General features: G+C 34.6%; 10 protein-coding genes across 11 annotated transcripts; 4 read left to right on the forward strand and 6 right to left on the reverse strand.

Annotated features, from left to right (window-relative positions):
• Window positions 1-3,585: 3,585 nt before the first annotated feature.
• LOC146750899 (uncharacterized) lies at window positions 3,586-9,171 on the reverse strand. The gene has a single exon (XM_085497969.1). The coding sequence runs from the start codon at window positions 9,169-9,171 to the stop codon at window positions 3,586-3,588; it is 5,586 nt and encodes a 1,861-aa protein (XP_085354095.1).
• A 1,532-nt stretch (window positions 9,172-10,703) lies between these two features.
• Window positions 10,704-13,073, forward strand: LOC146750900 (uncharacterized). Its single transcript, XM_085497975.1, has one exon. The coding sequence runs from the start codon at window positions 10,704-10,706 to the stop codon at window positions 13,071-13,073; it is 2,370 nt and encodes a 789-aa protein (XP_085354101.1).
• Window positions 13,074-14,248: 1,175 nt separating this feature from the next.
• Window positions 14,249-15,085, forward strand: LOC102805742 (uncharacterized). The gene has a single exon (XM_006822436.1). The coding sequence runs from the start codon at window positions 14,249-14,251 to the stop codon at window positions 15,083-15,085; it is 837 nt and encodes a 278-aa protein (XP_006822499.1).
• A 1,452-nt stretch (window positions 15,086-16,537) lies between these two features.
• On the forward strand, window positions 16,538-27,721 carry LOC102805864 (uncharacterized). 2 transcript variants are annotated; one of them, XM_078013289.2, is made up of 4 exons: window positions 16,538-16,752; window positions 24,572-24,716; window positions 26,889-27,067; window positions 27,286-27,721. In XM_078013289.2, exons 1-4 carry the CDS (start codon window positions 16,702-16,704, stop codon window positions 27,571-27,573), a joined length of 663 nt encoding a protein of 220 aa, XP_077869415.1. In that variant the 5' UTR covers window positions 16,538-16,701; the 3' UTR covers window positions 27,574-27,721. The 2 variants fall into 2 exon arrangements, with proteins under 2 accessions (XP_077869415.1, XP_085358349.1); XM_085502223.1 differs by lacking the exon at window positions 16,538-16,752 and adding an exon at window positions 21,579-21,644.
• A 7,569-nt stretch (window positions 27,722-35,290) lies between these two features.
• LOC146750901 (uncharacterized) lies at window positions 35,291-38,830 on the reverse strand. The gene is made up of 2 exons (XM_085496439.1): window positions 38,690-38,830; window positions 35,291-36,988 (listed from the first exon to the last, which is right to left on the reverse strand). The coding sequence occupies exons 1-2, from the start codon at window positions 38,691-38,693 to the stop codon at window positions 36,372-36,374; spliced, it is 621 nt and encodes a 206-aa protein (XP_085352565.1). The 5' UTR covers window positions 38,694-38,830; the 3' UTR covers window positions 35,291-36,371.
• Window positions 38,831-43,339: 4,509 nt separating this feature from the next.
• Window positions 43,340-75,937, forward strand: LOC102803099 (uncharacterized). The gene is made up of 6 exons (XM_085497983.1): window positions 43,340-43,460; window positions 65,672-65,739; window positions 66,608-66,896; window positions 67,112-67,692; window positions 69,189-69,401; window positions 73,870-75,937. Exons 2-6 carry the CDS (start codon window positions 65,682-65,684, stop codon window positions 74,889-74,891), a joined length of 2,163 nt encoding a protein of 720 aa, XP_085354109.1. The 5' UTR covers window positions 43,340-43,460; window positions 65,672-65,681; the 3' UTR covers window positions 74,892-75,937.
• A 637-nt stretch (window positions 75,938-76,574) lies between these two features.
• On the reverse strand, window positions 76,575-77,324 carry LOC146750902 (uncharacterized). Its single transcript, XM_085497992.1, has one exon. The coding sequence runs from the start codon at window positions 77,322-77,324 to the stop codon at window positions 76,575-76,577; it is 750 nt and encodes a 249-aa protein (XP_085354118.1).
• Window positions 77,325-79,044: 1,720 nt separating this feature from the next.
• On the reverse strand, window positions 79,045-81,336 carry LOC146750903 (uncharacterized). The gene has a single exon (XM_085498000.1). The coding sequence runs from the start codon at window positions 81,334-81,336 to the stop codon at window positions 79,045-79,047; it is 2,292 nt and encodes a 763-aa protein (XP_085354126.1).
• A 92-nt stretch (window positions 81,337-81,428) lies between these two features.
• Window positions 81,429-82,817, reverse strand: LOC146750904 (uncharacterized). The gene has a single exon (XM_085498008.1). The coding sequence runs from the start codon at window positions 82,815-82,817 to the stop codon at window positions 81,429-81,431; it is 1,389 nt and encodes a 462-aa protein (XP_085354134.1).
• A 5,096-nt stretch (window positions 82,818-87,913) lies between these two features.
• Window positions 87,914-91,114, reverse strand: LOC100370663 (uncharacterized). The gene is made up of 2 exons (XM_002736080.3): window positions 91,002-91,114; window positions 87,914-89,584 (listed from the first exon to the last, which is right to left on the reverse strand). Exon 2 carries the CDS (start codon window positions 89,571-89,573, stop codon window positions 87,948-87,950), a length of 1,626 nt encoding a protein of 541 aa, XP_002736126.3. The 5' UTR covers window positions 89,574-89,584; window positions 91,002-91,114; the 3' UTR covers window positions 87,914-87,947.
• Window positions 91,115-144,179: the final 53,065 nt, after the last annotated feature.

Raw genomic sequence — 144,179 nt, forward strand, 5'->3', positions numbered from 1 at the left:
GTACCGATTTTGTTTTCAGGGACGAATCAAAATAAACTGCAGTATATATGTAATAATGTGGAATACTTCCTTTCACTGTTAACATTTTTCCGCTAAAATAAATTCCAGTGAAAATGCCATTTCCCTCATACTCTATTGAGACTTGATACAGCACAGTGAAAATTTGATTCACACCGTATGCTTGAAAACTTTTCATCGAAAATAAATTAAGTGAAATTCTGTGTGATTTCATGAGAGTTGAAAATGAAAAAATTATATGACACCCAACCCTACCACTCCATACACAATGTAACCACACCTCAAAAACATCCTTTCACCAGTGTATTCTATTTGAATTCAGGAGAAATTTAAATAAACAAATTATATGACAACGAACTTAATTATAATTTCAACCTCTAGTTCAGCACTGATTAAATAAACTACCTCGTCTTTATGCCAACTTGAAGTTATTCAATGCCTACACCAGTGACTTCAAAATCTATGTTTCAATTCCAGGAATTTCACTTGCTATTAATTGTATGGGAGTGCCAGTCTTTTATTTTCTATTGTAATGTCAATTTCTTGTGATTACTCGGAAAATGGAGCTGTAACCACAGACCACGTGCACAGTGCTGCAACTAAATCCTGGTATAAGCACCGGTTAGGCAGTCTTGAACTATGCATGTGAAGCCAGCTGAGAGGTATATCCAATCCTATAGATTTCTCATTGTTTGGTAACTATTTGCTGCAAATGCAACAAAAATCAATATAAAAATATTACCCATACAGCATTCTACAGGTTACTTGTTTAGTTTATTGCTTACCGGGTTAAGCAGACAGTGACCCAGTAAGAAGCGGTCAATCTGCAAGATGACGTAGTTGTTGTGCCGGCGTACTGACACAGGAACCTATTATGAATGGCCTGCCAGAGATCTTTGGGGTAAAACACTGATAAACCTGTTTTTATTGGCGACATAATCTTGTATGCAGATAACCTTGTATTGTTGTCAGAATCTCAAGATGGGTTACAAAATTGTTTGAACAAACTTTCAAATTACTGTAACCAATGGGATCTTGTTGTAAACATAAACAAACCAAAAGTAATGGCTTTCAACACTGGTAACAGAAAGATAACAAATCTTACATTCACACTAGATGACAAAAACATAACAACAGTAACAGAATTTTGCTACTTTGGTATAATGATTACACCTAATGGGAAGTTTAAATTAGCACAATCAATGTTAAAGAATAAAGCAATGAAGGCGTTATTTAGTGTCCGATATTCAATACTGAATCATAATATGATATCAACTTCATCATTCTTGAAACTGTTTGACCAGTTAATAACACCAATCATAATGTATGGTGCTGAAATTTGGGCTGACGAGATTTCTAATGACAACAATATTTTAGAGCAAGTGGGTAGTCAGTTTTAGACGTGGTGTCAGTGAAGTGACACCAACTATTGGTGTAGGAGCAGAGTTAGGTAGACTTCCAATCAGAATAAAAATAACTATAGCAAAAATTAAATATTGGTATAGACTTTTTGCTGACAATAATATTTTAAAATGCGCTAAATGAAAACAAGGTAATTAAATCAAAGTGGATAAAACATATTGAAAATATTATTGGTCACGAGGAACTGCAGGAAGTAAAAGAACACACAATGTAGATAATATTAGCCAGTTATCAATGGGATCAAGGCGATATTGAAGATAAAATCATTTTCGTTTGAGCTGCTCGTATTTCAAAAATGAAAGAAAAATCTTACTTAACAACTGTGAAATCACCGCCATTGAAAAGAACGAAGACGTAATGTTCTTAAAAATTATGAAAAATAACATTGCTCTTTCACTATATCAATAGACTTTTTCGTAGAATTGTCTTTCTCTGAATCTCACTATAAATTCAGCGTACTGGTAATAATTGTCGACGAGGAGAGTAGCTTGGGACTGTATCCTGTCCGAGAGCAAGTTTATCCAGACTTACATCGAGTGAACATGGCCAGTATAGTGGACACACCTCAAGATGACATTGAACCGAAAATCTCGGTAAGACTTGTATGATTGCCACCAGTGGCGGATCCAGAGGGGGGCCCAACGCATGACGATTCATATCATCTGGATTACGCATAGCTTCTCTGCGATTTTCGCTCCGTAATGTTAAGCGAAGCTTGCCCCCCACCCAATACATTTTGCTGGATCCGCCACTGATTGCCACACCATGTATGTCACTATTATGTCCAAAGTAAAGTCTTCCTATTTAAAGGGAATGTTCAATGTACAACATGTTAGACATATGTCTACATTGGACTTTAATCGGATTGTAATGAACTGTAAATGTTGCGTTTTATCAAAGAATCTAGAAAATACAATCGCGGCAAAATGGTCGGATTGAAAAAAAAAATGTCATCTATCGAAATCTAGCTTAAAGGGTCAACTTGTGTGAATATATTAACGATAACAGCAAAATACGCGGTAGTAAATAAAGTGAAGTGACTTCGGAACTAAATACTCTTTGCGAACTTCGTACACTGGACCCGGTTTTAGTTATAAACCGATGTTAGCTTCACGTCCATGTCCTTCCATGGCAACACCCGAAATACGTTGTTTTTTAGTGGAGCGGATCGCTATTCAGCCTACCGGTTTGTCTGTTGGCTTGTCAGAAATTTTATAGCGAAATTCCGTGTGAAGTAAGAACTGATACGTTCATATGAACCAGATGCTAAATATCCGAGGACAGATGATGTCTGGTGACTTCTCCCTGTAACAGTAGAAAGTTCATAACCATTGTACGTTTATAAGGAATGTAACCGTTGTGTTTTTATTATACTCTGTGTAATACTTCTGTACGCTGATAATTCGTTTTTTGATTTGATATACAGAATTTATTTTCATAAAATATAGTTTAATTTTGATATGTTGTGATGAATAATTATTCATAGACAACGTCTATCATGCGGGATTGATAGCACCGTTTGTATTATAATAATGTATGATGATAATAATGTTGGGGAGTAAATGTAGTGTGTAGCAGTTAACTCCCCGGGGTAGGATTCGGGAAGACTATACCGGAACAGAACCAGACAGATCAGTTTTATACAAAAAACACAGTGGTGGTTTATTGCCAGATAGACTGATATAGTAAGTAGTAACAACAGATGAACACTGGTGAAATACACAAATTCTGAGTATATATACTCTCTGAACGAGCGTGTTAGAAAACACAACTCTATAAAGTAGTAATCGTAACGCAAATATAAATTGGCGGGAATGTGTACGATAGGTCAATAACATCTCGCCTGTGATAGGCTAAAATTAAAACAATCTGATTGGCTGAGAGATTTATCTCAGAATCCGAGACGTAACGTTACATGACTGCTTCTCTAAATTCTCCGCGCCTCAAAAATAAAAACATATGAAAATGTATGTCTACTACATTATCAATGAAATCATGTACCTCGAACAATAATAACGGTATTGGATAAAAGATTCAAGTAAATAAAGTGTCCACGGAAGGCATTTCAGCCGACTGTCCATATTTATTTGGTTGAATATTACGAATAAAAACATAATAATGAAAATGAAATTGAAATTTCGAAAGTCACATTAAATCAACAATTCTTATTCGGGCTGCCACGGCAGAATCCCTTGTTGGTCGCTTAGGAATAGTGTCACCAGTCATCTGGGTGGTGGTGACATCTTTGTCAGCGGTTAGTCCAATATTTTGTATTGTCTCTGCAGGTAATCTAACATCTGATTGATTATTACTTTCAGGCGACGTTAATTCCTTGGAAACAACTTCTAACGGATACAATTTATGTATCGGCCGATTGGTAGGTCCGTTAGCTGTATTTAACTCAGCGGATCTCACAAGTTGGTCGTTGCCGTAAACTAATTTAGTTACGGTGCCAAGATGCCATTTCTGGCGTTTATCCACATCACTGTGGATTATCACAACATCTCCAACTTTTATTGTATTCCCTTTACTTCCTGTAGTTGGGTGTCTCTCTCGAAGGGCAGTCAAATATTCGGTCGACCATCTTCGCCAAAATTGAGCATGTAATCTTGACAAGTGGACATAACGATTATTCATTTCACGGTGGTCTGAGAACTGATAAGTAGGATCGCGTATTTCGTCGTCAGTGACTTCGATATATGGCAATGAGGTCAATGTCCGCCCGTGAAGTAGGTGATTCGGAGTCAATGCTATGTTGTCATTAATACTTGATGACACGTACGTAAGGGGTCGATCATTGAGAACGGCTTCAATTTCTGTTACTAATGTTGAGAGTTCGTCGAATGTTATTAACGCTCGACCCAGTGTCTTCTTAATAGCATTTTTTGTTAGCCCAATTAATCTCTCCCAAAAACCTCCATACCACGGGGCACGTTTCGGTATAAAAGTCCATTGCACTCGGTGTGCAGCGAGAAAGTCTCGGACTTCCGGTGTATCAAATAGTGTGCGAATTTCATCAGCCGCGGAAATGTAGGTCGATGCATTATCAGACAACATGCGACTTGGAAGTGAACGTCTGGCAGCAAATCTTCTGAATGCGTGCATGAACGTTTTTGTTGACAAATCAGGCACAAGTTCGAGGTGAATCGCACGTGTCACCCCACAAGTAAATAAATAAACGTACGCTTTATTGCGTGTTCCATCAGCTGATTTCGTAAATAGATTTCCCGTGAAATCTACACCAGTTATAGTGAAAGCAGGGACAATGTTCACTCGGTAACTCGGCAACGGTGCCTGAACTGGGTTTGCGTACGGTTTCCCTGTAACTTTATTGCATTTCACACACTTGTGAATGACGTTACGCACAATAATCCGTATTTTAGGTATCCAATATTTCTGTCGTATATGCGTCACTGTAGATTGAACTCCTTCATGACACATCAGATTGTGTGCTTTCCGAATGATCAAGTCCGTTAGTTTGTGATGCGAGGGTATTAATGCTGGAAATTTCGTCACAAAATCTAATGCAGCATTATGGATTCTACTCCCACAGCGGAGTATATCATCTTCGTCCACGAACAAATTCAGTTGTTGAACGATGGGAGCACATCGAGTTAAATTAAATTTAACGGATTGGATTGTATCGCCGTAGTATTGACGTTGAATATGTTTGACCCACATATTTTCAGCGCGGTTCAGTTCATCAGCGGTTATCATTCCAGTGTTTATATCGTTAGACTTAATCCGGTTGATAAAACGTAGCACATAGCTGGTCACACGTAATAATTTGTCCAAATCGTTATATCTGGAAATATCCATAATACGATGAATTCCCCGATCAGTAGGATTAGTAACAGCACACGATTGATTATCAATAGTATTTTCCCGTGCTGGAGTAGTGAAAATTCCAACATTGTGGGCAGGTAGTTCATTGACCCCACTTCTCGTGCGTGGGTTAATTAGATCAGTTTCATTTGGCTCAATCGCAGAATGCAATACATTTGCATCAAAGGCAGGACAACTCGGCCAATCGCTTGTTGTTGGTAGCCATTTTGGGCCTTTCCACCACAAATCAGAATTTTCCAGGTTTTCGTAGGTAATCCCTCTGGTTAGTAAGTCAGCGGGATTTTCTTCGGTGGGACAATATTTCCTAGTAGACTGAAATTCACAAATTTCATCCACACGATTTTTCACGAAGATCGGCAGTTTCTTGTCACTATTTAACCAGTGAAGCGTGATTTGGCTGTCTGACCACAAATAGAAATTAGTAATGTTATACGTGTCAGATAGCGCATCTTTGACATATTTACTGAGACGTGTAGCAATTAATGTTGCCATAAGTTCCAATCTTGGTAGCGTAGTTTCGGTCATTGGCGCGATTCTGGTTTTCGCCATCACAAAGGAAGTTTGTTGTGCACATCTTAGGTAGATCACCGCACCATATGCTTTGGGACTGGCGTCGGCGAAAGCGTGTAAGTCGAACTCGGCATCAGGATTGACTTCAGGGAAATATTGACGTTTCACCTGAATATTTCTTGCATCGTTTAGATCCTCAGCAATATGCATCCACATCGAACATAGGTCCGAGTTAAGAGGTTCGTCCCAGCCTAGTTCGAGTTTCCATAACAACTGTATGAATAACCGGGCTTTAACGTGGACTGGAGTTAGGTAACCAATCGGGTCGTATAACGCGGAAGTGAAACTGACAACGTCGCGTTTCGTAATTAGATCAGTTAATAGCGGTACATTATTAACTTTGGGGTAGGTCAACTTATCCGATTTTGTCGACCATCGCATTCCCAAAACAGACACAGTTTCGGCGGGCTCATTGAGGTTGTCGCGTTTGGAAAGTTCGTTCAATTGTTCACAATTAGAAGACCACGCCCTGAGTTTAAATCCGCTCGTCGTCATTAGCTTGTTGGCTTCTTTATAGTATTTTATGGCATTTTCCGTAGTATCAACACCATCGATCACATTATCAACATAAATATTGTTCTTTAATGTTTTGGCTGTAGAAAGTGTGTTGTTGGCGTCTAAATGCGTTTTTATAACCGCATTTAAGATAAACGGCGAGCAAACAGCGCCAAACAATACTGTTTTAAATTGTAATGTTATGAATTTACCTTCTGGGTCAGACGCGTCTAACAGCCACAGAAATTTCGTGAATTTCCTCTCGTCTTCTTCCAATCTAACATTCAGAAAGGCCTTTTCAATGTCACTCGTTAATGCAATGTTATTTGAGCGAAATCGTAGTAGAATGGCTGGTAGGTCATTTATCAACGATGGGCCGGTTTGTAGACAGTCATTCAAGCTCGGAAAGCTAGCACCCTGACTACAACTGCAGTCATACACAATTCTAATGGGTGTAGTTGCCGAGTCCTTCTTTATCGCTCTATGCGGTAAATAGTGTCCGATTCTTGTATCGTCTTCGTTAACTTCTTCGATGAAATCACGACGTCGTTGTTCGGCGATGATGTCATCATACTTTTTGATTACATCGGGTGTTAGTCGGCGAATCATGTTACGTGTACGGTTCACAGTAACACTATAGTTCGTCGGCAGTGGTGGGTGATCCTCTTTCCATGGTAGTCGTGCGACGTATTTTCCTTGGTCGACCCTCAGATGCGTGTCTTTATACGATTCGTAGCTCATACGTTTGTCAGTTTCCGGACTTTCTTTAATTCCAATTAGTTCCAAGTCCCACACATTTTGGACTTTTGCGTCGTCGCCTCGGCGAGTATATTGAATATCCACGTTATCAACAATTTCGCGGCCATTTTCCGTTACAATAGTATTCTTGGTAACATAATTGTCCGGAGTAGAAATCACGTGAAGCATACGTACATTAGGATCCACTGTATTAGTAGTTCCAGAGGGCCCGGAGAGCAAATATCCAAATTTGGAGGATACGGCGGTTGGACCGACCATACCAGAAATTACTTGAGATCCAACGTAATTCCAATATTGATCAGCCCCTATTAATATATCAATAGGAAGTTTCTCATCATCAGAAACTGGATGAGCGAAATGTAATCCCTTCAAATGGCTCATGTTATGAATTTCCTGGGAAATGTGATTAGTCAAGTCCGAAGATATTTCAGGTATAATCATTGCGTCGATCGTCGAGGTATTTCCATTCAATTCATGTGCGGTTAACTCAGTGAATGCCATGGCGCGTACATTGGACGTTTTGTCGCCAAATGTTGATAGTTTGATGTGCTCGCGGCGTGTCGTTTTCGCGGACAACTCTCGGGCAAATTTCTCTGTTGTGAATGTCATATTTGCCCCTTCATCGAAAAGAACAACAGCGCGTATAGGATTTCCGTTCCCGGCTGATATCGGCACAAGCGCGGTTTTCAACAGCACGGGTCCGATGGCGGTTTTCTTATTTAGCAAAGGGTTAGCTTTGGTCAGGGTCACGGTGATTTCAGAAGTAGTAGTTGACGATGTAGATGACCGTTCAGGCTTGTTCGCGTCGTAGTGTAGAGCGGTATGATGGCGTTTCTTGCAGACGCGACACGAGTATTTCGATTTGCACTCAGAAACTCTGTGCTTACCGAAACAATTGAAGCAAAGTCGATCTTTCTTAACAATGTCCAGTCTCTTACGTGTATCAGTAATTATCGTACAGTTCGATGCGAAGTGCGTACCCTTGCAAAAGGGACAAGTTTGCGGTCTCTTTTTCGTTGACTGTGCTGTTGTGTGAAACGCAGCGGTTAATTCCGGCTGCAATGTATCATTCATGGTGAATAAACCGTCTATTGGCTTACCGGCTTGCAGTGTGTCTATTTCACGTAGAATTGCTTTGCGTAGGTCAGGTAAGGTCCAGGCTGAACTACCATGATCTCTGGCAATCTGTTTGCGTATGCTTGGAGGTAGTTTCTCTCTTATCATAGGAACTAAAAGTTCGCCATAGGTAAGCTCATCCTTCCCCAACGATTGTAGTCCTCGGACGTGACTCTCGAGTGAGTCATAGAAGTGTCTCAAACTGTTCGCGTCATCCACGGGTTTACTTAGATTCCATAACGCAGTCATATGGGCGTCAATAATTTGATGCTTTTGTCCGTATCTTTCCTCTAGTAGCTCGATTGCGTGTGAGTAGTTAGCATCCGTCAGCGTCAAACCGCCGACAGTTCTTGCAGCTTCATCTTTCAACATACTTCGTAAATAAACAAACTTTTGAATGTTATCTAAGGTAGTGTCAGAGTGAATGGATGACTTGAAGATATCAAAGAAACTTGCCCATTCTAAAACATTACCGGAAAAGGTTTGTAATTCGATCTTTGGTAGCGCGACTGTTTTCCGCGTTGGATGTGGTTGAGTGTTACTGCTGTTTGTTGTCTCAGGCGTCGTCTTCAGTCTGTTCTTTCTCACAAACATGGCGATATTGTGATTGCGTTCATATATATCAGCTTGATAGTCACCGGACGTTTCGTTTTCCGCATCAAAGTCTTCGTCTGAGGTGAGATCCAAAATGTTAACTTCTAGGTCGGCAAGTAGATGGAACTTACTTGTAAGTTGATCATTAAGCCCTTCCAGCGTGTCGAGCGTGGCCTGTTTATCGGTGCTGTCTTCTTCGTACTTGGCCGTGAGTGCATCGGCTTTGTTGAATAGTCTGGTCATCTGTGAGCGTTGACCTCGACGCGATCTTTTTAGTTTCTGTAACGCTGCAGCTTGTTGATCACCATTGGCGTTTTCTCCTTGCCCGGCGGGTTGTTCTGACTCCGGCATCTTGCTTGTAGATCCTGGTCTCGGCACCAAAATGTTGGGGAGTAAATGTAGTGTGTAGCAGTTAACTCCCCGGGGTAGGATTCGGGAAGACTATACCGGAACAGAACCAGACAGATCAGTTTTATACAAAAAACACAGTGGTGGTTTATTGCCAGATAGACTGATATAGTAAGTAGTAACAACAGATGAACACTGGTGAAATACACAAATTCTGAGTATATATACTCTCTGAACGAGCGTGTTAGAAAACACAACTCTATAAAGTAGTAATCGTAACGCAAATATAAATTGGCGGGAATGTGTACGATAGGTCAATAACATCTCGCCTGTGATAGGCTAAAACTAAAACAATCTGATTGGCTGAGAGATTTATCTCAGAATCCGAGACGTAACGTTACATGACTGCTTCTCTAAAAATAATAATAATAATAATAATAATAATAATAATAATAATAATAATAATAATAATAATAATAATAATAATAATAATAATAATAATGAATACTAAAGTAAAAGTTATCGGGAATCATTATAAGCACTCGAGCTTAATGCAACATTTGGATTCTGCATACAAAAGATTCAGCCTATCACAACGCATATAATTTAGCCAATCAGATTTCTTCTTTATTGACCTATTACAAACATGTAATATATCCTCTCCCCGCCTAAATTCAAGAATGCACCATTCCCCTATAAATAGAGAAGGTGTCCTTGTACTTGTCAGATGCTGTTTTATGTGAGTGTAATAAACCTCGTTACTTCCTCAAGCCACTGTTATCTCGCCTCCGTTATCTCTATCCACCCAAATCTCTTCTATGCAATTCTACACATTGTTTTGGTGCCGAGACCAGGATAGCAAGATGACGGACCCACAAGCATCTCAACCAACACTGGCAAAGTTAAAAGCTTCTCGAAGTGGACATCGTGGACAAATGACGAAATTATTCAATAGATCCGATGAAGTAATCGCTTCATTCCACCATGACCGTGATGACGACCTGCAATCACTCGTGTCCATCCGTGATTTAGTAGAAACCAAATACACAATTCTCGTCGATATCGACAAAGAAATTCAGGAAAGAACCCCAGACGACGAATTGGAAGCTGTTATCGTCGAGTCGGACGATCATCTCAACGAGATATATCTCAGGAAAAACAAGCTAAGTCGTTTTATACAATTATCTACACAGCCGCAACCCACGCAAACTACTCCAAGCCCGACTCCAAGTGCCAGTGCGGCACCTACTCCTACCGTGCATTCTACCAAGACAATCAGTTTGCCAAAATTTTCGTTACCCACTTTCAACGGTGATATTCTCAAATGGATGAGTTTCAAGGATGCATACTACTCGGCGGTACACGATAATACTAATCTGGATGACATTAAAAAATTCAACTACCTTTGATCGCAACTAACGGGTGAAGCCGCGCGAACAATCGACGGACTGACTCTTACAAGCGCTAACTATGAACACGCGATCGATCTACTGACTCAAAGATACGGACAATCACACAAAATCATAAGTGCCTACATGCGAGCACTGTGGGGTATTTCTAAACCAAATGGGGATGTTAACAGCCTCAGGAATTTTTATGACACGTTGGAAAGCTACGTTCGAGGTCTCAGATCGCTAGGAAAAGATGAAGATTCCTACGGCGGTTTATTGATACCCATAGTGAAGGACAAACTACCAAGTAACACGCGGAAACAAATTGCGCGGGACCATGGGGACAATGAATGGACTTTACCCGAACTACGTAAAGCCATTCGTCGTGAAATTGAAGCCATTCAGGCCGGTTTCTCCGTTGACTGCCATGACCGCGAAGAAGCCGAACCGGAACCTCTCGTCACTGCAGCGTTTTACGCGGGAAACGCAACGGCCGCACCGAGGAAACCATCTACGTGCACTTATTGTAAAGGTTCTCATCGCTCCAACGACTGCGTGGTTGTCACCTATGCTGACAAAAGACATCAAATTATCAAACGTGATAGATTGTGTTTCAATTGTTTCGGGAAACATAAGGTTAGTGACTGTAACTCTAAGTATAGCTGTCGTATTTGTAAAAGAAAACATCACACATCATTGTGCAAGGGAAACACTGGTTGCACTACAAACTCCAAATATACGACAACTCAGTCCAATGTCGCACAAAGTTCTACGCAAACTCATGTAAACTTTCTGAAAACGGCAGATACTCCGACACATAATGGACCAGTCTTACTGAAGACTGCTGTAACTCAAGTATCCGCCGGTCATCAAACCATCGATGCTACTATATTATTTGATGAGGGTGACACGCGCTCATTCATAACTATGGACCTCGCTAGCAAACTCGACATTACGCCTGTCAAATCGGAATTTATCAACTTGGCAACATTTGGGGATAAAGACACACGCGCCAGAAGATTTGACATTTCTACTGTCTCTTTGCATACTATAACGGGAGACAGATTAGACATTTCTTCACTCATTGTTCCTAAGATTTCTACTCCAACTAAGAATCTAATCACACCGTCAATCATGAAGTTACCTTATCTGCGTAATTTGAATCTGGCTCATCCCATTTCTGGAATTGTTTCGTTCGAAATTTCAATTCTCATTGGCGCTGACTATTACTGGGATTTCGTTGGTGACCACATTGTACGCGGACCTGGTCCAACCGCCGTTTCCTCTAAACTCGGGTATTTATTGTCAGGGCCTATGCAATCACATTCACGAGAAAGTGCCTTCACTGCGAACGCGACTATTCTACACATAGTTGCCAACCCACGTGATGATAACACTCAACTACAAAACTTCTGGGAACTCGAGACAATAGGTATAAAGGACACCACGAACGCCTCCGTAACTACGCAAAACGATTTTGAACACTATCGCGATAATTATCTGAGGAAAGAAATTAAACAATACACAGCAGCGTTACCATGGAAACCAGACCACCCTCCTCTACCCACTAACTTTCATATCACTGAGAAACGGACACGTTCCATGATCCGTAATCTACCTCGAGACTTACTACAAACATACGATGACATCATTAATGACCAAGAATCACGCGATTTTATTGAAGAGGTTGTTAACGACGACAACAAACGTGGACACTATTTACCTCACCGACCAGTAAAGAAAGACTCGCCTACAACCCCTATACGCGTTGTGTATGATTGCAGTTGTCGACAAACGGCCGAAACTCCAAGCTTAAATGACTGTCTACAAACTGGTCCCGCGCTATTGAATGATCTGCCTGCAATATTACTCAGATTTCGTCTCAATCGCGTCGGTTTAACGAGCGACATCGAAAAAGCGTTTCTCCACGTTCGACTTGAAGAAAAAGACCGCGAATACGCTAAATTTCTTTGGTTGTCGGACCCGTCCAACCCCGAGAGTAAGTTCAAAGTATACAAGTTCAAGGTTGTGCTCTTTGGTGCTGTATGTTCGCCATTTATTCTCAATGCTGTACTCAAATCGCATTTGGAGTCGAATTCATCTATTTCGACATCAACCGATCTGAAAGAAAACATTTACGTGGACAATGTCGTGAGCGGAGTCGATAATAGCACTGAAGCAGTTAATTACATTAACGAGTCCAATGAATTGATGAAGTCGAGTGGATTTCGTCTTCGTGCCTGGTCGTCAAATAATGCCGAAGTTCGCACCCTCGCTAAGAAAACGGACACTCAAAACCCAAATACAAACGTCAATGTATTGGGAATCCGTTGGCAAATTGATTCAGATGAATTAGCGTACACGAAGAAAATGGCTACCCGTCACCATGACAACCCAATAACAAAACGGGAAGTCGTGCAGGATACAGCTAGTCTATATGACCCCCTTGTTTTTTATCTCCAGTCCATATCAAGGCAAAGATATTCATACAACAATTGTGGAAAAGAAAGTTAGACTGGGATGACACTCTTAATGATGACATGACCAATCAATGGAACGATATCGCTAACGACTTGGATATTTGTTCGAACACCGTGTTTAAACATCGATACATAGACTCGGACACTAAAATTCAAAATTGTGAACTTCACGTCTTTGGAGATGCCAGTGACAAGGCATACGGATCAGCTGTTTATCTACGACACGAAAATAAATCAACGCTCGTCATAGCCAAAAGCAGAGTCGCGCCACTAAAACGCGATATAACCCTTCCCCGTTTGGAATTAATGGCTGCTTTGATCGCTATCCGACTAATGAAATACGTATTTGACGCGTTGAAAGACAAGATAAACATCACACGCTGTGTGCTCTGGTCTGATAGTCAAATTGTGATACATTGGATACAAAGTGATAAAAAACTTCCACTCTTCGTTGCCAACCGCGTCAAGGAAATTAATTCGTTTTCATGCTTAGTCAAGTATTGTCCAACTCGGGACAATCCTGCAGATTTGGTAACACGTGGAATCTCGGCTCGCAACTTCAGAAACTCCGACATTTGGTGGAATGGACCACCCTGGTTAAAGAACGGTGACTGGCCTGTCTGCGAATTGTTTGACAGTGCTATCAACCACGTGTCAGTCACGGAATGTGATCCTATCGTGTCGATTACGGACAATGAATCTACTAGTGACATTCCGAAACCCCGTGGATTTTATCAACCAGATGTTCCGATAGGAATTCAACACATCATAGATGCCGACAAATTCAGTTCCCTCCATAAATTACTTCGCGTATCCGCCCTTGTTCTCAGATTCATATCGTGTTTGAAACGCGCGAAAAAACGGAATTACGGTCTCCTCTCCGCAGATGAAATAAATGCAGCCGAATTGGTTTGGATTAAGGACATCCAACGCGATCGCTATTGTGATGATATACGTTCTGTACGGCATAGTAAGAAAACCGCGTTGGTGAAACAACTCAAACTATTTGTCGATGATAATGGATGATTTCTCTACGAAATTTCCTATACTACTGCCAGGTGAACATCGATTTACTCAACTCATGATCGTGAACTCTCATCTTAACCTGAAACATGCGGGACTACAAGCTACGATTACGCACATAAGACAACGGTTCTGGATTACCAAAATTCGACAAATCGCGCGCAAAATACTACGGAAATGCGTAATATGCCTGAAAGTGTGTGTGGACAACCATACCAATCACCGATTTCAGCGCCATTACAGTCTTTCAGAGTTAACGTCACCCCTCCCTTTGCGGTTACCGGAGTTGACTTTACTGGCGCACTTTACGTTAGAGAACCTCACGGCAGAGAAACAAAGGCATACGTATGTTTATTTACATGCGCTGTTACTCGTGCTGTCCACCTTGAACTCGTGCCGGACTTGTCCACAAAGTCATTTCTAGACGCATTTCGCAGATTCGCGGCACGAAGATCGCTCCCCAAGAAAATGATATCAGATAACGCGTCTACATATCTGTCTGCTGCTAATGAAATCAAACGATTATTGGATTCCCCTGAAATTCAAACCTATCTCACGAACAGACGCGTGCAATGGTCATTCATACCCAAACGAGCACCGTGGTTCGGGGGTTTTTGGGAGCGTTTGATTGGCCTCACCAAAACTGCTATAAAGAAAGTCTTGGGTCGTTCATTCGTAACATCCGACGAACTCAATACTATCATAACTGAAATCGAATCTACTCTAAACGACCGTCCCCTGACGTATGTGTCTACGGACATTGACGACGCAACCCCGCTCACTCCGTCACATTTATTAATTGGTCGCTTGGTTACGCCACTTCCGCATTTCGTCGTGGACGACGATGAATTATCTGACCCGACATTTGGAAATCGACTAGATCTCGAGAAACGCTACGCTCATATATGTAAATTACTAGAACAATTTTGGAAACGTTGGACTAGCGAATGTCTTTGCGAGAACGACACAACAATACGGTTGGTGCAACGGACAATACAATTAAGGTCGGTGATGTTGTGTTAATGCATAGTGATATCGCTCGTCGTGTAAATTGGCGTTTAGCCACCGTTCAGGGATTGAATGTCGGAAATGATGGACTTGTACGTTCTGCTGAACTCAAGACGACCAGTGGATTTACAAACAGACCGATTACGAAACTATATCCCTTAGAAGCATGTGAGAACAACGCGCCCATGCTATCTATCGAGAAATCTCCTGCTGTGAAGTCTGTTCTACCCGGAATTAATGAAACTGTTACTCGCCGTCCACCCAGAACAGCCGCGACTATAGCCCGATTACGCATTCAGGACATGAACGATATGTGAACTGTTATACTCGTTTCTTGAATCGAACTATTATATGACAATATGCCGAACTATTTAATGTGTGTTGATTTCATGCTCGTATTTAATGGTCTATATAACTCGTATACTACTGAACTTTGAAACTTTTTGAATTTAGTGATCTTTCTTTTTGTTTTATCGTATTTCGTATATTTTCGAATTTCTAATTATCGAATTATTGTCTTTTATATTCGTACACTCGTATTTTTAGCCTTTTATTGTTTCATCTCGCGGCCCGGAGCATATCGGGAATCATTATAAGCACTCGAGCTTAATGCAACTTTTGGATTCTGCATACAAAGGATTCGGCCTATCACAACGCATATAATTTAGCCAATCAGATTCCTTCCTTATTGACCTATTACAAACATGTAATATATCCTCTTCCCGCCTAAATTCAAGAATGCACCATTCCCCTATAAATAGAGAAGTAGTCCTTGTACTTGTCAGATGCTGTTTTATGTGAGTGTAATAAACCTCGTTACTTCCTCAAGCCACTGTTATCTCGCCTCCGTTATCTCTATCCACCCAAATCTCTTCTATACAATTCTACACAAAAGTAAAATGTCAGTTATTGTATTATGCTGTCGTCAGATTATATCTAAAAGACAGTTTAAGCAGGTAAATCAGTCCCATGCGAGCGCATTCTGGTATAACTATTTAGGCAATCCCCCCCCATTACGAATCTTGACATATTGAATTGGGAAAGAGACCCCCCCCCCCGAGGGGGTCGTTGATACAACAGAAACAGTGCACTCATTTATTGATTGAGTCTAACAAGTTTGACGATGACATCATAGGCAATTAATTATATCGACGAAAGTGCTGTGATTTCGCTAAATGTATGAGTCATCTACTATGTGATTGGCTGAGTAGAGGGTGGAAGCTTGTGTCAACAGTCCGTTGCCAATATGTTTTACCCAATAAGAGAGCGTCGTGACCCGTGTGCATAAAATCAATCGTTGTCCGGGATTTTATAACACGCCCACGAAGTATAATACAACTGTGTGACTTGCAATTGGCCCATTTCATATGATCATTTCGTTTATTCTTAATAAATTAAACAGTCAGTGACCCAGAGAAAAGCGGTCAAGATGACGTAGTTGTTGTGCCGGAAGTACCGACCCTGGAGCCTACTATAATATCAATAGGCATTTTCGTAGAATTGTCTTTTTCTGAATCTCGCTCTGAATTCGGCGTAATTATTGTCGTGCCCAATTACACACGAGGGGAGTATCTTAGAACTGTATCCAGTCAGTCCGTGAACAAGTTTACCCAGACTTACAACGAGTGAACATGGCCAATATAGTGAACTCACCTCAAGATGACATAGAACCGAAAATCTCGGTAAGACTTGTATGATTTCCACACCATTTATGTCACTATTATGTCCAAAGTTAAGTCTCCCTATTTAAATAGAATGTTAAATGTATAACAGTTCGTAGTCTAGTATTATTTGGACAGTCGTTTTCATGTTACATATAATATCTGGGGTCGTGGCAGTTGTATTTACCCCCAGGCTGTCAATTATATGAGGACATATCCAGGGGCGGGGCACTAGACCTAACACTGTGTAGAGGGGTGGCACTGAGCCTTGAACCACAGGGAGCCCAGGAACTATGAGCAACTGTACGCACTCCCTATGAGCGGGGGGGGGGGGGAGATATCAGCTGGTATCTTGTGTAAGAAATAGACAAGGGATGAAGGCTCTAGCCAGCTCACAGTTTTTAAACTCAAAAAAACAGACGAAAAGAATGCAAAATAAAATCTAAAAAAAATACCAGGTTGAAGAATATTAGTCGCTCCTTCAAATTTCGCCAAAGCTTTACCTACATTTTATCGATATCTGCAGAATAAATCAAGAAGACTACACAAATTGACTCCATTTAGGAATTCCTAACGGTTTGCCCGAACGCACGGCACAGTTGGGGGCGTGGCATGTTCAGCATTTTGTCAACAACCAATCACAAGACTGGTTACGAACCAGTTGCGCAAGGCTCACCGAGTTGTGACCTCGATGTCAGCACAGAGGGCGGTATATTTTCAGTAGGCAGAAATCAATTCAGGCTGTAAGGATAATAATAATAATAATAATAATAATTATTTATTGCATCTTTAGAAATACAGTATTTCCATCAGTACAGTAGCAATAAAAGTATAACAAGGTATAATAATAATGAAATAATAAAGAAAGGGAAAATATTATAATGTTAAGTATAAAAGTAAAATATAATGTGTTAATTTTTTTTTACTAATACTAATAAGTTTAATAATAATAAAACTAAGACTAATAATAATAATTTCAAAGCTATCAATTATCTATTCTTTCTTGAAAGGCTTTGTAAATAAACTGTGAAACCTTTTTTATAATTTCACAATCATCTGCACTGAGCAATCGAATGAAAGTATTGTGTGCATCATGTGATAGAAAAATAAATTCAGATATAAGTTGTTGGCGTAAGTTTCCATATTTTGGACAGATCATGAGAAAGTGAAATTCATCCTCAATCACATTCATGTTGCACTGTTTGCATTTTCTTTCATTTACTGGTGTTTTAGGGTGTGTGTACCTGCCCTTTTCAATTTCAAGTTTGTGTGTGCTTGTTCTCAATTTTAGTAATGCATTTCTATGGTTAATGTTTTGTAGTGTCAAATACAGCTCAAAAGAGTATTTAAATTTGATTTTTGCAAATGTTCTAAGTTTACTATTATCTTTTGAGATTTGTGACTTCCACTGGTTTACATATTTTTTTGCTTTATATTTGCTTCAATGTTATTTATAATCTTATGAATGTTTCTTTTTGGAATACCTGTTGTAAAATTTATTAATGATGTGTAATAATTATCTTTTAATATTTTATTTACTGATGATAACCATGTATGTTGCTGTGATTTTCGTTGTTCATAGTATGCTTGTTTTGTAAGGTTATTCTCTGGCATATCTTTTAGTCTTAACCAGTATTTTATTAGCATTTTTTTAATTTCTATTAATAGTGGTAGTTTGCATATTTCGCTCCTACATGCTGCGTTGCTTGTATATCTGTTTAAACAAAGTGTTCTCTTACAAAATTTTAGGTGCGTTTTTTTCAATTGGAAATTTCTCCCATTTTCCAAAATCCAAAATGTCTGATCCCCAGACATCTGCACCATAGAGTAAAATGGGTTTAATGTTTGAATGAAATAATTTCAGAAAGAGTTTGATGTCAGTGTTCCCTTCCAATGTTTTGTTCAGTATAAACATAGCTTTGCATGCTTTCTCTGCTAATGTTTTCTTCGCTTCTATAAAATTTCCAGATGATGAGATTATTATCCCAAGATAAGTATAACTTGTCACACAGCTAATAAACGTATTTTTGTAATAGAAGTATTCAGATGTTTTTAATGATTTATTAAGATTTTTGTTTTAGATACATTTATTTCTAGGTTCAATTCAGAACAATACGTCTCAAAATATTTATTAAATTTTGCAAACCGGGTGCTGTCTGAGACATAAGAACTAAATCATCTGCTTATAATAATGATGATACAGTTTTATCATTCAGTATGGCTGGATTGAAAAGCGTTGGACTCATAACACAGCCCTGTTTTACTCCTTTTTTAATTTCGAACATACGAGTGATTTTGTGCCCTGATTTTATGGTTGCGTATGTCTGGAGATACATGTTTTTTATAACTAAATATAGTTTATCATTAATACCAGCTTTTAAAAGTTTATAAAATAGCCTATTTCTCCATACATTATCAAAAGCTTTTTGAAAATCTACAAAGCAACAATAGAATTTTTTATTCTTTTTAAGATATTTTTCAATTATTGTTTTAAGTACAAATATTTGGTCTGTTGTGCGATGATTTTTTCTGAAACCTGTGTCATGAATTTGTTTTTGCGTATCTGTTGACCGACTTAATTACTATATTAGTTGATTATTAGCTGAATTGCTGTGTTATGTCTGTCATCGTTTAGGCCTATTTGAAGTTTTGGACGGAACTTGGCTCAGTGATTTGGAACTAATTACGAGATATCCGTCGCGATTCTGACAGTTGGTATCCATAGTTATTAATGTAGTGAACGATTAATCAAAAGATATGACGTATTCAGTACTTAGTATGATTGGCTTTATGATTGAAGATTACGCCCTAGAGTCTTTTTACTGCATTGTAATTGGTTAGAGTTGTGAAAATGAATAAAGAGAGTTTGAGTTGGTCTTGGGGAGCACAGCACGATAGACGCAATAGAGAGGCAGTCCTGGAGAGTCGAGAGAGTCCTGGAGAGCCTTGGGGCGAGCCTTGACGCAGTCTAAGAGAGTCTTGGGTCAGCCTTGCCAGAGTCTTGGGGATTTTTTTTTCCAGGGCGCCGTGTCTTATAGAGTGCTCGATTGACCGACTAAGACGAGAGCTGAAACGTATTTCGTTGTGTGTGTCTTACTTGACTGTAAAGTTAAAGTGACTTTCCCGATCCCGTACCTCAAGGGGACGAGATAGAGAGACGAGACGAGATTCCCCCTGACAAGTGTGGAGACCCCGAGAGTAAGAGAATTTACCCCTGATACCTGCTTGATTATTGTTGATAATTTTGTTGTCCTCTAAGTATTGTGTAAGTCTTCAGTTTATGATGGAGCAGAACGCTTTGCCGATACTGCTGGAGACAGAAATTCCCCTGTAATTATTCGGATCATGACTGTCACCTTTCTTATATAGGTGTGTTATGATGCTGGTATTCCACATGTCTGGAAATATACCTGCATTTAGTATTAAATTGAATAATTTTGTTAGTGACTTAGTTAAATAATTTGAGCCATGTTTCAATAATTCAGGACATATATCATCATAACCAGCAGATTTGTTAGATTTAAGACAGTTTATTGATAGTTTAGTTTCTTCTTCTGTTATGTTTTTATTTATATTAAGGTCATGTGAGATATTTTTTTTCTAGATTTGTTATTTTAGTATGTTTGTTGTTGTCACTATTCTGAGTGGTATTTTCATTTAAAATTTTGTAGTATTGTAACCATTTCTCAGGTGATATTGGGTTGCTGCTATCTTTCTTTGAATCTTTCATAAATTTTGTTCCTCTCTTTTTTTCTTTTTAATAAATCGTTTGAATTTTTTCTTTTTACTGTAATTTGTCTCACGAAGGTTGTTATCATATGGAAACTTGCTCAGCAACTTAGCTGTTTTTATGAGATCATTTTTTATTGTTTGACATTCTTTATCAAACCACTTTTTCTTTCTTTTCTTTGACTGTGGTTTACGTGTGTTTAATATTGGTGTTGGTGAAGTATCTATTATTGAGTTAAATGCTTTAACTGCTTCATTAACCCCATCATTATTTTTTTCATATTTTCTCTCTAGAAATAAATTATTTTTGTTGTTGTTGTACCATGTCTGAGGCTAATGTATCTTGATATGTGAAGGTGTACAATAGATTCCATTTCCATGTTTTGGGTAGACAGTATAATTGTTCGTTGTTTGTGTCATTTTCTAATATGATAAATGTTCTGGTAGTTTAAGAAGACAAGAAATTTGGCAATGGTCCGAATAAAAGGTAAAATCATGAACTCTGAAATATTCAAAATATTGTAATGATTATTACACTGGAAGGGATTGAGAATAAAAGTAATATTAATAAATAAAGCTACATAACAGCGATGAAGGTTTTCGAAACTATAAGCCTATTACGCAATTTGCACCGATGATGCAATGATTTTCAACTTTATCAAGAATGCTTTGGCGTATACGTTTTAAATAAGCTGTCATAGCCATACATTGAATGAATCATACCAAACTACTGCAAACAGTGCTTACAATATTCCATTTATGCACTTCTCTTGTGTCAAAACTTAAATATTGCATTAGATTAATGTACCAGCCTACAACTGTGTATGAGATATTATAGTTATGCTATAATGTATGATACAGTTTTTGTGATTTGGACCATTTCATATAATCATTTAATTTATTGTTACGGGTTAAACAGTCAGTGATCAAGTGGGGTGACGTAGTTGTTTTGCCGAAAGTATCGACACATAAACCTACTATAATAACAATAGACTTTTTCGTAGAATTGTCTTTCTCTGTATCTCGCTCTGAATTCGGCGTAATTATTGTCGCGTTCAATTACACACAAGGGGAGTAGCTTGGGACTGTATCCTGTCCGGAAACAGGTTTATCCAGACTTACATCATAAGGACATGGCCTGTATAGTGAACCCACCTCAAGATGACATAGAACCGAACATCTCCGTAAGACTTGTATGATTGTCACACCATTTATGTCACTATTATGTCCAAAGTAAAGTATCCCTATTTAAAAAGAATGTGCAATGTAAAACATGTTGGACAGCCAAATGTTCGGGTTAAGGACTGATAACAACGTTGTAAAATCTGAATTTTGACATTTAAGAATATTCAATCTATATTTATTTCATACAGAATCCACACCATTTCGGTTCGTACTAGTCTAGTATTATTTGGACAGTCGTGTTCATGTCACATCTAATATCCGGGGTCGTGTCACTTTTGATAGCCCTCAGGCTGTCAATTATATGAGGACATATCCAGGGGCGGGACACTAGACCTAATACTGTGTAGATGGGTGACATTGAGCCTTAAAAATGTGAGCATTTTTATAACTATGTATTCAAATATCACTAACCATATTTATATCGAAGTACAGTCTTTGAAACCATTTATACAAAATAAAAAACAGCACGTAGTCACTACATAGGGCGCAAACTGTTTACATACACCTAAATCAATTACATGCTGGTGAATCAATCGAATGAACTAACCCAAATACATGCTGGTGAATCAATCGAATGAACTAACCCAATTACATGCTGGTGAATCAATCAAATGAACTAACCCAATTACATGCTGGTGTATCAATCAAATGAACTAACCAACTTACATGCTGGTGAATCAATCAAATGAACTAACCCAATTACGTGCCGGTGAATGAATTAAATGAACTAACCCAATTACATGCTGATGAATCAATCAAATTAACGAACCCAATTACATGCTGATGAATCAATCAAATGAACTAACCCAATTACGTGCTGGTGAATCAATCAAATGAACTAAGTCAATTACATGCTGGTGAATCATTCAAAGGAACTAATCCATTACGTGCTGGTGAATCAATCAAAAGAACTAACCCAATTACATGCTGATGAATCAATCAAATGAACTAACCCAATTACGTGCTGGTGAATCAATCAAACGAACTAAGTCAATTACATGCTGGTGAATCAATCAAATGAACTAACCCAATTACATGCTGGTGAATCAATCAAATGAACTAACTCAATTACGTGCTGGTGAATCAATCAAATGAACTAATCCAATTACGTGCTGGTGAATCAATCAAATGAACTAATTACATGCTGGTGAAACAATCAAATGAACTAACGCAATTACATGCTGATGAATCAATCAATCAAATGAACTAACCCAATTACATGCTGATGAATCAATCAATCAAATGAACTAACTCAATTACATGCTGATGAATCAATCAAATGAACTAACCAAATTACATGCTGGTAAATAAATCAAATGAACTAACACAATTACATGCTGATGAATCAATCAATCAAATGAACTAACTCAATTACATGCTGATGAATCAATCAAATGAACTAACCAAATTACATGCTGGTAAATAAATCAAATGAACTAACACAATTACATGCTGGTAAATCAATCAAATGAACTAGCCCAATTACATGCTGGTGAATCAATCAAATGAACGAATCCAATTACATGCTGGTGAATCAATCAAATGAACTAACCCAATTACATGCTGGTGAATCAATCAAATGAACTAACCCGACTACATGCTGGTGAATCAATCAAATGAACTAACCCAATTACATGCTGGTGAATCAATCAAATGAACTAACCCAATTACATGCTGGTGAATCAATCAAATGAACTAACCCAATTACATGCTGGTGAATCAATCAAATGAACTAACCCAATTACATGCTGGTGTATCAATCAAATGAACCAATCCAATTACATGCTGATGAATCAATCAAATGAACTAACCCAATTACATGCTGGTGAATCAGTCAAATGAACTAACCAAATTACATGCTGGTGTATCAATTAAATGAACTAATCCAATTACATGCTGGTGAATCAATCAAATGAACTAATCCAATTACATGCTGGTGAATCAATCAAATGAACTAATCCAAATACATGCTGGTGAATCAATCAAATGAACTAACCCAATTACATGCTGGTGAATCAATCAAATGAACTAATCTAATTACATGCTGGTGAATCAATCAAGTGAACTAATCCAATTACATGCTGGTGAATCAATCAAATGAACTAATCCAATTACATGCTGGTGAATCAATCAAATGAACTAATCCAAATACATGCTGGTGAATCAATCAAGTGAACTAACCCAATTACATGCTGGTGAATCAATCAAATGAACTAATCTAATTACATGCTGGTGAATCAATCAAGTGAACTAATCCAATTACATGCTGGTGAATCAATCAAATGAACTAACCAAATTACATGCTCGTGTACCAATCAAATGAACTAATCCAATTAAATGCTGGTGAATCAATCGAATGAACTAACCCAATTACATGCTGGTGAATCAATCGAATGAACTAACCCAATTACATGCTGGTGAATCAATCAAATGAACTAACCCAATTACATGCTGGTGTATCAATCAAATGAACTAATCCAATTACATGCTGGTGAATCAATCAAATGAACTAACCAAATTACATGCTGGTGAATCAATCGAATGAACTAACCAAATTACATGCTGGTGAATCAATCAAATGAACTCATCCAATCACATGCTGGTGATTCAATCAAATGAACTAATCAAATTCAGTGCTGGTGAATCAATCAAATGAACTAACCCAATTACGTGCCGGTGAATCAATCAAATGAACTAACCCAATTACATGCTTATGAAGAAATGAAAAGACTTAAATCTATCACCAAATTGTAAAAAATGTAATTATTTTAATTAAATAACAACCTAATTGCCTGCTTGGCAAAGAATCAAATGACGCAATCCAGAATCTAGTATCATATTCATCTTACACGCAAATAGAAATTCATGATGTACATCATGCGATATATTAAATCAGTAATAATCAAAACAAATTCTATTTTAACAGAATTCTATTTTGTGGCCCCCACAAGGTGGACTCATTCGGATTTGGTCGATTATAAGTAGACAGAATGACGGATTCTGGCAAGTTAAGAAAAAGCAGTCCAATGGTAATTTTTTGCTCGATGGTAAAGGACGATACGATGATCGTTGTAAGTAATTCCCATTCGTATATTTGCGCTAGTCTTATAGCCACATAATCATCGCTAGTTATTTCATCTTTTTAGTGGCAGAAAAAAACACATTTAGCATACTACATCTGCTTTGCAGCAATGTCCTATATGTACAGAAAGCCATATCATGACACATTTGTTTTGCAGCGATGTTTCGTGTGACGGAAAGCCATATCATGATATTGTGATAGGTATTTTTGATGTTTCGAAACCTTTCACTTAGGTAACCGGGATTCGATTGTTCCCCACGTTGGACTCACAAAAACACACACACAAGCTCAATTCGTGTCGCATTCGATTCTCTCCTGCCTCGTGCTTTCTTCCCGAGACAGCTTCAAATCACTTTTATTACTTGTCAACCATTAGCCAATTACAATAGAGTATAAGAGACTTAGAGGCGTTGCCCCCAAACACACAGCCAATCACACGAAAGTTTTACACATCATAATACAATTGATTAATCGTCACTATATTAGGAAAACCACTATCGTATTGTCGACGTCAGTTTATATTTATGGGTACTAATGGTCTTGCAATAACATTCCACAGTTGACATCAATATACATCATTCGTTCTGGCACAGGGAGCCCAGGAACTATAACCAACTGTAATACGCAGTCTCTATGAGCGGGGGGGGGGGGTATCGGCTGGTATCTAGTGTAAGAAATAGACAAGGGATGAAGGCTCCAGCCAGCTCACATTTTTTAAACTCGAAAAAACAGACGAAAAGAATGAAAAATAAAATATAAAAAAAATACCAGGTTGAAGAATATTAGTTGCTTCTTCAAATTTCGCCAAAGCCCTTCCTACATTTTACCGATATCTGCAGAATAAATCAAGAAAACTACACAAATTTACTCCATTTAGGAATTCCTAACGGTTTGCCCGAACGCACGGCACAGTTGGAGGCGTGGCCTGTTCAGCATTTGTCAACAACCAATCACAAGACTGGTTACGAACCACATCGAGGTCACGACTCGGTTAGCCTTGTTCAACTGGTTCGTAACCAGTCTTGTGATTGGTTGTTGACAAATGCTGAACAGGTCACGCCTCCAACGGTGTCGTGCGTTCAGACTAACCGTTAGGAATTCCTAAATGGAGTCAATTTGTGTAGTTTTCTTGATTTATTCTGCAGATATCGGTAAAATGTAGGTAAGGCTTTGGCGAAATTCGAAGGAGCAACTAATATTCTTCAACCTGGTATTTTTTTTAGATTTTATTTTTTATTTGTTTCGTCTGTTTTTTCGAGTTTAAAAATGTGAGCTGGCTGGAGCCTTCATCCCTTGTCTATTTCTTACACTAGATACCAGCCGATACCCCCCCCCCCCCCGCTCATAGAGACTGCGTATTACAGTTGGTTATAGTTCCTGGGCTCCCTGTGGTTCTGGACTACGACCAAGACACCGCATAAGCTTGAAATCGCAAACTCATTAGAATGTGTCGACTGGTCTCGACCAGTTCCGTCATCTGGCCTCATCATTTAACCTTTATCAGTAGATGTCATGACAACCACTATTAAGCCTAAATCCTCATCATTTAACCTTTATCAGTATATGTCATGGCAACCACTATTAAGCCGAAAATTTAATATAAATCACGATAATACATTTGTATTGCAGCGATATCGCATGTAGACAGAAAGTCGTGCAGCGTAATGTGCAGCGATGTTTAATAGTACGGAAGATGATTGCCTGATCCTATATGGTGGAAGTGTGCCCAATTTGAATTTGACTGATTGCTCACTCAGATGTCACTCTCTATCAGCTACACATTTGTCTCGTTCAGTTATAATATAGTTTTCGTTGTTTAACAAAGCTGTTATGATGGCGACTCCACGTTCGCACATTCGGTTCACATGTCGTTAGACTATTGTTTAGAATCAACGACTTGCAAGTTTAGAGTGGAGATTATAAACGAAAGAACGGTGCAGCGAGGGGTTACATTTAACAAGGGGTTAATATAACAAAACGATCGCCCAAACGGCGTGTGGTCTCTAACATACAAAAACCCGAAACGTTTACAAATATTACAATAAATAAAATTGGAAACAACATAACTATATTTTTTTTGAATTTTAATACACGTTCCGGGCCACAGAACACTGCGATGTTCAGTTTGTACAGAAAGTCATCTTTTAATACATTTTTGCAGCATTGTTCCGCATGTACACAATTCGATCTCCTGAGGAAGAGTTTATACCTGGTGACGATGAGACGCCGTGTTGGATTGGTATTCCTGGCAACCACATTGGTGGTAAAGCTGACAAGAATTTGATATATATGCTTGAATGGACAGTTGATAATAAAGGCAACAAAATTGTTGTGGCAAAGGTAAGTGAATTAATAAATAAATGCTTAACATAACATATTGCACGTGCATATAATTATATTGTTTCATTTTGTACTGAAAAGCAATGCACAGGCTGATGTTTCTTTTCTGAAATAATTTTTTTATACAAAAAACTGAGGACTTTAGTTGTTTTATATTTGTGTTGTAATATATTGTTATAATATCATATATAACATATAATTATTTATGTAATTTTCAGGGGTATCCGTTACCATCCGAAATTTTCGAACCACCACAAGTCCCTGAAGATGAACGGATCAACTTGTCATTCCTTGTAAAATTTGATTATAACAAAGGTTGTTACATTATTCATGACTTTGATCAATGGATGAAAAGACCCGAAACGAAGTATTTCTATGTGAAAACCAACGGAAAAGGAATTACATCTAGAGAGAAGTTGGTGAGAGACGAAAATCTTACAGGATCCCAAAGTCGGTATTACAATGATCCAGGACTTATGTATTACATCAACAGTTACGGAATCTAAAACTGTCAAATAAACTATAATGTAATATCATTATCGTAATAATGTTTTAACCCCTAATGTAATAACAAGTCAACAGATACTGTAATAAAAAATTTCCAGTAATGTAATAAATGAGATAACCCAATATGGTAACAACTTTTACCAATAATGTGATAACGTGTCCAGGCACGCTACATAACTTACGCAATTCAGGGCTACTCTTTCCTGTTTACGTGTTGACTGTTGCATAACTGGGTTAATCCTTTCTATTCCTGGTAAAAAATAAATCTGACGAAACGTACTTTCACTCTCTTCTGTGGGCTATGGTTACCACATGATCAAACATCGGTTATGGTTACCACGTGATCAAAGATCGGTTATGGTTACCACGTGATCAAACATCGGTTATGGTTACCACATGATCAAACATCGGTTATGGTTACCACGTGATCAAGCATAATTTCAATACATTCAGGGGTGACTCATATTATACAAATGAATTACAAGAGATTATTATTACACAGATCTGTTCATATACAAATGGAGGATGTGTCCCAGATTCAAATACATTACATAATATCAAATTACTTTCAATGATTAACCGTTGTGATTCACGTAGGCATAGAATAGCGGCTAGTTAGCATGGTTGACTCCTGACGTAATCTTATACAAAATAATGACACTCACAAATGTGAACTGCGTGCAGCTGGGGGTGTGAGTAAATTGTGTGACCTAGCGTGTCAAACGCGGCTTATAAATCCAACATATTGCAAATTACATCTTTGTTATTGTTTAAAGCCAGCATAATGTCATTATGAACACGTAGAAGTGCAGTTTCAGTACTGTGATTTGCCCGATAGGCAGACTGGCATCTTGCAAAAAGTTTATTATGAGCAAGATATAATGTCAACAGCTCTGCTACAATGCGTTCCAATGACTTAGGGATTGGTCAGTTACTTCGGCCTAGGGGGGTCGGTGGATCAGTAGGGGGGTTTACCCTGTTTCTGATTGTGCGAATAGGGGGGGTCACCTTGTTTTTGATATCATGTTTTCCAGAATTCACACACGCGCTCATGCATATATTTTTTTTTAAATTTTATTTCAGAACAAATGATAAAAAAGTTAATCGTGCAAATGTGTTCTTAATAATAACTATTACCTATAAATTTGTTGATGCAAAAAATGTTATAGGCTAAATATTTTGAGGTTAAAGTTGCCAAATAACTAACAGATTATGCAATGCGGCTAGAACTCCAATTATACAGTTAAGTTTTAAACACATCCCAAGTCCATGTGCTGCTGATATCAGATTATTTTATTTAAAGTCTTAAGTCACCATTGTATAAGATATTTACTGGATTTATCCAATTATAACAGGAGACGGAAAGACAACACAGTAATTAGTACAAAGAGCAGTGACAGTTTTTGTTCAGCAAATCAAAAAAGTTAAATTTGTGAAAATGCTGATATATAAAAAAATTAAAATGAATGATGAAAAATAAATAAATAAATAGTTTTTTTTGTTTTTTTAACTTTTAAATATGCATATTTTGCTCTGTAAAATACCAAAATCCAACACAAATTTAGGCAAAATAAAAGTTTCCTTTGTTTTCATAAGCACATAATAATATAATGTTGGGGGGGTCACCCACTTTTTTTTATTTGATAGGGGGTGGGTCGACTGAGATTTAGAGCTGGCAAAATGGAATCTGCCGACCCCCCCCCCCCCTAGGCCGAAGTAACTGACCAATCCCTTAGATAAAAAAAACGATAAATTTGATATTGATCGATAGCTGCTAGAAAGATTCTGGTTGAGATTTTGCTTCTTAATAAGAGGTTTGACAATGGCGAGTTTAAAAAATTTAGGAACGACTCCTGAAATGAGTTAATAATTAAAAAGTCGCTTAATAAATGGCGAAAGCCGAATAATACATTTTGAATGAGTCTGGTTGGTAACGTATCCATGGTACATGATTTGCATGGTAGTCGTCTGATTAATTTTACAATATTGTCCTCAGTTACAGGTGCGAATCCTGATAGTGTATTACAGTAGGTTTCAACTGTAGTGTCGCTGTCCCTGTCCGAGATGGTATTGTTAAATGCCATTGAAATAATTGATAAACCTATCAGGTAGCTCACCCGTCGGTATTGTACTAGGTTTTATATCCCTGCGGGTTTTCTTTGAGCCAATCAATTCATCGATAATACTAAAAAGATAATTTACGTTTGCCTTATCAATTCGGCAACGATGATAGTCCGCTTTTACAGAATCCGACCGACGACAATACTCCGACCGGCTAGCAATAAATATTTCACGGTCAATAACTAATTTAGTCGATTTCCGCTCAAGCTTTTTTTACATTCCGTCGCATAATGAGTAGTTCGTCAATAAACCATGGCACCCGAGGTTTGTCTTAGGATACTTTCTCACGTTTAGGGGCAAGATTATTTAAGATGTTAATCACAGTTTGAGTGTAATATTCACATAATGTATCAACACGGGTGTGTAATAATATCTTATTCCTCGATTTGCGAGTGAAGAATTTCAATATCAATTTCTTTCAAATTACGATATGATTTGGTAATTGTCTTCGTTTGTGGGCGAGGAATGTTGACACCAAAATGTATAAGTCTGTGGTCTGATTCCATGATATTGGACACACGTATATTGTTTATTATAAAGTCGGAAGAACGTGTTATTAGTATATCAAGGTTGTGGCCCCTACTGTGAGTCGAGACATTTACATGTTGAGAAAGGTTCATATATTCCAGAAGATCCTTGAATTTATTAGCGCCGCGAGAGTCCCGAGTCATCCATATGAAAATTAAAATCACCCCAAGTATTAACTTTCCGGTTCCAGGAATAGCTGCCTGAGAAGAGACGAGAAATCAAATTCTGCATGATAGATTTATTCTTTGATGAGATTGGTGGCCTGTGTATAACAGTGACATGAAGCAGTTGACTACAGGATTTGAAAGCGACGTCGACACTCGAACAAGTTGAAGTGATGCGTTTGTTTACTCAGACTGGTGACAAGAAGATTAGATCGCGCAATAATTGCCACACCACCCCCTTTCCGCTTTGAACGCAGTTGTTGGTGAATGCAGTATCCACTAATACTGGAGAAAAATTCAGAAATCACTGGGTCATCTGTTGATTTTAGCCAAGTTTCGGTGATCAGTAGGATATCCAGATTTGTTTCAATTAAAGTAGTTGATATATCCGTTATTTTACCGGTCAGCGATCTCGCATTCCACAGACATCATTCAAATGCAGCTTGTTCACACATAATTGGCGATTAACTTTAATTTTAATTAAAACAGAACTCCTCTCTGCAGCTGTGGAAAACCGGAACGCTGTCCTCGAATAAGAGCCGTTATTGAGTTTGGTGGTTGACATTTGCTACGTTCACACGACAGCATTTTATCGGAGCCCTACGGCTCGAGCCGCCTCGAGCCAGCAAAAATATCCGTGAGAACGCGTTCTGCTCGAGCCGGCTCAAGCCAAGTTCGGCTCCACTAAACTCTCGGGGTTGAACTCCGATAGGATTGAGTCCCGACATGGCTCCGATGGTGTAAACGCACCAGGGCCCAACTATCGGAGCCGAAATCACGCCCTCGATCGTCTTCTTCAAGTAACCTATCATTTCAATTATGGCGGAGACAACATATTTCGTAATTTCACGCAATATCCGGCTTGAAGAAGATGTACGCGCCCTAATATACACTTGGCATAGCAAAGAATTACTGCCGCTGCGATAGATTGATAGCTCAACGAGAAACGGGAAAAATGGCGTACGACATTATGCAACAAAAACTTGAAAGAACGACTGAACGGAAACTTTTTAAAGACACCAAAGAAAAAAATCGTAGAAGCGATCTAGTAGGTTTAGATTCTTCCGCAGTCCCTCTATGATATACTGTAAAATGACTAATTTTCATTTGGTTTAATTTTCACTGATTTACCATTTCAGGCATATTCAGTGGGTTTTAAATTCACGGTTTCGTCATTTAGATAATGTGTTCTATGCTAAATTTAACATATTCACTGGGTTTTAATTTAGCGCATTTTCCAGTCAGCGAAATAAGCTAAATTAAAACCCAGTGAATAATTACCCTCTTTACAGTATAGAGAGGATAGAGACCCTGTGATTCTTCATAGTACTAGTAGTTTAGATATCACTAACAGTTGAATACTAGTAATTACAAAATGGTAATTTTGCATGACAATAAATAATAGGTTGTAACACATTTTAGCTGCCGTGTTTCCTGTTTATTCGAGGTACTAGTACATGTACCTAAATAATAACACTAGTGCATTGTCTTTTCTACCTCCATGCTCAGACTCGCGATTTTTTTTTCTCCCAGCCCATCAGCATCGTGCCATGTAACGAAACAACACAAACACGACACCAAAATCGATTTCAGTACAGTTTTTTCATACTCATTATTCGAGGGCACTGTTTGGCTCTGATCGAACTCTGACAGAATGTACGTTAATACAATCAAATTCCCATTCCTTTTGAGCTTAGTCCGGCTCTTATTCGAGGCACAGTCACTCTACTAGGAGAGTAGTAGAGTGACTGTGTTCACAGTCAGCTGGCGCACACGTGATAATAAAATAAATACGATATTTACGATATGGGGGCCGCCATCTTGAATGACACATAAAACTAAATGGCGGCCCCCATATAGTAAATATCGTATTTATTTTATTATCATGTGTGCGCCAGCTGACTGTGCTGTGTTCGAGGACAACGTCCCGGCATGTCCACAGATGCAGAGAGGAGTTCTGTTTTAATTAAAATTAAACGAAACGAAACGAAACCCTAACCTTAAATTTTGAACTACTTCAAACATTGCCACGTCACATAAATTTGTCGAGAATATTTAGTTTCTACCTATTTTCCGCCTACTTTTTGCAGCTCGATTCATTTGTGCTGACATGACATGACACCCATTTTGGAATTATTGAACACTGATGGCGCTATTCATTTCGTGTTTCACAGTGTGAAATTTTCTCAGATATTATCAGGCCAATGAAAACAAATGCGAGTTAGGGTTAAGGTTTGGGTTAGAATTAGGGTTTCGTTTCGTTTCTTTTCGTGGAAAAGACTAAGCCTTTTGATTGCTGATCGTGATACGATTTTCACTAATCACATTTGATATCGGATAGATTCTTCGATGTTTTGTTCCACCTTTGCTGTCGCGCGGTCGAATATGCCAAGTGTGCATGTGTTAAGTTATTACGTAATATAAAGCAGGTGAAACGGTGAAGACATGGCGACAGAAAAAGTTCAATAAAAACTTTGTACGAATAGACGGATCAAAGAAACGTAATGCAGTCTTAGCACAGGGAGCCCAGGAACTATAATCAACTGTACGCAGTTCCTATGTAAGACATACCCAAGAGATGAAGGCTGGTTACGAACCACACCGAGTTTACGACTCGGTTAGCCTCGCTCAACTGGTTCGTAACCAGGCTCGGGATTGGTTGTTGACAAATTCCGAACAGGCCACGCCTCCAACTGTGCCATGCGTTCGGGCCAACCGTTAATTATTCGTAAATGGGGTCAATTTGTGTAGTTTTCTTGATTTATTCTGCATTGGCGAAATTTGAAAGGGCAACTAATATTCTTCAACCTGGTATTTTTTATAGATTTTAATTTTCATTCATTGTGGAGATTTGAATGATTGGATCACTAATAATGAAATTATCAAAATAGTGAAATCACTGAAAAATGGGAAAGCTACTGGTCCAGACGGAATCCCTGCCGATTTTTTTTAAATGTTCTGTAAATCATTTATTACCACTCATGAATGAATTATTTAACAGTGTTTTTGAAACGGGGAAATTTCCTGAATGGGTGGTCACGTGGGGTAATTATTCCACTTTTGAAAAAAGGTTCAAAATCTGATCCCAATAACTGCAGGGGAATCACATTATTGGATGTCTTCGGGAAAATATTCTGTTGCATACTAAAGAACAGACTTTATGAATGGGCAGAGGATACTGGGACCATCTCTGGAATGCAGGCAGGATTTCGTAAAGGTTTTTGTACTGTTGACAACATATTGGTCTTGTATGCAATTGTTCAAAATTATCTTTTAAAAAAAAAAGAGGAAAATTTTACTGTATATTTGTTGATTTTGCCAGAGCTTTTGACTCCGTTGACCATAGCCGACTTTTTATCAAATTACATAATATTGGTATATCAGGTAAAATGTTAGCCATTGTCAAGTCAATGTACAGTGATGTCAAATCGTGAATCAGACTTGATGGTGGGATTTCTGATTACTTTCCTTGTACTATTGGTGTTAGACAGGGCAGTGTATTGAGTCCTGTTCTTTTTTCTTTGTTTATAGATGAATTATATAATATGATTGGGAATGTGGGATACAGGGGGTTCAGCAAACGCAAGAAATGTTTGATTTATTTGCTTTATTGTATGCCGATGATGTAGTCATATTTGCTGATTCAATTGTGGGATTGCAGCGGCTGATTAATATTTTAGAACGCTTTTGTATTAAATGGAAAATAACTGTAAATAAAAAGAAAACTAAAATTGTAGTGTTTCGGAAAGGTGGCCATAACTCAACTAAAAAAAAGATGGTTCATGAATGATGAACCAATTGAAACTGTAAATTCCTACAAATATCTTGGGTTATTGCTGTCATGTAGAAACAGCTGGTCTAAAGCTGTTGCAAATTTGGCCGCACAAGCACGTAAAATAATGTTTTCTTTATTTATTTTTGAGTATAAAGTTGGTATACTTAATTATGATGTTTATTTCAGACTATTCGATGCTTTAATTTTACCAATTCTTTTGTACGGGGCAGAAATTTGGGGGTTTAAGCAATATATTCAGGCTGAAAGAGTGCAGTTGAAATTTTGTAAACATTTTCTTGGGGTTGGTGATAAAACATGTACTGAAGCCGTACTTGGGGAATGTGGGCGGTTACCCATTTTTGTAAACTCCTTGTTAAAATGTATAAAATACTGGTTACGAGTCACAGAACTTCCTGAAGGAAGGGTTGTAAAGCATGCTTACAGACTAATGTATAAAATAGATGAAAATGGAAGGACATCATGGGCCACTGAAATTAAAAATATACTTCATATGTACGGCTTTGGTATAGTTTGGATATCCCAGAGCGTGGGGGATGTAAACCTGTTTTTGGTACAGTTCAAGCAGCGGGTAATTGATATTCATAGGCAGGATTGGTACTATGAAATATGTTGCACTGCCAAACTAAGGTCATATTGTAGTTTTAAAACCATGCTTGAACCAAAAAGATATCTTTTTGTAGTCACAGAGGCTAAACACAGACATGCTCTAGCACGTATTCGCTGTTCTAGTCATAGATTGCGCATTGAAGAAGTGCGCTATACAGGGTTGGAAATTGATGAAAGAATATGCGAGTTTTGTTTGTCTAATGTAGAGGACGAGTACCATTTTGTTCTTATTTGCCCATTATTTCACTCTATGCGAAAACAGCTAATTCCTGAGTATTTTTGGCATCTTCCCAATTCAGAAAAATATTACAGTCTAATGCGCCCAAAATCAGCAAAGGTACTACGTAATCTTGGTAAATTTCTACATAAAGCATTCAACCTTAGAAGGGAGTTTTCGTTACTATCGGTATAAGAATTTTGTTATATATATATATATATATATGTATTTTACAATTTCTGTACATTCTCCAGTGGCCTGTGGCCTAAAAGACAATAAACACATTATACATTATACATAATTTTTCATTCTGTTCGTCTGTTTTTCCCAGTTTGAAAAAAATTTAGCTCGCTGGAGCCTTCATCCCTTGTATATTTCTTACACAAGATACCAGATGATACACCCCCCCCCCCGCTCATAGGGACTGCGTACAGTTGATTATACTTCCTTGGCTCCCTGTGGTCTGAGTTTTGGTTGCTAGCGTGAGAGAATACTACTAATAATTACTGTGATAAAATACCTGGTTGGTTGACAACAAAAATAAAAACTAGCTGGAGCGACGTGTTAGTGTTGGCAGCCGATCAACAGCGTCATCAACAATAGTCTTGATCATATCATAGAATGTCTGTGGCATTATCCTTTGCTGCCAGAGTTTGTTGGTTGCCCCGACTATGAACAACTACCACCTCGAGCATGGCATGCACAAACTTTGATACACCTACATCCATCGTTTACATCTTTACTATAAAAACCCTGTGACAGCACAGCAAGACCTTGAATTTTCAACAATGGAATACATTGCAAATAAATAGTTGACTACAGAGAAGCAAACTAAGAGTTATCGATAAAATAACAATTATGAGTAGGTTAGTAAGTTCCTATCAAGGAATGTTATGTTCAATTTTATGTTAGATAGAGTTTACTGCCAAATTTGTGCTGTACACTATTTATGACTACCAATAATCGAGTTCATGATTAAATACCTCATCACACGTGACTAGATCTCAGATACTGGGGATTTGGGGGTAGTTGTATTGCTTTTTGAATGTGTATAAAGTGGCAGTATCTGGTACATATCTTTCACCTACTGCTTATTATCACTGAGCTAGTTTCAAAATTGATTTAGCTATCTGTATTATTATGATCAATATGAAGGTGTTCACATCGTCATTGTTGATGGTACTACAGCTGTGAACTACCTTCTCTTGATTGGTCTTTCAACTTTTGGATAGTCGAATTCATATCATACATACTGAATGTTCTATTCTGTTACGAAGTGTATAGTCGAATTCATATCATACATACTGAATGTTCTATTCTGTTACGAAGTGTATAGTAGAATTCATATCATACATACTGAATGTTCTATTCTGTTACGAAGTGTATAGTAGAATTCATCTTCAATAACGTCAAGTTACCAAGCTCACACTGACAACCAGTATTATTCTGACCGGGTGCAACGCCAAGTGAGTTATTGGGTGAATCGCCCTCTAATTTCCGTCGTATGGCAAGTTTACCGTGTTTATATTTTAAACATACAATATAAACAAAGACGACGTTAGCCAGAAAAAGAACACTTGCGACAACGAACGTAGCGATCATGATAGTTTTCTGGTCATCAACTACTGCACTAACCGGTTCCTCGGTTGGCAAGTGGTGCCCGTCACCCATGTCTATACTGCTAGTACTATGTACGATTCCCTTGTGACGCCCGCCAGTACCCATATCCATGCCGTTACTACTAGGGTTATCTCCCACGTGATTCCTTCCAGTGTGCATCATCATACTGCTACCTATATCGTCAACGTCAATGGTGTTTCCAGCGTGGCCGGGTATCATATTCGTTATTTCTGTATTAAAATTTACGGATGCATCTGTCTTGCTTGGCAGACTCGTTTGACTTGCAACATCTTGGACTGTGACTAGCAGAAATAGACCTATCATTTGTATACGCATCGGTAACGGCAAGTAGATATCATATCCTACAAACAAAGAATGGCATGAAAAATAGTCAATTTACAGTTTTTTATATCACTTTTCATTCTCTAGATATTCAACTTTTCATACTTTTCATATGTATTCCACCATCTTGGTTTTCTAGCAAAAGGATTGTGGGTAAAGTATGAAGTGTAAATAAAAATGTTGCAAGTACAAATAAGATATTGTCAAAAACGTAATAGAATTTGGTCGTTGAAAATAAAACAAAACTTTTTTGTCCCCTTTTGGGGTCAATAGGTTGTATTTGTAAGTTCTTTCGGTGGATAATTTCTGGTCAGTGGCCACTGAGAATCAGAAGTCACTCGAATTGGCTGCTTGAGTTCCCGGGTGCATTATTATTATTACATCTATAACGGTCATTGGAGTGTCTAGGAAAGTGTCTGGAGATGTTTTAAAGTCCCGCGACAATTGTCTACTGGGTGTATATAAAAATCTTGCGCCCGCGGTAAAGGGAATCGCTACGTTAATTTAGCATGGCGTGTCACTTGCTTTTTCTTTTGTTTTTAGAACGTGCATTGTCTGTAACCAGTACACCCGGAGATAAATTCGCAATGAGGTATTATGTCATGAGGTTTGGTATGTTTTGTTATTAATTAATTAATGTGTTGTTTTTTTGAGTCATGGGAAACTCACGACGACCAAAATGACACCCAGTAACACTGTTTTGTGGCAAGACACGATCAGATAAAAGCAAGGACTGTGGTTGGTTTTAGCTCAGACTAGTAATACTAGTATTTTACTAGTCTGAGGTTTTAGCAATCATGCTGTAGTACTTTATTTACTAGAAAATGTCTGACATCAGAGTAAAGTGTGGAACATCTCGGGAACACCTATTACAGATCAGTTTTAATCACGTGTTGCTTATTTATAATATGAACATCAGGAACGTAAAAAAACAATTATATATTCACATGATTTTGAATTCTGGATAACCCAATGTATGAAATATGTACATGCATTGCCATAGCCAGGACTGTGACATTATGTCTTTGTCCTACACTCTAGTTTTTGTAGCCTAGATATAGTTTTTTGAAATAGTATAACAAAAGTACTCCATGCAGTGTTTTCTGCTAAATAATGTACTGCACATTGACAGATAGAAAGTAACACAGTCATTGTTTGTATTTTTTGGGACATGTCTCGCTACAAGACACTGCAATTATTGCTGCCGGGGGGTCATTTCCAGTGCAATTTTTACCTGGGCCATTATTGCCTAAATTCTCGCATACTAATGTTTGTTACTGGGGCTATTCAGACAATAACCCGCCCATATCCTGGGTCACATGCAGGGCTATAGTTGGTGTGGATCGCCTGTAGGTATGACACATGTACCTATAGAACGTGCTAGGTCAGTTGAGTTTAAACAGTCACTAAGGGACTGTGGTTTAAATCATTGGAGCTAACTCCATGTTTAAATGAACAACAGATCATGAAACAGACACCATCTGCGTTGGAATGTCAACGAATATGAGTGACATTCGATGACCGGACACCTATACTGTAAAAAGCTAGTGTACGAAGAGAGACAGTGTCCCATGGTCGGCGTTACGGGGGAGGTAGAAACCGATGTTTACCTTCATTGCTAGACTAATATCACGGTTACATGAAGTATTGTATGTATTCGGTATTACGTATTCCTGCTTCACGGGAAAATTACGAACGTGCTAACATACTAAGATACATACCCATCACGGCTGTTTTGTCCTTAGTGGAATTGCATTCGTCGACATAGGCCCAGTATTTATAACTTTCAGTGGTGAATACTTCAATGGAACCGCAAACAATAACCACTAAGGTTGTTCTAAAAGACGGAGCCTCGTCATGATCCCCCAAATGTTGCCAGGACCAATCACAAACAAGAATAGACAATTAGCCGTATGCCGCTCACTACGAGATCTCGCGTGACTAAGCTTTACGTCCGGATTAACACCCCTGTTTCCTACATGCTAACCGACTTTCTCCCACGCTAACGAAAAAATCCAAAGAAGGAAGTTAATCAAATCATAAGATAAAATAGATTGTTACCCCAATAATCAAACATAGAGTTTGTTACGTGAATTATAATCAACAGCGGCAACCGGTCATGCATTATACTAGTACATATTTGTTGCTGTTATAGTTGTATAAAGTTAAAATATTATAGATAGAGTATAGTTTTACAACTAGTTGAAGGGAGACTACCGCATTCATAAAGAACATCCCCGACTTTAAATATTTTAAACATGTGAAAATTTTCAATGTGGAAATATCTGACTCCGTCTCGACTGTGCACTCATAGTCGTAGACAAAAACATTGCTACTACTCGTCAGAATTGGACGAGTTTCCCGGGCACCGAGTTACTTATAAGACATATTTTGTTAGCTCCACTGGTAGGACTGTTTTAACCATACTTCCAAATTCATACCTCGTCATAGTCCATTTGAAGGTGAAATATATATCGCATTTTAAATCAAATTATGATTGAGTGTACATACCGCATAATATAGACCACGATATTTGCAGGAACTTTATGGGAAAGATATATCTTGGGGTTTATCGCTTTCATTTATATTCTACAAATTATGTATCTGTGTGTATTCATCCCATGATAGACCGAATTGTTAAAAAAAAGAACTGCAGCGAGTCTCCATAACGTTATTTGTAGAAACGTTATTTGTACAGTGACAATCATCACATCAACCCGTAGTTGCGAATCATGCGGCGAGTGAACAACATGAATACGCTCCTTTTACATGTGAAAAGTAAATTGTTTAATGCTTGCTTAAAGATCGGATGCCATAAAACTTATTTTTAATAATGCAACCGCGATACACGCTACAGTACGGCAACCGAGGTGGCTCACAACATGGCATTTTATAAAACCATTTTTACAACTTGAATTCATTTACATTTTGAAAACTCATTTTTATTTAATAATCCTTTTTTAAAAACCATTTTCGGTTCTGGAATCGATTTTTAAAACCCATTTTCGTTTCTAGGTTCTGTTTTTATTTTAAAACCCAATTGTTTAAATCCGTTTTCATTTTTAAAATCTATTTTCGTTTTTGAACCACCTCGGTTATCGTACTACAATGAACTTTGTTAACGAGTCGCACTGTTTAGCAATTTTCGAGTAGCCGCGCGATTTTCAGTAAAAATTACAATTAGCAACTATAATTTGGAAATAGTAAAAGGACAAAAATTCATACGGTGTACAGGAAAACCAAAATTGGTTGAGTACACGCAGTTGACCAATCGTGGCCATCCCATATGGATCGCGAATAATTAAGATCAAATATCGCAAAACCCACCCTTTACCTGTTTGTGAGTTTTAAACATCAGTAAAACAAATGTTAACACTCGTTCAATTACTTTTTCTGCAAATGTCTCTTCTAATTAGGATATTGCAGACTATCAGCTTTTATCTCTCATGACACAGTCCCTCTGTGGTTAAGAGCACGACGTTCACCGTCTATAAAATATATGCACCAAGATGGGCCTCATACGGATGTTCCATCATAGCCATGTTTTTGTCGATATCATTACATATATCACATCACGTCACCCGTTTGAGTCTTTGATCCTTTCCAGTCTTTCCTTTCCAAAATAATTATGCATACATGCATGTTTTGGACACACCGTTCGGGCTTTTGAATGTGCGAGTCATTGTGAATAAAGCTAGAAGAAAATATCGGTTTGACCAATAAAAAGGTAGGAGGGCAACAAAATTGCAACTTATTTTGTTCTTCAGTTTTGAGCTGGATTTTTGTTAGGATGATAGTTGTAATGTTTTCATTCCGTCTATAAAAAGGGTTATTTTTTCAAAATATTTGTTTTATTAAATGTTCTCTGTCAAAAAAAAAAATTCCTACCTAGTTTGTAATCCAGATCGTGGTTCATATCTGGAGGGCTATATTCGTCATGCCACTACTGGTTGGCTAAATGTATCCATTCAACAAAATGTCTTTAACACAATTTATTTATGTAAAACTAGACAAGTAGAGCGTACTCGCGTTTACATTGATACAACCCAGAACACTAAAAAAAGGTGTTACGTAATGTCGATTACTTTTGATCATTACGCGATGGCCGCGATTGCTCTCGGATAAATATTGCCAAACATGGGAAAGACAGGCAGAAGAAGAAAACAAAGAAAAGTTTGACAGTTTGGTAGGTAGCTTGGATTCAGGCAAACATAACTTGTTTGCGCAGAGAAAGATCAGAGGCTGTAGATAGTACTAAGCAGACGTAATATTATAGCTATCCGTGATTTAGATGAATGAACATCGACACAGACATTGAGTTTGAAGGGCGCACGTGGTGAAAGGCGATTCTATAGAAAAGGTTGTACGGCTCGACTATTTTCGTGAACAAGGACTTCTCGAAGGAAAAATGACCGTGAGAAGAAAAATCATTTAAGAAAAGAAAAGAACTTCACAGAATAATATAAAAGCGTTTGTTAATTACAAGACTAACTTTCTAGTTATGAGAATAGACAAAAGTGTATATATATAATATATATACTGTATATATATATATACGACAATGTAGTTTTGTTAAATAGGTTAATAAATAGGGCCAGACCAGGGTAAAATAAATTCATACAAAGTTGTAAATATGGAAATTAGTATAATGTCATGGACTATTATGGGATAGAATGTCATCTTTAGATTGTAGTTTCATTCAATATTGCAAGCCTTTTCATAAAGTTTGTTTGCTTGAGACTTCGCGCACGGTAAAGTTATTTGTCAAACTCAGGCTATCGCTAGCTGGTATGTGGGTGTGGTAAAATTACTTATGAAAAATGTTAAATGCATTGACAATTTAATAATGACATTATGATTGGGCAGTGATCTGAGATAATATCAGGTCATAAATTTTAAAATATTGCACAGATTCAAAAATGTTTGAGGTGATAGGTTAAATCAATAACACTACAAGCGTTTGGAGTGTAGCACATGTACTAATGTTTCCCATGGAGTCACGTGCACCCATCATTTCAATTATGAATTCTTGACAAATATGTTTGCACACAGTCCATCTATATACTATAGAGGGACTGTGGTTTGCACTAGATTTAGAAGCTACATCATATTTTTTCTGGTTATTATGGAAATTATCATTGTTACAGATAGCTGGAATGTAATGATTATTGTTGCCATCATCTATGCCATCCTTTAGTGTTTAAATAGAATAGATCATTCATATCTTTGGATAATTTCTTGTCTACTTTACACTAAATCATATCATTAGTTTTACAGATAGTTAAAGAACGGTTACGGTAACGCTAACGGTAATGAACAGTTTGCTTGTTGTTGAGGGAGGCATACAGGGTGGAAGATGTTTACTTGAGCTGTTAACTACCGTAAGCCTCCGAGTTGCAGTATTTTAACGAAGTGATACTGCGAATTTAGCAAGTTGTCTCTAGTCCCAGATTTGTTGATTGAAAATGTAGCATTTTAGTGAGGGATGGGAACGTTGTGCTCTTCACTTTTAAGTAAAGTGAGACCAACCTAGTTCTGAAAAACAGTTCTCTCCTTGTAAATAGGTATTGTTTAGAGCAAAAGAAACTAGTAAACTTTTTGGAACTAAGAAAGATTATTTTCCTGGGAAGCGCTGAACAAAAAACCGCCGCTATCGAGGGTTAGAGGGTGGTTAGAATAATAAAAACAGACCAAAATGTAGTATCTGAATTACTTATGTACTCTTAAACATGACAACAATGCAACCTCTCTGTCCCTTGTTCTCTGGGTCTAGCACCACTAACAACTCGGTCGTCGAGAATTGATTCAAAATCATAGTACATGTATACTACTGACAAAGCTAAAATCTGAAACAATACTGTTTAACCAGGTCTCTTGTAGACAAATAAAAACACGGGATGATATGACGTCGCTAAACTCATCATTACTGCGTTTGTTGTGTAAACCATTTATGTTACGGCGACATAGTTTAGGTGATGGTTCTACCGCTGGTGAAATAAGTTGTCTCATGCCTTGAATCAAAAATAAAATAAAATAAAATAAAATAAAATAAAATAAAATAAAATAAAATAAAATAAAATAAAATAAAATAAAATAAAATAAAATAAAATAAAATAAAATAAAATAAAATAAAATAAAATAAAAAGAAACTGCAATAAACAGAAACAATAATTCTTACTTTGGTAACTATGAACATTATGTAAAACTATTTACAAACATACTTTATTATAACAAATATGAAACACAAACAGTACAATATTATCCGAATACTGAAAATGTTACGGGTGATTGACATTCCTGTACATGCAGCAGGGGATTCTGGGACGAAGTAAATGTAGAATCGTACCTTGTCCCACGAGCCTTGGACGACGTGTACGCAAAGCCTCATGGGACAAGGCACGAATCTAAAAAGTAAATGCTGCCCCCGCCATCTTGTTTTTATAGTGCAGTTGCTCATGTGATAAGTAATCAACTCGATTAGAAATATCGAAGGTAAGAATGCCAATTCTCAAGTTATTTTAGTTGAAATGTAATTTACATGTACATTTCAGTAATTGGAATGTACCAGCATCAATGTAAAAGTACAAAAATCCAAATGTACGATGGTAAATTTAACCGCGCCCATCGAGTCATGTATGATCGCTGAACCTCGATGTGCTGAACAAAAAAAAAGTATGGTGCACGAAACGTGGTGTAAACTATCACTCCATTTGTCATTCTTCAGGAAAAAATGAGCAATTGTGTGAAACACAACTTTAAATGCTTCAATTTGTAGTCGAGGACGTATTTAATCATTTTGGTAAATTGCGCCACCACAGTCTACATAACATACATATTCATAATGTGAATAAAGTTTGAAGTTATATATATTTATTATAGAGCACAGGTAAAAACAGTATGTAATTTATTTTATACTTCTGTAGAATTCAATATTTATCATACAACACTGTAAACACTGTAACCTATTTGTCAGTTCTACACATACACGTAGAATTCAATATTTATCATAGAACACAGATGAAAACACTGTGTAACCTATTTGTCAGTTCTACACATACACGTAGAATTCAATATTTATCATAGAACACAGATGAAAACACTGTGTAACCTATTTGTCAGTTCTACACATACATGTAGAATTCAATATTTATCATAGAACACAGATGAAAACACTGTGTAACCTATTTGTCAGTTCTACACATACACGTAGAATTCAATATTTATCATAGAACACAGATGAAAACACTGTGTAACCTATTTGTCAGTTCTACACATACACGTAGAATTCAATATTTATCATAGAACACAGATGAAAACACTGTGTAACCTATTTGTCAGTTCTACACATACATGTAGAATTCAATATTTATCATAGAACACAGATGATAACACTGTGTAACCTATTTGTCAGTTCTACACATACACGTAGAATTCAATATTTATCATAGAACACAGATGAAAACACTGTGTAACCTATTTGTCAGTTCTACACATACATGTAGAATTCAATATTTATCATAGAACACAGATGAAAACACTGTGTAACCTATTTGTCAGTTCTACACATACACGTAGAATTCAATATTTATCATAGAACACAGATGAAAACACTGTGTAACCTATTTGTCAGTTCTACACATACACGTAGAATTCAATATTTATCATAGAACACAGATGAAAACACTGTAACCTATTTGTCAGTTCTACACATGCATGTAGAATTCAATATTTATCATAGAACACAGATGAAAACACTGTAATCTATTTGTCAGTTCTACACAAACATGTAGAATTCAATATTTATCATAGAACACAGATGAAAACACTGTGTAACCTATTTGTCAGTTCTACGCATACATGTAGAATTCAATATTTATCATAGAACACAGATGAAAACACTGTAACCTATTTGTCAGTTCTACACATGCATGTAGAATTCAATATTTATCATAGAACACAGATGATAACACTGTAACCTATTTGTCAGTTCTACACATACATGTAGAATTCAATATTTATCTTAGAACACAGATGAAAACACTGTGTAACCTATTTGTCAGTTCTACGCATACATGTAGAATTCAATATTTATCATAGAACACAGATGATAACACTGTGTAACCTATTTGTCAGTTCTACACATACATGTAGAATTCAATATTTATCTTAGAACACAGATGAAAACACTGTGTAACCTATTTGTCAGTTCTACGCATACATGTAGAATTCAATATTTATCATAGAACACAGATGAAAACACTGTAACCTATTTGTCAGTTCTACACATGCATGTAGAATTCAATATTTATCATAGAACACAGATGAAAACACTGTAATCTATTTGTCAGTTCTACACAAACATGTAGAATTCAATATTTATCATAGAACACAGATGAAAACACTGTGTAACCTATTTGTCAGTTCTACACATACATGTAGAATTCAATATTTATCATAGAACACAGATGAAAACACTGTGTAACCTATTTGTCAGTTCTACACATACACGTAGAATTCAATATTTATCATAGAACACAGATGAAAACACTGTGTAACCTATTTGTCAGTTCTACACATACATGTAGAATTCAATATTTATCATAGAACACAGATGATAACACTGTGTAACCTATTTGTCAGTTCTACACATGCATGTAGAATTCAATATTTATCATAGAACACAGATGAAAACACTGTGTAACCTATTTGTCAGTTCTACACATACATGTAGAATTCAATATTTATCTTAGAACACAGATGAAAACACTGTGTAACCTATTTGTCAGTTCTACGCATACATGTAGAATTCAATATTTATCATAGAACACAGATGAAAACACTGTAACCTATTTGTCAGTTCTACACATGCATGTAGAATTCAATATTTATCATAGAACACAGATGAAAACACTGTAATCTATTTGTCAGTTCTACACAAACATGTAGAATTCAATATTTATCATAGAACACAGATGATAACACTGTGTAACCTATTTGTCAGTTCTACACATACACGTAGAATTCAATATTTATCATAGAACACAGATGAAGACACTGTAACCTATTTGTCAGTTCTACACATACATGTAGAATTCAATATTTATCATAGAACACAGATGAAAACACTGTGTAACCTATTTGTCAGTTCTACACATACACGTAGAATTCAATATTTATCATAGAACACAGATGAAAACACTGTGTAACCTATTTGTCAGTTCTACACATACATGTAGAATTCAATATTTATCATAGAACACAGATGAAGACACTGTAACCTATTTGTCAGTTCTACACATACATGTAGAATTCAATGTTTATCATAGAACACAGATGAAAACACTGTGTAACCTATTTGTCAGTTCTACACATACACGTAGAATTCAATATTTATCATAGAACACAGATGAAAACACTGTGTAACCTATTTGTCAGTTCTACACATACATGTAGAATTCAATATTTATCATAGAATACAGATGAAAACACTGTGTAACCTATTTGTCAGTTCTACACATATATGTAGAATTCAATATTTATCATAGAACACAGATGAAAACACTGTAACCTATTTGTCAGTTCTACACATACACATGTACATGTAGAATTCAATATTTATCATAGAACACAGATGAAAACACTGTGTAACCTATTTGTCAGTTCTACACATACACGTAGAATTCAATATTTATCATAGAACACAGATGAAAACACTGTGTAACCTATTTGTCAGTTCTACACATACATGTAGAATTCAATATTTATCATAGAATACAGATGAAAACACTGTGTAACCTATTTGTCAGTTCTACACATATATGTAGAATTCAATATTTATCATAGAACACAGATGAAAACACTGTAACCTATTTGTCAGTTCTACACATACATGTAGAATTCAATATTTATCATAAAACACAGATGAAAACACTGTAACCTATTTGTCAGTTCTACACAAACATGTAGAATTCAATATTTATCATAGAACACAAATGAAAACACTGTGTAACCTATTTGTCAGTTCTACACTCACATGTAGAATTCAATATTTATCATAGAACACAGATGAAAACACTAACCTATTTATCAGTTCTACACATACATGTAGAATTCAATATTTATCATAGAACACAGATGAAAACACTGTGTAACCTATTTGTCAGTTCTACACTCACATGTAGAATTCAATATTTATCATAGAACACAGATGAAAACACTGTGTAACCTATTTGTCAGTTCTACACGAACATGTAGAATTCAATATTTATCATAGAACACAGATGAAAACACTGTAACCTATTTGTCAGTTCTACACATACATGTAGAATTCAATATTTATCATAGAACACAGATGAAAACACTGTGTAACCTATTTGTCAGTTCTACACATACATGTAGAATTCAATATTTATCATAGAACACAGATGAAAACACTGTGTAACCTATTTGTCAGTTCTACACAAACATGTAGAATTCAATATTTATCATAGAACACAGATGAAAACACTGTAACCTATTTGTCAGTTCTACACATACATGTAGAATTCAATATTTATCATAGAACACAGATGAAAACACTGTGTAACCTATTTGTCAGTTCTACACAAACATGTAGAATTCAATATTTATCATAGAACACAGATGAAAACACTGTAACCTATTTGTCAGTTCTACACAAACATGTAGAATTCAATATTTATCATAGAACACAGATGAAAACACTGTAACCTATTTGTCAGTTCTACACAAACATGTAGAATTCAATATTTATCATAGAACACAGATGAAAACACTGTGTAACCTATTTGTCAGTTCTACACAAACATGTAGAATTCAATATTTATCATAGAACACAGATGAAAACACTGTAACCTATTTGTCAGTTCTACACAAACATGTAGAATTCAATATTTATCATAGAACACAGATGAAAACACTGTAACCTATTTGTCAGTTCTACACAAACATGTAGAATTCAATATTTATCATAGAACACAGATGATAACACTGTGTAACCTATTTGTCAGTTCTACACATACATGTAGAATTCAATATTTATCATGGAACACAGATGAAAACACTGTGTAACCTATTTGTCAGTTCTACACATACATGTAGAATTCAATATTTATCATAGAACACAGATGAAAACACTGTAACCTATTTGTCAGTTCTACACATACATGTAGAATTCAATATTTATCATAGAACACAGATGATAACACTGTGTAACCTATTTGTCAGTTCTACACAAACATGTAGAATTCAATATTTATCATAGAACACAGATGAAAACACTGTAACCTATTTGTCAGTTCTACACATACATGTAGAATTCAATATTTATCATAGAACACAGATGAAAACACTGTGTAACCTATTTGTCAGTTCTACACATACATGTAGAATTCAATATTTATCATAGAACACAGATGAAGACACTGTAACCAATTTGTCAGTTCTACACTCACATGTAGAATTCAATATTTATCATAGAACACAGATGAAAACACTGTAACCTATTTGTCAGTTCTACACATACATGTAGAATTCAATATTTATCATAGAACACAGATGAAAACACTGTGTAACCTATTTGTCAGTTCTACACATACATGTAGAATTCAATATTTATCATAGAACACAGATGAAAACACTGTGTAACCTATTTGTCAGTTCTACACATACATGTAGAATTCAATATTTATCATATAACACAGATGAAAACACTGTAACCAATTTGTCAGTTCTACACATACATGTAGAATTCAATATTTATCATAGAACAACACAGATGAAAACACTGTGTAACCTATTTGTCAGTTCTACACATACATGTAGAATTCACTATTTATCATGGAACACAGATGAAAACACTGTGTAACCTATTTGTCAGTTCTACACAAACATGTAGAATTCAATATTTATCATAGAACACAGATGATAACACTGTGTAACCTATTTGTCAGTTCTACACATACATGTAGAATTCAATATTTATCATAGAACACAGATGAAGACATTGTGTAACCTATTTGTCAGTTCTACACAAACATGTAGAATTCAATATTTATCATAGAACACAGATGAAAACACTGTGTAACCTATTTGTCAGTTCTACACTCACATGTAGAATTCAATATTTATCATAGAACACAGATGAAAATACTGTAACCTATTTGTCAGTTCTACACAAACATGTAGAATTCAATATTTATCATAGAACACAGATGAAAACACTGTGTAACCTATTTGTCAGTTCTACACTCACATGTAGAATTCAATATTTATCATAGAACACAGATGAAAACACTGCAACCTATTTATCAGTTCTACACATACATGTAGAATTCAATATTTATCATAGAACACAGATGAAAACACTGTGTAACCTATTTGTCAATATTTATCATAGAACACAGATGAAAACACTGTAACCTATTTGTCAGTTCTACACATACATGTAGAATTCAATATTTATCATAGAACACAGATGATAACACTGTTGGCGATCCGCTCCGCTAGGATTGCCCTTATAATCACTTTTGTCGTTTTGTGTGTGTGTGTGTCTGTGTGTGTACATTTCCAGTGTTCACGTATTATTTCTTCTGTGATTTTTTTGGCTTGGCCGATTTCGTTCAAACTTGGCAGGTAGGTCACACCTTAACCCTAGTTATAAGGAAAAATCTGGAAAAATTTTTTGGCCCACTGTTGCCATAGCAACAGCCAAAAAACTGATTTTTGGATAGCTTCGCGCCAAATGTATCTCCTCCTACAAATTTGGGATAAAATACTTCAAACATAGCTCATTCTACTCAGCTTGAGTGTGGGCACAAAGTTACCATTTGAATTTTTGATATCTGCTTTCATTACCGAGAAATTTGACCCCAAAGTTGGGGTAACTTTTCACCAGCAACGGCTCGGCTGGTTTTGTTCATACTTCACAGGTAGGTCGTGCCGTCACTAATTGGAAAAAAATCCTGGCCCACCACTGCCATTGCAACATCCAAAAACTGATTTTTGAATACTTTCGCCCCAAATGTATTACCTCCTACCAGTTTTGTACACAGTCAGCTGGCATCGGTGTTGCTGGGTGTATATGATAAAGGGAAGTTGTGCAACCAAATTTGCCGAGTTCGCAGTTTTTCGCCAATAAAAAAATAACTAAGGCAACAACTCATGGTTTTTCAGCATTTTTGTAATAAAGACATTATTCTCTATCAATAATCCGCCCAAAACAGGAACATTTCTACTAATTCTTGTGTTTTTTAGACGTTTTTCGAAAAACCTGCTATTAGGCTGCAAAAGTAGAACATTCCGGAGGGGGCGAAAGGGAAGAGCCAAATTTAACGCGTAAAAATAGAACGCGTATTTTGACCTCTATGCGGTCGTTGCCAAAGAGCCCTGCGTCCATCGCCTGGCGATGCTCTTCTGTTTCACCAGTTGCGTTTTTTGACTAAAATTTGGGCAGTACTGTCAGTCACGAAAATGGATGAATAAATTAATACACATAAAATATGAATCACGGGCTAATTCAATGGTCACCGAACACTCCACTACTAAACAATCTGTGGCAAGATAGTAGCGTACTGTATATCTGACCCAGATTTGACAAGCGTGGTACAGTTTTTTTGCGCGTGTCCGTAATAACGCGCACAAAGGATTGTGGGACAGAGTCCTTTATTTGCTGGCATTCTTGACTTTTGACTGCAGTTCTTTTTTTATATTTTAGAGTAAATGCTTCTCATATGCTCTTAGGTTGCTTAATATCCGTCTGACATTCTGGACTGTGGTCATATTTTTCGATTAGGAGTCGTATATTTAAATTACTCACTGTGACTAGTGTTTTGCATTATGAAGTATATTGTTATGAAGGTCAACACACTGCAATTTAGGTAAATATTTACCATTTCGTTATTTCATTATTTCGCTTTCCAGCATTTCCGGGAAACGTTTCATTCTAAAAAATGCTATCGCAAAACGGTTGGAAATAATAAATGTAACAGCAGAATACGTCCTAGCACAGTCACTCTACTAGGAGAGAGTAACTGTGGTCCTAGTACTAAACTAAGTGACTTCTAAAGACTGAATGGTGTTTGCGAACTTCGTATTAGTTATAAACCGACGTCAGCTTCACGTTTATGTCACCATGGAAACAGCCAAAAGACATGTTGCTTGTTTTTGAGCGGAGCGGATCGCAAACCAGCCTACCGGCTTGTGTAACCTATTTGTCAGTTCTACACATACATGTAGAATTCAATATTTATCATAGAACACAGATGAAAACACTGTGTAACCTATTTGTCAGTTCTACACAAACATGTAGAATTCAATATTTATCATAGAACACAGATGAAAACACTGTGTAACCTATTTGTCAGTTCTACACATACATGTAGAATTCAATATTTATCATAGAACACAGATGAAAACACTGTGTAACCTATTTGTCAGTTCTACACATACACGTAGAATTCAATATTTATCATAGAACACAGATGAAGACACTGTAACCTATTTGTCAGTTCTACACATACATGTAGAATTCAATATTTATCATAGAACACAGATGAAAACACTGTGTAACCTATTCGTCAGTTCTACACATACATGTAGAATTCAATATTTATTATGGAACACAGATGATAACACTGTGTAACCTATTTGTCAGTTCTACACATACATGTAGAATTCAATATTTATCATAGAACACAGATGAAGACACTGTGTAACCTATTTGTCAGTTCTACACATACATGTAGAATTCAATATTTATCATAGAACACAGATGAAGACACTGTGTAACCTATTTGTCAGTTCTACACATACATGTAGAATTCAATATTTATCATAGAACACAGATGAAAACACTGTGTAACCTATTTGTCAGTTCTACACATACATGTAGAATTCAATATTTATTATGGAACACAGATGATAACACTGTGTAACCTATTTGTCAGTTCTACACTCACATGTAGAATTCAATATTTATCATAGAACACAGATGAAGACACTGTGTAACCTATTTGTCAGTTCTACACATACATGTAGAATTCAATATTTATCATAGAACACAGATGAAAACACTGTGTAACCTATTTGTCAGTTCTACACATACATGTAGAATTCAATATTTATCATAGAACACAGATGAAAACACTGTAACCTATTTGTCAGTTCTACACATACATGTAGAATTCAATATTTATCATAGAACACAGATGAAGACACTGTAACCTATTTGTCAGTTCTACACATACATGTAGAATTCAATATTTATCATAGAACACAGATGAAGACACTGTAAACTATTTGTCAGTTCTACACATACATGTAGAATTCAATATTTATCATAGAACACAGATGAAAACACTGTAACCTATTTGTCAGTTCTACACATACATGTAGAATTCAATATTTATCATAGAACACAGATGATAACACTGTTAGCTATTTGTCAGTTCTACACATACATGTAGAATTCAATATTTATCATAGAACACAGATGAAAACACTGTGTAACCTATTCGTCAGTTCTACACATACATGTAGAATTCAATATTTATCATAGAACACAGATGATAACACTGTGTAACCTATTTGTCAGTTCTACACATGCATGTAGAATTCAATATTTATCATAGAACACAGATGAAAACACTGTGTAACCTATTCGTCAGTTCTACACATACATGTAGAATTCAATATTTATCATAGAACACAGATGAAAACACTGTGTAACCTATTTGTCAGTTCTACACATACATGTAGAATTCAATATTTATTATGGAACACAGATGATAACACTGTGTAACCTATTTGTCAGTTCTACACTCACATGTAGAATTCAATATTTATCATAGAACACAGATGAAGACACTGTGTAACCTATTTGTCAGTTCTACACATACATGTAGAATTCAATATTTATTATGGAACACAGATGATAACACTGTGTAACCTATTTGTCAGTTCTACACATACATGTAGAATTCAATATTTATCATAGAACACAGATGAAGACACTGTGTAACCTATTTGTCAGTTCTACACATACATGTAGAATTCAATATTTATTATGGAACACAGATGATAACACTGTAACCTATTTGTCAGTTCTACACATACATGTAGAATTCAATATTTATCATAGAACACAGATGAAAACACTGTTACCTATTTGTCAGTTCTACACATACATGTAGAATTCAATATTTATCATAGAACACAGATGAAAACACTGTAACCTATTTGTCAGTTCTACACATACATGTAGAATTCAATATTTATCATAGAACACAGATGAAAACACTGTAACCTATTTGTCAGTTCTACACATACATGTAGAATTCAATATTTATCATAGAACACAGATGAAAACACTGTAACCTATTTGTCAGTTCTACACATACCTGTAGAATTCAATATTTATTATGGAACACAGATGATAACACTGTAACCTATTTGTCAGTTCTACACATACATGTAGAATTCAATATTTATCATAGAACACAGATGAAAACACTGTAACCTATTTGTCAGTTCTACACATACATGTAGAATTCAATATTTATCATAGAACACAGATGAAAACACTGTAACCTATTTGTCAGTTCTACACATACATGTAGAATTGAATATTTATCATAGAACACAGATGAAAACACTGTAACCTATTTGTCAGTTCTACACATACATGTAGAATTCAATATTTATCATAGAACACAGATGAAAACACTGTAACCTATTTGTCAGTTCTACACTCACATGTAGAATTCAATATTTATCATAGAACACAGATGATAACACTGTGTAACCTATTTGTCAGTTCTACACATACATGTAGAATTCAATATTTATCATGGAACACAGATGAAAACACTGTAACCTATTTGTCAGTTCTACACATACATGTAGAATTCAATATTTATCATAGAACACAGATGAAAACACTGTAACCTATTTGTCAGTTCTACACATACATGTAGAATTCAATATTTATCATAGAACACAGATGATAACACTGTGTAACCTATTTGTCAGTTCTACACATACATGTAGAATTCAATATTTATCATGGAACACAGATGAAAACACTGTAACCTATTTGTCAGTTCTACACATACATGTAGAATTCAATATTTATCATAGAACACAGATGATAACACTGTGTAACCTATTTGTCAGTTCTACGCATACATGTAGAATTCAATATTTATCATAGAACACAGATGAAAACACTGTAACCTATTTGTCAGTTCTACACATACATGTAGAATTCAATATTTATCATAGAACACAGATGATAACACTGTGTAACCTATTTGTCAGTTCTACACATACATGTAGAATTCAATATTTATCATAGAACACAGATGAAAACACTGTAACCTATTTGTCAGTTCTACACATACATGTAGAATTCAATATTTATCATATAACACAGATGAAAACACTGTAACCAATTTGTCAGTTCTACACATACATGTAGAATTCAATATTTATCATAGAACACAGATGAAGACACTGTAACCTATTTGTCAGTTCTACACATACATGTAGAATTTAATATTTATCATAGAACACAGATGAAAACACTGTAACCTATTTGTCAGTTCTACACATACATGTAGAATTCAATATTTATCATAGAACACAGATGAAAACACTGTAACCTATTTGTCAGTTCTACACTCACATGTAGAATTCAATATTTATCATAGAACACAGATGATAACACTGTGTAACCTATTTGTCAGTTCTACACATACATGTAGAATTCAATATTTATCATGGAACACAGATGAAAACACTGTAACCTATTTGTCAGTTCTACACTCACATGTAGAATTCAATATTTATCATAGAACACAGATGATAACACTGTGTAACCTATTTGTCAGTTCTACACATACATGTAGAATTCAATATTTATCATGGAACACAGATGAAAACACTGTAACCTATTTGTCAGTTCTACACATACATGTAGAATTCAATATTTATCATAGAACACAGATGAAAACACTGTAACCTATTTGTCAGTTCTACACATACATGTAGAATTCAATATTTATCATAGAACACAGATGATAACACTGTGTAACCTATTTGTCAGTTCTACACATACATGTAGAATTCAATATTTATCATGGAACACAGATGAAAACACTGTAACCTATTTGTCAGTTCTACACATACATGTAGAATTCAATATTTATCATAGAACACAGATGATAACACTGTGTAACCTATTTGTCAGTTCTACGCATACATGTAGAATTCAATATTTATCATAGAACACAGATGAAAACACTGTAACCTATTTGTCAGTTCTACACATACATGTAGAATTCAATATTTATCATAGAACACAGATGATAACACTGTGTAACCTATTTGTCAGTTCTACACATACATGTAGAATTCAATATTTATCATAGAACACAGATGAAAACACTGTAACCTATTTGTCAGTTCTACACATACATGTAGAATTCAATATTTATCATATAACACAGATGAAAACACTGTAACCAATTTGTCAGTTCTACACATACATGTAGAATTCAATATTTATCATAGAACACAGATGAAGACACTGTAACCTATTTGTCAGTTCTACACATACATGTAGAATTGAATATTTATCATAGAACACAGATGAAAACACTGTAACCTATTTGTCAGTTCTACACATACATGTAGAATTCAATATTTATCATAGAACACAGATGAAAACACTGTAACCTATTTGTCAGTTCTACACTCACATGTAGAATTCAATATTTATCATAGAACACAGATGATAACACTGTGTAACCTATTTGTCAGTTCTACACATACATGTAGAATTCAATATTTATCATGGAACACAGATGAAAACACTGTAACCTATTTGTCAGTTCTACACATACATGTAGAATTCAATATTTATCATAGAACACAGATGAAAACACTGTAACCTATTTGTCAGTTCTACACATACATGTAGAATTCAATATTTATCATAGAACACAGATGATAACACTGTGTAACCTATTTGTCAGTTCTACACATACATGTAGAATTCAATATTTATCATGGAACACAGATGAAAACACTGTAACCTATTTGTCAGTTCTACACATACATGTAGAATTCAATATTTATCATAGAACACAGATGATAACACTGTGTAACCTATTTGTCAGTTCTACGCATACATGTAGAATTCAATATTTATCATAGAACACAGATGAAAACACTGTAACCTATTTGTCAGTTCTACACATACATGTAGAATTCAATATTTATCATAGAACACAGATGATAACACTGTGTAACCTATTTGTCAGTTCTACACATACATGTAGAATTCAATATTTATCATAGAACACAGATGAAAACACTGTAACCTATTTGTCAGTTCTACACATACATGTAGAATTCAATATTTATCATATAACACAGATGAAAACACTGTAACCAATTTGTCAGTTCTACACATACATGTAGAATTCAATATTTATCATAGAACACAGATGAAGACACTGTAACCTATTTGTCAGTTCTACACAAACATGTAGAATTCAATATTTATCATAGAACACAGATGAAAACACTGTGTAACCTATTTGTCAGTTCTACACATACACGTAGAATTCAATATTTATCATAGAACACAGATGAAGACACTGTAACCTATTTGTCAGTTCTACACATACATGTAGAATTCAATATTTATCATGGAACACAGATGAAAACACTAACCTATTTGTCAGTTCTACACATACATGTAGAATTCAATATTTATTATGGAACACAGATGATAACACTGTGTAACCTATTTGTCAGTTCTACACATACATGTAGAATTCAATATTTATCTTAGAACACAGATGAAAACACTGTAACCTATTTGTCAGTTCTACACATACATGTAGAATTCAATGTTTATCATAGAACACAGATGAAAACACTGTGTAACCTATTTGTCAGTTTTACACATACATGCAGAATTCAATATTTATTATGGAACACAGATGATAACACTGTAACCTATTTGTCAGTTCTACACATACATGTAGAATTCAATATTTATCATAGAACACAGATGAAAATACTGTAACCTATTTGTCAGTTCTACACATACATGTAGAATTCAATATTTATCATAGAACACAGATGAAAACACTGTAACCTATTTGTCAGTTCTACACATACATGTAGAATTGAATATTTATCATAGAACACAGATGAAAACACTGTAACCTATTTGTCAGTTCTACACATACATGTAGAATTCAATATTTATCATAGAACACAGATGAAAACACTGTGTAACCTATTCGTCAGTTCTACACATACATGTAGAATTCAATATTTATTATGGAACACAGATGATAACACTGTGTAACCTATTTGTCAGTTCTACACATACATGTAGAATTCAATATTTATCATAGAACACAGATGAAGACACTGTGTAACCTATTTGTCAGTTCTACACATACATGTAGAATTCAATATTTATCATAGAACACAGATGAAGACACTGTGTAACCTATTTGTCAGTTCTACACATACATGTAGAATTCAATATTTATCATAGAACACAGATGAAAACACTGTGTAACCTATTTGTCAGTTCTACACATACATGTAGAATTCAATATTTATTATGGAACACAGATGATAACACTGTGTAACCTATTTGTCAGTTCTACACTCACATGTAGAATTCAATATTTATCATAGAACACAGATGAAGACACTGTGTAACCTATTTGTCAGTTCTACACATACATGTAGAATTCAATATTTATCATAGAACACAGATGAAAACACTGTGTAACCTATTTGTCAGTTCTACACATACATGTAGAATTCAATATTTATCATAGAACACAGATGAAAACACTGTAACCTATTTGTCAGTTCTACACATACATGTAGAATTCAATATTTATCATAGAACACAGATGAAGACACTGTAACCTATTTGTCAGTTCTACACATACATGTAGAATTCAATATTTATCATAGAACACAGATGAAGACACTGTAAACTATTTGTCAGTTCTACACATACATGTAGAATTCAATATTTATCATAGAACACAGATGAAAACACTGTAACCTATTTGTCAGTTCTACACATACATGTAGAATTCAATATTTATCATAGAACACAGATGATAACACTGTTAGCTATTTGTCAGTTCTACACATACATGTAGAATTCAATATTTATCATAGAACACAGATGAAAACACTGTGTAACCTATTCGTCAGTTCTACACATACATGTAGAATTCAATATTTATCATAGAACACAGATGATAACACTGTGTAACCTATTTGTCAGTTCTACACATGCATGTAGAATTCAATATTTATCATAGAACACAGATGAAAACACTGTGTAACCTATTCGTCAGTTCTACACATACATGTAGAATTCAATATTTATCATAGAACACAGATGAAAACACTGTGTAACCTATTTGTCAGTTCTACACATACATGTAGAATTCAATATTTATTATGGAACACAGATGATAACACTGTGTAACCTATTTGTCAGTTCTACACTCACATGTAGAATTCAATATTTATCATAGAACACAGATGAAGACACTGTGTAACCTATTTGTCAGTTCTACACATACATGTAGAATTCAATATTTATTATGGAACACAGATGATAACACTGTGTAACCTATTTGTCAGTTCTACACATACATGTAGAATTCAATATTTATCATAGAACACAGATGAAGACACTGTGTAACCTATTTGTCAGTTCTACACATACATGTAGAATTCAATATTTATTATGGAACACAGATGATAACACTGTAACCTATTTGTCAGTTCTACACATACATGTAGAATTCAATATTTATCATAGAACACAGATGAAAACACTGTTACCTATTTGTCAGTTCTACACATACATGTAGAATTCAATATTTATCATAGAACACAGATGAAAACACTGTAACCTATTTGTCAGTTCTACACATACATGTAGAATTCAATATTTATCATAGAACACAGATGAAAACACTGTAACCTATTTGTCAGTTCTACACATACATGTAGAATTCAATATTTATCATAGAACACAGATGAAAACACTGTAACCTATTTGTCAGTTCTACACATACCTGTAGAATTCAATATTTATTATGGAACACAGATGATAACACTGTAACCTATTTGTCAGTTCTACACATACATGTAGAATTCAATATTTATCATAGAACACAGATGAAAACACTGTAACCTATTTGTCAGTTCTACACATACATGTAGAATTCAATATTTATCATAGAACACAGATGAAAACACTGTAACCTATTTGTCAGTTCTACACATACATGTAGAATTGAATATTTATCATAGAACACAGATGAAAACACTGTAACCTATTTGTCAGTTCTACACATACATGTAGAATTCAATATTTATCATAGAACACAGATGAAAACACTGTAACCTATTTGTCAGTTCTACACTCACATGTAGAATTCAATATTTATCATAGAACACAGATGATAACACTGTGTAACCTATTTGTCAGTTCTACACATACATGTAGAATTCAATATTTATCATGGAACACAGATGAAAACACTGTAACCTATTTGTCAGTTCTACACTCACATGTAGAATTCAATATTTATCATAGAACACAGATGAAAACACTGTAACCTATTTGTCAGTTCTACACATACATGTAGAATTCAATATTTATCATATAACACAGATGAAAACACTGTGTAACCAATTTGTCAGTTCTACACATACATGTAGAATTCAATATTTATCATAGAACACAGATGAAGACACTGTAACCTATTTGTCAGTTCTACACATACATGTAGAATTGAATATTTATCATAGAACACAGATGAAAACACTGTAACCTATTTGTCAGTTCTACACATACATGTAGAATTCAATATTTATCATAGAACACAGATGAAAACACTGTAACCTATTTGTCAGTTCTACACTCACATGTAGAATTCAATATTTATCATAGAACACAGATGATAACACTGTGTAACCTATTTGTCAGTTCTACACATGCATGTAGAATTCAATATTTATCATAGAACACAGATGAAAACACTGTGTAACCTATTCGTCAGTTCTACACATACATGTAGAATTCAATATTTATCATAGAACACAGATGAAAACACTGTGTAACCTATTTGTCAGTTCTACACATACATGTAGAATTCAATATTTATTATGGAACACAGATGATAACACTGTGTAACCTATTTGTCAGTTCTACACTCACATGTAGAATTCAATATTTATCATAGAACACAGATGAAGACACTGTAACCTATTTGTCAGTTCTACACATACATGTAGAATTCAATATTTATCATAGAACACAGATGAAGACACTGTAAACTATTTGTCAGTTCTACACATACATGTAGAATTCAATATTTATCATAGAACACAGATGAAAACACTGTAACCTATTTGTCAGTTCTACACATACATGTAGAATTCAATATTTATCATAGAACACAGATGATAACACTGTTAGCTATTTGTCAGTTCTACACATACATGTAGAATTCAATATTTATCATAGAACACAGATGAAAACACTGTGTAACCTATTCGTCAGTTCTACACATACATGTAGAATTCAATATTTATCATAGAACACAGATGATAACACTGTGTAACCTATTTGTCAGTTCTACACATGCATGTAGAATTCAATATTTATCATAGAACACAGATGAAAACACTGTGTAACCTATTCGTCAGTTCTACACATACATGTAGAATTCAATATTTATCATAGAACACAGATGAAAACACTGTGTAACCTATTTGTCAGTTCTACACATACATGTAGAATTCAATATTTATTATGGAACACAGATGATAACACTGTGTAACCTATTTGTCAGTTCTACACTCACATGTAGAATTCAATATTTATCATAGAACACAGATGAAGACACTGTGTAACCTATTTGTCAGTTCTACACATACATGTAGAATTCAATATTTATTATGGAACACAGATGATAACACTGTGTAACCTATTTGTCAGTTCTACACATACATGTAGAATTCAATATTTATCATAGAACACAGATGAAGACACTGTGTAACCTATTTGTCAGTTCTACACATACATGTAGAATTCAATATTTATTATGGAACACAGATGATAACACTGTAACCTATTTGTCAGTTCTACACATACATGTAGAATTCAATATTTATCATAGAACACAGATGAAAACACTGTTACCTATTTGTCAGTTCTACACATACATGTAGAATTCAATATTTATCATAGAACACAGATGAAAACACTGTAACCTATTTGTCAGTTCTACACATACATGTAGAATTCAATATTTATCATAGAACACAGATGAAAACACTGTAACCTATTTGTCAGTTCTACACATACATGTAGAATTCAATATTTATCATAGAACACAGATGAAAACACTGTAACCTATTTGTCAGTTCTACACATACCTGTAGAATTCAATATTTATTATGGAACACAGATGATAACACTGTAACCTATTTGTCAGTTCTACACATACATGTAGAATTCAATATTTATCATAGAACACAGATGAAAACACTGTAACCTATTTGTCAGTTCTACACATACATGTAGAATTCAATATTTATCATAGAACACAGATGAAAACACTGTAACCTATTTGTCAGTTCTACACATACATGTAGAATTGAATATTTATCATAGAACACAGATGAAAACACTGTAACCTATTTGTCAGTTCTACACATACATGTAGAATTCAATATTTATCATAGAACACAGATGAAAACACTGTAACCTATTTGTCAGTTCTACACTCACATGTAGAATTCAATATTTATCATAGAACACAGATGATAACACTGTGTAACCTATTTGTCAGTTCTACACATACATGTAGAATTCAATATTTATCATGGAACACAGATGAAAACACTGTAACCTATTTGTCAGTTCTACACATACATGTAGAATTCAATATTTATCATAGAACACAGATGAAAACACTGTAACCTATTTGTCAGTTCTACACATACATGTAGAATTCAATATTTATCATAGAACACAGATGATAACACTGTGTAACCTATTTGTCAGTTCTACACATACATGTAGAATTCAATATTTATCATGGAACACAGATGAAAACACTGTAACCTATTTGTCAGTTCTACACATACATGTAGAATTCAATATTTATCATAGAACACAGATGATAACACTGTGTAACCTATTTGTCAGTTCTACGCATACATGTAGAATTCAATATTTATCATAGAACACAGATGAAAACACTGTAACCTATTTGTCAGTTCTACACATACATGTAGAATTCAATATTTATCATAGAACACAGATGATAACACTGTGTAACCTATTTGTCAGTTCTACACATACATGTAGAATTCAATATTTATCATAGAACACAGATGAAAACACTGTAACCTATTTGTCAGTTCTACACATACATGTAGAATTCAATATTTATCATATAACACAGATGAAAACACTGTAACCAATTTGTCAGTTCTACACATACATGTAGAATTCAATATTTATCATAGAACACAGATGAAGACACTGTAACCTATTTGTCAGTTCTACACATACATGTAGAATTTAATATTTATCATAGAACACAGATGAAAACACTGTAACCTATTTGTCAGTTCTACACATACATGTAGAATTCAATATTTATCATAGAACACAGATGAAAACACTGTAACCTATTTGTCAGTTCTACACTCACATGTAGAATTCAATATTTATCATAGAACACAGATGATAACACTGTGTAACCTATTTGTCAGTTCTACACATACATGTAGAATTCAATATTTATCATGGAACACAGATGAAAACACTGTAACCTATTTGTCAGTTCTACACTCACATGTAGAATTCAATATTTATCATAGAACACAGATGATAACACTGTGTAACCTATTTGTCAGTTCTACACATACATGTAGAATTCAATATTTATCATGGAACACAGATGAAAACACTGTAACCTATTTGTCAGTTCTACACATACATGTAGAATTCAATATTTATCATAGAACACAGATGAAAACACTGTAACCTATTTGTCAGTTCTACACAAACATGTAGAATTCAATATTTATCATAGAACACAGATGATAACACTGTGTAACCTATTTGTCAGTTCTACACATACATGTAGAATTCAATATTTATCATGGAACACAGATGAAAACACTGTAACCTATTTGTCAGTTCTACACATACATGTAGAATTCAATATTTATCATAGAACACAGATGATAACACTGTGTAACCTATTTGTCAGTTCTACGCATACATGTAGAATTCAATATTTATCATAGAACACAGATGAAAACACTGTAACCTATTTGTCAGTTCTACACATACATGTAGAATTCAATATTTATCATAGAACACAGATGATAACACTGTGTAACCTATTTGTCAGTTCTACACATACATGTAGAATTCAATATTTATCATAGAACACAGATGAAAACACTGTAACCTATTTGTCAGTTCTACACATACATGTAGAATTCAATATTTATCATATAACACAGATGAAAACACTGTAACCAATTTGTCAGTTCTACACATACATGTAGAATTCAATATTTATCATAGAACACAGATGAAGACACTGTAACCTATTTGTCAGTTCTACACATACATGTAGAATTGAATATTTATCATAGAACACAGATGAAAACACTGTAACCTATTTGTCAGTTCTACACATACATGTAGAATTCAATATTTATCATAGAACACAGATGAAAACACTGTAACCTATTTGTCAGTTCTACACTCACATGTAGAATTCAATATTTATCATAGAACACAGATGATAACACTGTGTAACCTATTTGTCAGTTCTACACATACATGTAGAATTCAATATTTATCATGGAACACAGATGAAAACACTGTAACCTATTTGTCAGTTCTACACATACATGTAGAATTCAATATTTATCATAGAACACAGATGAAAACACTGTAACCTATTTGTCAGTTCTACACATACATGTAGAATTCAATATTTATCATAGAACACAGATGATAACACTGTGTAACCTATTTGTCAGTTCTACACATACATGTAGAATTCAATATTTATCATGGAACACAGATGAAAACACTGTAACCTATTTGTCAGTTCTACACATACATGTAGAATTCAATATTTATCATAGAACACAGATGATAACACTGTGTAACCTATTTGTCAGTTCTACGCATACATGTAGAATTCAATATTTATCATAGAACACAGATGAAAACACTGTAACCTATTTGTCAGTTCTACACATACATGTAGAATTCAATATTTATCATAGAACACAGATGATAACACTGTGTAACCTATTTGTCAGTTCTACACATACATGTAGAATTCAATATTTATCATAGAACACAGATGAAAACACTGTAACCTATTTGTCAGTTCTACACATACATGTAGAATTCAATATTTATCATATAACACAGATGAAAACACTGTAACCAATTTGTCAGTTCTACACATACATGTAGAATTCAATATTTATCATAGAACACAGATGAAGACACTGTAACCTATTTGTCAGTTCTACACAAACATGTAGAATTCAATATTTATCATAGAACACAGATGAAAACACTGTGTAACCTATTTGTCAGTTCTACACATACACGTAGAATTCAATATTTATCATAGAACACAGATGAAGACACTGTAACCTATTTGTCAGTTCTACACATACATGTAGAATTCAATATTTATCATGGAACACAGATGAAAACACTAACCTATTTGTCAGTTCTACACATACATGTAGAATTCAATATTTATTATGGAACACAGATGATAACACTGTGTAACCTATTTGTCAGTTCTACACATACATGTAGAATTCAATATTTATCTTAGAACACAGATGAAAACACTGTAACCTATTTGTCAGTTCTACACATACATGTAGAATTCAATGTTTATCATAGAACACAGATGAAAACACTGTGTAACCTATTTGTCAGTTTTACACATACATGCAGAATTCAATATTTATCATAGAACACAGATGAAAACACTGTGTAATCTATTTGTCAGTTCTAAATTTGTTGAATTTGTGTGGAGTCCGGTCAAACTCTTGTGGCAGCCATGTTTGTTTTGGCTTAGTCTTTTTCCACGAAATGAAACGTGAAAAAAAAATGAAATTAAACCACAATTTTGAACGACTTCAAACATCGCCACATCACAGAAATAAATTTGTCAAGAATATTTAGTTTACACCTCTTTTCCACCTACTTTGCAGCTAGATTCATTGGTGCTGACATGACAGCCATTTTGGAATTATTGAACACTGATGACGCTATTCATTTCGTGTTTCACAGTGTGAAATTTTCTCAGATATTATTAGGCCAGTGAAAAAAAGTGTGATTTAGGGTTAGGGTTAAAGTTTCGTTTTGTTTTGTGGAAAAGAGTAAGCCGTTTGTTTTTATTATTATTATTATATTTGGAATTCACATTTCCTTATATGGTAGGATGGAAATACCCTGCAAAATACCGCAAAATTACGGCACGCTGTAACATATGGCGTTCTGGTGACAGATGTATAATAATTACAATTATATTAATTCCTAGGTGAGTGAGCATGGAGCCAAAGGAGAAGATTGAACATGAAGAAAATAAATTACACATATTAACAAGAAGTGAGTATCAAAGTTCACAATAGAATTATTTATAATTAATTAATTAATTAATTAATTAATTAATTAAAGCCTTAAAATTAGTGTCAAACCATCAATTAAAAAAAGCAAATCCGTAACACATGACATTTTGGAGCACAACAAAGAACACAATTTTGTGGATGGTCAACAAATATAAAAATCTGTTAGTAAGTTAAATTTTATGGTGGGAAGTAACCAAATCTGTATGTTTACAGATAATTAATGTGAGCAGAATTTTCACTTTTGACAACTACTCAACTCAACAAGTAAATGTATTGGCACTCTGATTATGCGTATACAAATCCTTAATGATAGGAATTATTATAACACATGACATTTTTTCTATATAATGTATGTTTTTTAAGATTTTCAAAAAAGTTTAAAAAAAAAATTTTGTGATAACTTTAGAGTTGTAACTGGTTTAGGAAAATTGTCTTACTGAATCATATACATGTAATAGAAGGATATGTAATTTATTCTCCTAAAGTTGTAAACATTCAACCAATTCTTCAAAATGCTTACTGCATCCTTAAAGCTGGTTCACAGTCTGATTAATCTTATAAAACATTGTCAGAAAAAAAAAAATCTGACCATGTGAACAGGAGAATCTGATCACATGACAGGTTTTTAAATCTGTTTAATGATGATGTTTTTTATTTCATTAATTTGATAGTACACAATATACATTCTGAATTTGCTATGTGAACCCACTTTAATTTGTTGATTGATTGTATTTAACATTGTATTTAACATTGTATTTGACATTGTATTTGACATGGATGGTATTATCATGATAGCTAGGCTGAATTGTCTTTTAAAATATGACAGAATGTCACATTTGTGTGCACAGGATCCCATAGAATAAAATCAAGGCAGTTGAGGAAGATTCAGAATCACATAGATAACAGAGATGAATACAGGGGAATTGAAGAGGACATTCCAAACAAAAAGAAGAAAATAAGAAAGGAGAGAGTTCTCATACAGGGATCACCGGAACTTAAAGAAATGTGGATCAGTGTAAAAAATACATCAGGATTTAATTCAGATAAAGATTTTTTGTTATATTTACTCAGTAAAGAGAAACAATACAGAATGTACAATGAAGCAATAGGAACACCATGCAATATGAGTACTATTAGGTAAGCAATCACATATCACTTCTGAATTAACAATGTTCAGGTTTGTAGTATCTGTACTCACTAATATTATAGGATGTACAAACAGAGTTAAATCTAGTCAGCCATCCAGTCAGCCCATTAAGACATGAAGTCATAAACCTTAATGATGCTAGTACACTACAAGTTTGTACACTACAAATTTTTAACAAGTATAATTATTGGTATTATTTTTTCAGTGGAGCCAACCCTTTAAAAGATTCTCTTTTAAATAGATCTAAAACAAGTGATATTATGTCTGATGACAAAGATGCAAAACAGACTAATGATGTTTTAGTGAGAAACCTGAGTGAGAAGACTTGTGTTGATGTATCATTTGAAAGTGGCCTCATCCTTGGTAATGATAATGCTAATGATATCTCGGGAGATGGAAGTGAGAATGGCCTCAACTGTGGTGGTAGTACTGGTAATGATGTCATGGGAGATGGAAGTGAGAATGACCTCAACCATGGTGGTAGTACTGGTAATGATGTCATGGGAGATGGAAGTGAGAATGGCCTCAACCATGGTGATAGTACTGGTAATGATGTCATGGGAGATGGAAGTGAGAATGGCCTCAACCATGGTGATAGTACTGGTAATGATGTCATGGGAGATGGAAGTGAGAATGGCCTCAACCATGGTGATAGTACTGGTAATGATGTCATGGGAGATGGAAGTGAGGAGATTTTAGGCCAAGTTGAAAGTCAGATGAAGTGTAGAGATAAGAAGAAAATCCTAAAATGTAAAAAATGTAGTAGGGAATATCTTTCACCAGCTGGTAAGTACAATTAGATAATTTTACATATATACTATACATAAACAATAATGAACGACCCGCCAACCCATAATAGGTGAAAGCTCACTTTGTGCGACATATACTGTATGTGCAAGGCGTAAGCCGGGCACAATGGAGCGCAAAGTGTGCTTGAGTCCATACTAGGTCGGCAGGGAGTTCATTATTGCTATTATTTTGTTGTCAAAATAATTATTGCGTTGTCAATACCAGTGAATTTTCTGGCTCTAAAATGCAGAAAATTTGGAGAAAAATTCACAGTGAACGAAACAGTTCCACAGTCACTGTTTTCACAATCTCATATGGCAAAGTAAGAAAGAAACTATTTTTAATCCATCAAATATTATTATAATTTTTTTTTTTTTCACATTGCGAGTGGATGAGTGACTGATGTGTGGTGTGGAGTAGCATTGTAGTGATCTCCCAAGCGAATGGCACGATGTGACAGTTATGCTGTCTCGTTGTCCATCAAGGCCTTCAGCGTGATTCAGGGTACAGAGCAGACAACGATTCCCTCACAAAATTGAAATCCACTTATTATTGGCAAAGGATCATTTTATGATGCAGATTTTAGTATTAAATAATTAATAATTTCTCTTCTTAAATAGTTTCTCCTTTAGGGACGACTTCAAAAGATCGATGTCGGATAAAAAACTTATTTCCTTTAGTTTGGGGGTGGGGGGTTTTGACCTCAAAAAGTTTCCATCCTACAAAAACGATTTTATTTTTTAATGAAGTCAAAACAATCTTGGAGTATTTGTAGTTCGTTTTTTTTCTATCCAATCATGGACAGAAATAACAGAAAAAGGAAAAAAAACAGAAAAAATAGTTTGGTTCGAGTGTAAATCTGTGCGTCAAATGAGGTGCATTTGTAAAATCTTTTTACACCCACCCGACAACCAACTGCTATGCAATACTACTGTCCGATTATCAATTTGTATTTAATGGTGTATGTAGTCTGACGCCATGACCAATATTTATCAATTAAGTTTCAGTGGGGGGTAGGGGGGGTTTGGAAAAAAACTAAAAAGGAATTAAGTTTTTTATCCGACATTGACCTTTTGACGTCGTCCCTTATTCGTTTTCAAAAACAAAATTGTATTCATATCCATGGCACAGGGCCTGGATGGTCAATAATATGATACATTATCGCAAATAATCTGCTGCAATGACGTCATAAAATCCACTGGTATTGATAATACTATTAATAATATAATAGTTTTTATACATTATACATGTTTTATACATATATATATTTTTACATATATCAACAAATTTAGTGTTTTTTTTTTAATATTTCTGTTTGTCGGAATATATTCTGGTTTCTTAGTCATCAACATTACCTTTAAGTCTTTTTCATTGTCAATATTTATAATTTTGTTTTTATGGAATTACTTGCCAAGAGACTACATTTAAAATTGTGTTGCTGATTATTTACTTCCATGATGTCTATTTACTTCACTTTTGTTCCTTTTCCATAGGATTATTTCTTCACATGAAAGTTCACATGGAGAAGAAGTTTATGTGCAATTATGACTCATGCAACTATGGGTCATACTACAAAGGGAATTTAGAAAAACATATAGCTACAGTTCATGAAAAGAAACCTCCAAATATCAAGAAAGTTTCATGTAAAGTGTGTTATAAAATGTATACACCCTGCAGAATGAAAGTACACATAAGGATGCATACCAGTAAGTATTGTTACTTGATTGCATAACACAAAGTTTCAGTGTTATATTATTGTGATTATCTTAAAGCCAAAAAGAATAGTAGCTGTGCAAATTTTGTGTCTAGCATACAATAGAGATGTAAGATGACTACAAAGGATGTGATTAACATACATTATTATGCAAATTAGCTAGTACTATTTTTCTGGGGACAACACTGGCATGATTTGACATGCAACAATGTTCTTTGATCTGATATGTCAAGTCTGTTAATCAATTAGAATGCTGTGTTGTACCAACACAATTTTCTGGGAATTCCCAAAAGCATTCTGTATCGCTATGTCAAATTAAATTATTGATGTTGCAATACAATCTGTTAGGAATGATTTTGGCTTGATTTTTTTTAATAACTGATTACTGAATACTGAATATGGAATGAAGTAATTGCCAACTTATTAACAGGTCAATTTGTTAACAGGTCATTGTAAAATGGTAGTTTACATGGTCTACATATTCACATCAATCACTATCCACATGGTATTATATAAATTTGATTTACAATATTTGAAAAAAAGTTAAATAATGATCGAATACCAGGTTTTATGACAAAAAAGTCAAATTATGACAGGGACTGGTGCTTAGCCAATTGTGACAACGCAAATAGAAATGTCTCAAAATGTGGAGGCAGGGTGATTAGTTGATAGAAAAGTCTCAAAATGTGGGGGGTGGGTGATTAGTCAATAGAAATGTCTCAAAATGTGGGGGGTGATTAGTCGATAGAAACGTCTCAAAATGTGGGGAGTGGGTGATTAGTCAATAGAAATGTCTCAAAATGTGGGGGTGGGTGATTAGTCGATAGAAATGTCTCAAAATGTGGGGGTGGGTGATTAGTCGATAGAAATGTCTCAAAATGTGGGAGGGTGGGTGATTAGTCGATAGAAATGTCTCAAAATGTGGGGAGTGGGTGATTAGTCGATAGAAATGTCTCAAAATGTGGGGGTGGGTGATTAGTCAATAGAAATGTCTCAAAATGTGGGGGGTGGGTGATTAGTCAATAGAAATGTCTCAAAATGTGGGGGGTGGGTGATTAGTCAATAGAAATGTCTCAAAATGTGGGGGGTGATTAGTCGATAGAAACGTCTCAAAATGTGGGGAGTGGGTGATTAGTCAATAGAAATGTCTCAAAATGTGGGGGTGGGTGATTAGTTGATAGAAATGTCTCAAAATGTGGGGGTGGGTGATTAGTCGATAGAAATGTCTCAAAATGTGGGAGGGTGGGTGATTAGTCGATAGAAATGTCTCAAAATGTGGGGAGTGGGTGATTAGTCGATAGAAATGTCTCAAAATGTGGGGGTGGGTGATTAGTCAATAGAAATGTCTCAAAATGTGGGGGGTGGGTGATTAGTCAATAGAAATGTCTCAAAATGTGGGGGGTGGGTGATTAGTCGATAGAAATGTCTCAAAATGTGGGGATGGGTGATTAGTCAATAGAAATGTCTCAAAATGTGGGGAGTGGCTGATTAGTCGATAGAAATGTCTCAAAATGTGGGGGTGGGTGATTAGTCAATAGAAATGTCTCAAAATGTGGGGGTGGGTGATTAGTCGATAGAAATATCTCAAAATGTGGGGATGGGTGATTAGTCAATAGAAATGTCTCAAAATGTGGGGAGTGGGTGATTAGTCCATAGAAATGTCTCAAAATGTGGGGAGTGGGTGATTAGTCAATAGAAATGTCTCAAAATGTGGGGGGTGGGTGATTAGTCGATAGAAATGTCTCAAAATGTGGGGAGTGGGTGATTAGTCGATAGAAATGTCTCAAAATGTGGGGGGGTGATTAGTCGATAGAAAAGTCTCAAAATGTGGGGAGTGGGTGATTAGTCAATAGAAATGTCTCAAAATGTGGGGGGTGGGTGATTAGTCAATAGAAATGTCTCAAAATGTGGGGAGTGGGTGATTAGTCGATAGAAATGTCTCAAAATGTGGGGAGTGGGTGATTAGTCAATAGAAATGTCTCAAAATGTGGGGGGTGATTAGTCGATAGAAATGTCTCAAAATGTGGGGAGTGGGTGATTAGTCGATAGAAATGTCTCAAAATGTGGGGGGTGGGTGATTAGTCAATATAAATGTCTCAAAATGTGGGAGTGGGTGATTAGTCGATAGAAATGTCTGAAAATGTGGGGGGTGAGTGATTAGTCGATAGAAATGTCTCAAAATGTGGGGAGTGGGTGATTAGTCGATAGAAATGTCTCAAAATGTGGGGAGTGGGTGATTAGTCAATAGAAATGTCTCAAAATGTGGGGGGTGGGTGATTAGTCGATAGAAATGTCTCAAAATGTGGGGGGGTGATTAGTTGATAGAGATGTCTCAAAATGTGGGGGGTGGGTGATTAGTCAGTAGAAATGTCTCAAAATGTGGGGAGTGGGTGATTAGTCAATAGAAATGTGTCAAATTGTGGGGAGTGGGTGATTTGTCAATAGAAATGTCTCAAAATGTGGGGGGTGATTAGTCGATAGAAATGTCTCAAAATGTGGGGGTGGGTGATTAGTCGATAGAAAAGTCTCAAAATGTGGGGAGTGGGTGATTAGTCAATAGAAATGTCTCAAAATGTGGGGGGTGATTAGTCGATAGAAATGTCTCAAAATGTGGGGGGTGATTAGTCGATAGAAATGTCTCAAAATGTGGGGAGTGGGTGATTAGTCGATAGAAATGTCTCAAAATGTGGGGGGTGGGTGATTAGTCAATAGAAATGTCTCAAAATGTGGGAGTGGGTGATTAGTCGATAGAAATGTCTGAAAATGTGGGGGGTGAGTGATTAGTCGATAGAAATGTCTCAAAATGTGGGGAGTGGGTGATTAGTCGATAGAAATGTCTCAAAATGTGGGGAGTGGGTGATTAGTCAATAGAAATGTCTCAAAATGTGGGGGGTGGGTGATTAGTCGATAGAAATGTCTCAAAATGTGGGGGGGTGATTAGTTGATAGAGATGTCTCAAAATGTGGGGGGTGGGTGATTAGTCAGTAGAAATGTCTCAAAATGTGGGGAGTGGGTGATTAGTCAATAGAAATGTGTCAAATTGTGGGGAGTGGGTGATTTGTCAATAGAAATGTCTCAAAATGTGGGGGGTGATTAGTCGATAGAAATGTCTCAAAATGTGGGGGTGGGTGATTAGTCGATAGAAAAGTCTCAAAATGTGGGGAGTGGGTGATTAGTCAATAGAAATGTCTCAAAATGTGGGGGGTGATTAGTCGATAGAAATGTCTCAAAATGTGGGGTGGGTGGGTGATTAGTTGATAGAAATGTCTCAAAATGTGGGGGGGTGGGTGATTAGTTGATAGAAATGTCTCAAAATGTGGGGGTGGGTGATTAGTCGATAGAAATGTCTGAAAATGTGGGGGGTGAGTGATTAGTCGATAGAAATGTCTCAAAATGTGGGGAGTGGGTGATTAGTCAATAGAAATGTCTCAAAATGTGGGGGGTGGGTGATTAGTCGATAGAAATGTCTCAAAATGTGGGGGGGGGTGATTAGTTGATAGAGATGTCTCAAAATGTGGGGGGTGGGTGATTAGTCAGTAGAAATGTCTCAAAATGTGGGGAGTGGGTGATTAGTCAATAGAAATGTGTCAAATTGTGGGGAGTGGGTGATTTGTCAATAGAAATGTCTCAAAATGTGGGGGGTGATTAGTCGATAGAAATGTCTCAAAATGTGGGGGTGGGTGATTAGTCGATAGAAAAGTCTCAAAATGTGGGGAGTGGGTGATTAGTCAATAGAAATGTCTCAAAATGTGGGGGGGGGTGATTAGTCGATAGAAATGTCTCAAAATGTGGGGGGGTGGGTGATTAGTTGATAGAAATGTCTCAAAATGTGAGGGTGGGTGATTAGTCGATAGAAATGTCTCAAAATGTGGGGGGTGGGTGATTAGTTGATAGAAATGTCTCAAAATGTGGGGGTGGGTGATTAGTCGATAGAAATGTCTCAAAATGTGGGGGGGTGATTAGTCAATAGAAATGTCTCAAAATGTGGGGAGTGGGTGATTAGTCGATAGAAATGTCTCAAAATGTGGGGAGTGGGTGATTAGTCGATAGAAATGTCTCATAATGTCGGGGTGGGTGATTAGTCAATAGAAATGTCTCAAAATGTGAGGGTGGGTGATTAGTCAATAGAAATGTCTCAAAATGTGGGGAGTGGGTGATTAGTCAATAGAAATGTCTCAAAATGTGGGGAGTGGGTGATTAGTCAATAGAAATGTCTCAACTTGTGGGGAGTGGGTGATTTGTCAATAGAAATGTCTCAAAATGTGGGGGGGTGATTAGTCGATAGGAATGTCTCAAAATGTGGGGGTGATTAGTCGAGCAGGGGCGCTAAATAGGACAAGTACATGTACATGGTACATTTGTTAAAGCAAATCTTTTTAGGTTGGTTGGTTGTCAATATATTTATGTATCCTGACTGCAGACTCAACAAATACTAAAAACCATTGTTTTATCTTTTCTAGATGAACGCCCATTTTGCTGCGAGATGTGTGGTAAAACTTTCAAGAGTCCCAGTGACCTATCACACCATCAACTTCTACTCCATTCATCGGTTTCACCCCATACATGTAGCTATGACAATTGTGATCTAGCTTTCAAATCACGCACACAGTTGAAAGAACATGAAATGAAAGTTCACATTGGTACTAAGTTCCCTTGCACATATAAAGACTGCAACAAAGTGTTTGAGTTAGAGAGGTACATGAAGAAGCACTTACATACGCACTCAGATGTAAAGGTCTATGCGTGTAGTTGGCCTGGCTGTGGCAAACGCTTTCGTGATAGTAAAAATAGAAGAGTTCATTATTACATTCATACTGATGAGAAACCATTGAAGTGTGCACTCTGTGATTTTAGGTGTAGACAACAAGCTTCTTTAAATTGGCATGTGTCAAACAAACATAAAAAAGGAACAAAATCAACCAAAGATTCCTTACAACAGGAAGAAACAAATAGTAATCAGTCTGTAACTTTGGTGCACAATGTTGGTATTATGAAAGAGGGTGATTTCTTGTCACCAGTATCAGAGAACTGTTCCATTCCCGTATTGACAACAAACAATGATGTGGTAAAGATCATGAGAAATACCACTGGGCATCTGGAAAGTCAGCAAACTGATTCTACTGAACATGAATTGAACATGAATGTAGTTCATGTACTCATGAATATGGATACCAATAATCAACAATTACACTTGTCATCTAGACTTGCCATGGATGAGACATCGATGAACACATCAGATGAAGTTGCTAATGCTAATAGTGTGAACACATCAGATGAGGTTGCTGATGCAGCTGCTACATTACAATCTATAGCTATACCACAAGCATCACAAACTGTGGCACAACATAATCAAGTGCAAACAAATTTGAAAAATAGTGATGATATAATTCAAATCACATTGCCAACACCAGTGGGAGAAGAGTACACATATACATATAATCATACTCATACAGCTAGTAGTACAGATACATTCACTCACTAATGTTAATCTAGTACAGCCAGCTCACTCACTGTGGTAAATCTAGTACAGCTATTAAAACAGAATCTTTCACTCACTAACTGAACTAAATCTTGTACAGCTGATGATACAGAACGTTTCACTCACTAACTCACTCACTAAGGTAAATCTAGTACATCTCATAATACAGAATCCTTCACTTACTGATGACACACAACCTTTCAGTCACTCACTCATTGAAATAAATCTGGTACATCACATAATACAGAATCCTTCTCTCACTAACTGAACTAAATCTGATAGTACAAAACCTTTCACTCACTCACCAATGTAAATCTAATACAGCTGATGATACAAAACCTTTCACTCACTCACCGAGGTAAATCTGGTACAGCTGATGATACAGAACCTTTCACTCACTCACTCACTCACTCACCGAAGTAAATCTGGTACATCTCTTAATACAGAATCCTTCACTCACTGAGGTAAATTCAGTACAGCTGGTAATGCAGAAGCGTTCTCTCACTGACTGACTGACTGACTGAAGTAAATTTGGTACAGCTGGTATTACACAATCCTGCACTCAGATTAAATTTAAAATTCCAATTTTAGACAGGAGATCAATTTCTCGTTTATATTTGCATTGAAACTATCCCAATCTGTCTGATCAATAACTATTACAGTGCTGTATATGTAACTGCTCATTGAGTACACGAGGAAATTTTTCAAGCTCGTAACAATCCTAAAGTCATGTTTTATTAGACTCGACTTTAGCATTACTGTTACCGACGCGCTCGCGAGACTGCGTGGTTGAACAAGGTGATGGATCCCTACGGGTCTCTGCGTTCACGTGGCTAAGTTTCTAATAATACCACAAGCTCCGGTTTATGGCCTTTACTACCAGTGCATTCTAATCGTGAAGCAGTTGTCGTTATCGCTGTTATGCTTGATAAAATATCTGAAGACAGTTCATCAATTTCTGTAACTTTATTGTCTCCTTTACCAAAACATGAGAATAACTGAATAACATGTAACTCAACTTCACTAGATAAAATCACTACTTAGCTGCATTGTCCTGGTTCACATTCAAACGGGTTGTCAATCTGTTGTCATGAGTAGCACTGGCGTATTCGTAAAAAACCTATATCCCTTTGCTTTGCTGTCCATCCAAAATACATGTGTTTTCTGGTTGCCTGCTTGTGTTCAACTAAACTCACTAACCTGACCTAATTATATTACAACTTAGTTGCTAAGCAACAGTGACTGTTGCTGGGCAGACATTCTATTTTGTCCTATATGTAAATTAGTTGGATTTCGTGGTCAGTGACCTAATTGGTATACTAAACTTTCACAACAGTTCACAATATTTTAGTCCATGTCGATCTTTAGACGGCAACAACACCAGCCCTCAAATTGTCTTTATAAAAACTTAAATTACGAACTATAAACTTGAATGAATGAAAGTACAGTACAAAAAATCATGTAATTCGAAAGTCAAAAAACTATACTGCAAATGTCTTCGAGTCTTTGTCTTGAGTATAATATATGATCTACTGGTCTTCTGCCAAATATGACCATCTGATATGTTGATCTTCATTCACTGCCAAAGCTGAACATAGTGGGTTTGACTGTCCACTACTTGAGAACGCTGTTCACTGCCAACGCTGAACATAGTGGGTTTGACTGTCCACTACTTGAGAACGTTGTTCACTGCCTACGCTGAACGTAGTGGGTTTTACTATCCACGACTTGAGTGCGTTGTTCTTCAGCTTCCAGTAATGTGCATATTTTGTCATATGGTCTTGATACGATTTTGCTTCGAGTTTTCACTAACACCTTTCTTACCAATCCTCTGGCGTCAGGTATTACTTGTACAACCTTTCCAAGTGGCCACAAATTGCGTGGCGTATTTTCATCTTTAACCAACACAATGTCGTTGATTTTCAAGTTTGGTTTCACATTAAGCCACTTTTGTCGCAGTTGAAGCGATGGTAGATATTCTTTGATCCACCTTCTCCAGAAAATGTCAGACATGTACTGCACCTGTTTCCATCGGCGTTTAGGGTGTGTGTCATTCTTGTCTATCACACAAGCTGGTAGCTCCGTACTTGCCATGTTCAGCATCATGTTTGGTGTCAATGCTTTGAAATCTCTCACGTCGCCTGAAGTTGTAGTTATGGGTCGACTGTTAACTGTCATCTCCACCTCACACATGAAGGTTCTCAAGCTTTCATCAGTCAGTATTTGTTGACCAACTAATACGCTCAGAAGCTGCTTGATAGTGCGTATCTGTCTTTCCCAGACTTCTCCGAAGTGTGAACCATAAGGTGGGTTAAACTTCCAGTTGATGCCCTTACGTAGTAGCCCCTCGCTTATCTGTGCATGGTTCCACTTGCTAATTTCTTCTTGTAGCTCTTTGTTAGCTCGAACAAAGTTGCTGCCATTGTCCGATCTCATCTCTTTAACTTATCCATGTCTTGCTGCAAATCGTCGCAGTGCATTTATGAATGAGTCCGTGTCCATTGAGTCTGCAATTTCTATGTGAACTGCTCTTATTGTTAAACATGTAAAAATCACACCATAGCGTTTGATTTGACTCCTCTTTAATTTCACCTCTATTGGGCCGAAACAATCTACCCCCACTCGTGTGAATGGTGGTTCACCAATAGCCAGTCTGTCCATCGGTAGATCTGCCATCATTTGTTCTTGTGGCTGTCCACGTTGCCGCTTGCACACAATACATTTCGATATTAATTTTCTTGCTGCCGAGTTGGCATTAACTATCCAGTACTTTTCTCATAGCTGAGACAGTATGTACGAATGGCCAAAGTGTTGCCCTTGTTCGTGTATTTGTCGTAGTATTAACTCTGATATTATTGAGTCCTTCGGAAGTAGTACCGTTAAAGTCCTATTATAAACCGCGGTTTATATTACAATGTATCAATTTAAAAATTGGGATCAAAAGCTCAAGTTCGGGGTGCGGTTTCTATTACGTACATATTGCAATCACTAAATGGGCGTGGTCATTTTTTGTCCACAACACATGCACAAAACAAACAATACACCGTACAATCTCTTGAATAGGCGTCGGGGAAGAGTGAAAGGCCTTATTTTGGTTCTAAAATAGGTGTTACGAAATGTTGAAAAATTAAAATTACAGTCAATCAAAAAAAAAATCCACATGATACAAAAAATACTCAGTATTTTTAATGTAATATGCATTTATTTTTTTTAATTTTCTTGGTAACGAAAAGTATATTCTAAAAGAAGTTTCAAATAAAAACACGAATGCACTGCTTAGTAGCAAATGATCACATAACGGTAGCTCGATCCGTCCATGCTGCGGGTCACAAGTGAATAACTTACTTGTTTTCGAAGTGTTGATATTGGTGAATATTATCTAGTAGTGATTACAATAACGCACGAAAAATAAATTCGTTGAATTGTTATAAAATGCAAGTAAAATTCAACTTAGTTTCCCCGTAAGTGAATGATTTCAGTCACATGTAAACAGCCGATACGATATCTGCCATGTTTTTGAATGCTCACGTGACGTATCATTGACCGGATAGGTCAAGTCGCTAATTAACCAATCAAAATGCTGGGTGGTGCCCACGTGTCTAAATTACATAGCTCATTTAAATATGTTAATGACAGTTCAGCGACCTCATGGTGAACGCAACACGGAAGAGATTTACCGATAATGTAGTGCAATCTTTTGCCTTTGATTTCCATGGGAAAACGGCATGATTTTTTTTTTAAATCAAGAAATTATTTGTTTTCGAAAGATAAATTATTCTTCAATGCTCAGTTTAATACTTTTACGGTGATAAAAGCTCATTGTCTAAAACTTACGAAACACAGACGTATTCAAAAAGAGTATTGACAGAGGTCGCCGCCAGAACAAAAGCAGTTTCATTGCCTGTCTGACATCTTATCACTGCTGAACAATAAATAGGTGTGAATATTTTTAGGCATGTTGTCGAAACAAATGAATAGGATTAGGAACAATGCCGTTTTGGAACAGCTGGTTGAAACAATGAAGTCAGTCACGGTCTTGTTGAATTGGGGGTGCGGTTAGTAATAGGTACTTTTCAAGTTTTCAATTTTTGTTAAGAACTCTTTAACCCCGAAGCCGGAATTGGGGGTGCGGTTACTATTACGTATGCGGTTTATATTAGGACTTTAACGGTATAGGATGTTTTGATTCATCAGGTATTTCCGCAAATCGCAATCTCCCTCCTACTCGCAACAATCCGTCAGTTCCAATAAAAGGATCCAATTTTCTAATGTTGCTTTTCTTTCTGAAGCTGTGATCTGAGTTGATGTGCGTTAGATCATTGATTTCTTCTGAGAATGCTTGGTGTTGCACCTTCTGTATAATCATGCTCTCTGCAGACTGTAGGTCTTCTACTGTCATCGATTTGATGGTATATTTATCACCTTGCGATTGTTGTAGTAGTGCATTCCTGATTTTCTGTATCCATGCCACAGCTTTCTTTAGCCGATGCCAACTTGAGTAGTGCGTTATTAACCTGTCAATGGGCTCTCTGAAGTCTCTTGTGTGAATGGTGGTGTGCACCTCAATGTTTTGCTTAATCTCTAAGTCGTTGTCATGTATTTCACAGTCTGATTTGTTGACTGGCCATTTGTCTTGCGTTTCCCACAAAAAAGGTGGTCCTCTCGTCCAGCGCTCATTCTCTAGGAATTTCTGTATAGATTGCCCACGTGAGCATTCATCTGCAGGATTCTCAGCAGTGTTCACATATCTCCACTGGTCTTCAGTTGATCCTCCATGAATCACTGCCAATCTGTTAGCTACAAAGGTGTGAAATCTCGTAGCTTTATTCATGATGTACCTAAGAACAGTTTTACTGTCTGTCCAGAAGTATGAGTTATCTACAACGTCTAATTCTCTTCTTAACATTTTGTCCAATCGTATAGCTACTGTAGCCGCAGTTAATTCCATGCGCGGTATTGTTATTTGCTTGAGCGGTGCAACCCTAGCCTTTGACATAAGTAAGGCACAGTTGATCTCATTGCTGTGATTGATTATTCTAATGTAAGAGACAGCTCCGTAACCACTCTCGCTTGCGTCTGAAAAATGGTGCAACTCAGCATGTTGTGCTCTGCCAAAGTCTAATGGTTTCATGCACCTGTTGATTCTGAATTCTGATTCTAGTTGTGGTAGGCTTTCTAACCACTTCTTCCATTGTTTATGCTGTTTTGGTGGTATGTCATCATCCCACCCTATCTTGGCCTTGCATAATTCTTGAAAGGTTCTTCGCACTGGTAGTATAGCAGGTGCTGCTAGCCCTAGTGGATCATAGATGGTGCTGATAGTGCTCAGCATCCCACGTTTTGTCGCTGATTTCAGTTTGATTCTAGTGCGAAATCCCAATTCGTCCGATTCTATGTCCCACTGCATGCCCAACGCATGTTCTGTTTGCAAGTCATCAGGGTTAAAATTCAAGTTTTTGAATGCTTGTGTTCTATCTTCTTCGGGAATAGCTTCTAATGTTGAACGATGACTACTTGCCCACTTTGTCAGCTTGAAACCTCCAGTCTTGCAGGTTTGGATCAGGTTGCCTGCGAGTTGTCGCCCTTCATCTATGGTCGCCACTGATTTTAACATGTCATCGACGTAGAAGTTTCTTTTGATGGTACTCTCTATTGCCTTCTCATTGCTCTGTTCTGCTGTCATCTTTAATGCATAGTTTGCACAAGATGGTGAAGACGTTGCTCCGAATATGTGCACTTTCATGCGATATTCCCTCGGTGGATTGTTAGTTTCACCATTGGGCCACCACAAAAACCTCTGGTAGTCCATGTCATTCACTGGTATTCTTACTTGTGAGAACATGGCTTCAATGTCTGACATCACTGCAACTTTCTCTTCTCGGAACCGCACAAGTACCCCGACTAGCGTATTCGTCAGATCTGGTCCTTGTATCAATTGGCGGTTCAATGAAGTCCCTCCATACTCAGCAGCAAAGTCAAAGACTACTCGTAGTTTTTTCTTTTGTGGGTGATAAACTCCATGGTGTGGTAAATACCACTTCTTTCCCTGGTGACCCTTGACAGCTGAGACTGGTATCATTTCTGCGTAGCCCTTAATGATGGTACTTTCCATAAAACGTGTGTATTCTTCACGGTATGGTGTATTCTTGTCAAACTTGCGTTTTAGTTGCTTAAGTCTCATTTCTATATTGGCTCTGTTGTCCGGAAAATTTACATTCTCATTTCTGAATGGCAATGGAACATTGTAGTGCCCATCAACATATGTGGTTTTTGTCTTCACTATGCTCAGGAAGCGTTTGTCCTCAACCGAATATTCTGGTTTGTCATCAACTGTATGTTCACTGAATTCACGATTATACATGTCTGCTATCATCTTTTCCACAGTCAGTTCTACCCGAATATTGTGGAATGCTGCTGCACTGTGATTGTCACCAGCCCTCATAGACATTCCCTTTACAGCCACCAAACTTAGTTTCTAGTGGTTTGAAGGCTGTGCTTACATTGCTGCCTATTAGCAGTCCTATTTCATCTGTCTCTATCCTAGGTATGGGTACTTGTTGTAGGTGTGGCCATTTTTTTTAGATCCTTCTCTTGTACAGCGTGTGTTGCCGATACTGGTAGTTCATTTCGGGTATAAACCCCTGGTAGGCTTATAACATTCTCGTCATTCATGTCCGACACTTCTAGGCCCTTGATACGTTGGGTATCAGTGACTTTGCTTCTGCTTACCGTGTGTATAGTTAGTTTCATTTTTTCTCCACGAACGTTCAATGCTTTCCTAACACGTTCTGTGCATATCACAGAGTCACTTCCCTCATCCAGGAACGCATATGTGACTATGTGACCACCTGTAGCTTTACATCTTATTTGAACTGGTATCAATATTGGTCTGCCTTGCAGGTCATCATTGATTGATTCGTTTGCATTATAACCCACGGTCGTTGACGCGATGGGTGTGTTATTGGTCTTAGCAGGTTTATTACGTTTTTCGAAGTGTAATGCAGTTGGGTGTTTTTCTCCACACTTTTCACACACAAGTCTCCTATTGCAGTCTTTAACCAGGTGTTCTGCTTTGGTAAGACATCCAAAGCATAAGCCTTTCTTCAGTATCAGTTCTTTCTGTTCCTTGTAGCGTTTTTTGGCAAACGTTCGGCATTCAGCTAATTGATGTGAAGTGCCTGAGCAGCATAGGCACCCACTTGTACCTTCTTCTGTTGCAACGGCGTATGATGCAGATTTCCTTCTGCGTTGTCCTGTTTCATTAGCTGTTTTCACGGCTGAAGATTTTGTATTCAGCTCCAGACAGTTAAATGTTTCTTGACACACTTCTGATGCTTCTTCATTCACAAATTCAACAAAGTTGGTGAATTCCACATCTATGTTATTTCGCTCCATTCGGTTAGAAATCTTTCGCCACTGTGCCCTCTGTTTATAGGGCAACTTCTTTAGTAATGTTTCTATAGTTACCGGGTGCATCATGATTTTCCTAACATGTTTATCACCTTCCATTGCGTCTTCACATGCTGTTAAGAATAATGCCAAGTCATCAAACGCTTCTTTATCTTCTGCTTTGATCATTGGCCATTCTTCTGCTTTCTTCCAGTAAGCACTTGCTACTGCCCGCGGCTTTCCATATTTATCTTCCAGTCGTTTTCTAGCGGCTATATACCCCATTTCTAAGGGCATGGAGAAACATCCCTGGATTAGCTGTCGCGGCTTTCCTCTGGTGTACCGCTTTAAAAGGTGTAGTCGGTCCTTTGGGTTATGCGTATGCGTTTCTATTACATATTCAAACTCTGCGACAAAGTCTCGATATTCGACTGGGTTGCCATCAAATATTTCTATTTTCACCCCTGATAGTGCTGCGCAGTTGCTGTGTTCAATCAATAGTCTTTCAGTGCATGTTAGCGTGTCGGGTTCAGGTTGCATGGCCTGAGATTTGATATTGTCACAGGGTTTAGAGATTTGAAATTGTAGTGGTGCTTTTTGCTGTCACAATGTGTTCATCCGTGTGTATTGATGTTACATTGGCCTCTTTTGTGACCGCCTTTGCAGATGTCACAATATCCTTTTGTGCGTTTACTGTTTCATTGACCAATACAGGCTCTTTGAACAAGTTTGAGATGCCAGACATTCCGCTTGCGCTTTCAAAACTTTTACCTAAGTATGCTTGCTCCTTGGCAGTTTCTTCTGCAATGCTTGTCTCGAGTTGAAGCTCTTCTCTGCATCGTCAGGCCTTCGTTATCTCTCGCTCGTATGCTAATTTCCTTTGGCGAGCTTCTCGTTCCTGCTTAATTTGTTCATCTTCATGTCTCATGATGATTTTAGCTTCCTCATCGTCAAGGACACATTCAAGTTGTAGGCCCTTCAGACGTGCCAACATGGCTCCTTTACGTGCTAATGCACTACGCGCTGAAGCGTCACTTCTTAGACTCGAAGTACAGGACATGACACTGCTGTGGCTTCTCGATGTCCGCTTTCCTACATTGGAAGCGCTGTCTGTCGGGTCAATGCATGGTTCATCATTGTTTAGTAAATATATGCGTACTCTCTCACCCAGTTCTTGCATGCTCTTATGTTTAAGTTGCGACCATGTTTCATATTCATGCGTGGCTTCTTCTTTGGACAGTACGTCACGGTATTTTTTATCGGCACGCTCCAAATTCTCTTTTGCTCTTTCATATTTTTCCATTTCATTTTTTACCTCTAGTACTTTCGTTGGGTCACATAGTAGCGGTTCGATTCGGTTTGTGATACGAGTTATTACTCCGCTTTCGGCTTTGCGTGATAATTTCAACCCACGAACACGTTTGTCTTCACGTGACTCATGTAGAAAGTCCCTCACGCTAGATGTGGATGGTTCGTCTGTCGTCTGTTCACCTACATTATTTTTGTCAGCCATTTTCTTTCGACAGGGGAATTCTGGTTGTTGAGTAGTCAATGATAACTGTTGTTACTGAATATTATTAACTTTTTGGAGATCAATGTTGTCAACAGTCTTTTGTCACAGATTTAATGATAATAATCCTGAAACAGACAAGGTTTCTACAAGTCGTTATTTATGGAACGTTTTTTACTGTTACCGACGCGCTCGCGAGACTGCGTGGTTGAACAAGGTGATGGATCCCTACGGGTCTCTGCGTTCACGTGGCTAAGTTTCTAATAATACCACAAGCTCCGGTTTATGGCCTTTACTACCAGTGCATTCTAATCGTGAAGCAGTTGTCGTTATCGCTGTTATGCTTGATAAAATATCTGAAGACAGTTCATCAATTTCTGTAACTTTATTGTCTCCTTTACCAATCAATGAGAATAAATGAATAACATGTAACTCAACTTCACTAGATAAAATCACTACTTAGCTGCATTGTCCTGGTTCACATTCAAACGGGTTGTCAATCTGTTGTCATGAGTAGCACTGGCGTATTCGTAAAAAACGTATATCCCTTTGCTTGGTGTCCATCCAAAATACATGTGTTTTCTGGTTGCCTGCTTGTGTTCAACTAAACTCACTAACCTGACCTAATTATATTACAACTTAGTTGCTAAGCAACAGTGACTGTTGCTGGGCAGACATTCTATTTTGTCCTATATGTAAATTAGTTGGATTTCGTGGTCAGTGACCTAATTGGTATACTGAATTTTATCAGTTTACAATATTTTAGTCCATGTCGGTCTTTAGACGGCAACAACAATTAGACACAGTAGATCATACAATATTCTTATATTCCCTGGCAAACTGTATTGGAATATCAGGGGCTGCTATTGCATGGTTAAAACCAAGTCTCTGTGATTGACAGTTGTACAGTCAATGGCATCCCATCAAACTTCGACAATCTAGAATCTGGATTCTATCCACAGAGTATACATCACTAGGTGTAACAACAGAGTATCTATGTATGCTGATGATGCACACATGTATTTGACCTTCAAGACTAAAGGCATAAGTAATACAATTTCACGTATGGAAAGCTGTATGTGTAGCCCTCATTTGCAAAGGGATGACACACAATTTATTAAAATTAAACCCAGATAAAACAGCTGTTATTCTAAGAATCATAACATATCTTAGACAAAATAAACCTACCACAAATGAAAATTGGCGACACTGACAGCCTACCAACAGTAACAGCTAGAAATCTTGGCACAATGTTCAAAAGTCGTATTAAAAACATCTACTACCATTGTTTCAAATTATAATATTGACTCGTTTCAAGTCTGCAAACTGTTGGTAGTGGTGTTATAATGAAAGTTCATTACAATACCAAATAAAATGTGTTTGTTATATTCTACATTCTGTGCATATTATTGGGTTTTCAGAGACCATGAAATAATCCATTAGAATTGTGAGATTCCAAAAGTGTGTAACAGGCATGTATGCGTTATATTAAAAGTGTGTACAATTCATATATGCTTGATGTTATCCACAACCCCTTTAACATTTTTAAAGCAATGTATGATGCCATATAAACAGGATCTATAGGAATGTAGAATCAGTATGTTTCAATCAGAAAAATCACTGACACCCAACTGTATAGAATAATGGGTAATGTAGAATCAGTATGTCCTAATCTGGAGATTTGCTGTCACCCAGCTATATTTGAATAAAGGGTAATGCCGAAATAGTATATCCCAATCTGGAGAATTGATGTTACCCATCTATATTTGAATAAAGGGTAATGCCGAAATAGTATATCCCAATCTGGAGAATTGATGTTACCCATCTATATTTGAATAAAGGGTAATGCCGAAATAGTATATCCCAATCTGGAGAATCACCGTTACCCAGCTATATTTGAATAAAGGGTAATGCCGAAATAGTATATTCCAATCTGGAGAATTGATGTTACCCAGCTATATTTGAATAAAGGGTAATGCCGAAATAGTATATCCCAATCTGGAGAATTGATGTTACCCAGCTATATATGAATAAAGAGTGATACCGAAATAGTATATCCCAATCTGGAAAATTGATGTTATCCAGCTATATTTGAATAAAGGGTAATGCCGAAATAGTATATCCCAATCTGGAGAATTGCTGTTACCCAGCTATATATGAATAAAGGGTAATGCAGAAATAGTATATCCCAATCTGGAGAATCACCGTTACCCAGCTATATTTGAATAAAGGGTAATGCCGAAATAGTATATCCCAATCTGGAGAATCACCGTTACCCAGCTATATTTGAATAAAGGGTAATGCCGAAATAGTATATCCCAATCTGGAGAATCACCGTTACCCAGCTATATTTGAATAAAGGTTAATGCCGAAATAGTATATCCCAATCTGGAGAATTGCTGTTACCCAGCTATATATGAATAAAGGGTAATGCCGAAATAGTATATCCCAATCTGGAGAATCACCGTTACCCAGCTATATTTGAATAAAGGTTAATGCCGAAATAGTATATCCCAATCTGGAGAATCGCCGTTACCCAGCTATATTTGAATAAAGAGTGATACCGAAATAGTATATCCCAATCTGGAGAATTGATGTTACCCAACTATATTTGAATAAAGGGTAATGCCGAAATAGTATATCCCAATCTGGAGAATTGATGTTACCCAGCTATATTTGAATAAAGGGTAATGCCGAAATAGTATATCCCAATCTGGAGAATTGATGTTACCCATCTATATTTGAATAAAGGGTAATGCCGAAATAGTATATCCCAATCCGGAGAATTGATGTTACCCATCTATATTTGAATAAAGGGTAATGCCGAAATAGTATATCCCAATCTGGAGAATTGATGTTACCCAGCTATATTTGAATAAAGGGTAATGCCGAAATAGTATATCCCAATCTGGAAAATTGATGTTATCCAGCTATATTTGAATAAAGGGTAATGCCGAAATAGTATATCCCAATCTGGAGAATTGCTGTTACCCAGCTATATATGAATAAAGGGTAATGCAGAAATAGTATATCCCAATCTGGAGAATCACCGTTACCCAGCTATATTTGAATAAAGGGTAATGCCGAAATAGTATATCCTAATCTGGAGAATCACCGTTACCCAGCTATATTTGAATAAAGGGTAATGCCGAAATAGTATATCCCAATCTGGAGAATCACCGTTACCCAGCTATATTTGAATAAAGGGTAATGCCGAAATAGTATATCCCAATCTGGAGAATTGCTGTTACCCAGCTATATATGAATAAAGGGTAATGCAGAAATAGTATATCCCAATCTGGAGAATTGATGTTACCCAGCTATATTTGAATAAAGGGTAATGCCGAAATAGTATATCCCAATCTGGAGAATTGATGTTACCCAGCTATATATGAATAAAGGGTAATGCAGAAATAGTATATCCCAATCTGGAGAATTGATGTTACCCAGCTATATTTGAATAAAGGGTAATGCCGAAATAGTATATCCCAATCTGGAGAATTGATGTTACCCAGCTATATATGAATAAAGAGTGATACCGAAATAGTATATCCCAATCTGGAGAATTGATGTTACCCAACTATAGTTGAATAAAGAGTAATGCCGAAATAGTATATCCCAATCTGGAGAATCGCCGTTACCCAACTATATTTGAATAAAGGGTAATGCCGAAATAGTATATCCCAATCTGGAGAATCACCGTTACCCAGCTATATTTGAATAAAGGGTAATGCCGAAATAGTATATCCCAATCTGGAGAATCACCGTTACCCAGCTATATTTGAATAAAGGGTAATGCCGAAATAGTATATCCCAATCTGGAGAATTGATGTCACCCAGTCATATATTGTTTAATTATTATGTTATGTTTTTGAATGACTAACAATTTTGAAAAAAAAAATCATTTCAAGATGATCACTGCACCTGATCTAGGGCTACCGGTAAGTATGTTAGCCTTAAGTTTGATATCATATCGTTTGCAAACAGCAGCGTTGTTTTGTTCTTAGTGCGCTATTACGCATGGAATTTTCATTTTTTGATGTTGTCACACGTTCAGTGTATTCTGGGCCGAACTTGTTATTCGGTAGTCACTGTTTCTCGTATTGAATTGAATATTCAATTAGTCTAACTGATATAATCATATATTGTCTTTATTACTATTATTGGATTCGACAGTTATGTTTATCTCCACCTTTTTGTTGTAAATATTGAACCACTTCTTCGTGTCCGTTCTCTAACGCTATACCTGTAGGAGAGTATTCAGTCCAAGAACTAGCACCATTAACGTTTGCGCCTTTCTCCACCAATAGTCGGACCACTGCTAGATGGCCACTATAAGCAGCGTAGTACAATGGCGTGTGTTTCTCACCGTCAACTGAATCGACTTTGGCGCCATGTTCAATCAGCTTGAGTACACATTCTTCGTGTCCATACAAAGCAGCACAGCTCAGTGGGGTTGATTTAGCCAAGTTTTTGACATCCACTTGTGCACCATGACGAATCAAAAGATCTATTACCTTACTGTGTCCTGCCCATGCAGCGAAATGAATTGGTCTGCACCACAAATGGCACACTGGGTTCACGTCACCACCTTCTGAAATTAATCGTTCCACAACTGAAAGATGACCATTTTCAGAGGCGCGTGAAAGTGGTGTCATGTCATTCTCGTCTTTGATATTAACGCATGCTTTATGTTCAAGTAGAATGTCAACTACGTCTGCATGTCCTTTGGTGGCAGCTAAATCCAAAGAAGTTCGACCTCGTTGGTCGGCTCCATTCACTTCAGCCCCATTTTCCAGTAACAATTTCACCAAATCGAAAAATCCTTTCTCGGATGCCAAATGAAGCGCAGACCTTTCGTTTTCATTGACGGCTCTTACATATGCTCCAAATTCAATGATTTTCCGTGCGGTTTCCAGATGCCCGTACCCTACTGCATAGTGCAACGCCTTTGAAAGTTGTCTGTTACCAACATTTGCATCGCCTCCGTGTTTTAAAAGCACTTCGACTACGTCCGAATGTCCGTTCCCAGCAGCATAATGCAGAGCAGTACATTGACTTTTACTTTTAGAAGCAGCATCTATATTGGCACCGTTTTTAATAAGTATTTCGGCAATCTCAGCGTTGCCGTAGTCTGCCGCCGGATGAAGTGGGGTGAAGTTACATTCTTCAGATTCGCCGAGAAAAGCATTTTTTTCTATCAAATACTCCACTACACTAATATGTCCCATCATGGACGCAACGTGGATTGGACTGAAACCTTTCAAATTGCTCTTATTTATATCTGCACCATTACTAACTAGCAATTCAACCAAATCCAAGTAACCAGCGGCACAAGCCATATATAACGGAGTGTTACCATAGTTACAAGTAACATTCACATCGAAGTCATTTTCACTAGAGAGCATTTCTGTCACAGACTCTATATCAGCTATCCTAACTTTCCGATGCAATTCACTCAAGCTTCTGTCGCTATCGGAAAAATCACAAATGCGTTTGACAGTCTTCGGATTACCTCTCTTGTTGGCGATGTCCAGTGCTGTACACTTGTTGTACTCATCCTCTTCGTTGTCAACGACAGCTCCTAACAAATTAGTAAAGTCTGAATAAAAGTAGATTGCAGTAATGAAATCTGAAAATCCATGAAGGGCAGCATAATGTAACAAGTTGTAGCCGTCTTTGATGCAGGAGAAATTTCTTTGTGTGCGTACAAGTTTGAACGCCTCGCACTTATTCGAGTCTTTAATGACCTGGAATAAGTTATCTTCCACGTTTTGTTCCGCCATCTGTGTGATGCCTGCAACAACGTGATAAAAACAGTTATTATAATATTCGCAACTAAGAGGTCAACCATTTGGAATCAATGAACTCAGGCTCGTCATATAAAGTGGCCGATCATTGTATTATTACGTAGTCCAGAAATTCCACACACACCACAGGGATCCCAGGAACTGTACGCGAAGCCTGTATTGCACAGGTACAGGTTTGGCGCACAGTATATGATAGTTCCTGGGTTCTCTATACACATGCAAATTATCTTTCACAAACATGGTGGATTATTTTGTGTTTCGACAGCGTGTTGCATGCGTCGACACCTGGTGTCCCGTAATCTACAGAGCGTTCACATCGAACTTTGAACCTGCTAAGTGGAAAATAATATATGTACTATATTGCATACGTAATTACGGCAAGTCATGACTGAGTCTGAAATTTCATAATGCAATAACGTTACTGACAAGGAATAGAAATTATTGTTTTGTTCAGTTTAAGGAGTTTAGGGCATGGTCTACTCATAATGTTTATATTTTGCAATACATTGTATTCACGATCGATATAAAAATAAAAACACTGGATTCGACCAGTACATTTTTGAGAAATTGATGGTAATATTTCAGTGAATATCGGCAATTTTGTATTAAAAAGATTGTAGCTTTTAGTTTCTATGATGGGAAATAACATCATATTGAGTGTTTTTATATTTGTCTTTCCAAATTACATTATTTCCAATTTTTGGATTTCATTCCTATTTACTACATTGTTAAAGTCATGCCATGAATTATTTTCGAAATTATGAGCTTTTACCTGTATGAGAACTTTCTGCTGTTAAACAGAATATAACTAACGTGTTCGTTCCCGATGAGCATTGAAATAGCTCTTCATCAAATGTCATATTGACTATTCAAACACGCCATAATGCTACGATGAACATTCAAACAGCCCGTCTATTTAATGCTACGATGACCATTCAAATAACACGTCCATTTTAAGCCACGATTACCTTCTTGGTCTAATCATGACCATCGTTCTAATACACTAATTCATAATTAGAATTATATCCAACATAATACGATTATCACGTTAGATTGTCAGTAATACTATTTTTTATATACTCTCTATATTATATGTATACCAGTTTTCACCATTATATGACTTTGTGAACTTTCTAATATTAAGTTCAATTCTATTCATCTCGCGACAAAACCAACACAATTCATTCACATTAATCACTGATCAATAAAATATATAACCAGGTGACACCGTGGTTAAACTACACGTAGTATATTTCGCAGGGAAGTAACATATGGTCGTAATTTGTAACGGTGTGGTGCCAACACATCATCATCTCGCAATGCTGCAGCACGGCTATGAGAATACTCTTTTTATTTTCTTCATTGAATGAACTTGAAATTAAAGACAAGTCGTAGATATATTACCTCATAGAAAATCCTTCCTTTACATGAGATTCGTCACTCGTCGATGCGTCCAGCGATCGCACACAGATAATTACTCTTACTCAAAGTGTTAACGTGTCGGCGCTTTGACCTCTGACGCCAGTCAGCTGACTTGGATGGCTGACGATACCATTGCTGCTCATTCAAGATGAAACAATGATACTGTTCATATCACCGGCGCTGGGTATTTTATTAGAAACAACACTATACTTATTGAAATAATTAACTTCCGGCATTTAAATTACATTAATATTGTGTGTGAAATTTGAGCTTAAACTGGTAATATGTATCGAGATGATATGCTGGTAGGTGAGTGAAGTTGTTGAATTATACTTGTAATGCTCATGTAAGGTATGTGTCGAATATATTTATTATGTTACGTGATTCATCTGCGGCATTTACGATAAAAAACAGCATAAAGTACTGTAAATATGATAACAAACAGAGCCGTATAAAATTCACAAAGTCTAAAACTATAATATATTCGATGAGTAAATAAATGCCGCCAAGTGTCACTAACAATCACTGGGCTATAAATTGGAATGAATGAATACACAAGATGCACAGAAAAACAACTAACGTTCTGCTACTCTGAACTGCAATACGTAGCAAGAGTAAACCGCCCCCTACCAGCACTTGTACAGAAAAGCGCCCTCTATTAACGTCAAATATTTGTCTCCGCCTATACTACATAACTTTTATAATGAATGTGCGAGTGCATGCCATGCTTGTCCCAAGTTATATGAACATATTTGTGTTTCTTACTAGACCCGGGGTATATGATATGTAAGTCATGTTCTGGGAGCTATTGCAAAGCTGTCAGACTGTTTGCAAACCAGATTATTCGGCTCAAAAAGTTTCTAATCTTCTGTTTTTATGACAACTTTGAAATTAGTATAGGGATACACAAATAACTATCCTATTCATACCAAATTAGATTACACGCGACCCAGTCAAGTCAAGCATTTGGTATGAATCTGTGTTGAAAATTATACTTTACAAATACTTAAAGGACACATTAATTATATCGTGTCTTTGTGCCATGTTTAAATCAAATTGACGAAGGCATGCCGTAGATATGTCTGAGCATATACAAAAAAAAAACACGGTTACTGTAGTGGTTTTTTTCAGTTTTGAAGGGATGAAAATGTTCATTCGTTCAAAAAACATTCGTTCAAAGTTCGATGTAACAAAAAATAAATGATGTACATATGGATAGTGTTATGTCTGGTCCTTGTACTAACTTTCAACAAAACATCGGTGATTAGAAATTGTTTCCAAAATTTGTTAGAAACAGAATAATCACCAACCCGGCGTGAGTGATGTCAATACATAGCTGAATGAAACGAAAAATGACCTTAAAGATACATTGTAATGTATTTTCGTATGTATTGTCGGTGAAAGACAGCAGCACTCCATAGTAGAAGTATAATTATAGACACATTGTAATGTATTTTCGTATGTATTGTCAGTGAAAGACATCAACACTCCATAGTAGAAGTATAATTACAGATACATTGTAATGTATTTTTGTATGTATTGTCAGTGAAAGACAGCAACACTCCATAGTAGAAGTATAATTACAGATACATTGTAATGTATTTTCGTATGTATTGTCAGTGAAAGACAGCAACACTCCATAGTAGAAGCATAATTATAGACACATTGTAATGTATTTTCGTATGTATTGTCAGTGAAAGACATCAACACTCCATAGTAGAAGTATAATTACAGATACATTGTAATGTATTTTCGTATGTATTGTCAGTGAAAGACAGCAACACTCCATAGTAGAAGCATAATTATAGACACATTGTAATGTATTTTCGTATGTATTGTCAGTGAAAGACATCAACACTCCATAGTAGAAGTATAATTATAGATACATTGTAATGTATTTTCGTATGTATTGTCAGTGAAAGACAGCAACACTCCATAGTAGAAGCATAATTATAGACACATTGTAATGTATTTTCGTATGTATTGTCAGTGAAAGACAGCAACACTCCATAGTAGAAGCATAATTATAGACACATTGTAATGTATTTTCGTATGTATTGTCAGTGAAAGACAGCAACACTCCATAGTAGAAGTATAATTATAGACACATTGTGATGTATTTTTGTATGTATTGTCAGTGAAAGACATCAACACTCCATAGTAGAAGTATAATTACAGATACATTGTAATGTATTTTCGTATGTATTGTCAGTGAGACAGCAACACTCCATAGTAGAAGCATAATTATAGAAACATTGTAATATATTTTCGTATGTATTGTCAGTGAATCACAGCAACACTCCATAGACGTATAATTATATATACATTGTAATGTATTTTCGTGTGTATTGTTAGTGAAAGACAGCAACACTCCATAGTAGAAGTATAATTATAGACACATTGTAATGTATTTTCGTATGTATTGTTAGTGAAAGGCAGCAACACTCCATAGTAGAAGTATAATTACAGATACATTGTAATGTATTTTCGTATGTATTGTCAGTGAAAGACAGCAACACTCCATAGTAGAAGTATAATTATAGATACATTGTAATGTATTTTCGTATGTATTGCCAGTGAAAGACAGCAACACTCCATAGTAGAAGTATAATTATAGATACATTGTAATGTATTTTCGTATGTATTGTCAGTGAAAGACAGCAACCCTCCATGGTAGAAGTATACTTATAGACACATTGTGATGTATTTTCGTATGCATTGCCAGTGAAAGACGGCAACACTCCATAGTAGAAGCATAATTATAGAAACATTGTAATGTATTTTTGTATGTATTGTCAGTGAAAGACATCAACACTCCATAGTAGAAGTATAATTACAGATACATTGTAATGTATTTTCGTATGTATTGTCAGTGAAAGACAGCAGCACTCCATAGTAGAAGCATAATTATAGAAACATTGTAATGTATTTTCGTATGTATTGTCAGTGAAAGACAGCAACACTCCATAGTAGAAGTATAATTATAGACACATTGTGATGTATTTTTGTATGTATTGTCAGTGAAAGACATCAACACTCCATAGTAGAAGTATAATTACAGATACATTGTAATGTATTTTCGTATGTATTGTCAGTGAGACAGCAACACTCCATAGTAGAAGTATAATTACAGATACATTGTAATGTATTTTCGTATGTATTGTCAGTGAAAGACAGCAACACTCCATAGTAGAAGTATAATTATAGACACATTGTGATGTATTTTTGTATGTATTGTCAGTGAAAGACATCAACACTCCATAGTAGAAGTATAATTACAGATACATTGTAATGTATTTTCGTATGTATTGTCAGTGAGACAGCAACACTCCATAGTAGAAGCATAATTATAGAAACATTGTAATATATTTTCGTATGTATTGTCAGTGAATCACAGCAACACTCCATAGAAGTATAATTATATATACATTGTAATGTATTTTCGTGTGTATTGTTAGTGAAAGACAGCAACACTCCATAGTAGAAGTATAATTATAGACACATTGTAATGTATTTTCGTATGTATTGTTAGTGAAAAGCAGCAACACTCCATAGTAGAAGTATAATTACAGATACATTGTAATGTATTTTCGTATGTATTGTCAGTGAAAGACAGCAGCACTCCATAGTAGAAGTATAATTATAGATACATTGTAATGTATTTTCGTATGTATTGTTAGTGAAAAGCAGCAACACTCCATAGTAGAAGTATAATTACAGATACATTGTAATGTATTTTCGTATGTATTGTCAGTGAAAGACAGCAGCACTCCATAGTAGAAGTATAATTATAGATACATTGTGATGTATTTTTGTATGTATTGTCAGTGAAAGACATCAACACTCCATAGTAGAAGTATAATTATAGACACATTGTGATGTATTTTTGTATGTATTGTCAGTGAAAGACATCAACACTCCATAGTAGAAGTATAATTACAGATACATTTTAATGTATTTTCGTATGTATTGTCAGTGAAAGACAGCAACACTCCATAGTAGAAGTATAATTCTAGATACATTGTAATGTATTTTCGTATGTATTGTCAGTGAAAGACAGCAGCACTCCATAGTAGAAATATAATTATAGACACATTGTGATGTATTTTTGTATGTATTGTCAGTGAAAGACATCAACACTCCATAGTAGAAGTATAATTATAGACACATTGTGATGTATTTTTGTATGTATTGTCAGTGAAAGACATCAACACTCCATAGTAGAAGTATAATTACAGACACATTGTAATGTATTTTCGTATGTATTGTTAGTGCAAGGCAGCAACACTCCATAGTATAAGTATAATTACAGATACATTGTAATGTATTTTCGTATGTATTGTCAGTGAAAGACAGCAACACTCCATAGTAGAAGTATAATTATAGATACATTGTAATGTATTTTCGTATGTATTGTCAGTGAATCACAGCAACACTCCATAGAAGTATAATTATATATACATTGTAATGTATTTTCGTGTGTATTGTCAGTGAAAGACGGCAACACTCCATAGTAGAAGCATAATTATAGAAACATGGTAATGTATTTTCGTATGTATTGTCAGTGAATAACAGCAACACTCCATAGAAGTATAATTATATATACATTGTAATGTATTTTCGTGTGTATTGTCAGTGAAAGACAGCAACACTCCATAGTAGAAGTATAATTATAGACACATTGTAATGTATTTTCGTATGTATTGTTAGTGAAAGGCAGCAACACTCCATAGTAGAAGTATAATTACAGATACATTGTAATGTATTTTCGTATGTATTGTCAGTGAAAGACAGCAACACTCCATAGCAGAAGTATAATTATAGATACATTGTAATGTATTTTCGTATGTATTGTCAGTGAAAGACAGCAACACTCCATAGTAGAAGTATAATTATAGATACATTGTAATGTATTTTCGTGTGTATTGTCAGTGAAAGACAGCAACACTCCATAGTAGAAGTATAATTACAGATACATTGTAGTGTATTTTCGTATGTATTGTCAGTGAAAGACAGCAACACTCCATAGCAGAAGTATAATTATAGATACATTGTAATGTATTTTCGTATGTATTGTCAGTGAAAGACAGCAACACTCCATAGTAGAAGTATAATTATAGATACATTGTAATGTATTTTCGTGTGTATTGTCAGTGAAAGACAGCAACACTCCATAGTAGAAGCATAATTATTGAAACATTGTAGTGTATTTTCGTATGCATTGTCAGTGAAAGACAGCAGCACTCCATAGTAGAAGTATAATTATAGACACATTGTGATGTATTTTTGTATGTATTGTCAGTGAAAGACATCAACACTCCATAGTAGAAGTATAATTACAGATACATTTTAATGTATTTTCGTATGTATTGTCAGTGAAAGACAGCAACACTCCATAGTAGAAGTATAATTATAGACACATTGTAATGTATTTTCGTATGTATTGTTAGTGAAAGGCAGCAACACTCCATAGTAGAAGTATAATTACAGATACATTGTAATGTATTTTCGTATGTATTGTCAGTGAAAGACGGCAACACTCCATAGTAGAAGTATAATTATAGATACATTGTAATGTATTTTCGTATGTATTGTCAGTGAAAGACAGCAACACTCCATAGTAGAAGTATAATTATAGATACATTGTAGTGTATTTTCGTATGTATTGTCAGTGAAAGACATCAACACTCCATAGTAGAAGTATAATTACAGATACATTGTCATGTATTTTCGTATGTATTGTCAGTGAAAGACGGCAACACTCCATAGTAGAAGCATAATTATAGAAACATTGTAGTGTATTTTCGTATGTATTGTCAGTGAAGGACAGCAACACTCCATAGTAGAAGTACTGATACATTGTATTTTCGTATGTATTGTCAGTGAAGGACAGCAACACTCCATAGTAGAAGTACAGATACATTGTATTTTCGTATGTATTGTCAGTGAAAGACAGCAACACTCCATAGTAGAAGTATAATTATAGACACATTGTAATGTATTTTCGTATGTATTGTTAGTGAAAGGCAGCAACACTCCATAGTAGAAGTATAATTACAGATACATTGTAATGTATTTTCGTATGTATTGTCAGTGAAAGACAGCAACACTCCATAGTAGAAGTATAATTATAGATACATTGTAATGTATTTTCGTATGTATCGTTAATGAAAGGCAGCAACACTTCATAGTAGAAGCATAATTATAGAAACATTGTAGTGTATTTTCGTATGTATTGTCAGTGAAAGACAGCAACACTCCATAGTAGAAGTATAATTATAGATACATTGTAATGTATTTTCGTATGTATTGTCAGTGAAAGACGGCAACACTCCATAGTAGAAGCATAATTATAGATACATTGTAATGTATTTTCGTATGTATTGTCAGTGAAAGACGGCAACACTCCATAGTAGAAGTATAATTATAGATACATTGTAATGTATTTTCGTATGTATCGTTAATGAAAGGCAGCAACACTTCATAGTAGAAGCATAATTATAGAAACATTGTAGTGTATTTTCGTATGTATTGTCAGTGAAAGACAGCAACACTCCATAGTAGAAGTATAATTATAGATACATTGTAATGTATTTTCGTATGTATTGTCAGTGAAAGACAGCAACCCTCCATGGTAGAAGTATACTTATAGACACATTGTGATGTATTTTTGTATGTATTGTCAGTGAAAGACATCAACACTCCATAGTAGAAGTATAATTACAGATACATTGTAATGTATTTTCGTATGTATTGTCAGTGAAAGACGGCAACACTCCATAGTAGAAGCATAATTATAGAAACATTGTAGTGTATTTTCGTATGTATTGTCAGTGAAGGACAGCAACACTCCATAGTAGAAGTACAGATACATTGTATTTTCGTATGTATTGTCAGTGAAAGACAGCAACACTCCATAGTAGAAGTATAATTATAGACACATTGTAATGTATTTTCGTATGTATTGTAAGTGAAAGGCAGCAACACTCCATAGTAGAAGTATAATTACAGATACATTGTAATGTATTTTCGTATGTTTTGTCAGTGAAAGACAGCAACACTCCATAGTAGAAGTATAATTATAGATACATTGTAATGTATTTTCGTATGTATCGTTAATGAAAGGCAGCAACACTTCATAGTAGAAGCATAATTATAGAAACATTGTAGTGTATTTTCGTATGTATTGTCAGTGAAAGACAGCAACACTCCATAGTAGAAGTATAATTATAGATACATTGTAATGTATTTTCGTATGTATTGTTAGTGAAAGACAGCAACCCTCCATGGTAGAAGCATAATTACAGATGCATTGTAATGTATTTTCGTATGTATTGTCAGTGAAAGACGGCAACACTCCATAGTAGAAGTATAATTATAGATACATTGTAATGTATTTTCGTATGTATTGTCAGTGAAAGACAGCAACCCTCCATGGTAGAAGTATACTTATAGACACATTGTGATGTATTTTCGTATGTATTGTCAGTGAAAGACAGCAACACTCCATAGTAGAAGTATAATTATAGATACATTGTAGTGTATTTTCGTATGTATTGTCAGTGAAGGACAGCAACACTCCATAGTAGAAGTACAGATACATTGTATTTTCGTATGTATTGTCAGTGAAAGACAGCAACACTCCATAGTAGAAGTACAGATACATTGTATTTTCGTATGTATTGTCAGTGAAAGACAGCAACACTCTATAGTAGAAGTATAATTATAGATACATTGTAACGTATTTTCGTATGTATTGTCAGTGAAAGACAGCAACACTCCATAGTAGAAGTATAATTACAGATACATTGTAATGTATTTTCGTATGTATTGTCAGTGAAAGACAGCAACACTCCATAGTAGAAGTATAATTATAGATACATTGTAATGTATTTTCGTATGTATTGTCAGTGAAAGACGGCAACACTCCATAGTAGAAGTACAGATACATTGTATTTTCGTATGTATTGTCAGTGAAAGACAGCAACACTCCATGGTAGAAGTATACTTATAGATACATTGTAATGTATTTTCGTATGTATTGTCAGTGAAAGACAGCAGCACTCCATAGTAGAAGTACAGATACATTGTATTTTCGTATGTATTGTCAGTGAAAGACAGCAACACTCCATAGTAGAAGTACAGATACATTGTATTTTCGTATGTATTGTCAGTGAAAGACAGCAACACTCCATGGTAGAAGTATACTTATAGATACATTGTAATGTATTTTCGTATGTATTGTCAGTGAAAGACAGCAGCACTCCATAGTAGAAGTATAATTATAGACACATTGTGATGTATTTTTGTATGTATTGTCAGTGAAAGACATCGACATTCCATAGTAGAAGTATAATTACAGATACATTGTAATGTATTTTCGTATGTATTGTCAGTGAATCACAGCAACACTCCATAGAATTATAATTATAGATACATTGTAATGTATTTTCGTATGTATTGTTCAGTGAAAGACGGCAACACTCCATAGTAGAAGTATAATTACAGATACATTGTAATGTATTTTCGTATGTATCGTTAGTGAAAGGCAGCAACACTACATAGTAGAAGTATAATTATAGATACATTGTAATGTATTTTCGTAAGTATTGTCAGTGAAAGACAGCAACTCCATAGTAGAAGTATAATTATAGATACATTGTATTGTCGTATGTATTGTCAGTGAAAGACGGCAACACTCCATAGTAGAAGCATAATTATATAAACATTGTAGTGTATTTTCGTATGTATTGTCAGTGAAAGACAGCAACACTCCATAGTAGAAGTATAGATACATTGTATTTTAGTATGTATTGTCAGTGAAAGACAGCAACACTCCATAGTAGAAGTATAATTATAGATACATTGTGATGTATTTTCGTATGTATTGTCAGTGAAAGACGGCAACACTCCATAGTAGAAGTATAATTATAGATACATTGTCATGTATTTGCGTATGTATTGTCAGGGAAAGACAGCAACACTCCATAGTAGAAGTATAATTATAGATACATTGTAATGTATTTTCGTATGTATTGTCAGGGAAAGACAGCAACACTCCATAGTAGAAGTATAATTATAGATACATTGTCATGTATTTGCGTATGTATTGTCAGCGAAAGACGGCAGCACTCCATAGAAGTATAATTATAGATACATTGTAATGTATTTTCGTATGTATTGTCAGTGAAAGACCGCAACACTCCATAGTAGAAGTATAATTATAGATACATTGTAATATATTTTCGTATGTATTGTCAGTGAAAGACAGCAACACTCCATAGTAGAAGTATAATTATAGATACATTGTAATATATTTTTGTATGTATTGTCAGTGAAAGACAGCAACACTCCATAGTAGAAGTATAATTACAGATACATTGTAATGTATTTTCGTATGTATTGTCAGTGAAAGACAGCAACACTCCATAGTAGAAGTATAATTATAGATACATTGTAATATATTTTCGTATGTATCGTTAGTGAAAGGCAGCAACACTCCATAGTAGAAGCATAATTATAGAAACATTGTAGTGTATTTTCGTATGTATTGTCAGTGAAAGACAGCAACACTCCATAGTAGAAGTATAATTATAGATACATTGTGATGTATTTTTGTATGTATTGTCAGTGAAAGACATCAACACTCCATAGTAGAAGTATAATTACAGATACATTGTAATGTATTTTCGTATGTATTGTCAGTGAAAGACAGCAACACTCCATAGTAGAAGTATAATTATAGACACATTGTAATGTATTTTCGTATGTATTGTTAGTGAAAGGCAGCAACACTCCATAGTAGAAGTATAATTACGGATACATTGTAATGTATTTTCGTATGTATTGTCAGTGAAAGACAGCAACACTCCATAGTAGAAGTATAATTATAGACACATTGTGATGTATTTTTGTATGTATTGTCAGTGAAAGACATCAACACTCCATAGTAGAAGTATAATTACAGATACATTGTAATGTATTTTCGTATGTATTGTTAGTGAAAGACGGCAACACTCCATAGTAGAAGCATAATTATAGACACATTGTGATGTATTTTTGTATGTATTGTCAGTGAAAGACATCAACACTCCATAGTAGAAGTATAATTACAGATACATTGTAATGTATTTTCGTATGTATTGTTAGTGAAAGACGGCAACACTCCATAGTAGAAGCATAATTATAGAAACATTGTAGTGTATTTTCGTATGTATTGTCAGTGAAAGACAGCAACACTCCATAGTAGAAGTATAATTATAGACACATTGTGATGTATTTTCGTATGTATTGTCAGTGAAAGACATCAACACTCCATAGTAGAAGTATAATTACAGATACATTGTAATGTATTTTCGTATGTATTGTTAGTGAAAGACGGCAACACTCCATAGTAGAAGCATAATTATAGAAACATTGTAGTGTATTTTCGTATGTGTTGTCAGTGAAAGACAGCAGCACTCCATAGTAGAAGTATAATTATAGACACATTGTGATGTATTTGTGTATGTATTGTCAGTGAAAGACATCAACACTCCATAGTAGAAGTATAATTACAGATACATTGTAATGTATTTTCGTATGTATTGTCAGTGAAAGACAGCAACACTCCATAGTAGAAGTATAATTATAGACACATTGTAATGTATTTTCGTATGTATTGTTAGTGAAAGACAGCAACACTCCATAGTAGAAGTATAATTACGGATACATTGTAATGTATTTTCGTATGTATTGTCAGTGAAAGACAGCAACACTCCATAGTAGAAGTATAATTATAGAAACATTGTAGTGTATTTTCGTATGTATTGTCAGTGAAAGACATCAACACTCCATAGTAGAAGTATAATTACAGATACATTGTAATGTATTTTCGTATGTATTGTCAGTGAAAGACGGCAACACTCCATAGTAGAAGCATAATTATAGAAACATTGTAGTGTATTTTCGTATGTATTGTCAGTGAAGGACAGCAACACTCCATAGTAGAAGTACAGATACATTGTATTTTCGTATGTATTGTCAGTGAAGGACAGCAACACTCCATAGTAGAAGTACAGATACATTGTATTTTCGTATGTATTGTCAGTGAAAGACAGCAACACTCCATAGTAGAAGTATAATTATAGATACATTGTAATGTATTTTCGTATGTATTGTCAGTGAAAGACAGCAACACTCCATAGTAGAAGTATAATTATAGATACATTGTAATGTATTTTCGTATGTATCGTTAATGAAAGGCAGCAACACTTCATAGTAGAAGCATAATTATAGAAATATTGTAGTGTATTTTCGTATGTATTGTCAGTGAAAGACAGCAACACTCCATAGTAGAAGTATAATTATAGAAACATTGTAGTGTATTTTCGTATGTATTGTCAGTGAAAGACATCAACACTCCATAGTAGAAGTATAATTACAGATACATTGTAATGTATTTTCGTATGTATTGTCAGTGAAAGACGGCAACACTCCATAGTAGAAGCATAATTATAGAAACATTGTAGTGTATTTTCGTATGTATTGTCAGTGAAGGACAGCAACACTCCATAGTAGAAGTACAGATACATTGTATTTTCGTATGTATTGTCAGTGAAGGACAGCAACACTCCATAGTAGAAGTACAGATACATTGTATTTTCGTATGTATTGTCAGTGAAATACAGCAACACTCCATAGTAGAAGTATAATTATAGACACATTGTAATGTATTTTCGTATGTATTGTTAGTGAAAGGCAGCAACACTCCATAGTAGAAGTATAATTACAGATACATTGTAATGTATTTTCGTATGTATTGTCAGTGAAAGACAGCAACACTCCATAGTAGAAGTATAATTATAGATACATTGTAATGTATTTTCGTATGTATCGTTAATGAAAGGCAGCAACACTTCATAGTAGAAGCATAATTATAGAAACATTGTAGTGTATTTTCGTATGTATTGTCAGTGAAAGACAGCAACACTCCATAGTAGAAGTATAATTATAGATACATTGTAATGTATTTTCGTATGTATTGTCAGTGAAAGACGGCAACACTCCATAGTAGAAGCATAATTATAGATACATTGTAATGTATTTTCGTATGTATTGTCAGTGAAAGACGGCAACACTCCATAGTAGAAGTATAATTATAGATACATTGTAATGTATTTTCGTATGTATCGTTAATGAAAGGCAGCAACACTTCATAGTAGAAGCATAATTATAGAAACATTGTAGTGTATTTTCGTATGTATTGTCAGTGAAAGACAGCAACACTCCATAGTAGAAGTATAATTATAGATACATTGTAATGTATTTTCGTATGTATTGTCAGTGAAAGACAGCAACACTCCATAGTAGTAGTATAATTATAGACACATTGTAATGTATTTTCGTATGTATTGTTAGTGAAAGGCAGCAACACTCCATAGTAGAAGTATAATTACGGATACATTGTAATGTATTTTCGTATGTATTGTCAGTGAAAGACAGCAACACTCCATAGTAGAAGTATAATTATAGACACATTGTGATGTATTTTTGTATGTATTGTCAGTGAAAGACATCAACACTCCATAGTAGAAGTATAATTACAGATACATTGTAATGTATTTTCGTATGTATTGTTAGTGAAAGACGGCAACACTCCATAGTAGAAGCATAATTATAGACACATTGTGATGTATTTTTGTATGTATTGTCAGTGAAAGACATCAACACTCCATAGTAGAAGTATAATTACAGATACATTGTAATGTATTTTCGTATGTATTGTTAGTGAAAGACGGCAACACTCCATAGTAGAAGCATAATTATAGAAACATTGTAGTGTATTTTCGTATGTATTGTCAGTGAAAGACAGCAACACTCCATAGTAGAAGTATAATTATAGACACATTGTGATGTATTTTCGTATGTATTGTCAGTGAAAGACATCAACACTCCATAGTAGAAGTATAATTACAGATACATTGTAATGTATTTTCGTATGTATTGTTAGTGAAAGACGGCAACACTCCATAGTAGAAGCATAATTATAGAAACATTGTAGTGTATTTTCGTATGTGTTGTCAGTGAAAGACAGCAGCACTCCATAGTAGAAGTATAATTATAGACACATTGTGATGTATTTTTGTATGTATTGTCAGTGAAAGACATCAACACTCCATAGTAGAAGTATAATTACAGATACATTGTAATGTATTTTCGTATGTATTGTCAGTGAAAGACAGCAACACTCCATAGTAGAAGTATAATTATAGACACATTGTAATGTATTTTCGTATGTATTGTTAGTGAAAGACAGCAACACTCCATAGTAGAAGTATAATTACGGATACATTGTAATGTATTTTCGTATGTATTGTCAGTGAAAGACAGCAACACTCCATAGTAGAAGTATAATTATAGAAACATTGTAGTGTATTTTCGTATGTATTGTCAGTGAAAGACATCAACACTCCATAGTAGAAGTATAATTACAGATACATTGTAATGTATTTTCGTATGTATTGTCAGTGAAAGACGGCAACACTCCATAGTAGAAGCATAATTATAGAAACATTGTAGTGTATTTTCGTATGTATTGTCAGTGAAGGACAGCAACACTCCATAGTAGAAGTACAGATACATTGTATTTTCGTATGTATTGTCAGTGAAGGACAGCAACACTCCATAGTAGAAGTACAGATACATTGTATTTTCGTATGTATTGTCAGTGAAAGACAGCAACACTCCATAGTAGAAGTATAATTATAGATACATTGTAATGTATTTTCGTATGTATTGTCAGTGAAAGACAGCAACACTCCATAGTAGAAGTATAATTATAGATACATTGTAATGTATTTTCGTATGTATCGTTAATGAAAGGCAGCAACACTTCATAGTAGAAGCATAATTATAGAAATATTGTAGTGTATTTTCGTATGTATTGTCAGTGAAAGACAGCAACACTCCATAGTAGAAGTATAATTATAGAAACATTGTAGTGTATTTTCGTATGTATTGTCAGTGAAAGACATCAACACTCCATAGTAGAAGTATAATTACAGATACATTGTAATGTATTTTCGTATGTATTGTCAGTGAAAGACGGCAACACTCCATAGTAGAAGCATAATTATAGAAACATTGTAGTGTATTTTCGTATGTATTGTCAGTGAAGGACAGCAACACTCCATAGTAGAAGTACAGATACATTGTATTTTCGTATGTATTGTCAGTGAAGGACAGCAACACTCCATAGTAGAAGTACAGATACATTGTATTTTCGTATGTATTGTCAGTGAAAGACAGCAACACTCCATAGTAGAAGTATAATTATAGACACATTGTAATGTATTTTCGTATGTATTGTTAGTGAAAGGCAGCAACACTCCATAGTAGAAGTATAATTACAGATACATTGTAATGTATTTTCGTATGTATTGTCAGTGAAAGACAGCAACACTCCATAGTAGAAGTATAATTATAGATACATTGTAATGTATTTTCGTATGTATCGTTAATGAAAGGCAGCAACACTTCATAGTAGAAGCATAATTATAGAAACATTGTAGTGTATTTTCGTATGTATTGTCAGTGAAAGACAGCAACACTCCATAGTAGAAGTATAATTATAGATACATTGTAATGTATTTTCGTATGTATTGTCAGTGAAAGACGGCAACACTCCATAGTAGAAGCATAATTATAGATACATTGTAATGTATTTTCGTATGTATTGTCAGTGAAAGACGGCAACACTCCATAGTAGAAGTATAATTATAGATACATTGTAATGTATTTTCGTATGTATCGTTAATGAAAGGCAGCAACACTTCATAGTAGAAGCATAATTATAGAAACATTGTAGTGTATTTTCGTATGTATTGTCAGTGAAAGACAGCAACACTCCATAGTAGAAGTATAATTATAGATACATTGTAATGTATTTTCGTATGTATTGTCAGTGAAAGACAGCAACCCTCCATGGTAGAAGTATACTTATAGACACATTGTGATGTATTTTTGTATGTATTGTCAGTGAAAGACATCAACACTCCATAGTAGAAGTATAATTACAGATACATTGTAATGTATTTTCGTATGTATTGTCAGTGAAAGACGGCAACACTCCATAGTAGAAGCATAATTATAGAAACATTGTAGTGTATTTTCGTATGTATTGTCAGTGAAGGACAGCAACACTCCATAGTAGAAGTACAGATACATTGTATTTTCGTATGTATTGTCAGTGAAAGACAGCAACACTCCATAGTAGAAGTATAATTATAGACACATTGTAATGTATTTTCGTATGTATTGTAAGTGAAAGGCAGCAACACTCCATAGTAGAAGTATAATTATAGATACATTGTAATGTATTTTCGTATGTTTTGTCAGTGAAAGACAGCAACACTCCATAGTAGAAGTATAATTATAGATACATTGTAATGTATTTTCGTATGTATCGTTAATGAAAGGCAGCAACACTTCATAGTAGAAGCATAATTATAGAAACATTGTAGTGTATTTTCGTATGTATTGTCAGTGAAAGACAGCAACACTCCATAGTAGAAGTATAATTATAGATACATTGTAATGTATTTTCGTATGTATTGTTAGTGAAAGACAGCAACCCTCCATGGTAGAAGCATAATTACAGATGCATTGTAATGTATTTTCGTATGTATTGTCAGTGAAAGACGGCAACACTCCATAGTAGAAGTATAATTATAGATACATTGTAATGTATTTTCGTATGTATTGTCAGTGAAAGACAGCAACCCTCCATGGTAGAAGTATACTTATAGACACATTGTGATGTATTTTCGTATGTATTGTCAGTGAAAGACAGCAACACTCCATAGTAGAAGTATAATTATAGATACATTGTAGTGTATTTTCGTATGTATTGTCAGTGAAGGACAGCAACACTCCATAGTAGAAGTACAGATACATTGTATTTTCGTATGTATTGTCAGTGAAAGACAGCAACACTCCATAGTAGAAGTACAGATACATTGTATTTTCGTATGTATTGTCAGTGAAAGACAGCAACACTCCATAGTAGAAGTATAATTATAGATACATTGTAACGTATTTTCGTATGTATTGTCAGTGAAAGACAGCAACACTCCATAGTAGAAGTATAATTACAGATACATTGTAATGTATTTTCGTATGTATTGTCAGTGAAAGACAGCAACACTCCATAGTAGAAGTATAATTATAGATACATTGTAATGTATTTTCGTATGTATTATCAGTGAAAGACGGCAACACTCCATAGTAGAAGTACAGATACATTGTATTTTCGTATGTATTGTCAGTGAAAGACAGCAACACTCCATGGTAGAAGTATACTTATAGATACATTGTAATGTATTTTCGTATGTATTGTCAGTGAAAGACAGCAGCACTCCATAGTAGAAGTACAGATACATTGTATTTTCGTATGTATTGTCAGTGAAAGACAGCAACACTCCATAGTAGAAGTACAGATACATTGTATTTTCGTATGTATTGTCAGTGAAAGACAGCAACACTCCATGGTAGAAGTATACTTATAGATACATTGTAATGTATTTTCGTATGTATTGTCAGTGAAAGACAGCAGCACTCCATAGTAGAAGTATAATTATAGACACATTGTGATGTATTTTTGTATGTATTGTCAGTGAAAGACATCGACATTCCATAGTAGAAGTATAATTACAGATACATTGTAATGTATTTTCGTATGTATTGTCAGTGAATCACAGCAACACTCCATAGAAGTATAATTATAGATACATTGTAATGTATTTTCGTATGTATTGTTCAGTGAAAGACGGCAACACTCCATAGTAGAAGTATAATTACAGATACATTGTAATGTATTTTCGTATGTATCGTTAGTGAAAGGCAGCAACACTCCATAGTAGAAGTATAATTATAGATACATTGTAATGTATTTTCGTAAGTATTGTCAGTGAAAGACAGCAACTCCATAGTAGAAGTATAATTATAGATACATTGTATTGTCGTATGTATTGTCAGTGAAAGACGGCAACACTCCATAGTAGAAGCATAATTATATAAACATTGTAGTGTATTTTCGTATGTATTGTCAGTGAAAGACAGCAACACTCCATAGTAGAAGTATAGATACATTGTATTTTAGTATGTATTGTCAGTGAAAGACAGCAACACTCCATAGTAGAAGTATAATTATAGATACATTGTGATGTATTTTCGTATGTATTGTCAGTGAAAGACGGCAACACTCCATAGTAGAAGTATAATTATAGATACATTGTCATGTATTTGCGTATGTATTGTCAGGGAAAGACAGCAACACTCCATAGTAGAAGTATAATTATAGATACATTGTAATGTATTTTCGTATGTATTGTCAGGGAAAGACAGCAACACTCCATAGTAGAAGTATAATTATAGATACATTGTCATGTATTTGCGTATGTATTGTCAGCGAAAGACGGCAGCACTCCATAGAAGTATAATTATAGATACATTGTAATGTATTTTCGTATGTATTGTCAGTGAAAGACAGCAACACTCCATAGTAGAAGTATAATTATAGATACATTGTAATATATTTTCGTATGTATTGTCAGTGAAAGACAGCAACACTCCATAGTAGAAGTATAATTATAGATACATTGTAATATATTTTTGTATGTATTGTCAGTGAAAGACAGCAACACTCCATAGTAGAAGTATAATTACAGATACATTGTAATGTATTTTCGTATGTATTGTCAGTGAAAGACAGCAACACTCCATAGTAGAAGTATAATTATAGATACATTGTAATATATTTTCGTATGTATCGTTAGTGAAAGGCAGCAACACTCCATAGTAGAAGCATAATTATAGAAACATTGTAGTGTATTTTCGTATGTATTGTCAGTGAAAGACAGCAACACTCCATAGTAGAAGTATAATTATAGATACATTGTGATGTATTTTTGTATGTATTGTCAGTGAAAGACATCAACACTCCATAGTAGAAGTATAATTACAGATACATTGTAATGTATTTTCGTATGTATTGTCAGTGAAAGACAGCAACACTCCATAGTAGAAGTATAATTATAGACACATTGTAATGTATTTTCGTATGTATTGTTAGTGAAAGGCAGCAACACTCCATAGTAGAAGTATAATTACGGATACATTGTAATGTATTTTCGTATGTATTGTCAGTGAAAGACAGCAACACTCCATAGTAGAAGTATAATTGTAGACACATTGTGATGTATTTTTGTATGTATTGTCAGTGAAAGACATCAACACTCCATAGTAGAAGTATAATTACAGATACATTGTAATGTATTTTCGTATGTATTGTTAGTGAAAGACGGCAACACTCCATAGTAGAAGCATAATTATAGACACATTGTGATGTATTTTTGTATGTATTGTCAGTGAAAGACATCAACACTCCATAGTAGAAGTATAATTACAGATACATTGTAATGTATTTTCGTATGTATTGTTAGTGAAAGACGGCAACACTCCATAGTAGAAGCATAATTATAGAAACATTGTAGTGTATTTTCGTATGTATTGTCAGTGAAAGACAGCAACACTCCATAGTAGAAGTATAATTATAGACACATTGTGATGTATTTTCGTATGTATTGTCAGTGAAAGACATCAACACTCCATAGTAGAAGTATAATTACAGATACATTGTAATGTATTTTCGTATGTATTGTTAGTGAAAGACGGCAACACTCCATAGTAGAAGCATAATTATAGAAACATTGTAGTGTATTTTCGTATGTGTTGTCAGTGAAAGACAGCAGCACTCCATAGTAGAAGTATAATTATAGACACATTGTGATGTATTTTTGTATGTATTGTCAGTGAAAGACATCAACACTCCATAGTAGAAGTATAATTACAGATACATTGTAATGTATTTTCGTATGTATCGTTAGTGAAAGGCAGCAACACTCCATAGTAGAAGTATAATTATAGATACATTGTAATGTATTTTCGTAAGTATTGTCAGTGAAAGACAGCAACTCCATAGTAGAAGTATAATTATAGATACATTGTATTGTCGTATGTATTGTCAGTGAAAGACGGCAACACTCCATAGTAGAAGCATAATTATATAAACATTGTAGTGTATTTTCGTATGTATTGTCAGTGAAAGACAGCAACACTCCATAGTAGAAGTATAGATACATTGTATTTTAGTATGTATTGTCAGTGAAAGACAGCAACACTCCATAGTAGAAGTATAATTATAGATACATTGTGATGTATTTTCGTATGTATTGTCAGTGAAAGACGGCAACACTCCATAGTAGAAGTATAATTATAGATACATTGTCATGTATTTGCGTATGTATTGTCAGGGAAAGACAGCAACACTCCATAGTAGAAGTATAATTATAGATACATTGTAATGTATTTTCGTATGTATTGTCAGGGAAAGACAGCAACACTCCATAGTAGAAGTATAATTATAGATACATTGTCATGTATTTGCGTATGTATTGTCAGCGAAAGACGGCAGCACTCCATAGAAGTATAATTATAGATACATTGTAATGTATTTTCGTATGTATTGTCAGTGAAAGACAGCAACACTCCATAGTAGAAGTATAATTATAGATACATTGTAATATATTTTCGTATGTATTGTCAGTGAAAGACAGCAACACTCCATAGTAGAAGTATAATTATAGATACATTGTAATATATTTTTGTATGTATTGTCAGTGAAAGACAGCAACACTCCATAGTAGAAGTATAATTACAGATACATTGTAATGTATTTTCGTATGTATTGTCAGTGAAAGACAGCAACACTCCATAGTAGAAGTACAGATACATTGTATTTTCGTATGTATTGTCAGTGAAAGACAGCAACACTCCATGGTAGAAGTATACTTATAGATACATTGTAATGTATTTTCGTATGTATTGTCAGTGAAAGACAGCAGCACTCCATAGTAGAAGTATAATTATAGACACATTGTGATGTATTTTTGTATGTATTGTCAGTGAATCACAGCAACACTCCATAGAAGTATAATTATAGATACATTGTAATGTATTTTCGTATGTATTGTTCAGTGAAAGACGGCAACACTCCATAGTAGAAGTATAATTACAGATACATTGTAATGTATTTTCGTATGTATCGTTAGTGAAAGGCAGCAACACTCCATAGTAGAAGTATAATTATAGATACATTGTAATGTATTTTCGTAAGTATTGTCAGTGAAAGACAGCAACTCCATAGTAGAATTATAATTATAGATACATTGTATTGTCGTATGTATTGTCAGTGAAAGACGGCAACACTCCATAGTAGAAGCATAATTATATAAACATTGTAGTGTATTTTCGTATGTATTGTCAGTGAAAGACAGCAACACTCCATAGTAGAAGTATAGATACATTGTATTTTAGTATGTATTGTCAGTGAAAGACAGCAACACTCCATAGTAGAAGTATAATTATAGATACATTGTGATGTATTTTCGTATGTATTGTCAGTGAAAGACGGCAACACTCCATAGTAGAAGTATAATTATAGATACATTGTCATGTATTTGCGTATGTATTGTCAGGGAAAGACAGCAACACTCCATAGTAGAAGTATAATTATAGATACATTGTAATGTATTTTCGTATGTATTGTCAGTGAAAGACAGCAACACTCCATAGTAGAAGTATAATTATAGATACATTGTAATATATTTTCGTATGTATTGTCAGTGAAAGACAGCAACACTCCATAGTAGAAGTATAATTATAGATACATTGTAATATATTTTTGTATGTATTGTCAGTGAAAGACAGCAACACTCCATAGTAGAAGTATAATTACAGATACATTGTAATGTATTTTCGTATGTATTGTCAGTGAAAGACAGCAACACTCCATAGTAGAAGTATAATTATAGATACATTGTAATATATTTTCGTATGTATCGTTAGTGAAAGGCAGCAACACTCCATAGTAGAAGCATAATTATAGAAACATTGTAGTGTATTTTCGTATGTATTGTCAGTGAAAGACAGCAACACTCCATAGTAGAAGTATAATTATAGATACATTGTGATGTATTTTTGTATGTATTGTCAGTGAAAGACATCAACACTCCATAGTAGAAGTATAATTACAGATACATTGTAATGTATTTTCGTATGTATTGTCAGTGAAAGACAGCAACACTCCATAGTAGAAGTATAATTATAGACACATTGTAATGTATTTTCGTATGTATTGTTAGTGAAAGACAGCAACACTCCATAGTAGAAGTATAATTACAGATACATTGTAATGTATTTTCGTATGTATTGTCAGTGAAAGACAGCAACACTCCATAGTAGAAGTATAATTATAGACACATTGTAATGTATTTTCGTATGTATTGTTAGTGAAAGGCAGCAACACTCCATAGTAGAAGTATAATTACGGATACATTGTAATGTATTTTCGTATGTATTGTCAGTGAAAGACAGCAACACTCCATAGTAGAAGTATAATTATAGACACATTGTGATGTATTTTTGTATGTATTGTCAGTGAAAGACATCAACACTCCATAGTAGAAGTATAATTACAGATACATTGTAATGTATTTTCGTATGTATTGTTAGTGAAAGACGGCAACACTCCATAGTAGAAGCATAATTATAGACACATTGTGATGTATTTTTGTATGTATTGTCAGTGAAAGACATCAACACTCCATAGTAGAAGTATAATTACAGATACATTGTAATGTATTTTCGTATGTATTGTTAGTGAAAGACGGCAACACTCCATAGTAGAAGCATAATTATAGAAACATTGTAGTGTATTTTCGTATGTATTGTCAGTGAAAGACAGCAACACTCCATAGTAGAAGTATAATTATAGACACATTGTGATGTATTTTCGTATGTATTGTCAGTGAAAGACATCAACACTCCATAGTAGAAGTATAATTACAGATACATTGTAATGTATTTTCGTATGTATTGTTAGTGAAAGACGGCAACACTCCATAGTAGAAGCATAATTATAGAAACATTGTAGTGTATTTTCGTATGTGTTGTCAGTGAAAGACAGCAGCACTCCATAGTAGAAGTATAATTATAGACACATTGTGATGTATTTTTGTATGTATTGTCAGTGAAAGACAGCAACACTCCATAGTAGAAGTATAATTACAGATACATTGTAATGTATTTTCGTATGTATTGTCAGTGAAAGACAGCAACACTCCATAGTAGAAGTATAATTATAGATACATTGTAATATATTTTCGTATGTATCGTTAGTGAAAGGCAGCAACACTCCATAGTAGAAGCATAATTATAGAAACATTGTAGTGTATTTTCGTATGTATTGTCAGTGAAAGACAGCAACACTCCATAGTAGAAGTATAATTATAGATACATTGTGATGTATTTTTGTATGTATTGTCAGTGAAAGACATCAACACTCCATAGTAGAAGTATAATTACAGATACATTGTAATGTATTTTCGTATGTATTGTCAGTGAAAGACAGCAACACTCCATAGTAGAAGTATAATTATAGACACATTGTAATGTATTTTCGTATGTATTGTTAGTGAAAGGCAGCAACACTCCATAGTAGAAGTATAATTACGGATACATTGTAATGTATTTTCGTATGTATTGTCAGTGAAAGACAGCAACACTCCATAGTAGAAGTATAATTATAGACACATTGTGATGTATTTTTGTATGTATTGTCAGTGAAAGACATCAACACTCCATAGTAGAAGTATAATTACAGATACATTGTAATGTATTTTCGTATGTATTGTTAGTGAAAGACGGCAACACTCCATAGTAGAAGCATAATTATAGACACATTGTGATGTATTTTTGTATGTATTGTCAGTGAAAGACATCAACACTCCATAGTAGAAGTATAATTACAGATACATTGTAATGTATTTTCGTATGTATTGTTAGTGAAAGACGGCAACACTCCATAGTAGAAGCATAATTATAGAAACATTGTAGTGTATTTTCGTATGTATTGTCAGTGAAAGACAGCAACACTCCATAGTAGAAGTATAATTATAGACACATTGTGATGTATTTTCGTATGTATTGTCAGTGAAAGACATCAACACTCCATAGTAGAAGTATAATTACAGATACATTGTAATGTATTTTCGTATGTATTGTTAGTGAAAGACGGCAACACTCCATAGTAGAAGCATAATTATAGAAACATTGTAGTGTATTTTCGTATGTGTTGTCAGTGAAAGACAGCAGCACTCCATAGTAGAAGTATAATTATAGACACATTGTGATGTATTTTTGTATGTATTGTCAGTGAAAGACATCAACACTCCATAGTAGAAGTATAATTACAGATACATTGTAATGTATTTTCGTATGTATCGTTAGTGAAAGGCAGCAACACTCCATAGTAGAAGTATAATTATAGATACATTGTAATGTATTTTCGTAAGTATTGTCAGTGAAAGACAGCAACTCCATAGTAGAAGTATAATTATAGATACATTGTATTGTCGTATGTATTGTCAGTGAAAGACGGCAACACTCCATAGTAGAAGCATAATTATATAAACATTGTAGTGTATTTTCGTATGTATTGTCAGTGAAAGACAGCAACACTCCATAGTAGAAGTATAGATACATTGTATTTTAGTATGTATTGTCAGTGAAAGACAGCAACACTCCATAGTAGAAGTATAATTATAGATACATTGTGATGTATTTTCGTATGTATTGTCAGTGAAAGACGGCAACACTCCATAGTAGAAGTATAATTATAGATACATTGTCATGTATTTGCGTATGTTTTGTCAGGGAAAGACAGCAACACTCCATAGTAGAAGTATAATTATAGATACATTGTAATGTATTTTCGTATGTATTGTCAGGGAAAGACAGCAACACTCCATAGTAGAAGTATAATTATAGATACATTGTCATGTATTTGCGTATGTATTGTCAGCGAAAGACGGCAGCACTCCATAGAAGTATAATTATAGATACATTGTAATGTATTTTCGTATGTATTGTCAGTGAAAGACAGCAACACTCCATAGTAGAAGTATAATTATAGATACATTGTAATATATTTTCGTATGTATTGTCAGTGAAAGACAGCAACACTCCATGGTAGAAGTATACTTATAGATACATTGTAATGTATTTTCGTATGTATTGTCAGTGAAAGACAGCAGCACTCCATAGTAGAAGTACAGATACATTGTATTTTCGTATGTATTGTCAGTGAAAGACAGCAACACTCCATAGTAGAAGTACAGATACATTGTATTTTCGTATGTATTGTCAGTGAAAGACAGCAACACTCCATGGTAGAAGTATACTTATAGATACATTGTAATGTATTTTCGTATGTATTGTCAGTGAAAGACAGCAGCACTCCATAGTAGAAGTATAATTATAGACACATTGTGATGTATTTTTGTATGTATTGTCAGTGAAAGACATCGACATTCCATAGTAGAAGTATAATTACAGATACATTGTAATGTATTTTCGTATGTATTGTCAGTGAATCACAGCAACACTCCATAGAAGTATAATTATAGATACATTGTAATGTATTTTCGTATGTATTGTTCAGTGAAAGACGGCAACACTCCATAGTAGAAGTATAATTACAGATACATTGTAATGTATTTTCGTATGTATCGTTAGTGAAAGGCAGCAACACTCCATAGTAGAAGTATAATTATAGATACATTGTAATGTATTTTCGTAAGTATTGTCAGTGAAAGACAGCAACTCCATAGTAGAAGTATAATTATAGATACATTGTATTGTCGTATGTATTGTCAGTGAAAGACGGCAACACTCCATAGTAGAAGCATAATTATATAAACATTGTAGTGTATTTTCGTATGTATTGTCAGTGAAAGACAGCAACACTCCATAGTAGAAGTATAGATACATTGTATTTTAGTATGTATTGTCAGTGAAAGACAGCAACACTCCATAGTAGAAGTATAATTATAGATACATTGTGATGTATTTTCGTATGTATTGTCAGTGAAAGACGGCAACACTCCATAGTAGAAGTATAATTATAGATACATTGTCATGTATTTGCGTATGTATTGTCAGGGAAAGACAGCAACACTCCATAGTAGAAGTATAATTATAGATACATTGTAATGTATTTTCGTATGTATTGTCAGGGAAAGACAGCAACACTCCATAGTAGAAGTATAATTATAGATACATTGTCATGTATTTGCGTATGTATTGTCAGCGAAAGACGGCAGCACTCCATAGAAGTATAATTATAGATACATTGTAATGTATTTTCGTATGTATTGTCAGTGAAAGACAGCAACACTCCATAGTAGAAGTATAATTATAGATACATTGTAATATATTTTCGTATGTATTGTCAGTGAAAGACAGCAACACTCCATAGTAGAAGTATAATTATAGATACATTGTAATATATTTTTGTATGTATTGTCAGTGAAAGACAGCAACACTCCATAGTAGAAGTATAATTACAGATACATTGTAATGTATTTTCGTATGTATTGTCAGTGAAAGACAGCAACACTCCATAGTAGAAGTATAATTATAGATACATTGTAATATATTTTCGTATGTATCGTTAGTGAAAGGCAGCAACACTCCATAGTAGAAGCATAATTATAGAAACATTGTAGTGTATTTTCGTATGTATTGTCAGTGAAAGACAGCAACACTCCATAGTAGAAGTATAATTATAGATACATTGTGATGTATTTTTGTATGTATTGTCAGTGAAAGACATCAACACTCCATAGTAGAAGTATAATTACAGATACATTGTAATGTATTTTCGTATGTATTGTCAGTGAAAGACAGCAACACTCCATAGTAGAAGTATAATTATAGACACATTGTAATGTATTTTCGTATGTATTGTTAGTGAAAGGCAGCAACACTCCATAGTAGAAGTATAATTACGGATACATTGTAATGTATTTTCGTATGTATTGTCAGTGAAAGACAGCAACACTCCATAGTAGAAGTATAATTGTAGACACATTGTGATGTATTTTTGTATGTATTGTCAGTGAAAGACATCAACACTCCATAGTAGAAGTATAATTACAGATACATTGTAATGTATTTTCGTATGTATTGTTAGTGAAAGACGGCAACACTCCATAGTAGAAGCATAATTATAGACACATTGTGATGTATTTTTGTATGTATTGTCAGTGAAAGACATCAACACTCCATAGTAGAAGTATAATTACAGATACATTGTAATGTATTTTCGTATGTATTGTTAGTGAAAGACGGCAACACTCCATAGTAGAAGCATAATTATAGAAACATTGTAGTGTATTTTCGTATGTATTGTCAGTGAAAGACAGCAACACTCCATAGTAGAAGTATAATTATAGACACATTGTGATGTATTTTCGTATGTATTGTCAGTGAAAGACATCAACACTCCATAGTAGAAGTATAATTACAGATACATTGTAATGTATTTTCGTATGTATTGTTAGTGAAAGACGGCAACACTCCATAGTAGAAGCATAATTATAGAAACATTGTAGTGTATTTTCGTATGTGTTGTCAGTGAAAGACAGCAGCACTCCATAGTAGAAGTATAATTATAGACACATTGTGATGTATTTTTGTATGTATTGTCAGTGAAAGACATCAACACTCCATAGTAGAAGTATAATTACAGATACATTGTAATGTATTTTCGTATGTATCGTTAGTGAAAGGCAGCAACACTCCATAGTAGAAGTATAATTATAGATACATTGTAATGTATTTTCGTAAGTATTGTCAGTGAAAGACAGCAACTCCATAGTAGAAGTATAATTATAGATACATTGTATTGTCGTATGTATTGTCAGTGAAAGACGGCAACACTCCATAGTAGAAGCATAATTATATAAACATTGTAGTGTATTTTCGTATGTATTGTCAGTGAAAGACAGCAACACTCCATAGTAGAAGTATAGATACATTGTATTTTAGTATGTATTGTCAGTGAAAGACAGCAACACTCCATAGTAGAAGTATAATTATAGATACATTGTGATGTATTTTCGTATGTATTGTCAGTGAAAGACGGCAACACTCCATAGTAGAAGTATAATTATAGATACATTGTCATGTATTTGCGTATGTATTGTCAGGGAAAGACAGCAACACTCCATAGTAGAAGTATAATTATAGATACATTGTAATGTATTTTCGTATGTATTGTCAGGGAAAGACAGCAACACTCCATAGTAGAAGTATAATTATAGATACATTGTCATGTATTTGCGTATGTATTGTCAGCGAAAGACGGCAGCACTCCATAGAAGTATAATTATAGATACATTGTAATGTATTTTCGTATGTATTGTCAGTGAAAGACAGCAACACTCCATAGTAGAAGTATAATTATAGATACATTGTAATATATTTTCGTATGTATTGTCAGTGAAAGACAGCAACACTCCATAGTAGAAGTATAATTATAGATACATTGTAATATATTTTTGTATGTATTGTCAGTGAAAGACAGCAACACTCCATAGTAGAAGTATAATTACAGATACATTGTAATGTATTTTCGTATGTATTGTCAGTGAAAGACAGCAACACTCCACAGTAGAAGTACAGATACATTGTATTTTCGTATGTATTGTCAGTGAAAGACAGCAACACTCCATGGTAGAAGTATACTTATAGATACATTGTAATGTATTTTCGTATGTATTGTCAGTGAAAGACAGCAGCACTCCATAGTAGAAGTATAATTATAGACACATTGTGATGTATTTTTGTATGTATTGTCAGTGAATCACAGCAACACTCCATAGAAGTATAATTATAGATACATTGTAATGTATTTTCGTATGTATTGTTCAGTGAAAGACGGCAACACTCCATAGTAGAAGTATAATTACAGATACATTGTAATGTATTTTCGTATGTATCGTTAGTGAAAGGCAGCAACACTCCATAGTAGAAGTATAATTATAGATACATTGTAATGTATTTTCGTAAGTATTGTCAGTGAAAGACAGCAACTCCATAGTAGAATTATAATTATAGATACATTGTATTGTCGTATGTATTGTCAGTGAAAGACAGCAACACTCCATAGTAGAAGTATAGATACATTGTATTTTAGTATGTATTGTCAGTGAAAGACAGCAACACTCCATAGTAGAAGTATAATTATAGATACATTGTGATGTATTTTCGTATGTATTGTCAGTGAAAGACGGCAACACTCCATAGTAGAAGTATAATTATAGATACATTGTCATGTATTTGCGTATGTATTGTCAGGGAAAGACAGCAACACTCCATAGTAGAAGTATAATTATAGATACATTGTAATGTATTTTCGTATGTATTGTCAGTGAAAGACAGCAACACTCCATAGTAGAAGTATAATTATAGATACATTGTAATATATTTTCGTATGTATTGTCAGTGAAAGACAGCAACACTCCATAGTAGAAGTATAATTATAGATACATTGTAATATATTTTTGTATGTATTGTCAGTGAAAGACAGCAACACTCCATAGTAGAAGTATAATTACAGATACATTGTAATGTATTTTCGTATGTATTGTCAGTGAAAGACAGCAACACTCCATAGTAGAAGTATAATTATAGATACATTGTAATATATTTTCGTATGTATCGTTAGTGAAAGGCAGCAACACTCCATAGTAGAAGCATAATTATAGAAACATTGTAGTGTATTTTCGTATGTATTGTCAGTGAAAGACAGCAACACTCCATAGTAGAAGTATAATTATAGATACATTGTGATGTATTTTTGTATGTATTGTCAGTGAAAGACATCAACACTCCATAGTAGAAGTATAATTACAGATACATTGTAATGTATTTTCGTATGTATTGTCAGTGAAAGACAGCAACACTCCATAGTAGAAGTATAATTATAGACACATTGTAATGTATTTTCGTATGTATTGTTAGTGAAAGACAGCAACACTCCATAGTAGAAGTATAATTACAGATACATTGTAATGTATTTTCGTATGTATTGTCAGTGAAAGACAGCAACACTCCATAGTAGAAGTATAATTATAGACACATTGTAATGTATTTTCGTATGTATTGTTAGTGAAAGGCAGCAACACTCCATAGTAGAAGTATAATTACGGATACATTGTAATGTATTTTCGTATGTATTGTCAGTGAAAGACAGCAACACTCCATAGTAGAAGTATAATTATAGACACATTGTGATGTATTTTTGTATGTATTGTCATTGAAAGACATCAACACTCCATAGTAGAAGTATAATTACAGATACATTGTAATGTATTTTCGTATGTATTGTTAGTGAAAGACGGCAACACTCCATAGTAGAAGCATAATTATAGACACATTGTGATGTATTTTTGTATGTATTGTCAGTGAAAGACATCAACACTCCATAGTAGAAGTATAATTACAGATACATTGTAATGTATTTTCGTATGTATTGTTAGTGAAAGACGGCAACACTCCATAGTAGAAGCATAATTATAGAAACATTGTAGTGTATTTTCGTATGTATTGTCAGTGAAAGACAGCAACACTCCATAGTAGAAGTATAATTATAGACACATTGTGATGTATTTTCGTATGTATTGTCAGTGAAAGACATCAACACTCCATAGTAGAAGTATAATTACAGATACATTGTAATGTATTTTCGTATGTATTGTTAGTGAAAGACGGCAACACTCCATAGTAGAAGCATAATTATAGAAACATTGTAGTGTATTTTCGTATGTGTTGTCAGTGAAAGACAGCAGCACTCCATAGTAGAAGTATAATTATAGACACATTGTGATGTATTTTTGTATGTATTGTCAGTGAAAGACAGCAACACTCCATAGTAGAAGTATAATTACAGATACATTGTAATGTATTTTCGTATGTATTGTCAGTGAAAGACAGCAACACTCCATAGTAGAAGTATAATTATAGATACATTGTAATATATTTTCGTATGTATCGTTAGTGAAAGGCAGCAACACTCCATAGTAGAAGCATAATTATAGAAACATTGTAGTGTATTTTCGTATGTATTGTCAGTGAAAGACAGCAACACTCCATAGTAGAAGTATAATTATAGATACATTGTGATGTATTTTTGTATGTATTGTCAGTGAAAGACATCAACACTCCATAGTAGAAGTATAATTACAGATACATTGTAATGTATTTTCGTATGTATTGTCAGTGAAAGACAGCAACACTCCATAGTAGAAGTATAATTATAGACACATTGTAATGTATTTTCGTATGTATTGTTAGTGAAAGGCAGCAACACTCCATAGTAGAAGTATAATTACGGATACATTGTAATGTATTTTCGTATGTATTGTCAGTGAAAGACAGCAACACTCCATAGTAGAAGTATAATTATAGACACATTGTGATGTATTTTTGTATGTATTGTCAGTGAAAGACATCAACACTCCATAGTAGAAGTATAATTACAGATACATTGTAATGTATTTTCGTATGTATTGTTAGTGAAAGACGGCAACACTCCATAGTAGAAGCATAATTATAGACACATTGTGATGTATTTTTGTATGTATTGTCAGTGAAAGACATCAACACTCCATAGTAGAAGTATAATTACAGATACATTGTAATGTATTTTCGTATGTATTGTTAGTGAAAGACGGCAACACTCCATAGTAGAAGCATAATTATAGAAACATTGTAGTGTATTTTCGTATGTATTGTCAGTGAAAGACAGCAACACTCCATAGTAGAAGTATAATTATAGACACATTGTGATGTATTTTCGTATGTATTGTCAGTGAAAGACATCAACACTCCATAGTAGAAGTATAATTACAGATACATTGTAATGTATTTTCGTATGTATTGTTAGTGAAAGACGGCAACACTCCATAGTAGAAGCATAATTATAGAAACATTGTAGTGTATTTTCGTATGTGTTGTCAGTGAAAGACAGCAGCACTCCATAGTAGAAGTATAATTATAGACACATTGTGATGTATTTTTGTATGTATTGTCAGTGAAAGACATCAACACTCCATAGTAGAAGTATAATTACAGATACATTGTAATGTATTTTCGTATGTATCGTTAGTGAAAGGCAGCAACACTCCATAGTAGAAGTATAATTATAGATACATTGTAATGTATTTTCGTAAGTATTGTCAGTGAAAGACAGCAACTCCATAGTAGAAGTATAATTATAGATACATTGTATTGTCGTATGTATTGTCAGTGAAAGACGGCAACACTCCATAGTAGAAGCATAATTATATAAACATTGTAGTGTATTTTCGTATGTATTGTCAGTGAAAGACAGCAACACTCCATAGTAGAAGTATAGATACATTGTATTTTAGTATGTATTGTCAGTGAAAGACAGCAACACTCCATAGTAGAAGTATAATTATAGATACATTGTGATGTATTTTCGTATGTATTGTCAGTGAAAGACGGCAACACTCCATAGTAGAAGTATAATTATAGATACATTGTCATGTATTTGCGTATGTTTTGTCAGGGAAAGACAGCAACACTCCATAGTAGAAGTATAATTATAGATACATTGTAATGTATTTTCGTATGTATTGTCAGGGAAAGACAGCAACACTCCATAGTAGAAGTATAATTATAGATACATTGTCATGTATTTGCGTATGTATTGTCAGCGAAAGACGGCAGCACTCCATAGAAGTATAATTATAGATACATTGTAATGTATTTTCGTATGTATTGTCAGTGAAAGACAGCAACACTCCATAGTAGAAGTATAATTATAGATACATTGTAATATATTTTCGTATGTATTGTCAGTGAAAGACAGCAACACTCCATAGTAGAAGTATAATTATAGATACATTGTAATATATTTTTGTATGTATTGTCAGTGAAAGACAGCAACACTCCATAGTAGAAGTATAATTACAGATACATTGTAATGTATTTTCGTATGTATTGTCAGTGAAAGACAGCAACACTCCATAGTAGAAGTACAGATACATTGTATTTTCGTATGTATTGTCAGTGAAAGACAGCAACACTCCATGGTAGAAGTATACTTATAGATACATTGTAATGTATTTTCGTATGTATTGTCAGTGAAAGACAGCAGCACTCCATAGTAGAAGTATAATTATAGACACATTGTGATGTATTTTTGTATGTATTGTCAGTGAAAGACATCGACATTCCATAGTAGAAGTATAATTACAGATACATTGTAATGTATTTTCGTATGTATTGTCAGTGAATCACAGCAACACTCCATAGAAGTATAATTATAGATACATTGTAATGTATTTTCGTATGTATTGTTCAGTGAAAGACGGCAACACTCCATAGTAGAAGTATAATTACAGATACATTGTAATGTATTTTCGTATGTATCGTTAGTGAAAGGCAGCAACACTCCATAGTAGAAGTATAATTATAGATACATTGTAATGTATTTTCGTAAGTATTGTCAGTGAAAGACAGCAACTCCATAGTAGAAGTATAATTATAGATACATTGTATTGTCGTATGTATTGTCAGTGAAAGACGGCAACACTCCATAGTAGAAGCATAATTATATAAACATTGTAGTGTATTTTCGTATGTATTGTCAGTGAAAGACAGCAACACTCCATAGTAGAAGTATAGATACATTGTATTTTAGTATGTATTGTCAGTGAAAGACAGCAACACTCCATAGTAGAAGTATAATTATAGATACATTGTGATGTATTTTCGTATGTATTGTCAGTGAAAGACGGCAACACTCCATAGTAGAAGTATAATTATAGATACATTGTCATGTATTTGCGTATGTATTGTCAGGGAAAGACAGCAACACTCCATAGTAGAAGTATAATTATAGATACATTGTAATGTATTTTCGTATGTATTGTCAGTGAAAGACAGCAACACTCCATAGTAGAAGTATAATTATAGATACATTGTAATATATTTTCGTAATGTATTGTCAGTGAAAGACAGCAACACTCCATAGTAGAAGTATAATTATAGATACATTGTAATATATGTTTGTATGTATTGTCAGTGAAAGACAGCAACACTCCATAGTAGAAGTATAATTACAGATACATTGTAATGTATTTTCGTATGTATTGTCAGTGAAAGACAGCAACACTCCATAGTAGAAGTATAATTATAGATACATTGTAATATATTTTCGTATGTATCGTTAGTGAAAGGCAGCAACACTCCATAGTAGAAGCATAATTATAGAAACATTGTAGTGTATTTTCGTATGTATTGTCAGTGAAAGACAGCAACACTCCATAGTAGAAGTATAATTATAGATACATTGTGATGTATTTTTGTATGTATTGTCAGTGAAAGACATCAACACTCCATAGTAGAAGTATAATTACAGATACATTGTAATGTATTTTCGTATGTATTGTCAGTGAAAGACAGCAACACTCCATAGTAGAAGTATAATTATAGACACATTGTAATGTATTTTCGTATGTATTGTTAGTGAAAGGCAGCAACACTCCATAGTAGAAGTATAATTACGGATACATTGTAATGTATTTTCGTATGTATTGTCAGTGAAAGACAGCAACACTCCATAGTAGAAGTATAATTATAGACACATTGTGATGTATTTTTGTATGTATTGTCAGTGAAAGACATCAACACTCCATAGTAGAAGTATAATTACAGATACATTGTAATGTATTTTCGTATGTATTGTTAGTGAAAGACGGCAACACTCCATAGTAGAAGCATAATTATAGACACATTGTGATGTATTTTTGTATGTATTGTCAGTGAAAGACATCAACACTCCATAGTAGAAGTATAATTACAGATACATTGTAATGTATTTTCGTATGTATTGTTAGTGAAAGACGGCAACACTCCATAGTAGAAGCATAATTATAGAAACATTGTAGTGTATTTTCGTATGTATTGTCAGTGAAAGACAGCAACACTCCATAGTAGAAGTATAATTATAGACACATTGTGATGTATTTTCGTATGTATTGTCAGTGAAAGACATCAACACTCCATAGTAGAAGTATAATTACAGATACATTGTAATGTATTTTCGTATGTATTGTTAGTGAAAGACGGCAACACTCCATAGTAGAAGCATAATTATAGAAACATTGTAGTGTATTTTCGTATGTGTTGTCAGTGAAAGACAGCAGCACTCCATAGTAGAAGTATAATTATAGACACATTGTGATGTATTTTTGTATGTATTGTCAGTGAAAGACATCAACACTCCATAGTAGAAGTATAATTACAGATACATTGTAATGTATTTTCGTATGTATTGTCAGTGAAAGACAGCAACACTCCATAGTAGAAGTATAATTATAGACACATTGTAATGTATTTTCGTATGTATTGTTAGTGAAAGGCAGCAACACTCCATAGTAGAAGTATAATTACGGATACATTGTAATGTATTTTCGTATGTATTGTCAGTGAAAGACAGCAACACTCCATAGTAGAAGTATACTTATAGATACATTGTGATGTATTTTTGTATGTATTGTCAGTGAAAGACATCAACACTCCATAGTAGAAGTATAATTATAGATACATTGTAATGTATTTTCGTATGTATCGTTAGTGAAAGACGGCAACACTCCATAGTAGAAGTACAGATACATTGTATTTTCGTATGTATTGTCAGTGAAAGACAGCAACACTCCATAGTAGAAGTATAATTATAGACACATTGTAATGTATTTTCGTATGTATTGTAAGTGAAAGGCAGCAACAATCCATAGTAGAAGTATAATTACAGATACATTGTAATGTATTTTCGTATGTTTTGTCAGTGAAAGACAGCAACACTCCATAGTAGAAGTATAATTATAGATACATTGTAATGTATTTTCGTATGTATCGTTAATGAAAGGCAGCAACACTTCATAGTAGAAGCATAATTATAGAAACATTGTAGTGTATTTTCGTATGTATTGTCAGTGAAAGACAGCAACACTCCATAGTAGAAGTATAATTATAGATACATTGTGATGTATTTTTGTATGTATTGTCAGTGAAAGACATCAACACTCCATAGTAGAAGTATAATTACAGATACATTGTAATGTATTTTCGTATGTATTGTCAGTGAAAGACAGCAACACTCCATAGTAGAAGTATAATTATAGACACATTGTAATGTATTTTCGTATGTATTGTTAGTGAAAGGCAGCAACACTCCATAGTAGAAGTATAATTACGGATACATTGTAATGTATTTTCGTATGTATTGTCAGTGAAAGACAGCAACACTCCATAGTAGAAGTATAATTATAGACACATTGTGATGTATTTTTGTATGTATTGTCAGTGAAAGACATCAACACTCCATAGTAGAAGTATAATTACAGATACATTGTAATGTATTTTCGTATGTATTGTTAGTGAAAGACGGCAACACTCCATAGTAGAAGCATAATTATAGACACATTGTGATGTATTTTTGTATGTATTGTCAGTGAAAGACATCAACACTCCATAGTAGAAGTATAATTACAGATACATTGTAATGTATTTTCGTATGTATTGTTAGTGAAAGACGGCAACACTCCATAGTAGAAGCATAATTATAGAAACATTGTAGTGTATTTTCGTATGTATTGTCAGTGAAAGACAGCAACACTCCATAGTAGAAGTATAATTATAGACACATTGTGATGTATTTTCGTATGTATTGTCAGTGAAAGACATCAACACTCCATAGTAGAAGTATAATTACAGATACATTGTAATGTATTTTCGTATGTATTGTTAGTGAAAGACGGCAACACTCCATAGTAGAAGCATAATTATAGAAACATTGTAGTGTATTTTCGTATGTGTTGTCAGTGAAAGACAGCAGCACTCCATAGTAGAAGTATAATTATAGACACATTGTGATGTATTTTTGTATGTATTGTCAGTGAAAGACATCAACACTCCATAGTAGAAGTATAATTACAGATACATTGTAATGTATTTTCGTATGTATTGTCAGTGAAAGACAGCAACACTCCATAGTAGAAGTATAATTATAGACACATTGTAATGTATTTTCGTATGTATTGTTAGTGAAAGGCAGCAACACTCCATAGTAGAAGTATAATTACGGATACATTGTAATGTATTTTCGTATGTATTGTCAGTGAAAGACAGCAACACTCCATAGTAGAAGTATACTTATAGATACATTGTGATGTATTTTTGTATGTATTGTCAGTGAAAGACATCAACACTCCATAGTAGAAGTATAATTATAGATACATTGTAATGTATTTTCGTATGTATCGTTAGTGAAAGACGGCAACACTCCATAGTAGAAGTACAGATACATTGTATTTTCGTATGTATTGTCAGTGAAAGACAGCAACACTCCATAGTAGAAGTATAATTATAGACACATTGTAATGTATTTTCGTATGTATTGTAAGTGAAAGGCAGCAACAATCCATAGTAGAAGTATAATTACAGATACATTGTAATGTATTTTCGTATGTTTTGTCAGTGAAAGACAGCAACACTCCATAGTAGAAGTATAATTATAGATACATTGTAATGTATTTTCGTATGTATCGTTAATGAAAGGCAGCAACACTTCATAGTAGAAGCATAATTATAGAAACATTGTAGTGTATTTTCGTATGTATTGTCAGTGAAAGACAGCAACACTCCATAGTAGAAGTATAATTATAGATACATTGTGATGTATTTTTGTATGTATTGTCAGTGAAAGACATCAACACTCCATAGTAGAAGTATAATTACAGATACATTGTAATGTATTTTCGTATGTATTGTCAGTGAAAGACAGCAACACTCCATAGTAGAAGTATAATTATAGACACATTGTAATGTATTTTCGTATGTATTGTTAGTGAAAGGCAGCAACACTCCATAGTAGAAGTATAATTACGGATACATTGTAATGTATTTTCGTATGTATTGTCAGTGAAAGACAGCAACACTCCATAGTAGAAGTATAATTATAGACACATTGTGATGTATTTTTGTATGTATTGTCAGTGAAAGACATCAACACTCCATAGTAGAAGTATAATTACAGATACATTGTAATGTATTTTCGTATGTATTGTTAGTGAAAGACGGCAACACTCCATAGTAGAAGCATAATTATAGACACATTGTGATGTATTTTTGTATGTATTGTCAGTGAAAGACATCAACACTCCATAGTAGAAGTATAATTACAGATACATTGTAATGTATTTTCGTATGTATTGTTAGTGAAAGACGGCAACACTCCATAGTAGAAGCATAATTATAGAAACATTGTAGTGTATTTTCGTATGTATTGTCAGTGAAAGACAGCAACACTCCATAGTAGAAGTATAATTATAGACACATTGTGATGTATTTTCGTATGTATTGTCAGTGAAAGACATCAACACTCCATAGTAGAAGTATAATTACAGATACATTGTAATGTATTTTCGTATGTATTGTTAGTGAAAGACGGCAACACTCCATAGTAGAAGCATAATTATAGAAACATTGTAGTGTATTTTCGTATGTGTTGTCAGTGAAAGACAGCAGCACTCCATAGTAGAAGTATAATTATAGACACATTGTGATGTATTTTTGTATGTATTGTCAGTGAAAGACATCAACACTCCATAGTAGAAGTATAATTACAGATACATTGTAATGTATTTTCGTATGTATTGTCAGTGAAAGACAGCAACACTCCATAGTAGAAGTATAATTATAGACACATTGTAATGTATTTTCGTATGTATTGTTAGTGAAAGGCAGCAACACTCCATAGTAGAAGTATAATTACGGATACATTGTAATGTATTTTCGTATGTATTGTCAGTGAAAGACAGCAACACTCCATAGTAGAAGTATACTTATAGATACATTGTGATGTATTTTTGTATGTATTGTCAGTGAAAGACATCAACACTCCATAGTAGAAGTATAATTATAGATACATTGTAATGTATTTTCGTATGTATCGTTAGTGAAAGACGGCAACACTCCATAGTAGAAGTACAGATACATTGTATTTTCGTATGTATTGTCAGTGAAAGACAGCAACACTCCATAGTAGAAGTATAATTATAGACACATTGTAATGTATTTTCGTATGTATTGTAAGTGAAAGGCAGCAACAATCCATAGTAGAAGTATAATTACAGATACATTGTAATGTATTTTCGTATGTTTTGTCAGTGAAAGACAGCAACACTCCATAGTAGAAGTATAATTATAGATACATTGTAATGTATTTTCGTATGTATCGTTAATGAAAGGCAGCAACACTTCATAGTAGAAGCATAATTATAGAAACATTGTAGTGTATTTTCGTATGTATTGTCAGTGAAAGACAGCAACACTCCATAGTAGAAGTATAATTATAGATACATTGTAATGTATTTTCGTATGTATTGTTAGTGAAAGACAGCAACCCTCCATGGTAGAAGCATAATTACAGATGCATTGTAATGTATTTTCGTATGTATTGTCAGTGAAAGACGGCAACACTCCATAGTAGAAGTATAATTATAGATACATTGTAATGTATTTTCGTATGTATTGTCAGTGAAAGACAGCAACCCTCCATGGTAGAAGTATACTTATAGACACATTGTGATGTATTTTCGTATGTATTGTCAGTGAAAGACAGCAACACTCCATAGTAGAAGTATAATTATAGATACATTGTAGTGTATTTTCGTATGTATTGTCAGTGAAGGACAGCAACACTCCATAGTAGAAGTACAGATACATTGTATTTTCGTATGTATTGTCAGTGAAAGACAGCAACACTCCATAGTAGAAGTACAGATACATTGTATTTTCGTATGTATTGTCAGTGAAAGACAGCAACACTCTATAGTAGAAGTATAATTATAGATACATTGTAATGTATTTTCGTATGTATTGTCAGTGAAAGACAGCAACACTCCATAGTAGAAGTATAATTACAGATACATTGTAATGTATTTTCGTATGTATTGTCAGTGAAAGACAGCAACACTCCATAGTAGAAGTATAATTATAGATACATTGTAATGTATTTTCGTATGTATTGTCAGTGAAAGACGGCAACACTCCATAGTAGAAGTACAGATACATTGTATTTTCGTATGTATTGTCAGTGAAAGACAGCAACACTCCATGGTAGAAGTATACTTATAGATACATTGTAATGTATTTTCGTATGTATTGTCAGTGAAAGACAGCAGCACTCCATAGTAGAAGTACAGATACATTGTATTTTCGTATGTATTGTCAGTGAAAGACAGCAACACTCCATAGTAGAAGTACAGATACATTGTATTTTCGTATGTATTGTCAGTGAAAGACAGCAACACTCCATGGTAGAAGTATACTTATAGATACATTGTAATGTATTTTCGTATGTATTGTCAGTGAAAGACAGCAGCACTCCATAGTAGAAGTATAATTATAGACACATTGTGATGTATTTTTGTATGTATTGTCAGTGAAAGACATCAACACTCCATAGTAGAAGTATAATTATAGACACATTGTGATGTATTTTTGTATGTATTGTCAGTGAAAGTCATCAACACTCTATAGTAGAAGTATAATTACAGATACATTTTAATGTATTTTCGTATGTGTTGTCAGTGAAAGACAGCAGCACTCCATAGTAGAAGTATAATTATAGACACATTGTGATGTATTTTTGTATGTATTGTCAGTGAAAGACATCAACACTCCATAGTAGAAGTATAATTACAGATACATTGTAATGTATTTTCGTATGTATTGTCAGTGAAAGACAGCAACACTCCATAGTAGAAGTATAATTATAGACACATTGTAATGTATTTTCGTATGTATTGTTAGTGAAAGGCAGCAACACTCCATAGTAGAAGTATAATTACGGATACATTGTAATGTATTTTCGTATGTATTGTCAGTGAAAGACAGCAACACTCCATAGTAGAAGTATACTTATAGATACATTGTGATGTATTTTTGTATGTATTGTCAGTGAAAGACATCAACACTCCATAGTAGAAGTATAATTATAGATACATTGTAACGTATTTTCGTATGTATCGTTAGTGAAAGACGGCAACACTCCATAGTAGAAGTACAGATACATTGTATTTTCGTATGTATTGTCAGTGAAAGACAGCAACACTCCATGGTAGATGTATACTTATAGATACATTGTAATGTATTTTCGTATGTATTGTCAGTGCAAGACAGCAGCACTCCATAGTAGAAGTACAGATACATTGTATTTTCGTATGTATTGTCAGTGAAAGACAGCAGCACTCTATAGTAGAAGTATAATTATTGACACATTGTAATGTATTTTCGTATGTATTGTCAGTGAATCACAGCAACACTCCATAGAAGTATAATTATATATACATTGTAATGTATTTTCGTATGTATTGTCAGTGAAAGACAGCAACACTCCATAGTAAAAATATAATTATAGATACATTGTAATGTATTTTCGTATGTATTGTCAGTGAAAGACAGCAACACTCCATAGTAGAAGTATAATTACAGATACATTGTAATGTATTTTCGTATGTATCGTTAGTGAAAGGCAGCAACACTCCATAGTAGAAGTATAATTATAGATACATTGTAATGTATTTTCGTAAGTATTGTCAGTGAAAGACAGCAACTCCATAGTAGAAGTATAATTATAGATACATTGTATTGTCGTATGTATTGTCAGTGAAAGACGGCAACACTCCACAGTAGAAGCATAATTATAGAAACATTGTAGTGTATTTTCGTATGTATTGTCAGTGCAAGACAGCAACACTCCATAGTAGAAGTATAGATACATTGTATTTTCGTATGTATTGTCAGGGAAAGACAGCAACACTCCATAGTAGAAGTATAGATACATTGTATTTTAGTATGTATTGTCAGTGAAAGACAGCAACACTCCATAGTAGAAGTATAATTATAGATACATTGTAATGTATTTTCGTATGTATTGTCAGTGAAAGACGGCAACACTCCATAGTAGAAGTATAATTATAGAAACATTGTAATGTATTTTCGTATGTATTGTCAGTGAAAGTCATCACCACTCCATAGTAGAAGTATACTTATAGATACATTGTATTTTCGTATGTATTGTCAGGGAAAGACGGCAACACTCCATAGTAGAAGTATAATTATAGACACATTGTCATGTATTTGCGTATGTATTGTCAGTGAAAGACGGCAGCACTCCATAGAAGTATAATTATAGATACATTGTAATGTATTTTCGTATGTATTGTCAGTGAAAGACAGCAACACTCCATAGTAGAAGTATAATTATAGATACATTGTAATGTATTTTCGTACGTATTGTCAGTGAAAGACAGCAACACTCCATAGTAGAAGTATAATTACAGATACATTGTAATGTATTTTCGTAGGTATTGTCAGTGAAAGACAGCAACACTCCATAGCAGAAGTATAATTATAGATACATTGTAATGTATTTTCGTACGTATTGTCAGTGAAAGACAGCAACACTCCATAGTAGAAGTATAATTATAGATACATTGTAATGTATTTTCGTATGTATTGTCAGTGAAAGACAGCAACACTCCATAGTAGAAGTATAATTATAGATACATTGTAATATATTTTCGTATGTATTGTTAGTGAAAGGCAGCAACACTCCATAGTAGAAGCATAATTATAGAAACATTGTAGTGTATTTTCGTATGTATTGTCAGTGAAAGACAGCAACACTCCATAGTAGAAGTATAATTATAGATACATTGTAATGTATTTTCGTATGTATTGTCAGTGAAAGACAGCAACACTCCATAGTAGAAGTATAGATACATTGTATTTTCGTATGTATTGTCAGGGAAAGACAGCAACACTCCATAGTAGAAGTATAGATACATTGTATTTTAGTATGTATTGTCAGTGAAAGACAGCAACACTCCATAGTAGAAGTATAATTATAGATACATTGTAATGTATTTTCGTATGTATTGTCAGTGAAAGACGGCAACACTCCATAGTAGAAGCATAATTATAGAAACATTGTAATGTATTTTCGTACGTATTGTCAGTGAAAGACATCAACACTCCATAGTAGAAGTATAATTATAGATACATTGTAATGTATTTTCGTACGTATTGTCAGTGAAAGACAGCAACACTCCATAGTAGAAGTATAATTACAGATACATTGTAATGTATTTTCGTATGTATTGTCAGTGAAAGACAGCAACACTCCATAGCAGAAGTATAATTATAGATACATTGTAATGTATTTTCGTACGTATTGTCAGTGAAAGACAGCAACACTCCATAGTAGAAGTATAATTATAGATACATTGTAATGTATTTTCGTATGTATTGTCAGTGAAAGACAGCAACACTCCATAGTAGAAGTATAATTATAGATACATTGTAATATATTTTCGTATGTATCGTTAGTGAAAGGCAGCAACACTCCATAGTAGAAGCATAATTATAGAAACATTGTAGTGTATTTTCGTATGTATTGTCAGTGAAAGACAGCAACACTCCATAGTAGAAGTATAATTATAGATACATTGTAATGTATTTTCGTATGTATTGTCAGTGAAAGACAGCAACCCTCCATGGTAGAAGTATAATTACAGATACATTGTAATGTATTTTCGTATGTATTGTTAGTGAAAGACGGCAACACTCCATAGTAGAAGCATAATTATAGACACACTGTGATGTATTTTTGTATGTATTGTCAGTGAAAGACATCAACATTCCATAGTAGAAGTATAATTACAGATACATTGTAATGTATTTTCGTATGTATTGTTAGTGAAAGACGGCAACACTCCATAGTAGAAGCATAATTATAGACACATTGTGATGTATTTTTGTATGTATTGTCAGTGAAAGACATCAACACTCCATAGTAGAAGTATAATTACAGATACATTGTAATGTATTTTCGTATGTATTGTTAGTGAAAGACGGCAACACTCCATAGTAGAAGCATAATTATAGAAACATTGTAGTGTATTTTCGTATGTATTGTCAGTGAAAGACAGCAACACTCCATAGTAGAAGTATAATTATAGACACATTGTGATGTATTTTTGTATGTATTGTCAGTGAAAGACATCAACACTCCATAGTAGAAGTATAATTACAGATACATTGTAATGTATTTTCGTATGTATTGTTAGTGAAAGACGGCAACACTCCATAGTAGAAGCATAATTATAGAAACATTGTAGTGTATTTTCGTATGTGTTTTCAGTGAAAGACAGCAGCACTCCATAGTAGAAGTATAATTATAGACACATTGTGATGTATTTTTGTATGTATTGTCAGTGAAAGACATCAACACTCCATAGTAGAAGTATAATTACAGATACATTGTAATGTATTTTCGTATGTATTGTCAGTGAAAGACAGCAACACTCCATAGTAGAAGTATAATTATAGACACATTGTAATGTATTTTCGTATGTATTGTTAGTGAAAGGCAGCAACACTCCATAGTAGAAGTATAATTACGGATACATTGTAATGTATTTTCGTATGTATTGTCAGTGAAAGACAGCAACACTCCATAGTAGAAGTATACTTATAGATACATTGTGATGTATTTTTGTATGTATTGTCAGTGAAAGACATCAACACTCCATAGTAGAAGTATAATTATAGATACATTGTAACGTATTTTCGTATGTATCGTTAGTGAAAGACGGCAACACTCCATAGTAGAAGTACAGATACATTGTATTTTCGTATGTATTGTCAGTGAAAGACAGCAACACTCCATGGTAGATGTATACTTATAGATACATTGTAATGTATTTTCGTATGTATTGTCAGTGAAAGACAGCAGCACTCCATAGTAGAAGTACAGATACATTGTATTTTCGTATGTATTGTCAGTGAAAGACAGCAGCACTCTATAGTAGAAGTATAATTATTGACACATTGTAATGTATTTTCGTATGTATTGTCAGTGAATCACAGCAACACTCCATAGAAGTATAATTATATATACATTGTAATGTATTTTCGTATGTATTGTTCAGTGAAAGACAGCAACACTCCATAGTAGAAGTATAATTACAGATACATTGTAATGTATTTTCGTATGTATTGTTCAGTGAAAGACAGCAACACTCCATAGTAAAAATATAATTATAGATACATTGTAATGTATTTTCGTATGTATTGTCAGTGAAAGACAGCAACACTCCATAGTAGAAGTATAATTACAGATACATTGTAATGTATTTTCGTATGTATCGTTAGTGAAAGGCAGCAACACTCCATAGTAGAAGTATAATTATAGATACATTGTAATGTATTTTCGTAAGTATTGTCAGTGAAAGACATCAACACTCCATAGTAGAAGTATAATTACAGATACATTGTAATGTATTTTCGTATGTATTGTTAGTGAAAGACGGCAACACTCCATAGTAGAAGCATAATTATAGAAACATTGTAGTGTATTTTCGTATGTATTGTCAGTGAAAGACAGCAACACTCCATAGTAGAAGTATAATTATAGACACATTGTGATGTATTTTTGTATGTATTGTCAGTGAAAGACATCAACACTCCATAGTAGAAGTATAATTACAGATACATTGTAATGTATTTTCGTATGTATTGTTAGTGAAAGACGGCAACACTCCATAGTAGAAGCATAATTATAGAAACATTGTAGTGTATTTTCGTATGTGTTTTCAGTGAAAGACAGCAGCACTCCATAGTAGAAGTATAATTATAGACACATTGTGATGTATTTTTGTATGTATTGTCAGTGAAAGACATCAACACTCCATAGTAGAAGTATAATTACAGATACATTGTAATGTATTTTCGTATGTATTGTCAGTGAAAGACAGCAACACTCCATAGTAGAAGTATAATTATAGACACATTGTAATGTATTTTCGTATGTATTGTTAGTGAAAGGCAGCAACACTCCATAGTAGAAGTATAATTACGGATACATTGTAATGTATTTTCGTATGTATTGTCAGTGAAAGACAGCAACACTCCATAGTAGAAGTATACTTATAGATACATTGTGATGTATTTTTGTATGTATTGTCAGTGAAAGACATCAACACTCCATAGTAGAAGTATAATTATAGATACATTGTAACGTATTTTCGTATGTATCGTTAGTGAAAGACGGCAACACTCCATAGTAGAAGTACAGATACATTGTATTTTCGTATGTATTGTCAGTGAAAGACAGCAACACTCCATGGTAGATGTATACTTATAGATACATTGTAATGTATTTTCGTATGTATTGTCAGTGAAAGACAGCAGCACTCCATAGTAGAAGTACAGATACATTGTATTTTCGTATGTATTGTCAGTGAAAGACAGCAGCACTCTATAGTAGAAGTATAATTATTGACACATTGTAATGTATTTTCGTATGTATTGTCAGTGAATCACAGCAACACTCCATAGAAGTATAATTATATATACATTGTAATGTATTTTCGTATGTATTGTTCAGTGAAAGACAGCAACACTCCATAGTAGAAGTATAATTATAGATACATTGTAATGTATTTTCGTATGTATTGTCAGTGAAAGACAGCAACACTCCATAGTAGAAGTATAATTATAGATACATTGTAATATATTTTCGTATGTATTGTTAGTGAAAGGCAGCAACACTCCATAGTAGAAGCATAATTATAGAAACATTGTAGTGTATTTTCGTATGTATTGTCAGTGAAAGACAGCAACACTCCATAGTAGAAGTATAATTATAGATACATTGTAATGTATTTTCGTATGTATTGTCAGTGAAAGACAGCAACACTCCATAGTAGAAGTATAGATACATTGTATTTTCGTATGTATTGTCAGGGAAAGACAGCAACACTCCATAGTAGAAGTATAGATACATTGTATTTTAGTATGTATTGTCAGTGAAAGACAGCAACACTCCATAGTAGAAGTATAATTATAGATACATTGTAATGTATTTTCGTATGTATTGTCAGTGAAAGACGGCAACACTCCATAGTAGAAGCATAATTATAGAAACATTGTAATGTATTTTCGTATGTATTGTCAGTGAAAGACATCAACACTCCATAGTAGAAGTATAATTATAGATACATTGTAATGTATTTTCGTACGTATTGTCAGTGAAAGACAGCAACACTCCATAGTAGAAGTATAATTACAGATACATTGTAATGTATTTTCGTATGTATTGTCAGTGAAAGACAGCAACACTCCATAGCAGAAGTATAATTATAGATACATTGTAATGTATTTTCGTACGTATTGTCAGTGAAAGACAGCAACACTCCATAGTAGAAGTATAATTATAGATACATTGTAATGTATTTTCGTATGTATTGTCAGTGAAAGACAGCAACACTCCATAGTAGAAGTATAATTATAGATACATTGTAATATATTTTCGTATGTATCGTTAGTGAAAGGCAGCAACACTCCATAGTAGAAGCATAATTATAGAAACATTGTAGTGTATTTTCGTATGTATTGTCAGTGAAAGACAGCAACACTCCATAGTAGAAGTATAATTATAGATACATTGTAATGTATTTTCGTATGTATTGTCAGTGAAAGACAGCAACCCTCCATGGTAGAAGTATAATTACAGATACATTGTAATGTATTTTCGTATGTATTGTTAGTGAAAGACGGCAACACTCCATAGTAGAAGCATAATTATAGACACACTGTGATGTATTTTTGTATGTATTGTCAGTGAAAGACATCAACATTCCATAGTAGAAGTATAATTACAGATACATTGTAATGTATTTTCGTATGTATTGTTAGTGAAAGACGGCAACACTCCATAGTAGAAGCATAATTATAGACACATTGTGATGTATTTTTGTATGTATTGTCAGTGAAAGACATCAACACTCCATAGTAGAAGTATAATTACAGATACATTGTAATGTATTTTCGTATGTATTGTTAGTGAAAGACGGCAACACTCCATAGTAGAAGCATAATTATAGAAACATTGTAGTGTATTTTCGTATGTATTGTCAGTGAAAGACAGCAACACTCCATAGTAGAAGTATAATTATAGACACATTGTGATGTATTTTTGTATGTATTGTCAGTGAAAGACATCAACACTCCATAGTAGAAGTATAATTACAGATACATTGTAATGTATTTTCGTATGTATTGTTAGTGAAAGACGGCAACACTCCATAGTAGAAGCATAATTATAGAAACATTGTAGTGTATTTTCGTATGTGTTTTCAGTGAAAGACAGCAGCACTCCATAGTAGAAGTATAATTATAGACACATTGTGATGTATTTTTGTATGTATTGTCAGTGAAAGACATCAACACTCCATAGTAGAAGTATAATTACAGATACATTGTAATGTATTTTCGTATGTATTGTCAGTGAAAGACAGCAACACTCCATAGTAGAAGTATAATTATAGACACATTGTAATGTATTTTCGTATGTATTGTTAGTGAAAGGCAGCAACACTCCATAGTAGAAGTATAATTACGGATACATTGTAATGTATTTTCGTATGTATTGTCAGTGAAAGACAGCAACACTCCATAGTAGAAGTATACTTATAGATACATTGTGATGTATTTTTGTATGTATTGTCAGTGAAAGACATCAACACTCCATAGTAGAAGTATAATTATAGATACATTGTAACGTATTTTCGTATGTATCGTTAGTGAAAGACGGCAACACTCCATAGTAGAAGTACAGATACATTGTATTTTCGTATGTATTGTCAGTGAAAGACAGCAACACTCCATGGTAGATGTATACTTATAGATACATTGTAATGTATTTTCGTATGTATTGTCAGTGAAAGACAGCAGCACTCCATAGTAGAAGTACAGATACATTGTATTTTCGTATGTATTGTCAGTGAAAGACAGCAGCACTCTATAGTAGAAGTATAATTATTGACACATTGTAATGTATTTTCGTATGTATTGTCAGTGAATCACAGCAACACTCCATAGAAGTATAATTATATATACATTGTAATGTATTTTCGTATGTATTGTTCAGTGAAAGACAGCAACACTCCATAGTAGAAGTATAATTACAGATACATTGTAATGTATTTTCGTATGTATTGTTCAGTGAAAGACAGCAACACTCCATAGTAAAAATATAATTATAGATACATTGTAATGTATTTTCGTATGTATTGTCAGTGAAAGACAGCAACACTCCATAGTAGAAGTATAATTACAGATACATTGTAATGTATTTTCGTATGTATCGTTAGTGAAAGGCAGCAACACTCCATAGTAGAAGTATAATTATAGATACATTGTAATGTATTTTCGTAAGTATTGTCAGTGAAAGACATCAACACTCCATAGTAGAAGTATAATTACAGATACATTGTAATGTATTTTCGTATGTATTGTTAGTGAAAGACGGCAACACTCCATAGTAGAAGCATAATTATAGAAACATTGTAGTGTATTTTCGTATGTATTGTCAGTGAAAGACAGCAACACTCCATAGTAGAAGTATAATTATAGACACATTGTGATGTATTTTTGTATGTATTGTCAGTGAAAGACATCAACACTCCATAGTAGAAGTATAATTACAGATACATTGTAATGTATTTTCGTATGTATTGTTAGTGAAAGACGGCAACACTCCATAGTAGAAGCATAATTATAGAAACATTGTAGTGTATTTTCGTATGTGTTGTCAGTGAAAGACAGCAGCACTCCATAGTAGAAGTATAATTATAGACACATTGTGATGTATTTTTGTATGTATTGTCAGTGAAAGACATCAACACTCCATAGTAGAAGTATAATTACAGATACATTGTAATGTATTTTCGTATGTATTGTCAGTGAAAGACAGCAACACTCCATAGTAGAAGTATAATTATAGACACATTGTAATGTATTTTCGTATGTATTGTTAGTGAAAGGCAGCAACACTCCATAGTAGAAGTATAATTACGGATACATTGTAATGTATTTTCGTATGTATTGTCAGTGAAAGACAGCAACACTCCATAGTAGAAGTATACTTATAGATACATTGTGATGTATTTTTGTATGTATTGTCAGTGAAAGACATCAACACTCCATAGTAGAAGTATAATTATAGATACATTGTAACGTATTTTCGTATGTATCGTTAGTGAAAGACGGCAACACTCCATAGTAGAAGTACAGATACATTGTATTTTCGTATGTATTGTCAGTGAAAGACAGCAACACTCCATGGTAGATGTATACTTATAGATACATTGTAATGTATTTTCGTATGTATTGTCAGTGAAAGACAGCAGCACTCCATAGTAGAAGTACAGATACATTGTATTTTCGTATGTATTGTCAGTGAAAGACAGCAGCACTCTATAGTAGAAGTATAATTATTGACACATTGTAATGTATTTTCGTATGTATTGTCAGTGAATCACAGCAACACTCCATAGAAGTATAATTATATATACATTGTAATGTATTTTCGTATGTATTGTTCAGTGAAAGACAGCAACACTCCATAGTAGAAGTATAATTACAGATACATTGTAATGTATTTTCGTATGTATTGTTCAGTGAAAGACAGCAACACTCCATAGTAAAAATATAATTATAGATACATTGTAATGTATTTTCGTATGTATTGTCAGTGAAAGACAGCAACACTCCATAGTAGAAGTATAATTACAGATACATTGTAATGTATTTTCGTATGTATCGTTAGTGAAAGGCAGCAACACTCCATAGTAGAAGTATAATTATAGATACATTGTAATGTATTTTCGTAAGTATTGTCAGTGAAAGACAGCAACTCCATAGTAGAAGTATAATTATAGATACATTGTATTGTCGTATGTATTGTCAGTGAAAGACGGCAACACTCCACAGTAGAAGCATAATTATAGAAACATTGTAGTGTATTTTCGTATGTATTGTCAGTGCAAGACAGCAACACTCCATAGTAGAAGTATAGATACATTGTATTTTCGTATGTATTGTCAGGGAAAGACAGCAACACTCCATAGTAGAAGTATAGATACATTGTATTTTAGTATGTATTGTCAGTGAAAGACAGCAACACTCCATAGTAGAAGTATAATTATAGATACATTGTAATGTATTTTCGTATGTATTGTCAGTGAAAGACGGCAACACTCCATAGTAGAAGTATAATTATAGAAACATTGTAATGTATTTTCGTATGTATTGTCAGTGAAAGTCATCAACACTCCATAGTAGAAGTATACTTATAGATACATTGTATTTTCGTATGTATTGTCAGGGAAAGACGGCAACACTCCATAGTAGAAGTATAATTATAGACACATTGTCATGTATTTGCGTATGTATTGTCAGTGAAAGACGGCAGCACTCCATAGAAGTATAATTATAGATACATTGTAATGTATTTTCGTATGTATTGTCAGTGAAAGACAGCAACACTCCATAGTAGAAGTATAATTATAGATACATTGTAATGTATTTTCGTACGTATTGTCAGTGAAAGACAGCAACACTCCATAGTAGAAGTATAATTACAGATACATTGTAATGTATTTTCGTATGTATTGTCAGTGAAAGACAGCAACACTCCATAGCAGAAGTATAATTATAGATACATTGTAATGTATTTTCGTACGTATTGTCAGTGAAAGACAGCAACACTCCATAGTAGAAGTATAATTATAGATACATTGTAATGTATTTTCGTATGTATTGTCAGTGAAAGACAGCAACACTCCATAGTAGAAGTATAATTATAGATACATTGTAATATATTTTCGTATGTATCGTTAGTGAAAGGCAGCAACACTCCATAGTAGAAGCATAATTATAGAAACATTGTAGTGTATTTTCGTATGTATTGTCAGTGAAAGACAGCAACACTCCATAGTAGAAGTATAATTATAGATACATTGTAATGTATTTTCGTATGTATTGTCAGTGAAAGACAGCAACCCTCCATGGTAGAAGTATTCTTATAGACACATTGTGATGTATTTTTGTATGTATTGTCAGTGAAAGACATCAACACTCCATAGTAGAAGTATAATTACAGATACATTGTAATGTATTTTCGTATGTATTGTTAGTGAAAGACGGCAACACTCCATAGTAGAAGCATAATTATAAAAACATTGTAGTGTATTTTCGTATGTATTGTCAGTGAAAGACAGCAGCACTCCATAGTAGAAGTATAATTATAGACACATTGTGATGTATTTTTGTATGTATTGTCAGTGAAGACATCAACACTCCATAGTAGAAGTATAATTACAGATACATTGTAATGTATTTTCGTATGTATTGTCAGTGAAAGACAGCAACACTCCATAGTAGAAGTATAATTATAGACACATTGTAATGTATTTTCGTATGTATTGTTAGTGAAAGGCAGCAACACTCCATAGTAGAAGTATAATTACGGATACATTGTAATGTATTTTCGTATGTATTGTCAGTGAAAGACAGCAACACTCCATAGTAGAAGTATAATTATAGACACATTGTGATGTATTTTTGTATGTATTGTCAGTGAAAGACATCAACACTCCATAGTAGAAGTATAATTATAGATACATTGTAATGTATTTTCGTATGTATTGTCAGTGAAAGACGGCAACACTCCATAGTAGAAGCATAATTATAGAAACATTGTAGTGTATTTTCGTATGTATTGTCAGTGAAAGACATCAACACTCCATAGTAGAAGTATAATTATAGACACATTGTAATGTATTTTTGTATGTATTGTCAGTGAAAGACATCAACACTCCATAGTAGAAGTATAATTATAGATACATTGTAATGTATTTTCGTATGTATTGTCAGTGAAAGACAGCAACACTCCATGGTAGAAGTATACTTATAGATACATTGTAATGTATTTTCGTATGTATTGTCAGTGAAAGACAGCAACACTCCATAGTAGAAGTATAGATACATTGTATTTTCGTATGTATTGTCAGGGAAAGACAGCAACACTCCATAGTAGAAGTACAGATACATTGTATTTTCGTATGTATTGTCAGTGAAAGACAGCAACACTCCATAGTAGAAGTACAGATACATTGTATTTTCGTATGTATTGTCAGTGAAAGACAGCAACACTCCATAGTAGAAGTATAATTACAGATACATTTTAATGTATTTTCGTATGTATTGTCAGTGAAAGACAGCAACACTCCATAGTAGAAGTATAATTATATATACATTGTAATGTATTTTCGTATGTATTGTCAGTGAAAGACAGCAACACTCCATAGTAGAAGTATAATTATAGACACATTGTAATGTATTTTCGTATGTATTGTCAGTGAAAGACAGCAACACTCCATAGTAGAAGTATAATTATAGATATATTGTAATGTATTTTCATATGTATTGTCAGTGAAAGACAGCAACACTCCATGGTAGAAGTATACTTATAGATAAATTGTAATGTATTTTCGTATGTATTGTCAGTGAAAGACAGCAGCACTCCATAGTAGAAGTATAATTATAGACACATTGTGATGTATTTTTGTATGTATTGTCAGTGAAAGACATCAACACTCCATAGTAGAAGTATAATTATAGATACATTGTGATGTATTTTTGTATGTATTGTCAGTGAAAGACATCAACACTCCATAGTAGAAGTATAATTATAGATACATTGTAATGTATTTTCGTATGTATTGTCAGTGAAAGACAGCAACACTCCATAGTAGAAGTATAATTATAGATACATTGTAATGTATTTTCATATGTATTGTCAGTGAAAGACAGCAACACTCCATAGTAAAAATATAATTATAGATACATTGTAATGTATTTTCGTATGTATTGTCAGTGAAAGACAGCAACACTCCATAGTAGAAGTATAATTATAGATATATTGTAATGTATTTTCATATGTATTGTCAGTGAAAGACAGCAACACTCCATAGTAAAAATATAATTATAGATACATTGTAATGTATTTTCGTATGTATTGTCAGTGAAAGACAGCAACACTCCATAGTAGAAGTATAATTATAGATATATTGTAATGTATTTTCATATGTATTGTCAGTGAAAGACAGCAACACTCCATAGTAAAAATATAATTATAGATACATTGTAATGTATTTTCGCATGTACTGTCAGTGAAAGACAGCAACACTCCATGGTAGAAGTGTA

This window comes from Saccoglossus kowalevskii, chromosome 1, assembly GCF_978046115.1.
Source record: "Saccoglossus kowalevskii chromosome 1, keSacKowa6.1, whole genome shotgun sequence".
In the NCBI taxonomy this organism is placed as follows: domain Eukaryota; kingdom Metazoa; phylum Hemichordata; class Enteropneusta; family Harrimaniidae; genus Saccoglossus; species Saccoglossus kowalevskii.

Bases quoted from the DNA above. Each gene is read 5' to 3' on its own strand.
- LOC146750903 (XM_085498000.1), bottom strand. From the start codon at position 81,336: ATGTCTATGAGGGCTGGTGACAATCACAGTGCAGCAGCATTCCACAAT.
- LOC146750902 (XM_085497992.1), bottom strand. From the start codon at position 77,324: ATGAGATCGGACAATGGCAGCAACTTTGTTCGAGCTAACAAAGAGCTA.
- LOC102805742 (XM_006822436.1), top strand. From the start codon at position 14,249: ATGCCTGAAAGTGTGTGTGGACAACCATACCAATCACCGATTTCAGCG.
- LOC102805864 (XM_078013289.2), top strand. From the start codon at position 16,702: ATGGCCAATATAGTGAACTCACCTCAAGATGACATAGAACCGAAAATC. The intron at 16,753-24,571 runs GTAAGACTTGTA...CTATTTTAACAG, and splicing joins ACATAGAACCGAAAATCTCG to AATTCTATTTTGTGGCCCCC. The intron at 24,717-26,888 runs GTAAGTAATTCC...ACATTTTTGCAG, and splicing joins AGGACGATACGATGATCGTT to CATTGTTCCGCATGTACACA.
- LOC102803099 (XM_085497983.1), top strand. From the start codon at position 65,682: ATGGAGCCAAAGGAGAAGATTGAACATGAAGAAAATAAATTACACATA. The intron at 65,740-66,607 runs GTGAGTATCAAA...TTGTGTGCACAG, and splicing joins ATTACACATATTAACAAGAA to GATCCCATAGAATAAAATCA. The intron at 67,693-69,188 runs GTAAGTACAATT...CCTTTTCCATAG, and splicing joins GGAATATCTTTCACCAGCTG to GATTATTTCTTCACATGAAA.
- LOC146750900 (XM_085497975.1), top strand. From the start codon at position 10,704: ATGCGAGCACTGTGGGGTATTTCTAAACCAAATGGGGATGTTAACAGC.
- LOC146750899 (XM_085497969.1), bottom strand. From the start codon at position 9,171: ATGCCGGAGTCAGAACAACCCGCCGGGCAAGGAGAAAACGCCAATGGT.
- LOC100370663 (XM_002736080.3), bottom strand. From the start codon at position 89,573: ATGGCGGAACAAAACGTGGAAGATAACTTATTCCAGGTCATTAAAGAC.
- LOC146750904 (XM_085498008.1), bottom strand. From the start codon at position 82,817: ATGCAACCTGAACCCGACACGCTAACATGCACTGAAAGACTATTGATT.